The sequence below is a fragment of the Platalea leucorodia genome, assembly GCF_965183815.1.
Source record: "Platalea leucorodia genome assembly, chromosome: Z".
Lineage (NCBI taxonomy): Eukaryota > Metazoa > Chordata > Aves > Pelecaniformes > Threskiornithidae > Platalea > Platalea leucorodia.
The window spans coordinates 77210458-77329250 of NC_138858.1; the positions used below are offsets into that span (position 1 = coordinate 77210458).

The 118793-nt window shown below is 42.3% G+C and overlaps 1 protein-coding gene across 11 annotated transcripts; it reads right to left on the bottom strand.

Annotated features, from left to right (window-relative positions):
- Positions 1-17982: 17982 nt before the first annotated feature.
- Positions 17983-109560, bottom strand: SUSD1 (sushi domain containing 1). 11 transcript variants are annotated; one of them, XR_014230779.1, is made up of 18 exons: positions 109465-109560; positions 107564-107695; positions 106181-106336; positions 105377-105529; positions 103844-104020; positions 101206-101385; positions 99016-99195; positions 88822-88916; positions 87024-87213; positions 85906-86000; positions 84591-84774; positions 78476-78569; positions 77115-77370; positions 72575-72614; positions 69570-69663; positions 65912-66145; positions 49267-49409; positions 32241-32311 (listed from the first exon to the last, which is right to left on the bottom strand). XR_014230779.1 is itself a non-coding variant. In XM_082337542.1 (16 exons), exons 1-16 carry the CDS (start codon positions 109544-109546, stop codon positions 66007-66009), a joined length of 2166 nt encoding a protein of 721 aa, XP_082193668.1. In that variant the 5' UTR covers positions 109547-109560; the 3' UTR covers positions 62824-66006. The 11 variants fall into 11 exon arrangements, 4 of the variants coding, with proteins under 4 accessions (XP_082193668.1, XP_082193666.1, XP_082193669.1 ...); XR_014230776.1 differs by lacking the exons at positions 32241-32311; positions 49267-49409 and adding an exon at positions 17983-18017; XR_014230777.1 differs by lacking the exons at positions 32241-32311; positions 49267-49409 and adding an exon at positions 24458-24474.
- Between the last annotated feature and the right edge of the window lie 9233 nt (positions 109561-118793).

Consider the following 118793-nt stretch of genomic DNA (forward strand, 5'->3'; position numbering starts at 1 on the left):
ATGACCTTCCCTGTTCCCTGCCTTCCAGGGGAGGGATGCAGGCTGTTTCTGTCTCTGCAGTGCCTGGCACAGCGGGGCTCCCCCGTGGCACTGCAGGACACTCACGAACCTGCCTGGCACTTTGGCACTTGCTGGCATGGGAGGCAATGCCTGGGCTGGCAGTCTGGCCACCTGCTCCTCCGTGGCTTGTCCCTGGTGCTCCCAGGAGCTCCCGAGATCATCACCTGTGCCTTTTGTGATCCGGGTGACTTCACACGGCGGGGCTGTGACACACAGACGTGTGCGTGAGCTCTCCTGGCTGCTGCTGAGTCCCATTCCAACCCTTTCCTTGGTACGCTGTGCTGTGTGGCCTCTGGGACTGGAGGTCAGGGAGCACCACACTCCCACCGCCTTGCAACTGTTCGCTCTGCATGCGATCACACGTCAGATGCCATCCCGGGGTGCCTAGGAAATGTGTTGTAGGAGATGGACAGTAAGGTGAAAAATGGGTGTTTGGGGTTTTTTTTTGGCTGGGCTGCCTCTCTGTAACTATCATTCCAACACACCATGAAATAGGAAATCTGGCAAAACAGTGCTTTTCTCTTTATTTTTCCCGTAACAATGTTTCTTAGCATCTTACTTGGCTGTCAGAAAGAAAAAATCTTTCTTTCATACAGAAACAGATGATGCCAAGTCCACGTACAGGAACATGTGACAGCACACACCAGAGTGCTGAAAAACAGGAAATTCAGTATCACTTTAAGTAGGCAAAACATTTTAAAACTGCCTGAAAATACGTACAAAGCCCATACATCTGCTCTCTGGCCAACATCGTTTAACTTCCCACCATCAATAATGAGTTTGCCTACAACTCATTACAACAACGGTGCCTTTTTTCTATTACTTTGGTAGCACCCTTTATGAACACCCATGTCCCCATTGCTTGAACTGATTCAACCCAGCAAACATGCAATTACTTCTTGGCACACTGCAGGAAAGCCCCACCTGAAAAAAATGACTTACCTGACTCAGACTAGTTGACTTAATGGAAACGGGAGTTGCTGCATATTGACAAGATCCCTTCCTCCTCACTTTATTTTTTTTTCAGCATCAGCATTTTGCATGTGCCTCTGGACAGCTCTCTCACAAGAACAGATTATTGGTGGCACAACCTCTGTACTGGCTTAACACCTCCCCAGCATGGCTTAATGCCGTGGCTCAATACCACGGGGGCGGGACGATGCAGTCTTGGCAGAAGCAATAAAGGTATTGCAACCCATTTTCAGTCCTTGGTGTGTCTGCAGCCCAAGAAATACTCCATTTTGCCCCAAGCACTAGGTTACCAAAGAAAGACTGACAGCTTGAATATCTCTCCAGGGACAGCAGCAAAAATTAACCCTTTGAGATCTCCTGAGATAGCCATGATGTTTTGCATGTTTCCAGGTGGGCCCTGGTGTATCAGGTGGACGGGGGAGACTGGAGATCAGCAGAGTCTCTTTTAGCACCAAGAAATCAGGACTATTACTGGCAGCACAGCTCATACAGCATCACCAATGTGCAACAGCCAACAGCAATGCTGAGGTCCCAGGTTGTCTTCATTTCAACTCTTGTGGAAGACCACTAGTGCTCAGATTATTTCCTTTGGTTATTTAGTTATTGCAGGAGGCTAAGCAGAGGGAAGCATCCACGCCACGCTTTGAAGGCATAGGACACTCAGCTGTACAATGCATCAGTGCTTTCCTCCCTGACCCAGGATGTCAGCAACCATTTTTACCATGTCTGGGTTTTGGGCCCTGTACATGAACAGGTTTGCCCAACTGACCTCCTTTCCACACGTGGGAAGCTCTTGTCACTGCAGTGATGTGGAGGCAGAGAAGCAGGATGGTAAGGGAGAAACGCAACAGCGTACAGGGCGGGGTTGGCTGTTTGCAGGGGGGCAGCTGATTGTGGCGGAGGTGGGTGCATGCTGGCTTTCAGCAGCCTCCCGTGCCCATCGCTGCAGCCCCTCCACAGCAGGGAGCGAAGCCACAGTGTGCCTGACCCATGCTCCAGCATTGCTGCTGGGAGCACAACACCCACACATCCTTTCCCATCCTTACCAATACACCAACCACTTGAGAAGCAGTAAAAAGAGCAAGCTTCCCTGTGAAAACATGATGCCTCAGTGCCTGTCCTTTGGCCTTGAATCTCCTGGGAGTCTCACCCACCCACCACTTGCTTCGGGTCTGCTCACTGGAGGGCTCCCTGCCTCAGGCAAACCATAAGCTCCGGCTTTGGTGCCATGCCAGCACAGATACCTCTCACTTGCACAAGGGCTGCATCCCAGCCTTGTGGCTTGCAGCCAGTTCTTACGAAAAAGCATGGTAGAGCCAGGTCTGGAGTCCTGCGTGAGGATGTCAGTAAAATCGCTTGATTAAAAATGCTCCCTAAGTCAATCCTGAAGGCCTCACCATGCTTTTGTTTAGTCCTTTTGTCAGGCAAATATTTCTTAATATTGGGAAATGTTGAAGTTCACGTAGTGGATTCTTTGCAGGTTTGGGGAGTTTTTTGGTTAGACTTTCCCTTTTGTGGGTTTATGAGCTGGAGGCTTGAAAGTGTGGTGCAGCAGGGAAGTGTCTGGAAGTGGTTTTAAGTAGCAAGGCAGGAATTTGCTGGTGTTGCAGCATTCCCAATGGCTCCAGAGATATCACTGTGGGTTGTCTGCCACTTTTCCTTGACCATCCTGCTCTTTGTGCCCTGGTGCCAGGTAAGGCTGTGTGCTCCAGCAGTGCAGTGGCTTTTCGGTGGGATGCCTTCACCACTGCAAGTTGGAGCTACCATGGAGCTGCTCCAGCTTCTGCTTTGAGCTGTTGTGGTGCTTGTGGTCTGCAAAAGGATGAAGGATGCAGAACGGTTACGATAGGCTACCAGCTAAAGACCTCGTCATTCAAATCAGGTCAGAGGCAGTAGTTCTGCTGAAGCAGGAAGATCGTATGTCAGAAGGAGGGAGAGAGAGAAAAAAAGGCAAGTTGTAAGAAAAAGGGATCATTTTGTAGATGGAGTAAGATAGAGTAATTGCACTGACACTCTTGTCCAAGCAAGGGAGTTTTCCTGGCTGTCTCTGTCACACTGGCTGAACAAAACCTTGTTCTTTTCTCCCTTCCCTAAAATGGGCTTAAGTGATTTTCCAGCATAGCCACAAGCAGCAGTACGGTGTGCTTACCTCGTGGGCCCTTCATCCTAAGTCATCTTCCCTATTGGCAGGTGTTTTGACGCAGTTTTATATAGCAAAGATGTACTACAGCAAAGGTGTCTCTTTCCAAATAATCCAGAAAAATCAGCACCTTGGCAAGCAGATAGCATCGTGTCACATTTGTCCTCACGTGTTCACTGGTGCTGGCAAAGGTGGGCATGGGGGCTCAGTTGCTCCTCTTCCCCCTCCGCCACCTGTAGTGTTTTTAGGAGTGGGCTGAAATATAATCAATTCACATACATGAAAAATTGAGCTTCTCCCTGCCCATATTTATCAGCAGTTTTATCAGAAAAGATATCAAAATGGACATGAGCATCTTCCACTGGTAAATGGTGTTTTCAGCAAGGATTTCAGTCAATGTGTATTCAGAATTGTGGAAAAAAAATGCAAATTGGAGCAGCTGATGCAGAGTGAGCAAGCACCTTCCTGCCAGAACAGCTCTGCTGTTGGCTACCTGGCTCAAGGTAGCATGCCTGAGATGCATGGGCAGAGTTCCTGAAGGAAAGCTTGATCATGCACCAGGGCAGAAGTGCCCCAGGACAGTGTCACGAGAGGATAAAACCTTTCGGGGGAGAGAGGAAGGATGAGCTTCCCCAGCTGGGGCAAAGCCTCCTGACACGGAGAGCATGACTGATCTGGGGGAGAATGGAGGTACCCCTGGGGAGCGCAGTGAAACCATCAGCCTGGCTTGATGGTGTCAGCAAGGGGTTGCCTGGGGTTATTTACACAGATGTGTATGCATGGCTCTGCAACATAGTCTGCTGCACCTGGTCCAACCCTGATGCTGCCAGAAACCTGGGGACTTCATGTGCCACACCGAGGAGCACAGCACCCCAGATTTGCAATATGTGCTGGGCACGTCAGCAACATTCACCATTTCCAGGCATCAGCTTCCTAGCGTGCCTATCCTGTGTGCATCAGCTTTCCGAAGTGAGGTATGGGCCTTATCTGCCAGATTGCTGCTGAAAAATTGTTTCTAGCACTGTCCATCAGCCAGCTAGGTTGTTTGGGGGGGCACCAAGTTGTCCATGCCTTTGCTGAAAAGCATCCGAAGAGGGGGGGAGAAAAAAATAGACATTAATAGTTGGTAATCATTTCTATTTATATAAAATGACAAATGTTATGAAATTAAACTATTTGACTTTCAAACACATGAGGAGGCTTGCTTAAATCATTCTGAAGGGGTATGTAAACATTGCCGTGGGCAGCTTGAGGAAATTAGCTGTGTTACTGCGCATGGAGATCCCAAGAGGTCAAAACTCTGCAGGGAGGTTATCAGGCAGCCTTTGCCAGCACAGAACAGCAAAGCAGCAGTTTCACACATGAAAAGGGGCAATGCCACATCCCCACAAGGCTTGTGACAGAACACAGTCTACCAGTTAAGCATTTGAGCTGCAGGGGGACCATGGCTAGAGTTTTGAAAGCCTGAGGACAAGAAGACCCCAGAAGAATAATATTTTGGGGTCCAGAGCTGGCAAGCAGCGAGCATTGGGTGAGCTGGGCAGGGTGTACACGCTCTTCTCCACCAGTATGTGCCCGCTGCCCACCCCATCCCCACATCGCCTTCACGCGCAGTGCTTGGCAGGCACAAGCAAATGAGCAGGGATTTTTTTCAAACAGCTCTGGTATCTCTACAGGGGTTTTAAAGCATCCTGATAGCTTACCCTTAGGAGAACAGACCGTTTTCTGTGCCAATGCTGGTGGCCGTGCTCCATCGGTAATTTTTCATCCTGGTTACTTATTTTTATTGCTGTGATTCACAAGCAGGTAGATACTTCACTGTGAGTTGTGGGCATGACTCAAAGGAAACATAAATGCTGATAAAAAGAAGGAGAGGCTTACAAGCTTAGCAACAGTGCCATTTTCCATAGTTATTCAGTCAGGGATTAGCTTCCACCTGGTTTATGATTTCATCAGAAAACTTTTGGGGTAGTGAATGTCCTCTCATTTTTTAAAGCACACAATTTTTCTTGCAACCAGTCTAGGCAGTGCTAAATATTTAAAGATTTAAAGTCCATCATGAGTTATACCCTGGATTGGCAAGCAAACCTTTCTGCCTTTAATATTTCTCATTTTCCTACCTATACAGTTTTTCTCAGCATCGTTATGTGCCAAAATTTAACTTCCTGTTTATAAGACATGCAGTACAAAACAGATTTGCAGGCCAAAAAGTTGAGAGTTTATTAGCCTAAGACATGTGAATTATTGCATTAACAGGAAAGACCTGATGTTTCTAAAATGGCTTATTATTTTTTCCAAGGCCGCTTTTCTTAACTAAGCCCCAGTCCATTATTGTGATGAGATTTTTCAAATTATAAGGGACAGAAAAAGAAAAAAGAAAGGGGCTGTGAGCAGACTGAGAGGAAACAGTTTATGACACATTTCCCTGCCTTCTCCTCTTTCTCCTTTTGTACTTATTTGCTTTCCTTGTCTCCCACACACACCTCCCTTCACAAACATCTGTCCTGGGATCAGCGCAAGAGATTTTTTTTCATTATGTTGTGTTTGAGAACTGGGTTGGGAGGGAAGGATCAGGCTTTGTCTTCATAAATACAAACATAAAGCACCTGATTTACCCTGGTGAGGGAGGGAAGTTGAAAGAACAAAAAGGCTTGGGAGAAACCAGGAAATAAATATTCAGGGTTTCAGGATTCACTTGAGCTATTTCATGTACATATTTCTGTGCTTTTTGGAGCTCCTTGGCTCCCTTCCCTGTTGCTGCTCCTCTGCGTGCACCTCCTACCCGATGGATGCTGCAGCAGAGAGTGGGGTCTGGGGAGGGCTGCAGGCTGCGCCGGCTGGGATTGCTAACCTGAGGAGGAAGGTGGAAGGGGTGGCAGGAGCAACGCCAGCTCCCCAGGGTCCCCTTGTGCCACCAGCGGCAGACAGCAGCTCCCGGGCAGCCCCACCGTGACCCTCAGCAATGCTCCTGGGGCCAAGGCGATGGAGAGGATGGTTTTGTAGGTGAATGAGGTGGAAGGGGGGACACAGCGTCTCGGGGAACACACATCTCCCCTTCCTCAGCAAGGCGGGATCCCCTCCCTGCCACAGAGCGTGGACTAGCCTGCAAATTTTTGTTTTCTTTGTGAGGATACCAGTCCAGGCTCTGCTGCATGAAATAGTGATAGTAAGGCTGCAGAGACCGACACTGTTATCCCTATGAAGCATTTGGAGGCTACCAGTACAGGACAGCAGTACCTGGTGAGCAGGCTTGACACAGGCAAAACTACGCCAGCCTGACCCCAGAGGCTCTTTGCAGTGCACAGCCAGAGCCCTGGGGGCTGCCAGGAAAGGTAATTCACAGCACAGCCACAAATAGCTGCCTTTGGGGCAGAGGGCAGGCATGGGTTTCTCCGTCTCTCCAGTCCCTGTTCAGCACAGGCCTTTGTCAGATCCCCATTGCTCATTCTTGACTGTAAGCAAAGTCCTGCAGGGAGCCAAGACCACAAATACAGCTGGAAACCCCCTCCCACAGCTGCTGCCTTGAGGCGGTGCCCGGCAAGCATGGATACACATGGGTGGGGACAGATGTGCCCACCCAGTGCAGCCCCAGACGGGCTGCTCCCCCAAATGGCCCTTTCTCCTGCCTGGCACACACCCTTGGTGCCCATGCCTGCTTGCAGCAAAGCAGCAGCTCTCCTCTGCCTTCGTTGCACCCATCATTCTCACTGAGCACACGCTTTCCCCAACCCCACCAAGCCACAGGAGGGGAGGGTAAAATCTAATGGGTTTAGAGGGTTTAGAGGTTTATAAAATATTCTAATGGGTTTGAAATCTAGAGGGTGACACTGTGATGCAGGGGTCAGTCCGGGACAGAGGTCTCTCAAGGGCACTGACTTTACATTTGGTTAGACCTTCTGTCGACTTCATGTGGATCCCACCTCCGTGAAAAATGCCCCATGGGCTTCCACACAGTGTGCCTTTTGCCTGGGGTGGTAGGGCATTTTGTCTGTAAAGGGTATCATTTTCTGAACAGCTTTAGCAACAGCTGAATAAACCCAGTCCCTGCAAACAGTAGAGATAAATTTCCATTATCAGTGCTGAACAACAAAAAAGATCCATTTTTCCCTCCTTGCTGAACCATTTTAATCAACGGGAATTCAGCAGGACTCGCTTCTGCTTTCGTCTGCTGCATGCAAATCCAGGGGAACTCCAGATCCTGCCCTTCCTTAACTTGCCTATCTAAGCAGGTTACCTTACATGGCTTTTGAAATACTTTTTATGCCAAATTATGTTGAGCTGAGCAGAGCAGAGACAGCACTGGAGTATTTGTGGTCCTCATAGACATGTTGCTTTATTTCAAGCACTCTTTTCTTTCTTACAGCAGCTAATGTATGTTGCATCTGTGTATTACTGCTCGCTGCAGCTGCTGGCCCTGCAGAGGAAAGTCCCCACTTTAGCCACAGAACTAATATATCACAGGAAGGGGCAAAACAGTCATCTCCAAACTGCCTGCACTGCTGTGGCTGAGACCTCACTAGGAGGACCATCTGTCCCTGTGCAGGGAGAGAGGTCGCGCTGGTCTCAGCCCAGCAGCACATCTGACCACATGCTCAACCCTGAATCCGTAAATTGCTCTGCTAAGCCAACTGCCATTACCATGAGCTGTCTTTTACTTAACCGTGCCGGTAAACAACGTTTTAATTTTCTTGGGACTTTCGCTCTCAGTTACTTTGCTAGATCTACCAATAACGTTGCTTTTTGGGGGGCTGAAAGCCAACATTTGCAACAGACACACCCTGGGCTGGGCCACTGGGAACACCAGCGTGTGTTTGCTGCAGTTTTCCGATCACTGATTTGCTTCTCTCGTTTTTTTTCTCCCTAATGACTTTGCTCACTTGGCTGCTTCTTTTAATCACTTTTTGTTACTACTTTCCTGTTTCTCCAAAGACTTTCCACACAGTGAGCACAATGGGAGGCGTCCTGCCTGCTCTCTGCCCCGCCAGCTTGGGGTGAAAGATAACAACAGTGACCTGCCAAACACAGCCAGTGTTTGTGGAAGTATCAGGAATGCAACAAATGGGTTCAATTTATCTTACTAACTGGCAAGCCTGAACAGCATAAACAAGCAGAGGACACTCCTGCCCTCTGACTTTATGGCTGCAGTTGATTTTCTTTTCCGTATAACACTTCAAGGTTTCAGGTTTTGAAGCCTACAAAGGACAACAGAGTTTCTGAGAGCTGCATTATTGTGCTATTAACTTAGCGATCCTGTTGAATTTTAGCTGGTATTAAAAAAATTAGAAATAAAACCAAACGTGCTGTGGGAAAAAGTCTTTTTGTTCCCACCATATCTGCAGCTGGCTGATTGCTGAAAAAGAGCAATGGAGGAAGGCAAAAGCAAAGTGCTTCAAGGGCACACGCCTAGTACTCCCACAGGGCTGTACTGCAAGGAAGAGGTTCGTAGCTGGGTGATTACAGGATTGAAGGGGAATTAACAGCCCGGAGAACTGGGAATGGCCCTGTTAGCTCCAGATCAGTGCTTCTCATCCAGCCCAGAGCAAGCCAGGCCTCCATGCTGAGGTCCTCTCCATTGGGCTGGGAAAAGCACTGCTGAATGTGGCTACAGCCACACGTAGCTGCAACGGGGCAGCAATGGCAGGTGACCCAAGGAGGCAGCAAGCCCAGTTTTCCTGGGGAGAACAGACCCAGCACTCCCAGTATTGCTGTGGCATCCAAACTGGTCAGGTCTGTGCAGCATCCTCCTGGTGAAATCCATAAGGCAAACAAGTGCAAAGAGCTGGGCCTCTCGGTGTGTGGGGCTCTGTGTGCTCATGTGAGCCGCCTTAGACAGGCTCCTACTTTTCTTTCGGATGGTTTTGAGATGCGTATTGTACTTGCTGTGTTTCCAGTAGCACTTGCAAGAGCCTGAGGGACAGAGCATGGACAGGTCTGGAAGCCCGCCCAGATCGTCCATCTGCTGCTAAAATTTCCAGCACAGAGAAAGCGAGGAAACAGCAACAATTAACCTCGCTGTCCTGATGGCCAGTGACCACTGCTCAAGGAGCACAGGCCTGGCATGGACCTGGTTCCTGCCACCCCTTTGCTGTCTCAGTAGTGTAAGCATGGCATGAAACTCATCCAGTGATATCTGAGGGTGGACAGGGTCTGGAAGACCCAGTTCCACTCAGACAGAATGAATGAGAGCTGTTCTTAGCAGGTCCCTGGAGCATGAGTGCATCCAGCAGAGCAGGGAATCCTCTGTGGTGAACAAGGACTGTGCGCAATCCAGCTCTGTTTTAGCCCAGACTACACAAAAAGTGTTTGTGTGACCCTGGGTTATAGCCCTTCTGGGAACAAGAGCCCGCCATGACCACACTGAAATTTGTTTGTGCTCAGACAGCTAGGAGAGGAAAAAAACTATAGCTGTGTTATGAGGATCTCCCAACCTGAATTGCCCTGTGATCCTGTGATCTGCCTCTTCCAAAGAGACCTGCAAACTGGAACATGCCATGTAAAGTCCACACTACATTCATTTCATGCACTGGTGCGTGCAGTGTACTGATGGTACAAGGTAGCAGTGCAAGGGCTGAAATATGGAAGGGGCCTTAAGGAAGCTGCATTCACGTTTGGCTTTCTCACGTATTTTCTGGGAGTTGGTCCACCACCGCAGGCAAACCTTTGATTTACGGGGAAAGCACAAGCTCTTTGCCTCCAACCCTGACCATCTGCTGATTGAGGCCTTTTATCTTTTTTGGGGCAACACCAACTTCAATCAGATCATGGTTTGGTAAAACATGACAGCTGGTGTCAAGCACCATGGGACAATGGCAACGGCCAGAGGACTCCAGCTGACCCCATCACCCTCAATGGTTTATTTTTCCTATGGCGGCATGAGATCTGTTCCTGTTTTCCATATTTAGTTCCACAGAGGCTCTGCTGCTATCAGGCATGACTTCCAGTTCTTTAACTGGAAAGTCAACCAAAGCTGCTATTTTTAACCAGAATTTTAACTTCCTGTGATAGGTGCCATCAGCCCTCTCTCGCCCTCTTGTGCCAGTTTTCTCAGTGCTTGGAACCGGTTGTTCTACCTTGACAAGAAAAGTGGAGGCTGTCTGTGACAACTGGATGGAAAGGGCTTCACGGCTTCACAGCTTCACAGAGACCTTTTTCTTCCCTGGCTGAGAAGCCTGCAGACTTTGTAATGTCCTGCTCTGAATATGGACTGACATCTCAAGTTTGCTGCTCTCACACCATCTGGGCTGTCCACCTGCACAGGTCACATAACCCGCAGGACTTTAACTGGGATTTGTTGTGACATCAAGAGATTGAAAAAGCTTCATGCACCCCAAGGTTTGCCTGGATTACCTGCTCACCACAGCCCACACGTCCTGTCAAAACCATGATCACCCACCCACCTGGACCAAGATAAGAGGTCGTCTTGCCCCACTTGTGGGAAGGGAAAGCCAAAGCATGTGCATAGGGCTCGCCTGGCTCCACTTGTGCCAGATGCATTCAGACAGCCTGAAAAAGCGCTGAATCTTCTGCAGCTCCATCCGTCAGCAGGGATTACCAGTTCGGCTTTACACCATGTCTACAGCAGCTCTGCAGGCAGCAGCTAGAGGAAACAGGTACGGGTCTTAGAGGAACACGCAGCCAGGCTGTGCAGGGATTCCCTGGCCTGGACCAGTGGCTCCCAGCTCCGCCAACCCACCCACAAGAGAAACGCTCATCCCCGAGGGCAGGAAGAGCCACAGAGTTCAAGAAGTTGACAGGGACTGTTTTTCCGTGCCCCAGCTGATCTCAGTGAGGATTTTTTTGTGCTCTGTGACCTGTCTCCACATTATTCATTAGATAGAAAACAGATAAATAAACCGAAAAATTTTGTATGAGACACAAGCATGGTCAGGATGATGTCCAAGCTGTGTACCTCAGAGCCATCGCCACTCTGGGCTTTTTTGGTTGAAAGAAGGATTACAACAGCAGCCATGCCACCGTTGCAGTGTTCAGCAGTTTCATGTTACCGTTTACAGATGCCAGATTCAATCTGATCTGGCGAGAACAGGGGCAGGTTAACAGCTTACTGCAGAGCCCTGTTACCCTCACGGCAGGGCTGCCGCTGTGCCACAGTAACACAAGCTCAGGCGTGCGTGGGCCAAAATCAGAGGACAGCGATGGAAAATACAGAAACACGTGGAAGGAGCACAAAACCACAGAATAGCTATGCAAATTCTGGAGCACAGAAATCATAGCAAGGTGATTTGTAAGACCCTCCGTCTGAATGATTTTTGATGTGGGTTGAGAGAAAGGAAGCAAATAAAAAAACAAATAAAGTAGTGACTACCTCTCTGGAAAAAGCATAGAGTACATTTTATTTCCCCAGTTTTAGTCAGTTAATCTTCCCTCAGAAACGGCTACAGTTAGCAGTCCCTTGAAATGGTGTTGTGCACAGACAGTAAATCCCAAGCAGTTCCCTAGCTACTACACTACAAAACACAACATTTCTTTGCAAAAGAAAAAGTATGATGGAACCTGAGTGTGTATGTGCGTTTGTACATTTCTTTTGCATAAAAACACTGGTTTAATATGTGCCCACTGGCACAAAGATTAATATTTATGTGCTTGTACATTAAGTTTTCTAAGTATCCTGTCGTTCTTGAGAACATTTGCAATTCAGCACCCTTTGGTTGTGTACTGGACCAGGCTTTTCCAAAATGAAACCATTTTCTAAATTGCATTAAAGAAACACTTTGACAATGTAAGGAATTAACTCCCTTCAGTTTCTGATGTAGGTGCTTTCCATTCTTGATGTATGTTAGAAAGACCTTCACAGTTGGAACAACAATTTAACAAAAAGAGATTTCCAAATAGCAGTGCAGAGGTGCATGGAAGTCATTAACAATGAGAATGAAGCTGGACTGATTTAGGTCACTTAGGCTGCATCAACAATAAGTAAAGTCAGAATTGATCTGTGCACTAATTCTATCCTTTCCTCTCTGGAAGCCAAAACATCTTGAAGACCTCTATCTCAAGGAAAAACTGGGTATCTTCTTCTGCTGAAGATCTGAAGTCTAGGTCCTCAGGCTAGGTAGCTCAGCAAGTATTTACTTCCATATGTATTTATTTCCTTATGTGGACTAGGAAAAAGTCCAGCCCAGTGGGAAACGTCATCATCATATATAATGTTTAATAATGTCAGGGGTTAAGCAAAACCGGATTTTGTTAAGATGTAAATGGTTCTCAACCTATACATATAATTTTTGAATATGAAACACACCAATCTGAATACATAAAATTCTTTTTTGACGCATTAGCTCTGTGCCCTATGGGAATTTTTAGTTTGGCCGGTGTTCACTTTATGCAGAGCCTGTTTTGCTCATGTCCGGTGAAGATTCAGTGCTGCTATCCCCAGTGCCTGCATTTACAGCAACACGCAAATGAAAAGAGGGGTTTCACCAGCAGCTGGCGACCTACATATAAAGAAGTATAGATAGGCACAGGATGTATGGGCACAGATAGGCACTAGGCACTAAGACCAGGACAAGCAGAGGTTTTCTGGAGCGCGGCTGGAAGAAGCAGTCCAGCACCCACCTCCGAGGTGCTCTCGTTTGCTCACCCACCCGCTCCCCACCAGAGCTGAAACGTTTATGCCCGACCTCCCAGGGATAGTTGCATCTTCCATTCTGGTTTTCTGCCCTGGTTTGGTTGTTGCTCCCTCTGAGACCTTCTGCAAAATGCATGCCAGAAATGGATTTACTTACTGTCTCCAAAGAAGGAACGCCCCAAGTAAGGACACTACATAATCTAGCATAGGGATGCATTAAAGCCAGCATAACAGCTTGTTTTAAGAGCATGCAATGCATGGTGACAATGTGTCATCTACATTGGTCTGACCAGCAGTTCTGCTGGCTTTGACGGGATTGTTCTTGAATATGCTAACATGCTGGTAACCAGGATTATGCTACGACATGGGTTGACATTAGCATGGACAAGGACTGCCTCTGAACTGAAAAATAAAAAGGGCTTGAGAAATTCTCACTCTTCTTGGCCTTCTGTTCCAGGATGTGCCTTTTTCCCAAAGCTGCAGATGTTTTCTACTGTGTGCTGCAAGATGCCCGCTATTTGTTTGCATCACCCCTTCAGTAAAAGCGAATCCTCACCCAGGGTGACACTTAGAGGGATCACTTTCAGCCTGTTGTCAAAGAGAGCAGCAGATTTCTGTAGTGTTGGTTAGAGCTTCCCACAGTATCTGGCCTTAGAAAGCAGGGCTTATTCAACTGAATGTGTGAGCTTCTGGGTTTGGGGGCGGTGGCCCCTGGTGGGATTAGAGACAGGAAAATGCCTTTTTGGCTGTCTTCCGTGATAACATTGTTGGCACAGTAACACAGTAGGTCAAAGCTGGGCTCCAGAGGCCATGCTTACACCTACTTCCACACACATCTCCGTCTTCTTTATTGCTTTGATTTATTGCAAGGGGAGCTCAGCAGTCCCCCATCATTTGCAGAGTGCAGATGTTAAGACTTCCCCTCAAAAGACAAATGCAGGTGTACCCTCCCAGGGCAGGCAGCCAGGGTTTACGAGGGATGAGGACATCCTCCCCTTGCATGGGAAAAGCTCTGCCACGCAGGGGGCTGCACAGCCATGCATGTGCACGCAGGGACTGGGACCGTCCCTCGCAGGCACTGAAGGCAGAGCCTGGCTGCACTGCACAGGGGAGAAAAACACCGGCAGGCAACAGCTCCTCAAATGCTCCCCCATGCTGGGCAAGCCCCTGCTGCCTTTTTTTTTGTCCAAGCAAAATGCGTGTGATTAGAGACCAGGCTTCATAACGATGCCATACTTTCTCATGTTCACCTAGGGCCCACGCAATTGTAGGAATATACAGCTGAAAAGGACCTATAGTAAAAAAACAGCCAGCATTTAGCAGAAATGCGACATCTGTCCTGCTGGGCTCTGTTACTTGGGCCTTTTAGAAATCAAGTACAGGAAGCACGGCAAAATTACAACCTAATCATGAATTTTTCCAGGCTGCTAATTAAGCTATAGAAGGGCTGTCCAAACACCATGCATACTGTTGCAGTGGGAAAGACGGTAGGCTCAAAGACAGTTACAGCAGAAGTCAGTTGCCATTGTTCACCATAGAATCATGGAATCATAGAATCATAGAATCGTTAAGGTTGGAAAGGACCTCTGAGATCATTGAGTCCAACCTGTTAACCTAACTGCCTGGTCCACCTCTAAACCATGTCCCTAAGCACCACATTCACACATTTTTTGAATACTTCCAGGGACTGTGATTGTACCACTTCCCTGGGCAGTCTGTTCCAATGCCTGACCACCCTCTCCGTGAAGAATTTTTTCCTAATATCCAACCTAAACCTCCCCTGGCGCAGCTTCAGGCCGTTTCCTCTCATCCTATCACTTGTTACTTGGGAGAAGAGACCGACCCCCACCTCGCTACAACCTCCTTTCAGGTAGTTGTAGAGAGCAATAAGGTCTCCCCTCAGCCTCCTCTTCTCCAGACTAAACAACCCCAGCTCCCTCAGCTGCTCCTCATAAGACTTGTGCTCTAGACCCTTCACCAGCTCCATTGCCCTTCTTGGGACACGCTCCAGCACCTCGATGTCCTTCTTGTAGTGAGGGGCCCAAAACTGAACATAGGATTCCAGATGCAGCCTCACCAGTGCCGAGTACAGGGGCACTATCACTTCCCTGGTCCTGCTGGCCACACTATTCCTGATACAAGCCAGGATGCCATTGGCCTTCTTGGACAGCTGAGCACACTGCTGGCTCATGTTCAGGCGGCTGTCAACCAACACCCCCAGGTCCTTTCTGCCAGGCAGCTCTCCAGCCACTCCTCCCCAAGCCTGTAGCGTTGCATGGGGTGGTTGTGACCCAAGTGCAGGACCTGGCACTTGGCCTTGTTGAACCGCATAAAATTGGCCTCGGTCCGATGATCCAGCCTGTCCAGATCCCTCTGTAGGGCCTTCCTACCCTCCAGCAGATCAACACTTCCACCCAACTTGGTGTCATCTGCAAACTTACTGAGGGTGCACTCAATCCCGTCATCCAGATCATTGATAAAGATATTAAACAGAACTGGCCCCAGTACTGAGCCCTGGGAAACACCACTTGTGACCGGCTGCCAACTGGATTGAAATCCATTTCACAACCACAACTCCTTGGGCCTGGCCGTCCAGCCAGTTTTTTACCCAGTGAAGAGTGCACCCATCCAAGCCATGAGCAGCCAGCTTCTCCAGGAGAATGCTGTGGGAAACGGTGTCAAAGGCCGTACTAAAGTCCAGGTAGACAACATCCACAGCATTTCCCTCATCCACTAAGCAGGTCACCTTGTCACAGAAGGTAAGACTTCTAATAGGCCCTGGGAAGAATGGATTTGTGTCCTCATGTATAACTGAAAACCAAGTGAAGATGGTGCTCATCTCTCTCCTTGGTAAATGAGGACTTCTTTCAGACTTTCCCCAGTTACCTGTATGTTTCTAAGGCCTCTGTATAGTGTTTTTTGCTTCCAGCTAGCTTTTTCTCCAAGCGCTCATCTCTCACATGTGCATGTCACTGCAGCTGAGACCTACCCAGTGCTAAAGTGAAAATGACCTTCCTTGGCTGGGGCATGCCTTTTATCATCCATCCCACAATACCCTGCCTTTTTGTAGCAGCATCACCCTGCTAATACCTCTGGTGTCTGTTGCTTTCCTTCCACCCAATGCTCCTGTGCTGCTATCTGAATACTCTTTGCTCAGTTCCCATAGTTGTGTTTGATTTCTCTTCCAGACGCCATGCATTTTTCCTTCTCTTGCTTTTCATCCTGCTGACTGTGGCTGTGATCCAAGCATAACTGTTGGTGCAGACGGTTTGTCTGCTGAGATGAAGACAAGTTGGTCAATAAGACATTGACCGACTGATTGTGTTGGCTTTTCACAGCCTGTGCCCTTTTAATGCATTTCCAAGTCCTTGCAAGCTCCTCCATTTTTTTTTTCCCCTCAGCCCCTTTAAATTAATGACTGGCATATTCAGCAGGGTTTAAATAGTTTGAGGGAAACAGCTTTCTCCTTGTCTCTCCTCATGAGTTTAGAGGTTAGGGAATAACTTACAGGGCTCAAGCAGGGGCAGCAACTAAATGCAGTGGCTCTACAATGTTGTTCAACCATGCTGTGGTGATAGCTAGAGGCTCTAGACACGGAATAACGCTGTATAGCAGCAAGCAGCAGCCAGTCCCCACCCAAGAGGGACCACCAGCTCCCATATGTGATGGGAGACAAGCGGAACCAGGGGAAGCAGAAATAGCAACCTTTTGTTCAATGTTGCCCTACAGCGCTGGGGAGCAGTGCTTACGGGACAAGAGAGGCTGGCTGCTGCTAGCCACAGGGAATTCCCATCGCTCTCCTGGGCATGTTGCCTTGAAGAGTACATCCCAAAGGAGATGCTGAAGAAACCCAGCTGCAAACAGACTGAGCTCAGTGGCCTCCTGGGAAGCTCCATGAGAGGATGCTTAGCGCTCTTGTGTGCCTAGAGCACGGTCCTCCCATGGAGAAGAAACAGCTTCCAGAAAACTGGTCCTCCATTCCCCAAACTCAGCTATTTATAGACCTGTGTTGTCACTCTGAATGAGTTTCTCTTTTTGCTTCTGTAGCTGCTGGGAAAAAAAAAAAATTGGCTCAGCAGCCAAAGACTGTTTACCATGGCATGGAGCAAATCGTTTGTTTGGAGGTGCGCTTTCCTTGTTAAGTAATTAGCAGTGAAGTAGAGAGGAAAGTGGAGAAGACTGCCATGTGGATAATTGACAGGCAAAGGAGGTCAGTATCAGCAAAGGAGCAGACGGGCCATCCGTCCCCCACATTGTGCTCCGGTGCCTGCCACAGTTTTGTGGTTTGCCAGGAGATGCCAGTGGGAGCTACAGAAGCTCTGTAAAACCAGGGAGATGGCACAGAGCCCTCAGCAGGGATGAGGCTCAGGAAAGGGCCCTGGTGCAGGGCGGCTTTCAGTACAAATTGTTTTTCAACCCTTCCTGCGTTGGAAATCCAACTGATTTGTCAAAGGTGCCAGAAGCAGGAGGGTCTGCAGAGCAACAGCTTTCAGATCATTGCCCCAAGGTCATTGTTACTCCATGATTTAAACCTGTTTACTGTGTTCTGAAGGAGCCTCTTTTTGTCTGTTTTCCCAGCAGACTCTTGAACCCCAGAGCTTATTCCAGTCTGCTCTTTGGTTCGTGTGTATTTCAAAACCCAGGAAAACCCCCAAACGGGGGAAGACGTGGCCTACGTCACAGAGTCTCTGCCACAGCACACAGAGTTTTTCCGAGAAAGCCTCATAGTCAACAAAATGCTAGAAAACCCACACCTCCTCCTGTGTGGAAACATACAAAAAAGGATTACCCAACCTACTGGTCATTGCAGAAGTGTCTTTTGCAAGCATATCATCCTGACATCTTTGTTTCAGCAACTCATTAGAGGAGATCCTGCCATTACTTTGCTCAGAAAAGCAAGAAGAGAGAAAGTACTGCTCAGCACCCCTCCTCTCTGCAGTCACGGCATTTGCAGCAGTACATGGAGCATGTGCTGCTGAACCTGCTCTACACAAAAGTGACCTGGCGACAAAGGGGAAGCAAACCCACCTCTTGACCAGTATTTCCCCTTCCTGTCTGGCACCAGCTTGGGAAGGGACTCCCAACGAGTCAGTTGTAGTTAATACTACAGATATGCAGTAGATAAAATGTGCCAGAGAGACATTCCCACTTCCCCTCTGCAATTAAAGCAATGCAGACTCATGCAGATAATCCTACCTGAATGTCCCAGGGGAGTTGCTAATGGCTCCAGGCACAGTAAGAGGCTCACTCCAGGAAGTAAACCTGCAAATGGGAGCATGAAAAGCAAAACAATTCCATTAACTTCCCATGTGCAGAAGGGGGAGGAAAAGGAGGAGAGTTTTCATTTTACTTTCTACCATTGGATGAACACAATAGCAAAGATCCATTGGTGCTTCTCCCTTCTTGAACATATTTTGCCAGTGTTGACTGCATTTGATCAAGGGGCTGAGGTCCCAGGCAGTGTCAGTTCTTACCCTTGTCATGAAAATAAACACTTCAGTAGGGTCCTTCTTCCCCACACATTCCCCACTCGGCAATGTGTTCAGCCTATATTAGTCATCACAGCATTCACAGAGTAGCTCAACCACTGGAAAGATTAACAAGGAAAAACAGGCTTCATTGATTCAACTTGCTAATTATTGTGAAGCCAGCGAGACATCTGTCCTGCTGTCGCCTGGGGTCTGTTACCTGGGCCTTTTAGAAATCAAGTATAGGAAGCACGGCAAAATTACAACCTAATTATGAATTTTCCCAGGCTGCTAATTAAGTTATAGCAGGGCTGTCCAAACACCATGCATGCTGTTGCAGTGGGAAAGACGATGGGCTCAAGGATAGTTAGAGCAGAAGTCAGTTGCCATTGTTCAGCATCCATCATGGACACAAGCTGACACTGAGACCACCCCAGTAAAGGAGGAAATATGAAAGATCCCAGATGTTTCATTGCTGGCAGAGGTCCTATCTACACTGGCAGTGCCTGTTGGCACCCTGGTGTGTTACCATCACAGCAAGCATATTCTCAGGTTCTCTCCTTCAGTCTGCATTTCTTTGCCCTTGCTTGTCCCAGAGAGAAGTGTGTGCAGGGGACTCACTGTGCATGCATCACTCTGGTGAGTGACCCACAAAAAATTTGTTCCGAAACCACATCTTCGCTGTCCTATGGCTATTACTTTTCCAAATGTCCAGTATGGGAGAGGGGGAACCCCAGACCATCCCACCTTCCCTGAAAGCACCAGATCTTAACTGTATGTCATCCATGGGGTTGGGCAGCTCCCCAAATTATCAAACTCAAAGAGCATATACTTCCCATGACTCAAAACTGTTTTGTTCGAAAAGCAAAGGAGTAGTTAAGATGACCAGAATAAAAGCAAGAAGGCACTTGTCTAAACAAATAAAAGTGCTTTTTTCCCACTCAAAAAGAAAGCTTCTGCATGTTTCTAAAAAGGCATCCCTCCCCCAGAGCTGGTCTTGTCAGGGAAGCTGTTTGGGTTTTGCTTGCTGAAGGACACTAAGCCAGTGGTGGGTAGTTTTCTGCAGTGTTAGCAAGGCAAATGGGCTCTGGGAACTGGAGCTGGCATGGGGAGGTAGCAGGACCCCTGGGCTGGAAGTGTGGAGGGAACATGTCTTCCCAAAGTCCCTGCTTTCAGCTGCAGCCTGGGATCAATGGAGGGATGTCGTGCAACTGAAGCCAGGCATTAGGGATAGCTGAGCTCCCCTTGAGTGGAAATTGCTTGTCCCATTCTCCATCAGCCTTTGAACCCTTACACTATTTATATGGGCCTTGGCAGCTGGACTGCTGTCCGTTGGTCACAATGTTAGTCACCCATTTTAATACCCTCCTTGCCCCTGTCCCAAAATGCCTTTACAGACCCTGGGGTTTTTGCTCTCTGTTCTCTCACTGCAGTTCTTCCTTGCTGCTGGTCCTGTTACTGGTGTGTTTTCTCAGCCAGCCAGGTCCCAGCTTCTCATGAACAGAGACAGCAAAGCAGCCCTTCTGGGGGAAGTTTCTTGGCCCTCTTTTAATCTTTCCATGTTGCAATATACCTGATCCGGTATCTATGTACAGACAGAGCACATATATCGGGTCCCCTACAGCTCAGCCCTGGGAAGTGGCTAACTCCCTGGGTGAAAAAGGAGCAAACAGCCTTCTAGCAGTTCCAGAGGTGGGCTGCAAGAGGAAGGCAGGTTGTGTGTAATGGCTTTCAAAATCTGAGCTTTTGTGGTTGCCAACAACAAGAAATACCTCTCAGCTCAATTGCAATTACCCGAGTGTAGAGGTGTTTCCCCCGGGAGCTGGAGGAGCTGAGCAGCCTGTGACTGTCCAGCAGCACTCACAGCCCTGGCGGGGACAGGGAGAAAGGAGCATGGAGCAGGTGAGAAGGGACCTCTGTGAACAGCTAGTGATCCTCTGGGAGATCCTTCTTAAACTTTGTTAGGTAAACAAAGCAAATGCCACTCCCCTCAAAAAAGAAGAAACTCTGCTCTTCTGTGTAGGCGTTTTTGTGTAACTTACAAGCATAAATCCCTGTGAAATGGGAGAAGAATTATGCCATGGGACAAAGTTAAATGCTTCCCACTTCACCACAATTGTTAGTGTGGTGGTTTGGGAGCACAGCTAGGGACAGAAAGCAAGAGTGAGTTGCAAAGCCATGAAGCGAACACCATTTCCTTTCAGAAGCTTTGGTGAGACTTCGAACCATCCCTTCCCACGGCATCCTTTTGCTCAGAGATTTCTTTCCATTTCACACCAGGGCATCATTGCACTGCTGAACCGTAGCATTGGTGTCACCTCTGTAAGTCAGTGGCACAGTAAGATCTGGTACTCTGAGCATGGCAAAATGAATCTCTGAGGAGCTGACACTGATTGAGCTGGGGAAATGGAGTTACCTATAGTCTTTTGCTCTTTCAGAATAATTTTCTTGTGCACAGGAGGAGAGAAAACAAACAGGTGACTGTGAAAAAGGATGGGGGAAAGAGGATAGTGACCAGCCTTTGGGTGCTGGAATTGCATTAATACAGCAAGCAGAAGTCTGTTTATCCTCTTACTTGCTGACAAAAAAAAAAAAGAGAGGATAAACATAATGTTTCAGACCCACCTAACAACAACAATGTGGAAGTTAGTAACAAGCCTTGATTTTAAGAAGCAAGGCTTGGCTGGGTGGTAAGAGTGGAAAATACCCAGAACATAACTGCTTTCTTTTTGCCACACAGTCCAAAAAAGGGTTTTGGTCCTAACATGGCAGTGAAAGTAGAATGAGAGGCAGATGTGGTTTTGGTCCTCTTCTGCCTGCTTTTAAGATTAAATGATCCTACTTACATCTGAACCAAAGGCAGAGTGAACTTTGGCTTCAAGAAGAGCTGAGCTTCATGGCTTGTTCTCATTGCCCACCATCATATCTTTTATTATTGTTTTTATTATCTATTTATTAAGACCAGGCCTTTCCACATCAAACGATGCTTTTATGTTGTGCCCCACTCTTTCTCATGCCCAGATCCAAGGGTACATGCACTGTCTCCAGCTCAGCGTCACCTCACCACCTCGCCTGTCGCTGGGGACACTGAAAGCAGAGAGGTGCAGATAGGCACAACCAAATCTGCAGTCTGCTTTGGGTCTGCCTCAAAATTGGTCAGAAGTGAATACTTCTTAATGGGTGGTCTTCCTTACATTTTAGGCCAGCATTTTTGTTCTCCAATACATTTCCTGCTGCTGATGCAGCAACTGCAAGTGGCAATGAAAACAAGCTAGCTGTGACACACGGGTTCAGATGTTGCTGGGCATGTCACTTTCCTCCTTTTTCTCTACCTGCCCATCTCTTTTGAGCAGGGATCATATGTACACTAACTTGCCCAGGATGGAAGCAGAGAAACGAGGCATCTCCAGTTTGGACTGGAGCTTGACCACTCCACCATAAAATGCACCTGTAATGACTTAAAACCAAAACAGTTTACTGCAGCGCTGCTAATCAACAAGGCCAAGTTGCATTTTTGAAGGGAACATGCCTGAGGCAAAACCTGTTCAGAGGGCAAAGTACTCAAACAGCAAGAGACATTTCCTTTGCAGTTTTTCCACATCTGGACCTCCTGCTAGGAGGTAGTTCAATGTCTGAGAAGCTCTGAGTAACAGAAGGAGAGAAATAATGTGTATTATTTAACATGTTAAAAATAGAAACAAAGTAAGATTTGAATATTGCTTTGCATACATATATTTTTTTAAGGTGGTTTAATTCTCCATAAAACAGCTCATGTGGGCCTTAAAAAAATAACTTATATGCCTAGCACAGGTAGGATAGTGGGAAAATTGATCAAACTTGGTAAATGTATATACAGTTCACATCCAGTGATTGCCTGATTGGTACCAAGAGTAATTTTGTGCACTAAGCATGAATGATGTCCATCTGCCAACAAGTATTATAATTATAATCCTGGGGACTTAACATGAAAAATAAAAGCCTTTTCCATTAAAGATAAGTGCTGTCACTGATCTGTAAGCAGCAGGTTTCTTTTTGTTAGCTAGGTCCCAGCACCAAGGATTGGTATGACCATGTGCAAAACACTGATTGATCTGTTTGAAAAACAAGGTGGGGATAGGGCTGGGGGTCATTTCATGAAAGCTCAGGCAAAAAGCCTTCAGAAGGTTTGCCCAAATATCCTTGCTGGTTACAAAAGAAAGCACTGCAGTTCAGTTGACAGACATTTGGGGAGAAAGAGTGATGAAGGAAAAGAGAAAGATGAAGAGATGGGTAAAAAAAAAAAAAAAAAAAAAAATCCCTCCTTATTTTCCAAATAGCATAGCAAAGAAAGCAGTTGAACAGGAAGGGCAGCACAGACAGATGGGGCTGACAGCTAACATGAACGCTGAAGAGGATTTGTTGGACCTCCTGTGAATCCATGTTTGCAGGTGAAACATCAATATCTATAAAGGAAAACCACAGTGGGCACTACCATTTGAACAAAAAATCAGGGAGCAGAAATGCACTCATATGCAACCACTTTCCAGTGAGGTGCTTGGTATGTTGCCTTTAGGAAGAATAGTCACCTACCTTGGCGGAAGCAAAATGTGACAGGAGCTGATATTTGAGGTGTCTTTGCATACATCTAATATGCCTTTATATGCACACAGGTATCACTGATCTGTGGGTGCTCATTCTGCATCAGCATATTTTAATTCTGCATTAATTTTGGTGGTCACTGCATGAGCTCCCGGTAAAGCAATCAGGGCCGGGGCTCCTCAGAGGACCGAAACACACTGTCCCCTCCGGGGGTACACCCAAATGCCATGAGTTTCCCTACCTGGCAGAACTGTAGGGAAATCCTCCCCACCTCCAGCTGTCGCAGTGTTAGGAGTTTGCATTCATCTACCTGTGCCTCTGATAAGGTTTGCTTAGGATGGGTGCCTGGTTTTCATTATGAAATCCTAAGGAAATAACACCTGGGGTCAAGTTCATCCCCAGTGATGTAAATTCCCCTAACTTAGAGGCATTGCTGTACTGCTGAGACTGGCCCCAAATTCCACAGCCATGTTTGCTTTGGTGTAAGTTAGTAGCCAAGTTACATGGTGCAATAAGAACTCCCTCCGCCCCCCAAACCTTCACGGAGTTGTGTTTTTAAGGGAGGAAAAATAAGAAAATAGCCTGTGGGGAGGGTAGGTTTATTTACAAGCATTAGCAAACACTTTCAGGAAAGACAGAATTTTTATAGCACAGGCTTTTTATCATAAAGATAAAAATAGGGATTTGTTTTTTCACGAGAATACCGTACAGACCCAAAGTCTATTTCGGTCTCCCTCCAGAGATGTTCCTGGTCACACAGGTCATCCCATGAAGCTGAAGCCAACCTCCAAAGCTTTACACCAGCAGCATAAAGGGAAGCAGGGCAAGACTTTTCGGTTTTCAGCCCCACGTCTCTCATGGGCAAAGACATGCCTATTTACCTTCAGCTGGAAGCTCATCTAGTCGCAGCCCTGCACAGTGTGACCGCTAGCCAACAGATAATATCCATGGGGCTTTAAACTCTTGTATGCAAACTGGGGCTAATGCAGTTTCCTCATCTGTATAGCAATCTAGAAATTCACCTCAACAGATCAGGAGCAAGACAGAGGTGTCAACTGAGCTAAGGACCACCGCTTTCCAGGGAACCATGTCCTTTGAAATAGAACAATTTCACCCATAACACCATGACAGTGGGTAGCTCTTTTGGTAATTCCCTCAGAAAACCTTTGGAAAAGAGCTGTTCATGACAAGCAGGCAGTTTAGGAGATCTGTGTGTCAGTGCTGGTGGTACCAGGATAGTAAATGGGATGGTGTGGTGGCGGGGGTTTTTATGCTGGTAACCTCAGTTCTCTTCCTGAGCTATTCCAGTTGATCTGTGGCCTTGTTCAAATTGCCCAGTTTCTGTATTTCCATTTTTCCTTCTGGCAGAGCTTACCCTTCTCTAGGAAGAAGCTGTCCCAGCAGCAGCCAGCTCCAAAGCCAAGCAGGGGAGGTGGCTCCTTGCGGGCTGGGTGAACACTTCCCCACATGTTGTCACGGACACGGTCAGTGCAAAGGGAAACCATGACCAGTGTATGGCATCTTCCTCTCTCTTGCTGGTGCCTTCACCCGAGGGCCACCACCACATCGGTGCAAGAGCTCTGCATGCCACAGGTAGCTGTAATGGCAATGGCTGCACAACACGGTGATGCCTGCAGTGCCATGATTACCTTATAAATTGAAATCACAGCTGGCTAAAGACAAAAATAAACAAATAAGGTATGTAACAAGGTGAACCGAAGTACCTGGAAATGGAAGAAAAGAACACCTTTATCAACCTAACACCATCTTTCTTTGTAACACTTCGTGCTTCAAAGTGGGACACTGCTGCAGAGACTTTGGCTAGTCCTCAACTAAGCATGTCAGCCTTATTTGTCATGCATCTGACGTGGAGCTGGCATAGCTGAGCTGCTGTAATGTTTCCTCAAAAGGCCCAACAAAAATCGCACTGCAATACTGGGAGACTGGTCAAGACCGGGAAATAAATTCTTTGGTCGTTACAAAAGAGACAGAAACCACACCCATTACAGGAAATGCCTCGAGCTAAAAAGTTTGAGGCTGTGAGAAAACTCAGGAGAGATGCAGCATGATCTATTGAAGTAAAGTTGCTGGACATCCATTTATGGCCCCAGCTGGAGACGGGATACTACACTAGTGGGACCTGTGGTCCGCACTAATGCTTTTGGACAGCTTAAATTGCCTTAAAAAAGCCTTAAATTGCCAAGTACCATCATGACAGTGACTTTATTGGCACTCCATTGCCGATTCTAATGCAGAAGACAGATAGGGATGAATCTATGTGCCAAGCTGTTGCTGAGCCATTTGCTTGTGTGAAGGTGTGAGTCACCCAGCTGTGGAGGAAGGAGCAGCTTCCTGGTGTTTGATCCTAAAGCTGTGTGTATGGATCCCTTTTGGCATCTCTTAGGAAAAGCAAAGGCTCCATGTCTTCCCTACGTGCCAGAAAGTCCTATCTGAAAGGGGGACAGCCTCTCTGAGAGCAGATATTTTGGGCTGCTGGAGTTTTCCTGCTGGAAGCAGCTGAAAAGCAGCCAGCTAAGCCAGTGCTTGTGCTGTTCCTGCTATGGCAAATGGATGGGAAACCCACTCTGTACCCCTGCCCTATTACAGTTGGACACACAGAGGTTGTTCAGTGCTCCTCCTGTGACCTTGAGGAAAAAGGAGGTCTTCCTTTTGCTCTACTGAATCTGTGGGCTATTCAGGACCTTCAGGCGTAGATCACAGCAATAGCTAAACAGCAAAAACTGGAACAGCAAAAGCTGCCGCGAGCACAGGATGCCTTTATGCCTGTACCAAGTACAAGCTACTCGTGAGAGTAGCTTTGCCAGGGAACAATATGCAATGATATATTGCTGCATAAAAACAAAAATCCTCAACAACCTACTGAAGTATGCAGCACGGTGCCTGAGGAGTGCGTAATTTCGGTGCCAGATGTCAACAGCCAACTTTGTGACACAGCAGCACTACCCCACTGCAGGGCATCCTGCTTCCTCAGCTGGATGGGAACTGGCTTCCTCTGGACATGTGAGCCCTCATGGCTGTGCTGATACCAACTGAGTATCATTCGTGTACATAATATAGTTCCTAGAACATATGCAAGGGCACAGAGCCTCTCTGCCTGCATCACTGCCCATGTTTTCACAGTGCAAGCTAACAGTCTTCAGTTGTTTTGTCTCTGACTTGCTGTTTTGAGAGGTGTTCAGACATCTGCATGCTGCCACTGCTGGCAGGACCGGAATGGCTGAGGTACTGAGCAGGACCAAACCCTGCTGCCTCCAGCTCCAGCTCTGCATGTGGTGAAACCACACCTTTCAATAGGAGAGAAGAGTACTTCAGCACCTGACTTCAGCCTTTTGCTGCAACCCTCGCCTCTCCTCTCTCTGTCTGGGGGTAGAGGTCTCCAGTGAGCAGCACACCATTGGCAACGTCTTATTTTAACATGACTCTGAGGGCTTTCCATGAATCAGGGATCAGGCATCATTGGAGCAGCGTAGTATCAAAGGCTGGGGTATCTTGACAGCACTGCAGCGGTCACCATGCACAGGAGGATCTCCAGAGCACCAAGAGGTTCACTCTCACAGGAATCTGGGGTTCCCAGGTGGTACCAGATCTATGCTGCACACCAAGAAGAGCCAAAACAGGCCATAGGTGGGAACAGGGCTAGCGCACATGGCTTTGCCATGTGGGAGAGATGAACTGACACGAGGCTGCATCTTCACCTGAGTTTGCTGGTGCGGCCTCATGCCCACATCCAGCAGCCTCACCAATCCAGCCTTTCACTTACCTGCTAAACATCTGCTGAGTGGAGAGAAGAGATTGTCCCACCATGCCACCATCCCCTCAGACCTCAGAAGTCTCTTGAAAGAAGCATTGGTCTCCCTTCCCACTATGTACTGCAACAGAAGCAGCACAGAGCCCAGCATCCTACCCCAACACTTCCCAAAACTGTATGCAAAACAGAGCTGTTGCTGTCTGTAACAGAGACTCAGAGGAGTCACTGCCACCCTTCTTGGCCATGTGGAAGAGCTTGACCAGGTCATAACCTGAGACCTGACTCTCAGTTTTCCTCCAGCTTGTCAGAGACATCACTTCAGAATCACATCAGCCTTTTTCTGTTTTTCCAGTTCATCAAACCAGCATGATCTCAGAAACTCTTCACAAGCCTGCAATGTGGCATATGTGCATGAAAACAGTCTGCTCCATTGCACCAAGCTGGGAGGTACTGAGGGCCAAGCCTCAAGTGCCAGCCAGAGAAGCAAAGCCTTTGAGCACGCTTAGACTGGAGGGACTGGTCTTTCTCTCGGTGCAAACAGCCTCCCCTGAGATGCCTGCCAGTCTCTGAGAACACCAAGATCTAAACGCTGAGGTCTAAAAGGAGAGAAACTCTCTCCAGCTGCTCTCCCAGAAAAGAAAATATTTCAGAGGGAAAAGAAGTGCAGAGAAGAAGAGATGGATCTGACAGAGAGAAAGGGAGATAAACAATAAGAACTGGTGTGAAAAGAATTTTCTTTTAATTATTTTTGTGAACAGGGAGTAATATCATAGAGTGGAGAAAAGTTTGCAGTTGTAGCAGGTGCAGAAGTCCAAGCCAGCTAATCTTTTGAACATGCTTGAGCATCACCTTCACTTCCAGCAACAGCCTCCAGCACTGCAGTAGTAAAGCTTGCCCCAGAGAAAGTGAACAAATGAACCAACCAAAAGAAAACGGGAAAAAAGGGTAGGAAAACCTGGTGAAGAGCTAATTGAGAGAGAGCAGAAGCAGGCTGAGAGAGAGTCTCTTAAAACTTGAGAGGCTGTGTTTAGGTTATAGCACTACATATCTTCTGCTGAGTGCTCAGATAACAGAACCCGTTTGGTGGTTGGCAAGGTTTGCTTGTGCAGATATTGGGGTAGTGCGAAGGCTGGATAGGACCTGGGAGGGTGGCAGGAGGGCCTGGTAAGAGAAACAGGTTGCTCTGCTACATCCATCCAGCAGAATCAGACCTTGATACCCAACAGGAGTTTTACAGCCTGAAAATGTGTGAAAGTTACATTGGGAGGGTGAAAGCCTCACAGCTGCCACCCCAGAGGAAGATTGTGACTTTAGGAGAAGGATTTAGATTTCTTTTTAAAGTTTACATTGAAATAGTTTTATTTTCTCCATTAATTAGTTGGAGAAAACAAGTTTTTCTTGGTTTATTCATGCTTGCAGGTGGGGAAAACTACCTCTGCAAATACCAGAAAGGTTAGATGAAACATCACAGATTTTGAGAGAGGTGTTCAAGCTCCGGCTTTTTGCAGTGAGCCCTATGCACACCAAGGCAGTCAGCAAACCCACGTAGTCATCTCCACATCAGTGGGAAACAGAAGGAGACCACAGCTGAGGACAGAGGGAGGGGAACCATGAATCAGTTCCCCAAAGAAACAGAAAATATTTTTTCCAGTTTTACCGTTCTTTACAGAAGCCTTTCCAAATCTGTTTCAATTATGTCAATTCATATTGCCATCCTGCTGCAGTCAAGCCAGGCAATCAGATGTCTGATGCTCCTGTGCAAAATATCAACATAGTCTAAAAAAGCAATAGCAAAGCCAAGTAAATACACAGTTTTTGTTTGGTGCTCTGAAATCCTTGAAAAACATTGAAACAACCACTTGCATAAGAAAAATATCTTTAGGAGTGTTATTCCCTGACCTCCATTTTACCCTGGTTGTAGTGGGAAGATGTAAATACTCAGTCAGCCTTGGATGAGGATGAGGCTTCCATTATATCGATTTTTTTATCACAAACCTAGGAGGACAATGAATTATAACCATGCCCAGTGGCTTTGTGTTCTTTCAGCATAACCAAACACATTCAGAGGTTATCTGTGCTCTGAAAAGAAGAACACAAGCTTGCTGTTTTCGTTGTTTCTTCCTTTAGAGTTTAAGCTCCAACTTCTCCATAGTTGTTGCTACGAAGTTACTGCACGGGATGCCAGGCTTGATTTCATAAGGCATAATATCAGCTGCTTCAAAAGTGGAGGTGTCCCTTCCCATGGGGCCAGTAAGGAATGCACTCAAGCCTCGTGCTTCTTTTCAAATTCATCAGCTGAATATGAAGACATCCTTAAGCCATTGAGGCTTTCCTCAAGAGTTACTAGGAATGTGTGTTGAAGGGTATCTTAAAATGGAGACTGTCTACCCTGTTGGTATCAGTCAGCCTGGTCATAGTAACTAGATACAGATAACTCAATTACTGTTAGCTGGGCTGTTGCTGACAGTGTGGGGAATCCCCTTTTACCCAAACTTAATGCTCCTTGAATTACAGGAAGTGGAGAACTTGGGCTAAACTGGGACTGTACAATCTGCTTAGCTTAACCCTCTGTACTTAGCTATGTAGGCTGCAGTTTTAAATAGCAACAGCAAAAAACAAAGCCCAGTGGCTTTGCAGGTGGGGAGGGAAAATGGCTTTGTTTTCCTTCTGTATCTAGATTGGTTTGGATAATGGTGACTGCAAACTGAAATTTAAAAATTACCATTGCAAGCTCCATCCAGTGCAAGTCACGTTTTTTCCTCTCTTGTTTCAAAAGAGTTAATATTTTTTTATTTTTTGGTCCTTCTGTTTTTGCAAGTTTATGAAGTTCATTCCTGCAAGTGAGTCAGTATGGCAGCATAAGGTCAAGCTTGTTTTCTCTATTTCCTGTAAAGCTTGAAGAAATTATTCTCAGACCTGTAAAGAAAATAGAGCCCCTTTTGGAGCCTCTGACACAAACCAACATGTGATCAGCCCAGCAATAATCTTATCAGGCTGCCACTGTACTTTGCACAAGCTCCAGCAAAGAGGGGCAGCTGGCATTTATTTTTAAACTTAAAAATGATCATGAGAGATGGAAGTGCTTTGGGAGGAATTAGTCATGGTTCACAATGATGATCTTTGTTAATGAAGCTCCAAGCAGGCTTCTATCCAGAAGCAGCAAATAATGAGGCGCAGAAATGTTTACAAGCCCATAGAGAATTCATTAACGAAGATCCTCTAGTGAAAGAACTGAAGGAGTCTGCAGGACTTGAAGAGCGATATTTATACCAGGGACAATGTTAAATGCCAGGCTGGCAATACACACGCAGGCAGGAGCTCAGCTCATTAGCAGATTGCTGTCTATGCTTGTAAAAGCCTTGCATTCCCCTGAGCGCCCTCCTTCTCTGCCTTTTGAGGGAGCAGGAAGAAGGCAGGCAAGCTTGTGCCTGTGGCAAGTTACCTGTGGTTTGGAAATCTCTGGTTTTCTCTGTGGCAATATCACTTGAGGTCTCTGTGGGTGTCTCCCAGTGCCAACACAAATGCACAACTTTACATGCAAGTGCAAGCCCACTGTGCAAGGTTTCTCCATGAGAGCTGCCTCCTCCCACATGCATTGCTCAGTGATCCAGAAATCAAGCCATCTGTGACACCCCAGCGGCCACCACAGAAAGGTTATGGAGAAGTGCCATCTGCAAGAGGATCACCACCCGGGTCAGCTGATCACAGACATCCATGAGTGGTTGTTTCTGAATAGCAGAGGGGTACCCGCCTTACACAGGCATCGCAGAGGCCAAGTGGATGTTCACACCTGGAAGTTAAAGCTATTAAAAAAGCTATTTGATTTCATTCCCTGGGCTAACAATGACAGATGGGAGATCTTCCCAGAGGGCTCATGGAATGTGAGGGACAGCACACTGCAGAAGCAAGACGTACTAGAACTTGGGCACTCAGTTGCTGCTAAATCACAGCACGTAACTATGGACTCCCAAGCCTGCCACAACTATGAAGGATCATGGAGACAGAGATCCCTCGATGTTGCCTCTGTTTGTGGTTTCAGGAAAACTCAAAAGCCATGTGAAATGCAAGGAATGCATGGATTTTTGTGCTTCTTGCTACTCAAAAATTGGAAGTCCTGAGGCTTCTTTGGCTGGCACAGACACACAGCACTAACTAATGCCCCATGCTGTATTTCTTCCCCGGGAACAAACCCTTTCTGAAGTCTAAAGGAGTTTTGTCTGAGTTTTGACTGAACCCCAACTTCCAGTAATTGCAAAGTGCCATGGCCAGTTCCCAAACGTGCTCTAGCAGGAGCACAGTGATTTAAGAAGCCTGCTGTGTGTAGGTTTTGGATCCTGGGCAGGGGAGGCAGGGGAGCATGGGATCCTCTGCAGCTCCTGGCTGAGGAAATGTGTTACAAGCAACATTCGTCCTTCTTCTCTCACTCTTGCAAAGGATCTGCCATCACCTGAGCCGAGCTGAGACTGCCAAGGATTTGAGTTTTTTTTTCCTCCTGTTCTCTGTGAAGTGTCTCACATTTACTGGGCAGGAATGATTACTGTATGCAGGTGACTGCTGGGTCTTACAGCACGGGTACAGGGCCAGCAGCATTGTCCCCCGCTGTGCCCCAGCACCCACAACTCTCCCTGCTCAGAGGGCTGCTCGCTCTCATGCACCGTGTGATGCTGACACGGGAGATCAAGGAGGTGCGATCTGCCCTTGCTCGCAGCAATGAACAGCATTGCTTTGACGTATGGACACTTTCTCTGTCCCTCTGAAGGGATGGTACTAAGAAAGGGTGTAGACAGGTACTTCTAGCCAAGGTTGCATAAAGTTGCTACCTGGATTTTCAGCTGAGTTTTCCCTTGAATATCTTCAACAGTTTTATGACTGCATGAGGGCTGTACAGGCAGGAATACAGCCACAGGGTCAAGGGCAGTGGTTACTGCCTTCTCTGCTAAACCTAAAGGAGGATTATCAAGAGAACGGAGGAGGATTATCAAGAGGATGGAGCCAGACTCTTCAGCAATGCATAGCAAAGGCAACTGTAAAAAGTCAGAGTGAAGGAAATTCTGGCTAGACACTAAGGCAAAATAATTTGCCATGAGGACAGTGAAGCAGTGGAGCACAATGTCAAGAGAGACAGTGCAATTTCCCTCCTTGGGAGCTTTCAAAACTGGGCTGAATAAAGCCCAAATCAACCTGACCTGGCACTGAAGGTAACCCAGTCTTGTACGGGAGGCTGGATGAGAGGTTTGTAGTGATCCCTTTCTGCCCAGACTAGTCCATGTGTCTGCATTTTTTCCCTCCTGAAATTTTAAGCAGCTGCAATAATTCCTCTCACGAGATCTCTCAGACTGGGAGAGAGGCTTGTTAGGAATGATGATTTTAAACTAGAAATGTCAGCTTGCAGCAGATTTTCTTGTTTACGAGAAGGAAGAAAATTTCCAAAATTTCACAAAGTTCTTGGGGCCATTTCCATAGCATATGCAAATTCAACATAACCCAGCTGCCTTAGTTTATTGTGGGGAGAGGTCTGGTCGCTCGTGTTTTTTTGCAAGACTGCTTGCCTAGATTCTGTCCAAAACACACAAGGTTTCAGAAGTCCAGCACCACAGTTGTCAATAGGCAACTGGTGCTGAATGAAGTATTTAAGGGAGTGATTTGCTTTACCTTCTTTTTTATTCTTTTTTTCTTATTTCTTTTTTCCTTTCAGATTTCTGAAGAAGTTTCTTATGCTTGATCGTATTGCAATAAACACACTAAAAAAAAAAGAAAAAACACTCCTTGCAGATATTGGATAGTTGCAGATAACGCCAAAAGGGAGCAGACCAGTCAATATGCACAAGGACAGGTCTGCTGTATGGAGGGGCTGGGACAGGGGAGGAAGGGGCCAAGGGGACCCCATGCACTTGGGGCAGGAGCCAAGGGCAGCCCTGCCACGGGCAGGCAGAGCCCCAGCAGCAATGCCGGTGGGGCCAGAGGCAGCTGTGTGCCCTGGCATGCAGTGAGCTGAGCAGGGGCAGAGAGGCTGGAGGTAAGTGAAAGTCTTTTTCCGCACTCAGACAGCACAGGGATGTGATGGTACCTCCATCCTTGGAGATTTCCAGACCTCTGCTGGATAAAGCCCTGAGCAACCTTGTCTGATCTCACATCTGACCCTGCTTGGAGCAGAAGGTTGGTCTAGAGACCTCCCAAGGTCCCTTCTCCTCCCTGCTACTTTTGTTTTATTTTGTTTGTTTTCTTTGCAAGTCTTTGGAGAGCATCATGACATAGATACAGAAGATATGTAAGTCTTATCTTCAGGGTGGGGCAGACTTTTTTTTGAAAGACCTTGTTCTTCCAAGGCTTTGTCAGATGCTCACAAAGAAAAATAAATTGAGAAAAAAAAAGCCTCCAAACTGTGGTGTCCTTCTGCATTCAAGTCTGGTTTGCTTTTGAATATCATTGTATTCCAGTACTTCTAGGTCACTGGACATCTGGAAGCTGCTAGAAGCAATGGGCTACACAGATTGAATTCTACCCTTTTGCCAGAAATGTGGAAAAGGTTACATATATAATGATAAAAAAAAATCCATTTGCTTCCTCCTACAGGAGAACTTTAAAAGCTGCATCTGGACTTCTGTAGCTTTTATGAATAGTTCTTTTCTCCAAGAGAATAATGTTACCTTCACCTTTCTATTTTAAATGAAAATTTCCTTTGCCTTGTCTTCCTTAGGATTTTATGCAGAAAATCCTTCTTGCTGCAAATCCACTCCTACACACACATTTTTTTGCACAACCCCTAAAGATGCAACAAGTTGCTGGAGCTCTGCAAATATTTTAAGATTATTTTCAGGAGGTGATCACGTTATTATCATGGCCTCTGTCAGAGGGGTCTTTGGGGAGTTTTCAGAGCTTTATATAAAGAAGGAGGGAGAATATCCCAACCTGCTGTTACCCTGAAAGCTGTTCTTCCCATCTGAAAAGTGATAAGTAGCTTTTTTCTGTTGTTTTGTTTTGTTTTATTTTAAAGGAATTTGTTTTGCATAGCTCAGAGGCTGGCAGTATCTCAGTATTTCTGGCACTACATCAGTCTCCTAAGGGTACCTCCCGCTCTGTCCCATGCACTGCCTCTCTGCTCCAGGCACCACCAAACCCATATCCTGCACAGCCTGGATGGCAGGGCCAAAACCATGGTTATCTTCCAGGAATGCAGATACTTTACAGCCACGAAGACACAGTGACTTTGCCTCCTGATGTGGGTACTCAGAGCTGCCTGTGCCCTCTCGTGAAATATTTAGCAACGTTACCATAAGTGCACTCGCCACTGCGCTGCCCTGGTTCAGTCCTCCTTAGTACTTCCTACAAGTCACAGCATTTACTCCCGTGGTGGTGTGCTCCCCACACACAGACACTTGACCTTTTCCCGTAACCCTGCTCAAGTGATAATCAGCAGTGGTGGTCGTGATGGATGCATCCAGCTCAAAGTGGATTTGGGGAGACAGATAACAACACAACAGCCAAGGGCTAATTTATGGCAATGTGTCCAGCTAACCACAGTGCTGGTCAATGTCCAACTCAAGACAAATTTGGAAGAAACTAACATCTGCAGTCAGTCTGCAAATATGACTGTGAGTTAATCATCTTACCCCCATAAATAGTGAGCAGCCCAAGAGCCCTTTGAGTTCTCCTGAACAGCAGTGGGCTACACACCAGGATCTCCCCTTGAGTAGGGACGCCTCTCAAGGTTACTCCTCGAGGTTAAGAGATTCCTGGCCGCAACAGATTGTCAGTAAGTGACTAATAGCATGCTAGACTTTGAAATGTTAGCTAAGTGATATAAAGGATTGATTGCTCATATATAATCCTTTAGACATAAACTGTTGACCAAGTCTGGGACTAGGACTGGATCCAGCCACACCTAGACTCCTCTTTGAGAAGGAGTTTAGAACGCAAGGGGATCCTCTCTGAACCTCATGACTCAACAGGAGGATCTCCCTGACAGTTTTGTCTGACCCTGTCCTCTATGCAGTAAATAATCAAGTGTACCTTGCCATTGAATCTTGTTAAACCACTTTTGCATTTACCATTGAACTTTGTTAACTCACTGGTTTATATCAATAAATTGAGGGTTTTTTGACTTCTGTCTTACGAGTGAAGTGCATTCTCACTCCCTCTGCAACAACTCCTGAGATAATATGAGCACATGCCAGTCCCCAAACAACAAAACTTGATGAAGCTAAAGGTGAATACGCAGTTTGTGTCAGGAGGAGGGAAAAATTGAAGTGACAGACCAAAGCTAGAAATCTCGAAAAATCAGCTGGGAACTACCTGAGTTAGCCAACATCTGCTGTGCTACTGAGTGCTGGAAATAACACTGCTGAAATAAACCCAGTCGAGTGGATCAGCTGGTGTAAGACGGAAGGAGACAATGACTGCAATAACAGGATGCACCACTACTAGGCAAGCTGTTGTGCCAACACTTTTCAAAGGTGCAGCCATCACAATCTTGTCTTCATGTCAGGAAACCAAAAAGAAAAGGCCATTTAATGTGGAAGCATCAAAAATGCTGAGACAGCTCACTCCCTCCCTGCAGGAAGCAGTAGCAGCAGCACTGAGATGCTGGTGGGACACAGGAATGTAGGAAGTCATGGGAAAACCAGAGAGGCAAAACCAAAATTGTCCCTCCAAGCCTGGGCTCTTCCTAGGTTAATAGCTCTCATGCCACAACTGCATGCTGCTCCTGAACTGGCATTGCATAGTTATTATATTAAATATATGCTTTGGGACATCATCCCGCCAGGAACACAAGAGTATCTTCAGCCAACGAGCTGGGTGTTGACGGTGCACAGCTGTTGTTCAAGGGCTGTGAAGCCATTGCTGACATTGCGGTGTGGCCATACTTACAATTCTTACTTATTTTATTCTTACACAATGTAATACTAAGAAACAAAAGTTAAACAGCAGATCTGCTGACTCTCCCCTTCAGCCAGTTCAACAAAATAGGAAAACAGATATTTTTCAGCTATTTACAGACCTGAAAGCTCATAGGCTTCACAGACACTCCACAAGATAAATTAGATACGTCACATATTCTATGCTAATGCTTGGTCTGCTGACAGCTATCTGGTGATAATTTGTTACCCTTTTAATATAAACAGCACTGAAAAGCCATCACAAGGAATATTACAACTGCCTCAGCAATTATTTATTCTTTAAATCTCCATTATTTCTGCAGTGGCAAAGTTTTTTTGTTTTACCTTGATTGTTCAGTGGGTGCCTTAAGGTTTGCCTGATCTCTGTATTAATCCCAATTCTTATAAGAGAGGATTTAGATTTTTGTTATTCTAAATCTAATGCAGGGACAGCAGCTTTGAGGTTTGGAACAGCTTCTTCGATTTTTGCTGGGAGTTTTGATTCTCTACATGAGACAACACACAAGTTCGGCCACTAGCACTCTGGTTTAAGGCAAAAATTTGTTATGGGACTCTTAACAGCTTGTTCTAGCATAAGAAGTTACTTTCTGGTTAGCAGCCACAGACTTCAAGCTGTCCTGATCATAAGCGATTTTCTCTTTTTCTCAGCGTATTTCTCCCTTTATCCTCACAAGACATGGTTGAATCACTTGACTGTCTGCAGACAGGAAAGTCTGTCCAAAATACAGTATGATGCATTGCAAGGCTGCCCCTCTTGGGAGCAAACTGCTGATCCGTAGATCGTTCTATGCTGGTTGTTGTTTGGAAACCTGCTAGCAAAGGCAGGCCAGTTTTGGGCAGGGGCTGCTGCCTCTTACATGACCAGTGGATTGTATAGCTCATAAATTTATAAGCGCTGCAGTGCCTAGCCTCAGCCTGAGCTCAAGGCACACTGCATGAGGCAGAGCTGCCTGGAAACCTGCTGGTTTTTTATTGGGACTGCTCCCTAAACTGACATTGAGCAAAGTTTGCCCAGTGTTTTCTAGAATTTACCTCCACAGAGAGTAGAAATCAAGTAATTGGTTTGTTTTATGCTGGTTGTCATTATATTATTTAGCAAATAGTTGGATATTAAATAAGGAAACATTTTTCTTGAGCTATTATTGGTATTCCTGAAGTTACGAGATTTGCTATTTTGTTAATATGTCCTTGTTGATCATGAGCTTTATGCTTTTCAGTTTTACATGATACAGACATTCTTGAGCTGCTCCACCAGCAAGAGTTCCAGTTCTGCACAGGGTTTTTCCCAATGTCCTCTTCACTTGCACTTCATTTCTGCATTTTCTGTCAAAACAAAATATCTGAATAACCCTCGGACTGAATGAAACAAATCCGCCTTGACATCCTTGCAATAAGGAAAAATATCCATGGTCTAACAAATGTGAATTTAAAATCACAGAAAAAAATTTAACATTGTTTATTAAAAATGCCAGAAAAAAAGAGTGAAAATGAAATCTGATCTGTTTGTTTGTTTGTAAATATTTATTTATTTGTAGGCTTGGGTGATGTATGTCTCCATTTGGCAAATCTTGTATTTAACTCAAGGCCCACATACAGGCTTTTAGAAATGGAAATGGGATTTGGTGCAGGTTTCATATCTCTCTGTGCTTAGTAATCAAAAATAATAAAATCGTAAATAAACTATTTATAAACTAAATATAAATATATGAGGGATTTTTTTTTTCTGACACAACTGTTCTAAGACATTATTTGATTTAAATGTGCACTTTTTTTCTACAAGTTCTGTGTCTTCCTGTTAACAGAGTAACAGAGGCAAGGTTTAGTCCTTTCTAATAACATTTGAATAACTAGTATTTCATTTCAGTAAGACGCAATGCAAAATAACGTTTTCTATTTCCATTCCAGGAACTAATCAAGTTTGTGTTTGGGCTGCATGTATTTCCTTATGATTAAGCCTTTTCACTCTAAGGAGGAATACGTTTAACAGAAGGCGTGGGAAAATTACAATACTGATCTTCCAAGAAACACTAATTCACTGTGACCATTTGCCTGGAGAATGAAGTAAAATTCTTTCTCTTTTAAAATATCTAGTAAATCTCCCTTATAAATCTCTCCGGAAAGAGTAGTAGCCATAGCATTAGGCCAGCTGCTAACTGATGTCCCATCTGTAGACTTCCTATCCCTCTGCTTGAATTGGTCCATCATGAGTTTGATGTGCAGCTGGAATATTTATTCCTGCTCATGACAAATATTCTCAGGCGGTTTTTAACTTCAATATTTTTGAAGTCTTTAAAGCAATGTAGAACACCTGACTAGTGAAATAATGTTTAGCACAGGTTTGGACTTTAAAAACTGTCTCATGTTGGGTGTGAAAATCTAAAAGACGATTTCCGGAGGATCAAAGCTCCTTTAGATATTCCTCTCGCTAGTACAGGTAGCGGTTACAGCATCTTGTCAAATAGAAGCATTTTTTGGGTATCACTATGGATGATTTCTGCAATAAACTTAATTACTTTTTTCCAAGTGGGTATATAAATTTTATTGACAGCATTACACAGTTTGTCCAGTTTTACAGAAGAAGCTAACCCAGGCTGTGCAATGGCTTTAGCAGTTTTCCAAGTCCCGTCCCTTTCAATGCTTTTCAAATCATGATTTAGTTTTATGAATGCCTCTCTTTGGTCTTTTAGCTACCAGACTTCTTAGAGACAGATAATTACCATAGAAAGATATTGACCATTTCCAGCTCACCAGTGGTCAAAATACTGCAGCTCCAAATGAACAGTGCAGTCCAGAAGCAGCAGCTGAGTTCCAGTAAGGACTTCAAAAGTAATTTACCCTAGGACTCAGCTTGCAGACAGGAGGTCCCAGTTCTCACCACTGTTTTTTTAAACCTTTTTTAAGGATCCAATTTGTTCTTTTTACTGTACCAGACTTTTGAAGTCAGTAAAGTATAGCTTTTTTCAGTGCCCAGTAATTGTGTGTGAGCTGTACAGACCTCTCTGCTGAAGAAGGAGCTTTCATCAGAGCTAATTTTAAGGTCTAAGTGCCCCTTCACTATAGGTGAACTGTAGCAATAACTTCTGCAGTAATATTTTTTAAGAGTAAAAGTTTCAGTCTGTTTTTCAAGACTATCAAGTACTGGTTCCCTCGGCTGGTTTTGGAAGCAGCTCTAGAGACTTGATCTCAACTTCAGCATGAAACTGGAAATGCTTTGGGTTTCAAGGGTGCATTATACTTGGTTACTGCAGCATTATTTTATAGACAAATCACTGGTGACACTGTTTTACACTCAATTTTGTAATACACAGCTATCCTGCTATTTTCAGTAGCAGTTAAATTTGGGATTCATGCTGTTGGTACGTTCCTGCAGTTTATTGCTTATTAGAGGCTCTTCTATGATGATCTTTGTGCTTCTCTTTTTCTTGGAAGTTCTGCTTCAGTATCACCTTTTCCCCAGGCTTTTTCAACACTTTTCATATAACAAGCTCTTGCTTCTGTAGTTTAATGAGAGTGACAGGAACCGGGTTAGCTTTTGATATGGTTTGATTGCAATCCGTATTAAAACTAGTTTCTCTAAATTCCACGAAAGACCACATTTTGCCCTGTGATTTGCCAGTTTGTCTGTGTTTTGGTGGATTTTTCTTCCTCACATTGAATACAAAATTCTTCTCATTTACTGTTGTCTTTTCCCTTTTTTTAAAAACAGTTTAAGACAATTTTCAGCCAGTTTGATAGAATTTGCACATTTTATCACTATAAAAACAGAGTAGGTGAAGCTAATAAATTACTGATTAGGCAGAAATGTAGTGAGTGCTTTGCAAACCCAATTAAAATGTGAGAATGGTACTGCTGGGTTTTGACATTTGACTGCATTGTTACAATGCCCATCAATCAACTCAACATACAGAGGTGACTGCACCTTAAATGATTTAAAATAGCAGTGCATGCTCAACTTTCTAACTGTATTTAATGTGCATACCATGACTCAAATATTTTATTCCAGCATTGTAATATCTCATGTTAACAACAGAAAACCTTTTAGTATGGATGAAGATCTGTGAGTGGTGGGTAGGCCAAAAATAGTTTGTTTTTTTTGGGGGGGTAGATTAATACTGCCAGCGCCACGCTGGAGAGAGATGCCACTGTATAAAAGTGCCCTTGGTAATAAAGATGGTTTATTTTAGGCTGGCTTCATTTGTCTGTAAGTTAAAGATGCCATCCAGGAACACAATCTGGTGCTGGACACCAGTCCATCTTTAACATTGCTCAAAAGTACATATTTGATTAGCCAACATTGAGTGTAAGTGTTAAATTAAGCATTTAAAGACATTAGACAAAACCAGCATAAAAAACCCATGTTTTTTATGTAACAACTGTAACACCGCCGTGTGTTAGCTATGCAGCAAACCAGAGCTGGAGGATTAGCAAAACTGTGATGGATCTTTCCTATTTCCATAGCACAGCAGACAGGAGACTAAACCCTCAAGATCAGGGACACTGAATGAATTCATAACTAGATTGCTACTTCTGAAATCATTTTCTAGAGCTAAGGCACTGCAGATCTCAGCTTTGGGGTCTAGCGATTTATAGAAATCTGGAATGGCAGCTGCAGTCAGATCAAGGACAACATCACAGGGATTGACAAGTGACACCAACCCTTAGTCCCCCTATTATCTCCCATGAAATCCTTTTGGTCCAGCAAAATAGTACTCGTAAGGGGCAACCTACACTTTTCCAAACTTCCTTGCTGAAACAGTAATACAGTTATTTAGCTCTAAGTCCTTTGAGAACCAGTGTGTGGTTTTAGATATACTGGCTATCTCACTATAGGCTGTATGTGTATTTTACCACATCTATGTATGAGTAGCAAAATCATATTGATTTCCTAGTTGTGTAATGACTCAATGATGTATTAAACATATCCTGAGGAAGTTGATATCCCTGCTTTGCCCCTCTGCCCCTCTCTGGAATGGTGACAAGCATCACAAAATCCTTCAGAGACATTTTTCAAACTATTTTCTGGCAAACTCTAGGTTTACTCTGAACTTACAGAGAAATACCACTATCTTATGCACTTTGATGTCCTGGTGAAAGAGTGAGGTGTGTTTATAAACTGCATCTTCTCAAATATATACAACTTCATACAGCTGAATTACCATTTCTTCAAGGTAAAGGTTGTTATCTTAGACATGCAATCATGAAGTGATTTTTCATCTCACAATACAGCTCACACAAGCAGAAGGAGTGGCCCCACTGGCTCTAAAAAACTAAAATTAGCCTCATAAATTTGTGCATTATTAGTTTACCATCTTTGCCCACTTTAACACAAGCTAGAGCATCATGTGATGAGAGGCAGCTGGTGACACCGCAGCATTTGCCTAATTCCTGATGCAGGGAGGAAGCACATTGCTGTCCCAGCCAGGCACTGTACTCACGGGACACAGGTGCCACATACTGGTCTTTATTCCAGGGGTTTCCTCTACCTGTGCTCATGCAGTTAATATCATCTGCCTTTCAGCCCCTCCAGAAACAGAGCAAACTGGAGCAGTCAGAAGGCTGTAAACTGGAGGAAAGGAGGGGGATAAAATGCAAAAGCAGTAACAGTGTGAGAATTAAACAAAAAGTGCTCCTGCTCCTGAGCTAGGGCTTGAACTTCATAGCTGGGTCAAGCCATGTGAGATGGAACTAGAGCTAGCATAATAACAGAAACGAAGAACAGGATCTGAAAGTCAAAAGGTGCGTGACTTTTTTGTGAGATGCTGTCCTCATTTACAGCCACATTGCTTCATCCCCTAAAGAGACATTTTAGGTCTTCAGATTGCACAGTATCTTTAGGATCAATCTCCCACCTTTTATGACGATGGCTCAGTGCCCTTGTTTTTTGATAATCCTTTAGACAGTAATTTTGAGGTGAAAACTGCATAATTTCTATTTATGTCTTTCTGCTGTCTTTGAAGGGAGCCTAGATTATTCTGGAGAGGGGGGAAAAAAGCAATTTTCACTCTGCTAGCAACATCCATGGTACAAGTTTCTTAACATTAAGGCAAATCTTCTTAGCAGAAAAATGCTCAGTATTTTGAAAAAAATTGCTAAAAGAGTCTTAAGACTTTGAATTTTAGTTGGATCTTCTTGCTTTCAGAAATATTCTAGTATCTGTAAATATTCAAAATCTGACTCCAGTGCCTACTAGGTCTTTTTATTTCAGAAGAGCTAAGAGTCTTTTAGAACTGTTTGAATGGGAAGTTAATCTGTCTGTAATTGCTTCTAAACTTTCTCCATAACTCCTGTACACAGCTTAACTGTCAGCTAAAATGGTAGCTCTTGGGTATTGTTTTTTTTTGTAAGGACATGATGTTGCAGCTATCAAATTTAAGGCATGATTTATTTTTCTGCATGCATAAAGATGCTGGCATAAAATTGTAGTGTTTACAAAATCTAGTTTTTAGTATTAGCCAGAAGGACCTGGTAAGTTTTTCTTCTGGCTGTGCTGTGCTGAGCTATATGCTGGCGATTGCTGTTAAGATGAAATCTATGAAATCTTGCAAGTTTGGGGATGATGGGATTGGTACATATACCAAATTGGTTATCTTTGTCTTTTTTTTTTTTTCTTTTTTTTTTTTTTTCAATTTGAAATCATGAGCATCTGGGGACTGAGAAAGTTTCCTTTCTGCAGTTGGAAAGCACAATGTCTACCATAGCAATTAACTGTAAAGTATTACTGACCTCCTCTTTATAGACAGACTGCTTTCTTTCAGAAATTGGGATGGGGAGGGGAGACGGCCAGGGATATAATTTGCCTGATTTAATTGGGACTGGTTAAGAGATCAAGAAAGCAGAAATGGTCCTTTTTTTCTATGGTATTTCTTCTCCTGAGGTGAAAATGTGACCCACATTTCTAATGAACCTCTGTCTTGTTGGATCTCCTGGGGTCCGGTCACCTATGCCCGCAGCAGCAGGAATGAGACAAATCCTTGCAGAAACGGGCTGGCTGGTGCCTCCCGCATGGTGGTCTCTGACCCACTGATCCTTCCCACCCCCACAGCACCCAGCATCCAGGGCAACAGTGTGAGTCAGAGCTACTTGCATTAACTCCTTTCTGCACTGTTTGAGACCTGCTAAAGAAAAGCAATTAATTGGGAACAGCCACTGACAGGGACCTGATCTAACTCTTCATGTACCAGAGGCAAAAAGGAGGAAGTTTTTTTCCTGTTTGAAATAGGATTTAAGATATCTAAACTTTTTTTTTTGTCCTTGGAAAATACATAATTGCTTTGCTGTTCTCTTTCATTTAACGTTTTAATTGCTTCCAGAGTCAAGAGCATTGACGCAGCTGAAGCCTGGTCTGCTCACCCTATTTACCTGAATGGCTTCAGGACAAAAAAAGTCTACCCCCGACTGCAGCACACTCCTGATCTCGTGTCACTATGCTCTGGCATAAATGAGGACTGATTGTGGTCATGAACTAAGTGTAATGCACTGTTATCGGCTAGAATTTGCTCAATCTCTCCATGGCATTTCAGTTATAATACTAACCTTTCTAAAGCACTCATTGAGTTTCTACTCAGAAGTGTTAAGACATTTTAAAATGGGCCTTTTTGTCTACACCATGTTTCAAAAGTTTACAGTTTTCTTTCTTTCCAGAATCTTTTCCCAAACCAATGCAAGATACAACTAACAAATCTATAAGACTCTCCAAGTTGACGACATTTTTACTCCTTCATCCAATTTAGAAACAGTGATACTGACAAAACCTTTGGACTGTGATAATTTTTCTGCAGACATTACCTTGGCTTTGGGCTCAATGCCATAATTTCTTACAAAACACTTTAAAACTCTGGGGAGTTTTGTCTTTTCTGTCATCTCCTGAACTTTCCCTGCTTTGGGGATCTTCTGGAAGGGAGCACCCTCACATGCCCTGCTCCAGTCTCTTTGTGAACTATGCCTCGTATACTCTTTACAAAAGCGATATCAACTATTAACTAATACATTGTAAAATTATTTCATTTATATAACTCAGGAAATAATAATCCCCAAACACCACCCAGGCCACACAGCAACAAGGACAGACTTCTTGATTTAAATTTAATTTTAAATTCAGCCGTGTGCCTTGGCAGCAGAGTTCCTCACACAGAGCACCGATCCTCATCCTACTTGCTTTAAGAGATACTGTTATCAGCTCTGGGTCATCAGGGCTTTTTGAGCCCTGTGTGTAGAAAGGTCCCCCTCTCTTAATCTCTTAATTCTGATTTCTGATGTTTTCTCAGTTGTCATAGAATCATGGAATGGTTTGGGCTGGAAGGGACCTTTAAAGGTCATCTAGTCCAACCCCCCCCTGCAATGAGCAGGGACATCTTCCACTCGATCAGGTTGCTCAGCCCCCCATCCAACCTGACCTTGAATGTTTCCAGGGATGGGGCATCTACCACCTCTCTGGGCAACCTGTGCCAGGGTTTCACCACCCTCATCGTAAAAAATGTCTTCCTTATATCTAGTCTAAATCTACACTTTTTTAGTTTAAAACCATTACCCCTTCTCCTATCGCAACAGGCCCTGCTAAAAAGTCTGTCCCCATCTTTCCTGTAGTCCCCCTTTAAGTATTGAAAGGCCACAATAAAGTGTCCCCGCAGCCTTCTCTTCTCCAAGCTGAAGGACCCCAGCTCTCTCAGCCTGTCCTCATAAGAGAGGTGCTCCATCCCTCTGATCATTTTTGTGGCCCTCCTCTGGACCCACTCCAACAGGTCCATGTCCTTCCTGTGCTGAGGACCCCAGAGCTGGACGCAGTACTGCAGGTGGGGTCTCACCAGAGCAGAGTAGAGGGGCAGAATCACCTCCCTTGCCCTGCTGGCCACGCTTCTTTTAATGCAGCCCAGGATACGGTTGGCTTTCTGGGCTGTGAGCACCCATTGCCGGCTCACATCCAGCTTTTCATCCACCAGTACCCTCACATCCTTCTCCTCAGGGCTGCTCTCAATCCCTTCATTCCCCAGCCTGTACGGATATCAGGGGTTGCCCTGACCTGGGTGCAGGACCTTGCACTTGGCCTTGTTGAACCTCATGAGGTTCACACAGGCCCACTTCTTGAGCTTGTCCAGGTTCCTCTGGATGGCATCCCGTCCCTCAGGTGTGTCAACTGCACCGCTCAGCTTGGTGTCATCAAGCTGATGACTTATATCCCAATAGTTTACAAAAGCTAAGTTGCTTACAGTTACACTTTCTGTTTTGCTAAGCTGCTGATAGTGCTGTCTTGCCTTGTTTTTGATGTTACCTGTGTAATACAGCAAGGCTTATTAAAGCAGTTAAGAATAACAATACATCTAAAAAAGTGTGCCCCGCCCCTCCTTTGTGAGGAAGCAGGGAAGCACTTTCTGATTACGCTCTGCCTTGCTCTAAAAACTGATATTCACTCAGGAAGCTTTGAAATGTGTTGTTTCTCAGCACAGAGGAGTAGAGACGGGATTTGAATCTTCAGCAGGGAAGGAGCAAACCAGCTGGGCAGTTGTTGCAGTTCCCATGTCGCTAGATCTTACCAACCTGGTTGCCTTCATGTCCTGCCCGCCCCATCGTGGAGCAGCACGCCATGGTTTTTCCCTCCTGCAGCTTACTCCCAGGTGTGCCCCTTGCTCCTTGCCCCAGGGTCACTGTGCTAGGAGCTCTGGATCTGGCGGCTCTTGCTGTATGAAAATGCCAGCGCTGGTGAGTGCCTCTCTGTCAGTATGAAAGCTGCAACCAGGAAACTCTTCCACAACCTGCCACTACAAGGAATTAAACTGATTTCCATACTGTTTACTTTGGGTGGATGTTTCATAGAAGAGAAAAAAGAAAAAGAAAAAAAGAAGTGGTGTATTTCCTCATGCCTCTCACATGAAAAAGCACGTTGCTGAATTTTTCGCAACCAAATTTTCCTCCTCTCCCATGGCCAGGTACTGTGCCAGTGCCTTTATCTTGGTGCATATGAACAGCTGCTAGTCCCCTGTGCCACACGCCTGCCTAGCCATCTCCAAGTTGCACAAAGGGTGCCTGCGCCCCGCCAAGGTCAGGGTGGAAGGCAGCACTGCCGAGCGGTGAGCACAGGCAGGGGACATAGGGAGCGGCTGCCATTGCAAGGCTGGGTGCTCACCCTGCAACTCCAGCACACTGCTGCACCCCTCTGCCTACCCAGGCGAGGTCCTAGCATTGGCTTAGGAAGTGGGGTGGGAACTGTGGTGGCTGTTTGCAGGATCCCAGCGCAGACCTCTTTAGCTGAGGTTAGGGTGCTGTCACACCAGGTCCGCACTTGTGGAAACACCAAGCATGCCCCTAACCCAAACACCCTGAGCAAACAGCACCCAGCTTCCATTCTGCTGGCAGACCCTGAACACCTCTGACTGGGCCTGCAGAACAGAAGGAATGAAAACTGAAGTGTTATGTAGATTGTATTTTATGTTAGACTTTTTGTTCCTAGAGATCACAAGGGAAATATGAACTGGCAGTGTGCCCAGGTGGCCAAGAGGGCCAATGGCATCCTGGCTTGTATCAGGAATAGTGGGGCCAGCAGGACCAGGGAGGTGATAGTACCCCTGTACTGGGCACTGGTGAGGCCGCACCTCGAGTGCTGTGTTCAGTTTTGGGCCCCTCACTACAAGAAGGACATCGAGGTGCTGGAGCGTGTCCAGAGAAGGGCAATGGAGCTGGTGAAGGGTCTGGAGCACAAGTCTTATGAGGAGCGGCTGAGGGAGCTGGGGTTGTTTAGTTTGGAGAAGAGGAGGCTGAAGGGAGACCTTATTGCTCTCTACAACTACCTGAAAGGAGGTTGTAGCGAGGTGAGGGTCGGTCTGTTCTCCCTAGTAACAAGCGATAGGACGAGAGGAAACGGCCTCAAGCTGCGCCAGGGGAAGTTTAGGTTGGATATTAGGAAATATTTCTTCACTGAAAGGGCAGTCAGGCACTGGAACAGGCTGCCCAGGGAAGTGGTTGAGTCTCCATCCCTGGAGATATTTAAAAGATGGGTAGACGTGGTGCTCAGGGACATAGTTTAGTGCTGGACTTGGCAGTGATAGGTTAACGGTTGGACCTGATGATCTTAAAGGTCTTTTCCAACCTAAATGATTCTGTGATTCTGTGATTCTAGGAAAGGTGCCACAGGAAGAACCAGAGGAGATGACAGTAGATGACAAGCCATAGAAATGTTCAGGTAGAGATGAGCTGGGAGATATAGATTAAACTGGCTCACATAAACACATGCCAGCAAAATTAGATTAAAAAATCAGGTATAGAATGAACAGAAATGGGATGACAAGCTAGCGATGCACCTGCTTTCCAGTCCTGTCCTGGGACTGCTCTGCCCCATGCCTTTGTGCTGCAGGCCTGGGGTTTCTGCCTGCTGGGCAGAGCACTCTGCATTTGTCCTTTTTTTTTTCTGTTTTGCAGCTGAATATCAAAAAGATGAGCAAGACTTATCCCTGCTGGGCCATCTGTTAGTGTTTCTTATCATCTTGGGGCAGTCAGCAGCTCTGGCTCTAACCTCGCTCTGCTTTTCCTAGGCTTGCTGCAAGCCTCCTCCTCTTTGGGTCAGCCCGTGGGCTCTGCCCTTGTAAACCTCAGAGCATTGCTCTACCTGCTCCTCTGCCTCAAGGGCAACACACAACCATAATGCAATCTAGAAATGCAATCTAGAAATGTACAAGAAAAAGCAAGATGTAGGCAGATTTACTTTTAAGGGAAGAGTCTCTGGCAGCCTAAGCAATGCTAGCAGGCTCCAGGGAGAGCTGTTTAAATTTGTGGCATGTCCCTGATCAGAGAGTTGCTAGAAAAAAATCCATGTGTGGCCAGAAGGACTTCTCCCCTTGAGGGAGACTCTTGTTTTCAGTTTCCCTCTTCGGCAGTGCTGGGTGACCTCCCCAGGACTGGCTGCGGTCCAGGACCTTGCTGCTGTAAAGCCGCAGTGACTGCGTGGTATCAGCTCCCCTGGGGAAAGCCTGGGAAGGCTCAGTAAGTCACACCATTTTTAGAGAAACTGCTAAGAAAGTTCGAATGCCTTTATATAATTATTGTGACATGAACAATTCAGCAGTTCATTTATCTTCTCTTTATTTTTTTCTCGTTAGCTCATATATTCTCCCAGTTCAATACTGTCAGCTCTTCCTTTCGCAGGAAAACTCTTTAGTTTGCTTCCTGCTAGCAGACAGCAAGTATGTAGCTATGTACACAGAGATTTGGGTTTTAAAAGGCTCCCAGAAAATACATGTTTAAAGCCTTGCTCCTGAGAGATGCTGACTGGCTCCATTTCTGAGCAATTTTAGGTTGTTCCTAACCTCCTACGATACCACGTCCATTAGCCCATGACCTTCTGTGTTCATAAACCCCAAATGATACACACCGATCAATGTACGCCAAGGCAGGCAGGGTGACCTTCTGTGTGCAAAGCACCACATACCCTGAGCAATCCCTTTCCCTGAAACAAGCCGGCCCAAGAGGGTGGCTACAGCTGGTGCTCCCCTGGTCACTCCTCTGCCAAGCTGTAATGCTCCCCTGGCTCTGCCTGCCCGTGGCAAACCCTGACCTCAGGTAGACAGCAGGTATTTTGGTATCCTGGACACATGAACATCCATGTGAAGCTGTGGGCCCAGCTTCAGTTTTGCAGCTGTAAATCAAAAGTTCTTGTGTTACAGGCATAGGGGTTAGCCTTGAATTGGAAATGGGACCAGGTGCAGGTTGCTGTTACCATAATTTAGATTGTTTTTCCCTCGGATGGTTAAATAAATGCTCTTTTCTGTTGCATCACAGCCTGCAGGTGCTCCCATTAATTTGGCCTCATGACGTAGGAGTTAAACTAGGCTGAAGAAGAATACGATTTGATAGGGCACTGACGCTGCCCCGGGATTCCCCTGGGACACAGAGTTTACTTCTAGCCACAGACCCAAAGAGGCTCTGTTCTGCTTCACCTTACGAGAGCCATGCGTGAATAGTTTGCCTTTGCACAGCTCAGGAAAACAGCACCTTTGGCAAACACCACACAATATTACTGTGACAGGATTTCTGAGGAAAGTCCTTGCAGAGCTGATTCGTGTTGCTAAAGGGCAGAGAGTGAAAACAGCATCGCTGAACAGTGCTCCGATGGAAAGCAGCTGCACGAAACTGAGGCTCCTGCAGGATGATTTTGCTGTGGCTTTTTTTATTGCTTCAAAAGGTTTCTCAGGCCTCACAACCTGAGCAAGGTAGACACTGCGGCCCTAAAACGAACCCTCTGTTTGTCTCACCTGTGACATTACACAGGAATCTCCTCCACTCCTTGTCAGGCTCACTGCAGCCCCTGGGGTTTTGCACAGGAGGGAGCCCACAAAGCTGTTCTCAGAGCTCTTCCCTACCCAGCATCCTTTCTTATTTCTCCTTGATGCCCAGATGTGGTCTGCAGCTTGAATCAATACCATTTCACACTCTTGCTCTGACACAGAAAACATGTGATTGTCATAAGCTGGCTTCACGTCTGTTGTGTGGCTGTGATTTACACTAACTTGAGGGCATGGTGGCAGGTCACTTGATGGTATATTAAAGACTGAGAGGTCCCCTAAACCACGTCTCCCTGCTTTCATCTTTCCTTCCTTCCCTAGGACCATTTTACTTCAAAGACATCCTGGCCTAGGGAGTGTTTTCCCTAAGAGAAAGGACTTTTTGTAAAGCAGAGTTCAGTCTCAGACAGTGCAGGAGCCAAACCCGCAGGAGGCAAAGCACAGCACCGCAAGCAGAGCTGCGCCTGGCTGGTGGCACAACGCCGGGCACTAGTTCCCTTTCCATTTTTACTGTTTGCCTCATTAAATTCATACCTTTCCTGTGATGAACAGGATGGTGTGACACTCAGCCACAGATCAGGAGAACAAAGCCTGCAGTCAGCAGAGAGAATCACATGAGTGGGATTTCCAGAGATGAGCAGTTCTGTTGCCAGATGCAACTGAATGTGGGCTGAGCTCTAAAAAAATTCAACAAAAAGGCTCAAACAAACCAAACCCATACTCGGCTTTGTTTTCAGATTACTGAAAAAGAGTTAGCAACTTCTATGCGATGCTGGATGAACTGATGAAGACACAAGAAGCTTGCTCTTAGCCTCTATGCTGTAGAAAGGCTGGCTTCAGTTTGAAGAGGACCAAGCCTCCTCCTCTCCTGATGTCTTTAGCTGGAACCCTTTCTCACTCGTACTCAGGATTGAGTGGTCCGGCTGTCTGCGGATCTGTCGGATGTGCTCACCCGGTGGTATTTCCTGAATCAAATTAAATCAGATTTATCACAACAATTTCAAAAAAAAAAAAAAAAAAAAAAAAAAAAGGAAGGCAGAATAGAAATCTCAAAGAGAGGGATGTTTAAGTTTATGGAAAATTTGGTGGTGCTGGGATAAAACTAAGGGCACGCTAAGGGAGAATGGGAATTCAGCTTCATATGGCTTCAAAACAGCTTGGAACACATGTGCATGTTTGTTGGAATACGGTTTCTGCCAGACCAAACCATAAAGATGTGTGTGGTCCCTGACAGTTCAAGGGAAGCAGCTGGAGCGGGCAGGGAGGCCAGGTACCAGACGTGAGGGTCGTGGGGAAGAACCGACCCTCTTCCAGCAGAGATACTTTGCAGCAAGGCTGACCAGGGTGATCAGGCTCTATTGGCCTTCACAAGCATTTCCAGGCATTCTTACTATGTGAAGAAAATGTAAGACACTCCTGTGAGTCTGCTGGGATGCATTTTTTGGACCTGAGTGTTCATTGGGGCAGCACCCCTCAAGGGAAAAATACAATTTCTGGCCATGGGGTCTGGGAAAGGGTCTTGTCTTAGAAGAAATGCTTCAGGAGCCTTAATATCTGCACAACATAGCTTGTGGCTACTAATGTTTTTTTCCTAAAAAATGTTCTCTTTGCTGGATGCAGAAAATTCTATGACCTCTCTGTGTTTCTAAATGGCAAAACATGTGCCTACGTGATGAGCCTGTGTATCCTAATCCAGAGGGTTTGCAGTGCTGCTTTTAACAGTGTTGTGCCACGTGCACTACCTCAAGCCTGCTTCCTATATTAGAGTTTGTCCGTTGCTCATCAGCCTGCTTGTATTGTTGCCAGACCTACAGCACTGAAACAATAAAGATGATGTTAATGTTCCCAAGCTAGTATTTACTCTGTGAAAAAACGATGTATAAGGGAATGCCTTAACCGTGCTAGGGTCTCAGTGGAAGAACAGTCATAATCACCCGTATTGCACAGAGCGGGAATGGAGACAGTGAAGGTATAACACTTACCCTAAGGAGGTAAAAGCTGAAGACTTATGGAACAGTTCTACGGTGACTGCTCTGCTGGCATAGGACTCATAAGTACCTCTTTCTGCTATGTGCTTTAACAATACCCATCCTCTCCAGTTCACCTTTTTTAGTGGTTACTTTTAAGATAATGGCTAAAAGTATCTCAGCAGCTAAGCTCCCTGTATTCAGTCTACCACCCTCCCTCTAGTAAGAGAGCATTATTAAGTGCAGTTCCACATCATATAGAGGTGTTGCAATGAAACATAAACTACAGGTGCTGTGCAATCAAACATATGGCAAAGGAAGCCATATAAATACCTTATATGCAAAGCTAGTGCAGGACACAGGTCTGCAATTGTATCCACCATTCATCCCTTCTCCATGTAGATGTATGTATATTAAAGGGACACTGGAAAGCTAATAATCAAGAAATGAATTTAAAAAAAAATCATCGCTAAGCAACCATTTCTGTGGTTTGGGCATCATCCCATTAGAACTAAAAGGAACTGCTCTTTTTATGGATGTGCTTTGGCTCACACACTTTGAGCTGTTCTTTGCTTGACCCTTTCCTGCTGGAGAGTAATAACTCATTCTTCATTTGTAACACCAGAACTTTCTAGGCCTTTAATTTTCTAGCTTGGGTGCAGTAGCTGTACCAGTTATTGTTTTCAGTTCCTGTAAAACTTTCTCTTGTCTGTAGGCACCACTGAGACTTTCAGCACTTCATCGAGAAAAGCAAAGACGGCAAAGAGGTCCAGAGGCGATCAAAGAAAAGCTGTGCCACGGCAAACTGGAGTGGAAAGATCTTGTGTTTCTTGGCAAGTGCTATATCAAACAAGAGGCAGGCTTTGAATTTGCAGCGGGCACCTTCAGGGATTTTCTGGCAAGACACAAAGTTTCCCCTTGACAACCTCAAGGGGCAGAACGAAACATGAAGTATCTCCCACCTTCCTGAGAAATCTGCATCAAAAGACATCAGATCAGGTCATTTGGCAATGATCTGGAGGCATGCTGGAACCTGGAGCTCTCCCAGCTACACCTGCACCTCGGCGGCGGTGCAGGTATGCATCCTGCCCTCTCAACAGGCTTTCAGCAGCACAGCTATGTTCTTAGGGATGTGGTGCTGTGATGTGCTGGTAAAAACACCGATGGAGGAGTTAGAAAGCCAAACTACCCCTTCTTTTGCTACAATTTAGAAGACTTTAGGGGTTGAAAGTAATTTCATGCAGTCAAAAACCTGTTTATGTAACGGGAAAGCCTTTTATCAGAGGCAAGGAAATGCAGCATCAATATATATACAAATATATATTTACATATGCAACTCACAGAGACCGGCAAACACCCATTCCCTCAATGCCTGTGGCTATAAAGGATTAAGCATCTGCCAGCACAAACACCCATTAAACAAATATTCCTCAAGCACCTTCCTGCATCTCACAGTTCGATGCTGGTGAAACCTGCACTCTTGGTTGGCTTGGTCCAGCTTTTTACCAGCTCCACTTCCTAGGGAGAGTGTTACTGGAGTGTCACTCCAGTCCAGAAGTGCCTCTTGAATTACTGTCATGTTCTCCTTTACTGGCAGTGGGCTAGGGGACATCTCCACAGCCCTGTGGGGCTCCAACTGAGGCCCACTGATGCCACTGTGCTGTTTCTCATCAGAACCACCTTTATCTCATCCACAGCTCATGTAAGCAAGAGCAGCTATTGCCCCTGCCTCTCCTGTTCATCCAGAACAGCTCCAGACATCTCCATCCTCCAGAAACCTGATTTGTAAGGGTGTAGGTACCCAGTTAGATGTTTATGGGCATTTGCCTACCCCCCAGAAGAACTGCTAGCACCTAAATGCCTTAGAGAATATCTCATGGATAAAAAGCCCAACAGAGTAGCTCAGGCTGAGGGCTTGCCTTTGGGTGTGAGGATTAAAGCCCAGGTGAGCACAGAGGTGGAAGGGGTACTATGAGGTTCTGAAGGGATACCTTCCTCTCTCCAGCTGCTCCCTTACATGGGGAACACTGTGAAAAAAGGTGGTTTTAAATCACTGGACTATCATGAAGTTTGTACCTGACAAAATGTCTATCTATTTAATTATTTCAGCAACCTTTCTGTAAAACTGTGTTCCTCCATAGGAAAAGCAGTATTTTTGTTACAAAATTATCATTGTACTTGACAAAAAGTTCCAAAGCCTGTAGAAGCCCTTGGGTATATAACTACCAAAACCCATTTAAAAGCTGGGAAAAATAACATGAGGCTGTGAAACCCAGCTGTATCAGATTTTAATAATCTGCATTTCTCACTTATGTCAGCACTTGGCTAAATCAAAGTCACAGTCTCAGGGAGACCCTACGTGGTGGGAGCAAGGCCGCTACAGGTCAGTACTGCCAAAGCAGGAGCTGGTTTATTCGGTCCACCAGCATCTCTCAAACAAAACAAAACAAAACAAAACAAAACAAAACAAAACAAAACAAAAAACAAAACACAAAAGGAGATACTTTATTTCAACTTAAAATGTTTTAAAACTCTTTTTTACTAAAAAAAAGTAAGTTGTGAGAGGGGAGGGGGGCTACAGTGCCAGACACAAAATGGATGAAGGATGGTAGAGTTCCACACGGGAACACAACAAGACATTGGTCCCATGAGCATCAGAGGCTGCAGCTGGTCTTCCCGTGCTACGTAGCACGGACTCGACCACACTGTGCAGTTCCTGCCCAAGTTTGGATCATGGCTGTGTTTGTACCTGCAGATCGCTAGAGCACAAGCACTGGCTGTGTACTTGGGTATAAAAATGGCACAAACAAGCTACTTGACCAAAAAAAAAAAAAAAAAGAAAGAAAAAAAACCAGAAGCAGCAGAAAGCCTTGTTTCCTTAAAGGGACTGCAGGGACCTTAGCATGGAAAGCATTGGAACATGATTTGCTGGGTGGATGGGGATGCACTTTATACAGTTACTATGGAAGTGTCGAGGATTACAGTATTCAGGGCCTTCTGCAAGGGGAGAGATTCAAGTTGAAGCCCCTGTTCTCAATGGGATGAAGAGAAGATCTGACTTTTGATGGATGGCTGCACAACCAGGCTAGAAAGGTGTCTACTGGTGCCTGCTTCCTGCTGAACTTTGCAAAATTTAAGTTGGGACAAACTTTCCATATTTCTGGAAGGGAAAAAAAAATCCCAAAGTTTTCAGGGGAAAATATGATCTGGCCTCTAACCTAAAGGCTGTTTCAGCTGTCCCCACTCCTCCTACTGCACTATTTTTTCTCTGTAGGTAAACATTTTGCTGGGGAAATACAGTTTCGCCTGCTCCCCCCACCAGCGCACCCAGAGTGACCATGATGTTGCAATCGCTATGCGCATGCTGCTGACTTGCAAATAACCTGTAAAATTGACAACTAAACGTGGCTGGCTATGATGGACTGCAACAAAGATGGATATTGCAAAAAACAGCACAAAAAGCAGAAGTGGTGCATTCATCTCTTGCTAGATTCCGTCCGCTTTCTTTTCCTTTATGTCTTGTGCAAGTCATTCCCCTCCTTACTCATGTTCTTGTGACAGTTTCTGCTCCCTGGCCTCTCTCCAAATTTTCCTTCAGTGATAATTGTCCTTTCCCCTAGAAAATGTCTCTATTTTCCACCAGTGACTTTGCTGTGGACCAAAAAGTTGATTGTCAGCCACAGCTTAGCACTGTTTTGTAGTTGTCAATGAGGTGTTTCTCATAAAGCAGGAGAAAGGAAAAATTAAAGTTTAGTTTAAAATTTAAAATTCGGCTGCATTTATCGTCCTTACTCCTCTGCCGGCCCAAAGGAGTTTCAGACATTTGTCATGCAGTAGCCACAGTATTCAGATCACAACCATTTGCTCAAAGCCTAAGGCTCTCCTAGCAGATGCTTCTGATATTTCTAGTCTCTGCATTTATTAGCTTGTACCACACGCTAGCAGACAGAGTAGCAGAGAGAGCAGTAACTCCACCGAAGTCCCACAGCAAGCAACTGCCCTGTTCTGCCTCTCACCACCCTTTTGGAGTTGTGGAAACCAGGGTACTGCGGGTTTAGCTGGCATCCAACTTAAGGCCACAGAAACTGCAAAGGCCAAACCATGGCTGAGGGGAACTGCACAGGTAACACTGCCTGCTGTGGACACAACCTTTACAGAATGCAGACAGGTTGCTCTACTTGTAGTTTCTTTATCTGAGTAAGCTAACAGATCTAGTAGAGGTCTATGCCCTCCTCCTCTTGCCCAGAACCAGTATCAGACACACAGCTAGAGAGTACACAATATTTTAATACTTTTTTCATAGATATTATACCCCTCAGTGTAACATTCACACATAATTTTCACCTGTTAAATAACACATGAATTCCTACAGCATAGAATATTTTTATTTTTCATCTACTCTCAAAATGTATTGCTCTAATCACAAGCACAAAGGTAGCTCAACATCCATGTGAAATACCCCTATGTAACCTTCTCATTCACTAAAGAAGTAATGTAAAACCAATCTGTATCATGTTACTGAAAACCAGGTCTTGATCACAGACAGGTACGTGTGGCAGAACCACCTTCCAAGCCATAAAAGGTAGTTATCAAAAGAGAAAGGGACAGCATTGTCTAAATCAGTGCTCATGATACAAAACTGCCAGTCAAACTACAACAGTCCTAGTTTTATGTTTTTACCAATTCACTCTGCGGCAGCCAGTACAACCCCTAACTTCTCTGTTCCTCGTGGTTTCTTACGGTAAAGTGTTTTGAGTTCTTCAGGAAAAAGACGTTGTATAAAGAACAGGTAATGAAGACAGGAATAGATTGGCAGGCATGGGAGTAAGATGATTATCTACATTCAGAACCAGAGACAAGGTTCTTCATCCCAGTGAGATGCACACTAAGATAATTAACCCCAGCTAATCAGCAAAGGAAACATTATAAAAGTTTTGTTGTACAAAGGGAACAAAGAGCATTGGGTACTGACAAGATTTTTCCCAAGTACAAAAGAGAAGCAGCAGTTTAAAAACAAATAAAGAAGTGAATACAGCAATGCCTAAAAATGCAGTTTGTCCATACCATCTATGTTTCTTTTTTTTAAAGGCAAAATTGGGTGATTTAATAATGTTTTGTAAACAAACCTCCATATTTGTTTTTAAAAACCTCTGACAAGATATGTTTTTTATCAGTATTTTTCCAATGGATGAATCCATAAATGATTCAAAGGGGTGCCAGTGCCTCAGTCACACAGAGTAGCATAAGCAAATGTGCAAACCCTGACCACAGACACGTATACAAGTCCCACATCAAAAACACTAGGGCTCTCCTTTTGCTAAAGGTACACGCCCCAGACTGACCTTGCAAGCAAAACTTACCAGCACTGCCTCGGTGCAAACCCTAATTTACTTCAGCAACATCTTAAAATCTCGTCTACCTTATTCTTTTCCTTCTTAATCAAGTTTTCTGATTTTTTTCCAAGGGAAGTGAGGAGGGAAGGGTACAGACTTTTGAAAAGAAATCTAAAGAAGTTAGGAGACAAAGACTCTCCCTGAGCAAGTCATGGCACTTTTAGAAACTGTCGCTTCGAAATTACAGCAGACCTTCAGTCTTCTCTCAGAAGGAGACCTTTTTGGACAGAAATGTTCAGTCTTCACGCAAACATTGTTTTTCTTAAAAAGACCAACAGTTGCACAAAAGAACAACTCTAATGGGTGTCTCTTTATTTAGCTGGATCTCTAATTCTAACTGTGGTAATGCTTCCCTACTGACACATGTGAAAGTTGCGGTCTGCAAGGCAGCCTTTGGCAGCCTGAAGTTGGAGTGAGCAGAGTGGTTCTGTCATTTGCTCCACGTTTCACTTGCTCATCCCTTGATTAAAAATCTATTGGTGAAGGTTATCTCAAAAGCAAGTAGCTGATAACTCTTTCTGCCAAACATGCTAGAAAGATTAACAGCCATGAGTACTGGTCTTGAGTCATAGACAGTCTGTTAAGAGTGCCACGGAGAAATGCAAAGGCTAGATAAGCAGCGGATCCTGTGATTCTGAAAAATACCTTCTTAAATGCCATGGCAAGCATCCTAAGAGTCTGCAGGGAGCCATGATAAAGGCATATCCAGTGACTGGTACCAGAGGAAGCAATTCTTTTGCAAAATTCCAACGGTAAAAGAGGCAATTCCTTTTGGGATGGTGTTCCCAAGCAGTCTGGGACAGTTTGCCTCTTCACTGTACTTTCCCTAGAATTTTTTCTTAAATCAATCATTTATTGTGAAGAACCAAGTTTTGCTGGTGTCAGATTGCAAGGTAGGGATTGAAATTATATTAACAGTCACTTTTTTCTCCCTCTGGTGTTCCTGCTGCAGGACAGAAAGTTCCAAATTTAAAGTGTATCTATGCACCTTTTCTTCCTTGATTTGAAATCTGAGAGGAACAGTGCAAAAGAGCAAATGTCACAGCAAGCACATTTGAAATCCTCATCTCTACCTGAGGCTGGAAGACCTTTTAAATACAATGTGTTTCCCAGGGATGTAACTGATGATTTTTTTGTTTCCCAACAGAAAAGAGCCGTCGCTCCCCCCGCCCTACAAAGAGAAAAAAAATGAAATCATATGCTCCCATAGGATGTTGATTCCATTGGGAAAAAGACAAAGGGAAATAAATGTAACTTATAACGTCGGAGAAAATGAATACCAGATAAAAAGGTAACAAAGTGCAAGTCAAAGAACAGTATGTTTGCTGGAGGATGTGAAAGGCAGGAAGAGAAAGATTTGTATCGGTTTTGAAAGCTGCTTGTTTACTTGGAAATACAAGGACTGATTATAGTGATTTGCACTCGGGGATGGCTGGAAAGAAACCTGCTGCTTCTGCAGTTTCAAGGCTTGTATCTGTAGCCTGTGATTTCCCAGCAGCTGGTAGCCAGATTTCTACAGCTGTGAGAAAGGCTAAGACTGAAGTGGAGACTTCTCCCAGATTACTCATTTCTCATTAAAAAGCAGCAAATTTTTGCTAGAGCCAGGCAACAGCAGAATTAGCATATCAACTATAAACTGCAAAAACAATAATAAATTGCAGCTAACACACACAAGCACCTGTAATCAGCAGCCTCTAATACAGAGCCTGTGCAGACTCAGCACAGTTCCTGGCAAGAACATAACCGTGTAGAAGGATGAATATGGCGTGAAGAGAATGCTTTTAGAAGCCACTTTTAAAAGCCCACTGTAAAAGTCTGAGACTCAAAGGCTTTTGTTAACTGACTGAATCTAATCATTATCTTGCTTCACAGTTAAAATCTTCTACACTGCTCAGTTCGTTACAGCATACCTGCATAAAGCTATCTGCTTCCTCTATTCAGATGAACACGAAGATTTGGCTTGTAAACCTTCTATGCACTGCATGTTCGCTGGATATTGTTTGTCCTGTGTCCATCTTTCCCAGAACACCAGAGCACTGGGAAAACACGTTCCTTGAGGAAGCCTGAGTCTGCCTGTAACCTCCTTCTTCTGCTTACATGTCATCATTCTGGACCAGCAGATATCGGATAAGACCTACTTAAGGAAAGCCTGCACTTGTATTGGTTTTTTTTCTCTTCAATTCAGAGAGTAAGTTCAGAGAATGTCACTGCTCTTTTCTAGTGAAAAACACATCCATGATTCTCTATGACAGCCGCCTTCAGCGCCACTGATTTTCTGATGCTCGTAATGCGTTTTAAGAATTAACAGACTGCAAATGAGTATTGAAAAAAAGCATTGCTCTATAATTGTTTTAATCTGTCTGCAGAGAAAAGCCTGCAGGCATGCTGAAAGAGTTTAGATAACAAACAGATCTGTGAACACTGGGCTCAACCAAGCCTGCGTTTCCTTGGATTTGTATCTTGTAATTGACCTTAATTTCTAACAGAACTTGAGCATTGCTGTTCAATGAGCTCACCTTTTAGCAGGCACAGGAGACTAATGACATACTAAGCAGTAAAAGATTTTCATTGCTGTTTGCATGCAAGAGACAGAGAGAATTGACTGTGCAATTTATTCTTCTGTATTGCATGCTTCCTAAAGCACGGACAGAGCATTTGTAACATCGTTTACTTGTGCAGTGGATTCTCTGGTGCCTGACAAGAATAGAGGCTGGATTCTAGTCCTTCTCAACTGCCTGCCTTCGCCAAACTCACAACATGACGATTTTGTGATTCCTATTGCTCTTGAATACGCCCTAAGGGCAAAGACATTATTAGGGGGAAATGAAGAGCATTTGTGACAGGCTCATTTCTTTAGAAAACACTAAAACTGTGAAACAGTTACAGTAACTGATGCAGAAGGAACATTCAACTAACACAGATGAACTTGGACAAACTGATCCCAAGCATAGAAGTGAGGGCAGCAGAGGGGGAGGCGCTGATCTCCTCTCTGGAGACCAGCGATAGGACACGAGGAAATGGAATGAAGCCGTGTCAGGGGAAGTTCAGACTGGTCATTGGGAAAAGGTTCTTCACTGAGAGGGCGGTTGGTCACTGGAACAGGCCCCCCAGGGAAGCGGTCACAGCACCAAGCCTGTCAGAGTTCGAGGAGCATCTGGACGATGTTCCTCGTCATACGGTTTAGTGTTGGGTAGTCCTGCGAGGAGCAGGGAGTTGGACTCGATGATCCTGATGGGTCCCTTCCAACTTGAGATATTCCGTGATTCTATGATTCTAAATCTTGACTCACATGGCACTCACAGTAAAGCACAGCTTAACAATGGAAAGGGATATAGAAGTGAAGTTCAAGGTAAGTGCTCCAGGTTCTTTGAGACTGCAGAGCTAAGATTTTCAAAAGGGACTGGAAATATTACAAAAAAAAAAAAAAAAAGGAAAAAAAAAAAGCACCTAATACCAGAGTGGAGAGCCAGTGCTGTGAAATAATGTCTCTTCCAGGTATCGCAGTTCCCACACACTGTACCAAAGCACTTCAAACAATTTTTACCAGGCCATTATTCCTATGGAGAAGCATATCCTGACTGCAGAGACTTCACCCATACAGAAAGAGCATTTCAGGATATGACTAATCACAGGAAGCAATTACTCAATACCCAAAGCAGACTTATGAGGAAAATATCCGGGAAGGGAAATTCCAGGTACCAGATAAAACTCCTGGAGGCAAAAGTACTTCACTATCATACGGATTTACTATCGGCTGCTGGGACATGTTTATGGGTAAATGTGAAACAGAGTGACATCTAAATGGGATTAAATTGGATCACTTCTCATATTAAGGTACTATTCTTGCGTGCTGATACTCTACCAAGTATTTGGGTTCATCACTCCTGTGATTAGAAAATATCACTGTTATTTAAGCCTTACTTTGTTGCTCTAAATGCAATCCTTTTTCAATGCACGAACTCTGCCTTTTGTTTTGGAGGGTGAACCTGGGCAAAGACAGAACTGGTGCTTGCATTAAGTCATATTATCAGATAAGAAACACTTGTTATACCTCATCAAAGATGGCATGGCTTTTCATTGCAAAACGCCCAAAGCCAATATATGGAAATGTGTTCAAACAGCCTGGTCTGCTTGAAAAATATGAATCAGTCCTGCTGTGGTAATTATCAGGATGTGGGATGAAAAAACAAACTCCCAGGAGTCCCAGCAGAAAGCAGAACAGATCAACAGTATCCTTAACTAACTCAAACAATCCTATTTAATCTCAAATGCTGTTGGACAGACCAACAGAAAAATCTTTTAAGAAGAAAAAAAAAATTAGGGTGAAATTGCATCTTTGAACAAGAAAGGGAATTGCCACAAAGGAAATGTGAAGCTGGAGATTCCCATCTACCTTGCTTCACACTGAGCTCCTGTGTAGACAAACAGTGGATAAATAACAGCACTGCTGAAGAGTCTTTGGATACTGCTGTGGCCATACTAGGAAACATTCCTACAGCTACCGCTTTCGATCTCCTGGAGAAAATGCACAATGTATTCATCTCTGTCTCCTCTTTCTGTCTTGAGTTAAAACATAAGAGCAGATTCTAAACTAATGTAAATATATATCATCGCACTAAATTTAGAAAGAACCATGTGAAGTGGCATGGGGTAAGAATCTGGACAATTCTGTAATTTCAAGGGAATTTCATGAAAATCTGGGGCAGAAAGTTGAATTCCTCAGAATATCTGGATGTATGCCCAATTTTGAGCTTGTTTTATTGTAATAAAAATGAACATCTGGCAGATTAAAGCCATGAAGAATAAAGGGAGTAAGGTAGTATTTAACAGAACTGGAAGGAGCCAGATTTCATTTAGCCACAAAACACTCAAATCACCATTCTGAAACATGCTGCATAATCACATAATAATCATTTTATTCATTTGCCAGTAAGAGACTAGTATACTGCAAAAATGCAGAACTGCTGTTGAAGCACTATTTCCCTGCCTCTCAGCAGATACTTACAATCGCTACTCATCTGGCATTCCACATTCACCTGGCTCTGTTTTTGTGTGCCTGAATGACTATTCCAGGTTATAGGAAAGGACTGGCCAATTGTAGACATAGAAATAAAATACCTAGAATGGGTCAGAATTCACAGGAATGCAAAACAAAATGGAACTTTCTAATATCTTCATTAGCCAAGAACCAAACTGAGTAGGTCATTTTGCACAGCTAAAAGGGAAAGCTGAGAACTGGCTTACACCACGCCTACATTCTTGTTATTTTAGCCTTTATCTAATGTATTAGCACAGCTGATTTGTGCCCATCAGCTTGAAACATCTTCACCAGACCACTCCAATCCATTTTGCTCTCTTTTCACTTCTCCCAGGATAGCTGCAGGAGAGACTTTTAATGAACTGTCATCAATGTCAAGCTAAAACATTCCGGGCTAAAAGCTGCTCAGAAAATCTGGGCCTTTGGAAATTATTAAGAACTATTCTATTAAGAACTGACTTCATTTCTATAATCCTTTCTCTGTTGCTCCCCAGTCTATTAACATTTTGTATACTCCTCGGGGCAGAAACTGAACTTCCCCACCCTTGCTGTGAAATTCTGACTATACCTTCAGTTACTTCTTAAGTGAAATGGAAGAAACAGAACAAACTACATATATATATACACACACACACATATATATATTATACATATATGTATACATTTTTCACAACATGGTGATCCAACAAGGACATCAGGGAACATAAAACATGAACTGCAACTGAAATACATCAGTTGTGCTGCCTCAAGGTGGGAAAACACCAACAAAACGTCACTTTTCCTTATTCGGCTGTGAGACTGCAGGAACAAAAGCAGTATTTCTGGAAAAAATACAAACATTTGGGGAAGGCGGGGAGAAGGAAAAACAGAACTTCAGAGCAAGTCCCCCTTTTTTTGTGACCATAAAGGTGCCATTTTTGTTAACCCCAAAATGGAAATAGCTCCATAATAGCCATATCACAAATACCGTCATCACCCTCTGCCTCCTCAGACCTCACCTCTGCCAGAGCCAAAAGGAACAAGTGTCTGTGCTGTCCACAGTGTCATTTCTCCTGCTGCCAGGAACGGCAGTTGTGGAGGTGCTTTTGCAACGCTGACACTTGTTCCTTTCCACTAGAGCTCAGCACTGAGATCACCAACTAATTTCAGTCTCCTCAGTATGCCAACCGAAGGCACCAGCTCTGTCCTTAAAAGCAATGCGACCGTTAAGATTTTTCAGACTTCCGTAACTTCCTAGCAATGCTGTCACTAGGAACAGAAATGCTTCCCTCTGGGCTAGAGATGATAGATCTGCCAGCCCACACTGGCCTTTGGCTGAATTCTGTTGCATATGAAATGGCCCTGCAAAACAGTGCAAGACCTGGGAAACGGGAGTGGTGATTGAGAACAGTTAAATCTGAGACCACATGTAGAAACAAGAAGCATACCAGTCCACATATCCGGCCCTACAGGTACAATTGATTGAGACTATAAATACTGAAACAAACAAGCCTGGATGGCTTCTGGCAGTCTCTATCATGCCCAGAGCAAAGAAATCTCACCAAAAGATTTAAAGGACCCACCAGTGACATGTAGTAGAAAGTGTATTTTGCAATAAAAGGTTTTTCATTTGACATACCATCACAATTACATGCATAAATGCTGGATTTTTACAGGAACCTGCATGTTATCTCACTATTACAGAATAAAAGATAAAAAAATAGTTTAACTTAAGCTTACACAGAATAGTTTATCCAGGGCTAACAATTTCCTGTTTCCTCTACACACGAAAACACTTCAGAGATAATGCAGACATTGGTATGTATCTAAACAAAAGAGCTTCTCAACATAGCACATCGCAATATAGCACCATGAATGGGTACAGATCAGCAGTAAAAGCAGAGCAGCTTCAGTTGGCTTTACCTTACTTGACCTGTGTGTGGAACACATATCTGAGGAAGCAGAGCAAAAAACATTGGAAGAAAAAGGAGAATTTCAGCATCAACTGAAGGAACAGCAGTGAAAGATCATTAGAAATGTCTCTAGGATTTCTCAAATCATGAGTGTGTGATTATCTCAATGTTGCAAATAGTTAGGGAGGATGCTACGTATAAAATACAGAGCCGCTAGGTCATTCCATAAACTTGAGTATAAGGATTATAAATCTGAGTAACAAAGTACCCCTACAGACACACACTTCTAACTCCAAAGCCCCTTTCAAAGTGGCACCTGCTAGGACTATCTTCTCCTAAGAAGTACTTCTGCAAATCGGCCATCTGATCAGAAGTCTAAAAGTTCATATTTGCAGTGAAACCCTTTCTAGCATAAAGGCATATCTCCTTCTAATGAAATGTCAGAGAACTGGCCTTCATCAGCAGTACCCTTAAACCAGATTAATTTCACTGTACAAGCTTGTTTCTGTAACAGACAAAAGTAAGTACAGCCACTATAATTTCACGTTGTTCTTTTTGTCCAGTCCTGTAATAGTTGTTCTGAGTAGAACTTCTAAGAATCTTCTTCTATTCTAGCTACTTCTGAATTCCCTACTGTTTAAACCTTTTTACTTTCCCTAAAAAATAATTTAAAAAAATAATTGGAAAGCTTGGGAGCAAGTGAGCAATGTTTCTGAAAGACAGAGGCTCTAACAAACGAACTGTTAACACTTGCACAATTATCTGAGGAGGGCAAGGCTAAATTATTTCTCTATGCTTCCCACATTAAACTGAAACAGATGTAGATGGAAGAAAGATAAGTACGTGACAGATGAAGACAGGCTCACAGCCAGAGGTAGGTCTGCCAAGAGTGACAAAGGAGGCAGAGGGAAAGAGGGAAACTTGCAGGACTGTAGCTGTTTTGTAGAACTTAAGACAGCAGGGAGTCCTGCCTCATCGCTTCTCCCTTATCGGTCCATTCCTGGGTGTCAATATGCTGCACCGTCTGCTGTGCGGAGATGTCCAAATGAGTCGTTAAATACATTATGGAAGTCCCACCAGAAGTGTGGATGTTTGGTAAGAAGAAACCTTGCTAGGAGAACTTTACATTATGAAAAGACAAGCTAGGTAAAGAAGAGGCACACAGAAATTACTTGTTGAAGGTTATGTGAAGACCTCCAACTTTCCAACTGCACCCACTGACAAGATGGACTTTATGTTCCTGGTCCTGTATAACGTACTGGAACACTGCTGGGCTTAGTAAAAGGTGAAAGAAGTTTTCTTTCTCAGAGGATGGCATGTCTGTCTCTAAGTAATTTCCCACCTCTCCAGCTCTCCCTTATTCAAGAACAGCTGCTCATGAACTCTCTCACAGGACCAGAGCAGCAGGAGAATCAACCAGAAGGAAGCGGTGCAGTTTGTACTGCTATGCCAGACCTTGGCAACCTACTCCATTGAGAAAGGGAATTACGAGCAGAATGTGCGAGAAAATGAATTCCGCAGGAGAAACTGGAAAATTAAGTAACAGCAGCCCAGTATGAACAGTTAAGTTGTGCTTTCTCAACCAGCGAAGGAAAACATTACCAACTCTTAATCACTAATGTAGACAAAGGTATTCTTACTCAGCTACTAACTACTGACAACTTACTAACTTGAAGGGCAGATTTAGTAAGCAGAGGAAGTGCTGGATAACAGGAATGACATCTGCCTAGATCTGAAAAAAGCACCCCCGCGTTAGAGGCAGCAGCTAAAAGCTCTCTCATGTAACTTTGATGGTAATTCCTCTCTGCTACCAACTATGAAGTCTGCTGTTACAGTTTAAAATATGCTTTTTAAACACCAAAAAAGGAATTACACATCCTAGAGAGACAGAACATCTAAAATTATAAAACCAGCAAGAATCAGAAACATTTAGAATTCTAAAAATGGGTATCATATATTTAAAGTGGTAAAACACAAAACATAACTTGGGAAAAATGACAAAACTGAGTAAAAACCAACACTCTTGCTTCTTTATTTCATCAGTTAACAGAATGATTTTACTAATACATCTCAAAGCAACTTCTGAACAGGAGTAGAAGTAACCAAAGGCACTTGAGTCTTTCTTACAGAAGGAAAAAATATTAACTGAGAGTGTGCCATAGGAAATCCATTAATTGTACTTTATTAAGTGACTCTAACCAGATGTTACACACCAGCTCATTAACCAATGATTTAATGGCTTTACTCAGCTGTAATTACAGAACAGATTAACAAAACTGCACTTAACACAGGTAGCTCCTTATTTAAATTAGTTTCAATGCCATTAAAGGTACTCAGCTTTTTGGCAAACTGCAGTTTTAATGATTGGTATATTATTTGTAATTATTGCTAATTGCTGTAAGCAATGATTGCAATATCTCTGGAACACATCTGTTGCTGACACTAGTTAAATGTGACAATTTGATGGCTAACAACTCTGTACATGTTATTGAAGTACCATTACCCATAAGTGACTGATGAAAGTCTTCTACCTTTACACCTGGACATAAAATAGGCACTTTATCTGATATAAGGATTGATCTGTATTTTCTCTCATAATGGGCCAGTTTGTCTCCCCTAAGGTATCTAAAGGTATCCTCAGACAACCTCAACTGGATCAGGGGATTACTGATATAATAAAGTACAATACAGACACTCATCATCATGCATTCATCTGGCTGGAATAAGTGAAAGCCTGTGGCCGACACACAGGATGCATGCTAATGCCTCTGACACAAACCCATTTGTGAGGGAAGGTTCTCCTTTACATACCACACCATCTGGAAACAAGGGGAGACAATAAACATCTCACTGCCAGCAACAAACACATTTCAACTGCCCATGCCATACCATAGATGTGCCATGCAGATAGGTCCATACCCGACAGATGCTGGCTTTGGTAAGAAGAGTGCGTTTTCTCTATGCTGACTGCAGGGGATAACACATCAGAGACGAGACATGTTTTCAGTTTCTACGAACAATGATGTAATCCCTGTTTGTGCCATGTCCATTGTAGAAGATAAATGAACAGCCTCGTAGGCTAAAGCAGCAGGTGGGGAGTGCACTGTGCTGTGCAGATAAGAGCTGGAGAAAGAGAAAAAATTCCAGTTAGAAAAAAATGCTTAAAAACCATTCAAGACTCAAGCGTGGACCTGACGGAGAACGGGCATCACTCATATCGATGGCATAAATGACAGAGTTTCTGATGTTTTTTGAAGACCTAAGGTGCTGGTATAAATTCTGAACATGACAGCCAGCGCGAGATGGGTAGGAAGCATAGACCCCCACAGGGTCTCATGACTACTTGACCTACATTAACTTTGGCATTGACAACACTCATGCCCAATGCAGATCTTCAGAAAGCTGAAGTTTTGGCACTGTCCTTATACCTGAATGGGTATCATATAAAAGGAAGCAAAGGATTAGGAGGACTGAAGCAAGGTGAATGCATGACAAGGCACCTTAACAATAACAACTATGGGCTAAAGTGAAAAAAATTAATATTATCTAACGACATCAGCAGCCAGGCTGTGCACTTTGGGAATCCAGTGTCAGACTTTTACTCACTGAGGAACAGTTAAAACTGCTGTCAGCAACCACGCTAGTGGGAATTCACAATCTGTCCCGCTGCGGTAATATAATCCCTGAGACAGCAGACGTGTGGCAAGCTGGTGAGCACTTGGATACAGTGGTTCTTTGTGACAGAAGCTGCAGGACAGGAAACCTTACAGGGACCCCAAGAAATAATCCAAGACCATCCACCTGACACCATGGCAAGATCAGCTGTAGCTGTGTCATGCCTGACAAATGTTTGTTTAACCTGCTCTTGCAGATGTCCTGGTTTCAGGTGGGATAGAGTTAATTTTCTTCTTGGTAGCCAGTATGGTGCTGTGTTTTGGGTTTAGGATGAGAACAATGTTGATGATACACTGATGTTTTGGTTCTTCCTAAGTAGTGCTAAGCTGCTGCTAAATAGCCGCTAAGCAGTGCTCACACTGGTCAAGGGCTTTTCAGCTTCCCATGCACTGCCGGGTGCACGGGGGGCTGGAAGGGGGCACAGCTGGGGGGGGCTGACCCAGGCTGGCCAAAGGGCTATTCCGTACCATATGACATCATGCTCAGCATATAAACTGGGGAAAGAAGAAGGAAGGGGGGACATTCAGCGCAATGGCGTTTGTCTTCCCGAGTAACCGTTACGCGTGATGGAGCCCTGCTTTCCTGGGGATGGCTGGACACCTGCCTGCCCATGGGAAGTAGCGAATTAATTCCTTGTTTTGCTTTGTTTGCGTGCGCAGCTTTTGCGTTACGTATTTAACTGTTCTATTTTTATTTTACTTCAATTATTAAACTGTTCTTATCTTAACCCATGAGTTTTCTCCCCTTTACCCTGCCGATTCTCTCCCCCATCCCACCAAGGAGGGAGTGAGTGAGCAGCTGCGTGGTGCTTCGTTGCCAGCTGGGGTTAAACCACGACAGCAGACCACTCAGAAGCCATGGTTTCACAGCGTTCACAGCAATCTGTTCCCATGCCTCCCTTCCCTACTGTTCAGAAGCACGTGGGTATGTTGCCCATGGACGGTCCATGTATGGGCACTATGAACAGGAGGAAGTTGGTCTTTCTACAATGGCTTTTTGTATATTTGTATATCATATTTCTTGGCATTCTCTTCTCTGCCAGGCTAAGCAACCTACTAGTAGATTACCCTACTCGCAGTTGGATCAGATAGATCTCATGTCTCTCTTGTCGAATTCCTCTGTCTCTTTCTCCTGATGGGCCACATCTTTCTTGGAGTACAGTGCCTAAAACAGGACCATGGCTTATTTAAAACTAAGAGTATTTGTATTTATTAACATTACAGCTATGTCTTGTAAGCACTGTGAAGGGTCTTATCACAACTGACATCTGGGTTTTCCTTTCTCTGCCTTCTACTGGTATGGGGGAGCTTTAATTTCTGCCAAGGATTCTGTCTGATGTTCTCTAAAACAGAAGAATGGATTCAAGAATTTCTCTGTACACCAAGATCAAAGCCCTAAAAGATGCTTGTTGAATTATCAAGTTCTGGCCCCCAACATTACACCACATTACAGCATGACCCCTGTCAAATGTACTCAGTGTACCCAGGTCCCTCAGGATGTCACCTCGGTTTTTTTTGCTCTCACTTCTTTTAAAAGAAGACTGAAATGGAAGGTCAGGACCTAATCTTCTCTACACTCATTCACAACTGGCTCATATTCATACATGATTCTTCCAGTACTGTCTATGATCTTAAATAGCTCTCCTATGACTGTGATGCTAAGAGATTTGACGTAGTTTTAAAAAGTATTTATATCCTTCTGTCACATTTTTGCCAGAGAAACTGAAATAACTGAGGAGCCTTTCACACCATGACAGCCCAGGTATGCCCCTCCTCCTGCAATAAGCCCTCTGCCAGAGTGCTAGTTTAGACACCAAGACAGTTACAGCCCGTTCTGCCTCAAATGTCAAAGCTGACTCTGACAATGTTTTTCAAAAAACCAAAAACAATCAAGACTGCAAGCTAGAGTTTACCACTGCATCCTATTGCCAAGAGAATCCTGAGATGCCTTTCTTTAATTACTTACAGAAAAGAAAGACACTGTGGAACCTTTATTTTGGAATTTAGATTGCAAGAACTGATTTGAAATTTAGACAACTATAAATAATCCAAATAACCCTACTTTCTCCAGCCCTGTATAAGACTAGCTCCTTCTATTTCTGAATGCCAAATAAGACAACCAACCAGTGCTCTATACCTCACAGCCCCCAAGCTGGAGGCTCCTGACCTTTCAAGGGATGTAAGTCAGAAGACTATTCTTAGAGATAAACATATTAAAATAGGAACACAGATGTATTTTTTAGTCAAGAGATTTTAAACATACATAGATATTCACAATTACTTGAAGGCACATGCTTGTTTTACCTTTGAAAGGAAGAGAGTCATAAAGTTACTGCCCCTGCATGAAGGACCGTGAAACAGAAAAAAATTAATTTCTTCAAAATTTCTAGCATGTTTTTATTGTGCCCTTTAGCTAATGATCAACCACTACTGAAAACCAATCCTTTTAGGCCTTTTGAATAAAGTTGGGAAGACTAGAAATTGGCTCCTTACATAAGAAAAGTATATCAACATGTCTGTTGGTATGACTTCACTTTTAGAGTAGCACAGCATATAAACCTCATTTATTTAATTACCATTAAATCAAAACACCTCTGAACTAAATTCCTGGTGCTACTCAGTGTCTGAATCCTTCCTTTATTATGATGAGCCCCATACTTTTCAGATGTTTCACCAGTGATTGCGAAGATATAGAGGACATTCAGTTCAAGCAATGGACAGCATTACTGGCCACTGAAGGAACTCTTGATAATAGTTTCTAACCACTCAAGAGGCCTAAACCAAGCAGGCTGGCAAGAAAAACTATCTGAAAAGAAAAACACGTAAGCCTGGTGCAGGAGGACTACAGAACTGGAGTTAATAACAATACGTACCGTGCTGCTGAGAATGACAGGAACAGTATAAGGCAGACAGCAGCAACTGACCCTAATCCAACAGCAGTCATGTATTGCAGACTGGGTGATAAATCTGAAAGAAAATATCAAACAGTTCAAACAACCAAATACCGAATAGTGTAACTTCAGTCTGGAGACACACCAACTGAGCCTGCTCAAAGCTAAAGTACTGTAACAAAATTCAGATGCTAGACTTACCGCTCAATCAAGTAGTAATGGAGCTGACTATCTAGCAGTTACCATCCAGTTGAGGAAGTAAGATTAAATGGTGTATTTCTCAAAAGTGATTATACTTCTCCATCCCTCAGCTTCCTGCCTTTTTTTTTTTTTTTTTTTTTTTTTTTTAATTCAGATACTCAATGTCAACATTTTCCCCTCTCACCACTGGCAATTTCAGTCTAAATCATATTCCAAGGTGGTCTCTGGTGCCAGAAAATCCTAGTGCTTTATTAAATGGCTCAATGCATCTCCTTCAAAATTTTTACGATCTGGGCACGATTTCTCTTCCCCATTCTCTTTTTTTTTTTTTCCCCAAGTGACAGAATAGAAATAAACCTGGCAATGATAGCCTTACCCAAGCCCATAATACCAGAAGCCACCCAGGGACAGAACAGAAGGCTTACAGTGATTTGCTGTCAAAACCAGAATTACTAAGAACTACTGGTGAAAGTAACCTGTGAAAATAGAAACTCAATCCCTTCCAGCCACCTCTATCCCATTTTCAGCATTAGTCAAAGGTTACCTATTTCTTACTGGATTTCCCACAGACATCTAGGATGCTGGATCTTATTCCTGCAAGATTCCACAACTGTACTTGCTGTTACATCTTGCAAGCATGAGTATTTAATGTTTTAGCAAAAATTTAACTTCTTGTAAAAATGGCACTTATTCAGTGAAATTACTGTATATATCCACAATGAGAATCCAAGTGTCTGAACATCAGAAAAGCAACTTCTGTTACTTAAAACTTTTTTGGCTCACCTGAACGTACAGGCACAAAACTGGCTAGGCATTCACTCGAAACACCCTCAACAACTAATGTGAAGCATAAAAAAGTCATACAGAGCCATAAAGAGAACCTGACCAGTTTACCATCTTTGCCAAACACTGCTCAGTGAAGCAAGGCTTGTATCTGTGCAGCACCTCTAACCTGTAAACTTACTGTGAGCCTGGAAAAATAAAGAATTTCAGACAGGACCCTACCAGGAAAATCTGTTCAACCTACAAGCACGTTCAGTTTTGGTAAAAGTTATACCTGTCCTTATATCACTGTAACACCAGTGTCCATAAGCAAGTTATGCATCTCTAGGGCAGATGTCAGCCCTCCATAAAAATGACAGAACTGTCTTCCCTAAACATTGTGGAGTATATTTGGTGAAAAACCCTCAACATTCATTTCATTTATTTGTGACGGAAGAAAGCACGCTTTTAACAGCTTTCTACCACTTCTTATGATGATGATCTATCATAGAATGTGTAGCTTTGTCTAGACAGCATTTGAAACAGGCCCATTTGGTTTAGATTTAATTTACAGATTTGCCTTCCACACAAGTTGAATTAAGAAATACTCCTCAAAGGATTCAGTGAGCCAAAAATAGTCTCAGCCTCTCCAGCTGCAGAAGTACATTAGGCCAAGGACACTGTTTGGCTAGAAGTCCATTCAATATAAAGGCAAACGGATTTACAACAGAAAGCCAAAGGCCTGACCTGTCCTAGTCCCGTCTTCCAATGCCCATTTTTTTCATCCCAAAACCCAAATCCACCTATATGTAAGACAGCCTCTGATGATGCTGTATAAGGTGATGAATGACAAAATCAGAAGAGGACAGTTTTCTGTCTTTCCAGAGTTATTTTACAGCTCTTGCCTATACAGCTCTAGCAATAGAGCCCTCAAACCTAGGGAATCCTTGATCTTATCCGAGTCTCCACAACCACAAACTGCCTAACTTATATTCTAAGTGTGGCGGTAAATGAACTAGGTCACGAGAGTAAACAACAAAAGGCAACCTAGAAAGAAATACACAGTTGTCACCAGAAGATGAGTAATAGCAATAGTCAGACGTGGGTTTTGTGAACAGTGGAGGTGATGCACCTCAAGCACTCCATGCACCACATGATTTATCATCATTCCAATGTACTGTCTCACTCTCCAGTGTCACTGCATTTCCTAACTCCAATCGAGTCATTCAACTCAACAGCAGAATTTAGAATTTGTAGGGGACTCCAGTGGTGCCACTTTCTTTGTCAGGAGAGGCAAATTTTTGCCTTTTGCTGAAATATGATGAAATGGGTGAAGAGAGTACTTTCTGTCATATTGAAAAGGAGGGAAACTTGATCTCTAGTGGATTCCAAGCTCCTCTGAGGTAAACTCATTCAGTGGAAACATTTTATAGTCAAAAAGAAAAACAAAGATAAAACCATGCTGAGAAATTCACTGGCTTTTAAAGTTATGCCATTACACTTTTAAGAAACTGTACTTACAAGTACAAAAATTAGCCATATTTTTCACTTTTGCATGGTGTCTTTTATTTTCCTAAGTTCATAAAAGGACTTAATTCTCCAAGGACCACTTGAACATACCAAAATAATAATGTAGCTTCTAAAAGCTAGAAAATGTTTTTTTTAAAAAAAAAATCTTTAAGCCAATATAGAACTATCTTAAAGCAGGCTTCTAAAATTTCACATCTTCTGGCTTCAAATGCTTTGTGCACAAAGTTGCTGTAAAGATTTCAATGTGATGCATAGAAAAAATAATTTTGAAAACCAGGGAGAAACCAGAGAATCCATTTTAGAATGGATTACTGAATCCATTAGAATGGAATACCGACGTGCAAGGCAAATTTTCTGCCTCTAACCTTTCCAGTCCTCAAAGTCAACTGACCATTAATGGCAAATGAAGAAACAGCCACAGCAATTATTAGTTTATGCTGCCAAGCAAAACCATGACAACTTCTGTTTTCTCATTGAAGGAGAAATTGACTTACTTTTAATTTGTGCCCAAACAGCACAGGACTGTGTTCTCACCTGAAAATGAAAACATAAAAATCACTGTTTCTCATGAGAGAAATTTATTATCACTAACACCCTCTGCAAGAGCAGCCATCCACAACATACTGTATTTTATTACTACTGGGAATGGAGTTTGTTACTCCCATGGTAGCAGCCTCCAGCTTGTCTGAAAAGATTATAAACTAAAAAGATAAGATTAGAGATGGAGCTTTGATGAAAGGCTGGCTCTAGTCTTTTAGATCATCACTTTACCTTTCTTCCTACAACCTAGGTATGTAAGTAACATGGAAGGATCTTTGAAGCTGCTTGGGTAAGAATTCAGAATTTATGAAATGCTAAGATAAGGCTGAATATGCTGTATTAACTCTATCCCTATGTAGAATACATATTTTAAAATATGGTACTTAATGGCCTGTTTTTCAAGTACTAGACGTAGGGTTTTTTCAGTTATGACAACTTGCTTGGTAGTTTTTAAAAACTTTTATAGAATACTTAACAGTAGTTCATGTTCACAGTAGTTGAATAAATGTTTACCAGGAGTCTGCTTTTGCAGACTTGTTTAACAAGTTTGGGTTTTTTTTACAGTAAGATTTGGTCCCTGTAGAGTTTTTTCGCCAGCACTTCACACTCATACATATACAAGAACTTCTATTGTCTATTGTATAATTCCTCTGAAGTCTATTTTTGTGGTGCTTCTATACGTACTTTCCTGCTAAATTACTTTCACAGAATACATAAACATACATTTTTCATGTTTTGGCAAAATGTATATTATGTTGCTCTGGATAACAGTATGTTTCTATGAAACTGAAGGCTACATTTTGAAGCATTTGCAAAAAAGGACAAAGGCACATTTGTATGCTTAATCTTACTTTTCTGTGTCTGCATGCTGAATTGTGGAATCTCAGTGTTTCTTAAACTCATTTTTTATAAGGAATTTTCTGGTTATTTAAACAGACAAAACACTGACAAAGAAAACCCTCTTTGGAAAGGGAGAATAAAGAACAAGCGGTGGATTTAAAAACTCAACCAAATGCCAGGTTCTGGAGGCACTGGGGCGAGTGCCATCATCGTGAAATAGCTACCTCTGTGACACGCTCTAGTTTGCAGGACATCAGTCATCTCCTGCCTACCAGAGAAGTTACAGTGCTCCCAGGGATCTCAGCAGAAAAGTTCACTGCTCTGCACTTTATACTAAATCAAATTATAAATCCCCTCCTCTGATGAATTAGCACCTTTCCAGAAAGTTATTGGTGAAATTACTCCTCCAAATACTTGAGTATGCATAGACCTCAAAGTCTGTATTTCAACCTGGATATTCACAGGTAGCTAAACTGGAGATAGAAACCCCTTTCACAGCTGCACACTTAGAAGAGTTCTGGAGAAAGAGAAAACATTTTGACATGCATATACACTTTTCTCAGGTGAGTTTTATTAGGCTAATGTTAACAGACTTTTCTCACAGTAGGGGTCATTTTGATTCCAGTTTTCAAAACAACTCATAGTTTTCTTCCTGAAAAGACTGCGTGTCATCTTCACCTTTCACAGTCCCGCTCTTCTGTTACATGCACAAACTGTTTGATCCAAAAAAGCTGATGCTGACACTGAACAAAAGCTATGCTAAAGAAATTAACCTCAAATAAGTTTAAACTCCAAACGCTTTTTTTAGTTCTTGCCCTTCACTATGAGCCTTGGCTCTCTGCACAGCATGGATTCCATAAAGTAATCACTGGAGATTAAAATAAGTACTAGATGGGCTTGAATTATTTAATTAGCAGTATCCTTCATGGAGAAGGACAGTCCCAAGGGTGGACAATTTGTTCCACTTAAGTAACGTTTTCATGGTAATGACAGTAAATTCTTGTTTGTTCCCAAATCCTCCCTTGGTCTCCATCATCCCTATATTCCAATTGCCAAATTCATCAATATGAAAAATGGTAATGTCCATTATCTCCGACTTCCTAACTGCTTTCGTTGTACATCCCCAACGATCTCCTCAGATTCTCTGACCAGCCTTTTAACACATCTGAATGTCCTGCACAAATGAAATATGTTTTAAATCCTCCACCTTGAAAAATAAACAGAAAGTAAAAACTGCACAGCAGACACCTTTCTCAGGACCTCCAAATCTGAGCAAGGGATAAATGAGTGTGGACTCAATAAAACAGAACAGTTTACTTGTCTTAACTGTGTCTACACGATTTTATCTGAACTGATTTTCCTACCCTTAGCACAAAGAAAATATGTCAGGTATATTGAGGAATAATGGCAATAAAAAGTCACAACCAAGCCATGCTTTTGCAGCATGTATGATACAAACTGTACCATTCTCAGCATGAAGGGGTCTGGAGCCAGAAGGGACTCTGGAGGATGCCAGAACATAAAAGTACAACAATGAGAACATTAGTTAGGAGTCTATGACATGTATTTCTAACGTGTCTGTATTCAAATGGAAATATGTTCACAGGTAAAATATACTACAGAAATGCTGATTTCACATGTATTAATATTGAGGGCCAATTAAAGAACAGATTTTTTTAAAAAGCAGACTTTTAAATATTAACTCTTGAATCCAAATTCACTTACTTAAGTAAGTAACCAAATTTTCACAAATTCTCAAAACCCAACAACCCGCAATTTATAATTTAATTTCTTTAACTTCTGAATACTAACGGTTGCACAAAATACAAGGGCATGAGAATTGGAAGATAAACTAGTACTTTTGAGCCACAGGTCTAAGTTCCATTTCAAAGAAGAGCTGGGAACCAAAGCTGTTTGGTATTTGCAATCCTAATAATGATTTATAAATGTTTAACTTTGTGTACTTCATCAAGTAACAAAAGCCACACAGGAAAGTGTATATTAAGGAGCTGATGCATTCTAAATGGAAGGAAACGAAGAGTGACTTCTACAAGTAACAGTAATAATATTCCATTAAATCAGTAGCCTAGAACACACATCTGCCATGCTAGAGATGAAACGTCAGGAAATCATCTATATGAAAGAGAAAGAATAATATAAGTTAGAAGCAGTTTAACAGCTGGCAGAGATGCATAAGCAGTCTGCACTGTTCTGTCCAAGAAAAGCCTTAACACAAGTAACAATAGGAAACGTTCCCCAGTATCAGAAAATATTGAAGGGAAAGAGCTAGGGAAATCAATGCATAAAATCCAAGGATACATAAACTGAGTTCAAGGAAGCATTTAGGAGTGCTTAAAGAGGCTAAACTTGTATACATCTGACTCATGAACAACCCTACTCCACAGAGTAAATTTTTCTAAAAAATACAGTTTGTTGTCCAAATTTGAAGATATTTTGGGCTAACTTAATGTTATTTATGAACTGAATGCCTTCGAATGTCATTTCCCTACTTATTCCCTCCACAATTAGGAATTTATGACAAACAGACTTGCATCAGGATCAGAAATCACTTTATCTGTGCTATAAAAACTTCTTAGACTACTGTTAAACTAGATGCCACACAAAACACATGCTGCACAGATTAGCAGACACTAGTAACAGCTATTACATGTAGGTGTTTTATTTCACTCACTTTGGACTGAGGCAGAGTCACATTTCTTAACAGAAGCTGGTTAAGAGATTTGGGTGTAGGATTCCAAAATTGTAGAGAATTATTTACAAGTGACTCACAGATCAGTTTTTGCATGCCTCCTTGCTTCGTGCTGTATACACAAAGCTCTAAAACTCTATTTTTTCTTTTTTTGGGTGGCAGAGTGAGGCACTGTTTAGGTGTTTTTTTCTTTAGTAGGGGTTGCTTTGTTCCGTTTTTACATTTGGCATTCAGAAACATGAAAAGTCCATCACCTGGCTCATCTGAGAAAAACTTCCTACTGCTGAGACTTGTATTATGAAAAAATTACAAGCTGTTGACCCCTGAGATAGATAACAACTGGAAAATTAGTGGCATAATGAAATCATGGGAGGCAGGACACTGGAACATGAAACAGCTGAGATGAGATGTACATTAAAGAAACTTTGTTTCTAATTGAAATACATATTTACTTTAAAATGACAAAAAAATAATGCTAGTAATACACATTTTTTCTACAAGGCTTTCCCAAGGGAAGTGAAGTTGACATTCATTGCTACATGGAAGGTAACACACATGGTAAAATATATTTTTGCCTTGTCATTTCCTAGTATTTTTCATCACTAAGGAGTAATTTTCAGATTATCATACTATTCTCTTTCACTAAATTCTGGCCCAATAAAGACACCCTCAATTACTGAGGGCAGCGGTGGCCCTTCATTTTTATTTTTTTCCGTTGTCTGCCTTTTGGCATTGAGAGTTGCTCCAACATTACAATGACATAAATATCTGTAAGGAATGACAAGAGAGTTATTTAAAGAGCTTCAGATTTAATCTAATTCTGTCAACTAACAGATCCTTGCAACATCATAAAAAATTTAGCACAAAGCTAACATTTTCCTCTTTTTTCCCCAGCAATGTTTCATTCAACAGGTATAAAGAAAAGGTTTTAAAACATCCATTACCTTATTCCACTCACTTATTATTCTCAAAAAAACACAATACTCTTCTCCCAGCTTTAAAGGAGCATTATAAAACTTCCCGTAGTAATGTCTGTCTCCAAGAGCAATTGACATGTTATCAGCAACATCCTTCGCCCGAAATTCAGCTGCCACATATCCTTTAACATCGGTGGTGTTACTAAAGAAAGTTGCAGCAGCAAAGGAGTCACAAATAAAAGTGCTTTGCAAACCCAGAGGAAGCACAATCACTTGATAAAGACTAGAGTGAAACAAAAAAGGTAAACATTAGCCCTCACTTCAATATACTAAGCATCAGACATTCATTAATTCACATTGCCTTTTCTATTTGTAGCCTCTTAACTGCTTTTTATTATCGACGTCCAATATGAATGCTTCTTATACTAAAATATTTCTCTATGTCTGTGTTCCACTACGTTTTGAACCAAAACTACTGCATGCACAGCTTAGAGCTGGTTCTCCTCATCACATGCACATTAACTTAACATGTTTATTCATGTACAGAATAGCATCAAACTGAGTTATTGCAGGCTATCCCTTGCTCCTCTCATCTAACACATAAGTTCACCTATGAAAAAATACATCATTGGCCTCTAAAAATGATTGATAATTTCCCAGAAACAAGACTTTTTCTGTTTAAAGAAGGAGAGGACAGCTACCATTTGTAAAAAATTAATCAAATCTGTCTTCAGACCTCTCAAAACAATGTTTAGTCTATGGTATCCAACCACAGGAAGACTAATTATTAGGGCTGTTAACACTAGTAATTTCCTGAAACAGTAGTAGCTTTCAAATATTTTCTGCTTTAGTGTAATGTTGAGTTACAATTATCTTTTCCTTCTGTCACAAACAGCACTTAGTAAGGTATAAATCCTTTTTCTCTAGAAATGTATTTTGGTAGTAATACACTATGAAAACACTACTTCAGAATATGCATAAATACAGACATTTTTCACTATCTCCTCTGGTTCCTAGGAAAAAAAAATGTACTAGCTGTATGAGTTTGTTGGAAAAGAAAAAATCACACACGTAGAGCTATGCTTGGATCCATCAATAAAAATTTACTGTGACTTCACTGTGCACAGAGGGGGAAAAAAAAACCCAACAAACAACAAAATCAACAGTGAAAACTCAGAATTATCAAAACCAGAATTTTGTTCCAGAAAGCAGGGAAGAGTCTGAAGCCAAATATTACTCTGCTAAGGGAGGAGTAACTGGGAGTTACAGCTTAAGTTTTCTCCCATTGCTAACAAAAATAATCTAACCCCCACAAAAAGTTCCAATATGTAAGTAACATCAATCTGCATAAAGATTTTTGAAAGGGTGAAGAGTGCACAGAGACAAACCTGATTGGTCCATTTCGATCTTCTGCTTTCCGGAGCCTGAGCAAGGGTGCAGGACCTTTTACTGCAACAAATTCTACATCTGGGAAAGGGGGATCTAAAAAATAAACAAATACCAGTGCTTCAGAGAGGTTTTAGAAATATTTAGGCATGAGGGTTCCTAGCTATTTTTTCCCCAAAAACTTCCTCTGTTAACCGAGTCCCAAAACCCTGATGGCTAAAGTCTGCAGGCAACATAAATAGTCTGGTCAAGAAAAACACAGAGCAAATACCTGCATGACAGCATGGCAGCCCCAACTCAAACCCCTGTATTGAAGTATATCTGCTAGCTGAGAAAAACAGAGATGCCCAAAAATGACGGGAAAGATTTGTTGCAAGAAGCAGTATTATTTATTAGACTAGCTGAAACAGTCAAGGAGAAGAAAAAGATGAAACTCCAGGCACACAGCCCACTACAAGAAATAAAATGGTATGAATAAAGGAGAATCTATTAACACCAAAAGCACTTCCAAGAAGGCAACTTCCTTAGTTACTGCTCACAGTCAGCTAGCAATATCCAGCCCCTTAAATTGCATTTCAATATGGGTACAGAGTTCTAATTTGTTTTAGTGGGTATTTGCATCATGGCCAAAACTGAACAAACACTTCTGCCTCTAATTTCAATGGCAATGACAGCTGCACACTGACAGAGACTGGTGCTGTGGTAATGGAAATTACCACTCTCAGCTTGGAAGCAAGAATGAAAAGAGCTTCAGTGTGCAAACCAAAGGGGCAGAGTGTGAAGCATGGATACTATCTACCCCAGAAGTCTGAAAGAACTAGCACAGATATTTACAGGTATGGCTAGGCTGTTTGAAAACTGGTCTATCAAGCTGCTGATGTGGTATCTGACTAAAGAGTAGCAAATGCAGTGCTTATATACAGCAAACCAAGGCTTCAGAGCACCGTCAGAAAGAATAATCAATGTCATGGAGGCAAACAAAAGAAAATCAATGCAGGTTTGCTGAAATTAAGTCACATCAGGAAAAATCTTGCTGACATGCATGGGTTTTTCAAACAGCTGGATAGCAGTACATACATGTTGAAACACAGAAAATCATTAGTTCAGCAGGAGAAAATGAGGCTTGGTAGAAAAACCATGAAGTGGATAAATAACTGGTAAATAGGGAGCTCGCAAAATACAGCATGTTGGAAGCAGAGGTACTGGGGCACAGGAAGGTTATTAGAGGAGTTCCTCCAAGACTAAACAAAGTAAGTACTAAGTCTGGCATTTTGTTAACAATCATGGTGCAAAATCCAGATGCGTACAGATGAATTTTGTTGCTCAATGTTAGTGTAAAACAAAAGCAGTATGGAGACATTACGCAAGAAGAACTGAGTCACCTTTACAGCTGCTGTTTTGCAGAAATGGGATTAAATTCACCAGTATAAAGTACAAGGTACAAAAAACAAAGTACAAACTTAAGAACTGCAAACCCTCCCTTAACTTCAATGGTTCCTCAGAGCAGACATTGCCAGTGGACAGAGTGATACGAAAATATATCTGTCACAGTAGATTCATCTAGTATGTTTCTCCTATCTTCCTTTCCTTTGGCATCCAATACCACCAGGAGAAACTATTATTAATTTCTCCTGAGAATTTTCCAATTTCCAAGACAAACTTGGGAATTTCTTCTTTAATGCCAGCCAGAATGTTCATCGCATGCACAGTTTTGCATCTTTTTTCCAGATAAGCAGTGCAAGGGAGGACACAGGATAAAAAGACTGCTGACTAAGTTCATAACAATTACATTTTTTATTTTCTATAATTGGACAGGAAAAATGCACAACATGAAAATAAATAGCTATCCAGCACTGACAGCCCCAGTAAGCAGGCAAAAGAGAGAAAAATCTGAAGAAACTCACAGTGCTTTTAAAGCTTGGAGTCTTGGCAGATAATTTCCTCCCTATGTAAAAAAAAAAAAAAAAACAAAACCAAAACAAACACAAAACCAAAGCCACATGCTCAGGTTTTAATCACTCCCCTTTCCCCATTACATAAATCAGAAACTCCCTTCTTTGCAATACTCATGCTCTGAAGCTGCACACTGTAATGGACTGTCTCTCTGGAGGTACATGATGTGCTGTCCGAGTAAGAGCTGTCAGATTACCACATCTCCAACAGTCTTTCACTTCCTCACTGGAAAGTATATTTGGTTCTTCCCTCCTTTTCCAGACCTTAAAGCAGTCCCTTTATGAAAGGGTGAGTGTAAACCTTTTCCATCATACAACAGAGCAGAACAATAATGTATCTTTTATGTGTGTGGGTGTACATCCATGGGTGGGCAAACAAATTAGACATCACAACCGCATCTGTATTGTAGTATGTTTTTCACATACCAAGACGAAAGTGCAGGGCTCTATAAGATTATACTTAGTATGTGATGGAATTCATTCTTCTAATTCAAGTCACTTTCTCGACTCCTTGCTTGTGAGTCTACTTTCTGACTTATGTGTTCATACGAAGAGAGAGAGGATACACACACAAGAATATGTGGCCTGCAGGTACATCCTGGACTAAAACAAACAGAACAGCAGCTGAGAAACACAGGAACTACTACAACTGTCTGAGGTACACAGGCTCAAGGTCAAACCTACCCAAACCCACTGGGAAGTGCCTGTACATTCTATGTAAGAAATGGCAGCATGTGTGAACAGTGAGCATAGAACAAACTCAAAATACACCTTGATCCTAAGCAAAAAATCAAGAGGAGGAAGAGTAATGAGAAATCATCACTGAATCTAATATGAACTACTTTACAAGAAGGAAAGTAATCTAGTAATTCAGGCACACAAGATCTATTTCTAGTGTCCAGAAAACTTTCCGTCTTGTTAGTATGATGTCTTACGTCACAGCGGTCTGCTCTAAACTAAAACAAGCTAGCCAGACACTGTAAAAAAGCAGGCATTCATGAACTTCCCAAAGACCACAATTCTGTCACATCCATCATTAAGAATCTATCCCAAAGCAAACCTTGCAAACAGATTCAAATATCAATAGTATTTTAATGCAGCTGGACTGAAGAAGTTACTCTTATTTAGGATATCAGAAGCAAAAGCAAAAGCATTAGCTCTTTATTATTCTGTTTCTCAAACACTTGAAAGTGGTTACAAAATTCAGTCTTCTTAAATTCCTATGTGAAAACAGATAATGAAATTAAGAACAATGCCTTGTCTGAGCATGCCTTTCTAAATGATCTTCAAAAAGGAAAAGAAACAGAACCATGTGTAAGTAGCATAATCTCAACAGAAATAATGAATGAGAAAGTACACCAGCAAGACACTGCCTTCCTTTCTTGCAAACAGATAAGAACTCCCTTCTTGCTTAAAACACAATCTTGCTACCATCTTTTTACAACTACAATATAATTACTGCCTAATCATTTTTCATAATTGACTCAATTTTCTACCTCAAGTAGACAGGTGCTGAGAGCTTGTCTAAAATAAGCTAAGATGACATAAAAGACTGTGCAAGATTCCTGTTACTGGAAGTATGAAAGGAACAGAATTTCAATGATCCATGAAGCATGTGCAAGACTATATTTACCATCCACAAGATGATGGGTAAAACCAACTTTGCGCTCAGCACAGAACTATTTTTAAAGGATGCTATTTGTCAGGGAGAAAAGCAGGCTTCTCAAGTCCCAGGTTTTTCTTTTTTTCTTTAGAAATACTATGGATATAATATATCCTTATTCAGGAGATATACAGATATACATATAGATATAGATACTCAGGATATAGAAGTAGCTTTCTTAACATGCATTTACAAATCTTGCTTTTTGAAAAAAGACCCAAACTTATTCCTAGCATTTACATGTTTATTGTATTCTGCAACAGTCTGTAAGAATTTACACAGATGACTATCCTTGTCAGCAAATTAAGTCTGTTAGGCAGTGTTCATCCAACCGTCTGGGACACGTCTCTTCACAGTAGCTGAAACTCCAGAGTTAAGGTTTCCCAAACTCTCAAAATGTGGGAGGTGTGTGGAAGTCAAGAAGATACAACATCTGGATTTGCCCCCAGCTGGGGAAACAGACCAACAGACTGTGCATTTGTTAAAGGATGCCATATGAAACCTTGGACAACAAATGAGACTACCTCCAGTACATTAACAGTAAAACATTTTTGTAAGACTCAGCTTCCTTAGCGCCTCTGTGCTTAAGGCATATCTTGCATTTACACATTACCATTTAGCCAGAAAACCACCAGAGCCAAAAAACACTTTTCAAACTTAAGCTGACAGATAAACTGAGATCATTCCACACACCATGGAAACACAACCATCTGGTTTAATAACGTACATGATTACAAAATAACTTGACAAATTAAGAAGAAAATTATACACCTACTCTAAAATTATAAATAATTTTTCTATAAATTAAGTTGTGTGTACAGATAATGCAATTCCTGAAACATAAGGCACAGAAGTCAAAGGGACACTGCCAGAAGAATTATTTTAACTGTACCCTTTTCATCTTAGATAAGGTGAAATAGCAACAAATTTAATATCTTTTTAAAATTCTCGTTATTTGGTGACCTTTGCAGCGTGATCGCTGTTGGGTTTTTAATTTTCACTGCAAAAAGACCTACTTTTATTCTTTGGCTTCCATTAAAAGAATCACAATATGAAGCGTTTGCATGGCAAGTTTTGGATGAAGACTCCTAATGACAGAGCAACACCTACCTTTTATTGCCTACTGAAAAAAGTAACTACCAGATATAAAATGGCTTGTGCAGCAGGATCTTCTTTCAAAATGGAAATGATCTAACTTTTACGTGAAGACCTTTTCTGGGGCTATGCATGCGCATTTGTTAAGCATTAACTCAGAGGAGAGGGAAACATGCCAGCTGCCAAGGCGCAAACACCACTTCACACAGCACCTGCTGCTAAGTGTTCTCTAGAGCTCTGCTGAGTAAGCGACCTGATGCAATCCTGCACAGTTTAGGAAATACCACAGGATGACAGAGTAAAGAGCTACGCCTTTACTGAGTACGTATGTAAAAATTACGTCAACTAAATTCTGAGACAGCTTATTAGTTTTTACAAAGCTACATGTACTCATGAACTCAGGGACACTACTTTTAAATGACAGCTAGGAAACTTCTGAAAAAGAATTATTAAATCATTACTGTAATTTCATTTAAAAGAAAAAAATCCAGGCCATTGTGTAGCCTAAACAGTAGCTTTAGGAAACAACCAATGTTTTGCCTTTCACGAAGCTTAAAAACCTTAGATTTACTATTAAAAATACTGTAATACTATCAATTTCAAAACCACCACAAATGCCCAGTTCTTCATAAGCAGTCAGAAGAGAACTGGTTCCATCTAGTGGCTGAACAGGGTTACAGATACTCAGAGCGCTTTCATGTTTCTTACCTATTCCAATTCGTGGCCCCAACGGGAAGAACTACACCAGCACGAAAGACCGCACTTCACAGTGTAATAGTGGTAAGATACACAAAGTCTGACAGTATAGGGATAGTGCAAAACTGCTCTAAACAAAAAACGAGCTAGAAAATGACAGATGTTTTTATCACAGCATTTTAGTGCCATACAAATATCTTGCTAACTAGTGAAGCCAAGACTCTCCCTACAGAACCTCATTTGTTCAAATGCCTTTTATGTTTCGTACTCTACCAATTAGAGATGAAGGCATCTGTCTGAGGTACTTGCAGGACTCTGTGTTTTGGAGACTTTAGTGACATCTGTTGTCACAAACACCCACATGAAGTGCAGTTGTGCTATTATCTCCACTTCACAGTGGAGAGATCGCGTACTGACTTAGCTTCTAGTAGGGCAGGGAATTTAACCCAGCTCCCAAAGATACGAATCTTGCATCTAACCCACCAAACTATCTTTTCCCTGCTGTGCCAAAACACTGCACCCCCATTTCTCTCCTCCTTCTGCTGTCAACCCTATGAAATCTGTGAAAACAAACAACGAACAATTTTCAGCATGGAAAGAGCACTTTGACAACCCACCATACAACACCGAGATGAACAATGCTGTTTCACTTGAGCCTCTTGCACCCAATAGGTGCTTTTGTAAATACATAAAACAAATGGCAGGACCTACCTGTGATTTGTGTTGTCATGGAAACGAGCAGTGAAAAATTCAAATTCATGGAAATATTAACAGAGTAATTGGTTCCTGGCTGCAAATCAAAACAAACTTCCGGAGCCTGCTTGTGTGTGGTAAGGTTGAAGGTCATTTCATGAAAGAACTCCTTCTGATACCAACGCTGGCCTTGCACATGAAACTGTAACAAGACAATCACAGCATGGAAATTGCAATGTTTTAATATATCACTTGCACTCAGTCATGTCATGCTCTAAATCAGAAGAAATAGCAGAAAAACACATCACTGCATACAGAGTGCCAAAAATGTTGGCACTGACAGTTACTCAAATTCAAATGCTTCCAAAATTTGACAGGAACTGCAGTCCCTCTTGATCAGCTCTGACACTGTTCTAGTTCTTTCACTTCTCCTCCTCCTGGTCTATCCTCTTTTTTATTAGCACTGTAATTTCCTCCAAGTCTTGATTTCCTGCTAACATGTAGGCTTCCAGCAAAAGTGCACTTTCATTGTAGTATACCCTCATGGCGCAAAGTGATGAGTTATAAAAGTAACCTCACATGAACACCTCTCTGGTTTGACCCTGAGGATCAAGTCAAAATCAAGTCATTTTGACTGATGTCAAAATGCCAAGTACCCTCCAGGATCTGCCTACAGACAGCTGTGTTTCCAGGCAAACTTACAGACCCATGGGGTTTTTTTGTTTCAGTTGGATTTTCTGTGTGTTTTGTTGTTGATGTCCCAAATGATCATGAACTTATTAACTTAGTGCCTCTCCTGATCATTCCTCTGTTAATGAAAACTAAAATGCTTGCTGTATTTTAATCATGTGCTAATTTTCCTTTAAACAGATCCTATGCCTTTAGATAATCTCTGCGCACCTCTTGGCACACAGAGATTTGAGAAAACAGCAGGTGGTCAAGAGTCCCGGCAGAGAGAGTTCATGGAGAAATGCCCTGCTGGGACCAGGGAAGATTGAAGGCATAGCACAAGGCAAAGTGGACTGACTCCACGGAATTTCAACAGCTGTCTGAGGTCTGAACATGACAAAGTTGAAAGTACAGATAGGGAAGGCAAAATAGAGTAGGACAGGGGAAAAAATAAGCAAGAAACAGGAGATGACAAAAGCGCGTGGTGGTTTCTTTCTTTTTTGAAGGTTGCTGTGCAAGCTTACTCCCTGGCTCTTTATGAGAGATGTTCTTAGAATGAGGAACACTGCTAGCAGTGAGTGTTTGAAAAACTACAGGGTTTTTTTTTCACATAGGTGATTGATATAAATTGTTTTCTAGATTCAAAATACAGATTGTCACTTACTGAGTATCTATCTTCCACATCAGTTCCCCTGACATTTCTCCGCCATTTCAAGCAGGTATCATTAAAAATTAATACATTATTGAAAGCTTCCTTTACTGTGGAGACGACAAAAAAGGCAACAACTTATTACAAAAACTTCACACCTTCTTCAACTTAATTGAATATGAGTAGCTGAAAATAAAAAAAAAAAAAAAAAAAAAAAAAAAAGGGTTTTATTTTGATTCTCTTCTGAGAAGGAGGTAGAATCTCATTTCTTTTGGAATGAACAAACATGGTAAATAAAGCATGAACATTTTCCAGAGAAAATGGCTTTCAGAAAAACCCAAGCACGCTGCTCAGAAAATCAAGATAGGTTTTATTTGTCCAGACCTAGGGAGGTTATAATGACAGAAAGATCCAGGGGTTCAGACCTTCTGATGGAAATGAAGTTATCATAGAAGTTGTCACAGTTGAGCCCTTTAGGAAAAAGCATGTCAGAAAAAGCATTTTTGTGGATTCCAAAGGCAATTATTTTTCAAGGTCTGTCTCATCAGAATTGTATGTCAGAAGGCAAGCTTAAAGTTCCCATGACCAAAATACTACAGAAACCTGCTGTTAGAACATGCCTTCTCTACACTTACTGAAAAACTGCCAGAACACTGCTCATCACTGCTAAACATAGGAACATTATCTGTAATGCTCACGTCACTAGATTAGTATCACACAGGTCAGCAACAGGGAATTCTCCCACAGGCAGAGAATCAGTTTTCAAGGCAAGGAATGGAAGCCAGTAAGCACTGTACCATGGACTGAAATTCCAGCATGTAGCCAGGAATGCCACTGCACCAATACTGCCTCAGCCAGAAGACAAATCCTGAAGAAGCAAGTTTGCCAGACCTTTCTGAAGAGCACTTACTGCCACTGCTCTGTTTGCTCATAGATTCAATGGCCACAGTGAACAGAAAGACAAACGTCTCGCAAAAAAAGAGGATGCTGATGGTGGCTACATGTGTGTAGTCAGCATAAAGAATGATATAGTCTAGGAGACAGCCTGTAATCCTGTCTGCTAGACTCAAAACAGCGAGCTCTGCAGCACATAAGTTCTACCATAAGCACAGAGAATACAAAACACAACCTACCCTTTGTTTGAACTGCTACTGTAGCTGAGACAGTGATGTTTGTGGAAGAGGTGGTAGTAATATTCACCACGTAGTTACTTCCAGATTTGAGATCGAAACACACCTTTGGATTATCTTCACTTGTAGTGATGTTAAATATCGCATCTTCTGAGAACGTCTTCTCATCCCATCTTTGGCCCAGTATGTGAAACTATTGAAGGATTAACAAAAACAATGGTGCAATTGGTTGTGGCTCTCCAAAATTCAGAACACTAGTTCAACTAAGGCTTGAGAACATAGGATTACATCTGTTGTAGAGTATCAGCTCAATCAAAACAAATAGGTTTGTGACTAACTGTTTTGGTGCAACAAGATGGCTTAATAAATTAGATCTTTAATTTCTTCCGGTTGTTAAAATGATGAATACTTTTTCATATATTTCTACAACAAATAGAAGGACTCTATAATGTGAACCCTACAAACACCTCCAACACAAATAGTAAGGAGTAAGTAAATATTCTTTCTTGTTACAGCACACAGATGGAAATTAGATCTGCTTGCTACTTTCTTTTCTTTCTAGTTTTTCTCCCTTGCGCTACAGAAGCAGTAGTAAGATTGAACAGCAAACAACAGTAAGAGACAAGCTTCCCTAAGATCATCCCAGTGCAGTGAAAAAGAAACCTGTTGTTTTTATGAGATGAAGGGACAGACAAAACTTACCTAGGTGAGCTCCAGGCAGTCCAGACTGTGTTCTGAACTTTACTGCACGCATCCTATGCCTACATCATCCTCAGTTTTGACTATTCTAAAGTGTCTTCCAGATAGCTGAATTCACGTAAAAGCATGTGCACAGAGCACATCACACCAGAGATCCACAGCTTGCCAGTTACTACTGGGTACATGAAAAGCACTGGTTTTGAACTGTCAGGGTAATTGGGAACTTGTTTTTTCTATCTCAGCAGTGCTCAATAAAAGCACTCGAACTAAAAATACATTGGTTTATAACACAGGAGGAGAAAGACAGATTCTCTTCCAAAATTATCATTCAACCTTGAAACCTATTTTCCACATGAACCTACCCACCCTGGAGATACTAAATAATCCCCTTTTTCTTTTTTCCCTATTTGTACGTACTCAAAAAAACAACCTTTCTTGGGACGTTGTCATTCTCAAAACATAGGAATTTTTATCATGTTGTTTTGGCTTTAAATAACACTGAGTGAACTATTTGTTTCTAAGAATTTATATGAACTTTTATGCCTATGTTTATAGATGGGAAGAAAAAAAAGGTAGTTACCAAGGTTGCTTTCAATTTCCATGAAAAACAGTTCTAAAATGTTCAAATACAAGGTGTTTGAATCTCTTGAGCAAGGCACAGTTATTTCAATATACCTTGCATTTCTAGAACAAGTTACATCCAGTATCTGCAAAGTGATACACTGTTTACTTGAAATGTTTGCATCACAGATAGGGACAGAGCCCAAGTTTTGCAATGTTTTCTATGTCAATGTGACCTTGAGCTCTACAATGGAACTGCACTAAAACATAAGCTGGTGCTGAAATGCTTCTTACAGTTTCAAGCAGATGTTTAGGTGATTTACTAGAACGGGGCCCCAACAGCTTTTGAGTTTTTCACCTAATTTTAGGACAGGAATTTGTTTCTCTCCTAACCCAGCCACCTTGAGGTTTCTAGGCAGCTCACTGGAAAGACTGAGACAAACTAGCATACAAACAAACCCACAACACAAATCTCCACTGCTGATTCACCAGAATTAACCAGGGCAAAACTACTCCCAGTCTCAAATACTGCCCCACTTACTGTGTATGTTTCCTGCACTCCCAGTCTTCCAGTTTTCCTTTGCCACTTCACACACGTTTCATTGAATATGGACAAATTACTGAATAATTCCTCCTCTGTGAGCAAAAACATGAACACAGAATGAAAACAGTTATTTTTTTCTCATGCAAATCTTAATGTGTTTGGAGCAATTGTTTATTTCTTCCTTTTTCTCTGTTTTTTTTTTTTTTTCCAGGAAAAATAAAACAAGGTAGGCGGAAGTTAGGTAGGAAGTTTTCCCTTAATTGTGTCAGCTGCTAAAATTAAAATACAAGGCTAACTGAAGAAGCATGTTCTGAGCTAATGACTGTGAAGTCCTTAAACACAGAGCCAGCATTACATGATGTGCCACGACTAATGAAAACAAAATACTTTGCTAGGCTTGCAATTTTAATTCTAATGACTTTACAGATCTTGAAGAGGACATTAAAAATACGTTACAGTTTCCTAACAGCAAAGGAAGAAGCTCATTACCTCCATCAGATTGCTGATATGTTCCTATATATGAAAGCATACATATACAACAGCATTTTTTCTTACACAAGGATCTTCAGTATATGCTGTACTAAAGACTAGAATCTTTCATACCAGGTGATCAATCCAGGCAAAAGAGCCAATGAGAAATTTTGCTCGGCTTCAGATGTTCCTCCTAGTCATAATACATTAAACTTGTACCATGTATAGGTATTCCTGTATTCCTGGTCAAAGTCTTTCATTAAAGTGAGCTTATGACACTATTACACCACCAAAAATGAAGAGCAACAAACAATGCCCCAATTCCACTACTTCTGCCACCTGTTCTATATTCTTCTTGAACTTGGGTGCCAGCATCTGGATATCGTGACATACAATGGTCTGTCTCCTAAAGAATCAGCAACTCACAAATCAACTTGAAGATTTTGTAGACCATTGGATCTCATGGATTAGAAGTCTCATTAAACTGCAAATAAAAAAAAGTCAAGCAGATTTAAAAGAGCTGTCTGTAAGAAAAAGAGGCTACCAATAAGGCAACAAACTTAGAAAAAAATGCTCCTCTGAATACAACAACCTGCATTAAAGCATTCTAAGAAAGCTTCTGTGTTAGATTGGAAAAGAGCTTTTATGTAGCTGAATTAATGTTTTCCTTCATTATTTGTTTGGGTTGCTTTTTAAAAGGTGTTGATATTTTTCCTTGTTTTATAATAAACAAAATTAAATAACACAGCCACAGTAAAACACTTTCCAGAAGAAACACTAGATTAAAAGAATGAAGCCCAAAGAACTAAGCATGTAGGGAGTACAGCTGTAGCAACCAGAGAGACATCCCCCAATATACCTGTGTTAATTTACACACTTCTAAGAACTGGCTTATGCCTCAGAGAAAAGGTACAGCCAGGAAGATCAACTCCTCTGTTCTTTCTTTAGGTAGTTCTCTCACTGCTGTCATCAGACACAGAGCAGTTCCCTTCACATGACAAAATAATCGAGTATCCTTCCAGAGCTAAGAATAAAAGCTCCTTCTGGTCACAAGTCAGATTGACAGTGAACATATTTGCTCCTCTTCTTTCCTTCATCAGCCTTCAAATAATCATTCCTTTGTCCTGCTACTATAGTATTACATTCACTGCATGACCAAGGCGATACAAATCCAAGCTCATATAGATTCTAAGCCGAAGAACCCTTACTAGCTGCTGAAAAAATGAAGGGAGTTTATAGGACAGCCTTGATAGATACTTCAGAAGTATTGACACAATACTTGGTGTAATGCCCTGCTGTAAAAGCAACCACAGCTCAGGGCACTCTTCCTCTGTATGGAAACTTCATTACCATTTCACAGGACTCCCTTGTAGAACACGGACATGAAGCTGTCACTGAAATATAGGAATACATCGATAGTCTCCAAAATTCCTGTATGTAGGCAACTATTTGGAACTAAAGTTTAACTGTTCATGTATTTTGCAGCAACTGATTTTCTTCTTCCTTTCCTTTTTCTGATAATTAAAACTGTCATAAAACCATTTTCTAACAGTATCTCCCTCTCCACATATTCAACAAATAGATGCCTCACTCACTACATCAGTTTATCTCCCAACTAATTTTAATTCCCCCATTGCAAACTGTCATTAAATATGGAAATACTGTTGAAAGCTTCCTCTTCTACAGAAGAAGAAAAGATTAATTTGCATGTCCTCTAAAACAAATTTCCTTACAAATGGCTGTGTGATTAGTTGTATTTAAGTGCTGCTTATCATTATTGTTTTCTGTTTCACAGTAACGTCTAGAAGCTCCGCAGTATTAAGACTTCTGTACCAACACAGAGCAAAAGAGTATGTTCAGTTGTTGTATTCTTTAAATCAGATACATTTTTATTAAAAGACTGGATAGCAAAAATGACTCATTAGAGCACAGCCAGAGGGGAAACGTTTGCGTATCCATGAGATCTGAATTAAAATGCGTAATAAGAAAGGCAAAAAAAAGTAATCTCCAAGACTGCTCACCGAGAAAATCAGGCACTTGATTTGTGATACAAATGGCCTTATACAGTGGCCTCCTTGTAAAGAAGAAGGCAGAACTAGTATCATTTTTTTCTGTAACTACATCAATTTATCTGTCATGCTTTCTGAACTTTCAGAGGGACAAGGCCACCATGCAATTACCATACATCCACAGAATAGCTGGCAGACTTTTTCTCAAAAATTTCCACTCTAAATGGGTAGGAGTGAAAGAGGACGAAAAGCTGTGACACACACAGAGCGAACACCACAACAAAGTCCTGGGCTTTCTGAGGAGACAGCTTTTCCTCCCGTACTCTTACTGGTCACACGCTCTTTGTTTGGACAACCAAACGTACAGTAAGTGCTTAGTTTACCATTAATCCCAGTAGCATAAACACAGTATCCAATAATAGCACAAAGGTATCTCTGAAAAAACTATTCTCACACCTAGAGGGAAACAGGTTCCCCAACAGATTAGTTCTCCTGTGAAATCTAATGGCGCCAGTGACTTCCAGAGCTTGGGAACTCCCAATGTGAAACGCACTCTACGTGCCTGGCCTCAGTGTTATGCCTTAGCAGACAGCAGCATCCAGATCTTCAATGTATCTGATTTTGATCAACAGCTTTCACTCAAATTCACAAGTAAGATGGGAAAAGCGGAGACCCTCAATTTCCCCATACTGCAGCACTATAAATTTCAACTTGTGATTAACTGAGAAGGCCACTGGATGCCACTGCTGCTCCACTGACCTCCAGGTTACCCTCACAATCTCCTTCCCATCCCAAGGGAAAGGGTTCTAGAAACTACATGCAAAGGCCTGGAGACCAGAGAAGAGTGGAAAAAGATCCCAGAGAAGTCAAATACCGAAAGACAAATCTGGGAGAGGCTAGAGAGATGCAAATAGCACCTGGCTGTTAGCAGCCAGGAAAGACAGGTGCTGGTAAGGGGAACACAAATGGCAGAATACGAAAAGTGAGCAACAAAGTGATTCAACAGAGCCAGTGAGTGTCGGAGGGGGAGAAATCATCAAGAAAGCCAAAGAAATTAATTCTAGGAAGGAAAACAAGGAGTGAAGGTCTCAGTCTACTTTACTTCACTTTTAAAAGATCTGCTAGGAAGGAGGTCCTCTCTCTGTGCTTAAGTGTGGGGGAAAATCTTCACAGTAATTACAGCCAGTGCATAAATGGCTGTATTGTCATGCTCTTCTGCCTTAACCCTGTGCTGTGACGACCAACCTCAATCCTTCGCTTATCAGCCTCTGCGAGCTCAGGTCCCAGTACTCAGTGTTACTATTTGCTGATTCAGGAAAAAATCCTAACACACAACTCTATGTCTAAACAGTCATTAAAACCACATGACTTCTTCCACATATACAATCCCATAGTCCTCAACTGAAGCAACACTTGACTACCACAGACCTCAGCCCGAGATACATCTTATCAGTGAAGTATTTTTGAACTTGCATGAAAGAACAGTATTTACCAGAAAGCAGATAGAACCAGCTCCAATCTGACATTTCACCTTCTGAAACTAGCTAAAAGAGCATCCACACATGCAAATTCACTTAGAACTCTTCCCACCAATCCCCATACACACATGCAATTTAGGGGAAAGAAAAAATCCAAATACCAGCTTTTTTTTTTTATGTTTTGCCTGCTAAATTCTGTGAAAACTGTGAATGATGCTGCAAATGCCATCTGCTACTAACATGCTCCACACATACGTTCAGACACCAAAATGAAATGAGAGCAACCAACACTTCAAAGAGAACTTATGCTCAGACTGCTTCAAGGCACCTGTTCCATAGCCTACAGGCAAACTCCTCTTGCACAGCAGCTTTCGCAAGTATACATGGAATTTATTTTACAAAGACATATCTTCAGCGTTTATACCTTTTAGGGTAGCATGAGAAGTTTTTATGAGTTTTTTCACATTTTAAGTAATAGACTTGCTTCCAATTCAACTAGGATTGCAGAATTTCAGCAGGTTTTCCCCTGCAGCCCCAAACTTTACACACAGGAAATCTACAAAGAAACAGCAAACCTGTAGGCAGAGACAGCCATGCAGGAAGGATCAGACAGATAGCTAATGATTTACTGCTTCCTTTCGTCTAAAAATGTTATCAGGAGACAATCCGGAGCAGAGTAATTCATGTATTTAACCAGACTTACAAAAACCTAAGAGATGCAACTGTGAGCATACTTACAAAGGAAAGATGTATCAATCAAGGGTGTCAGACTAGACGGGATTAGATCGGCTGGGATTAGAAATGCACGTGATCTACTCCACAACTGAAAGAGGTTCCCCAGACTGGAGACTGGTATTTGCCATCACCAACTGGCTAATTATTAATTTGGTTTCAAATAAAAAAACAAACAAACAAAAGCCTAAATAGCCCTGCAAAAAACTACACTTCTGTTTGTTTGTTTCAATTGTCACTGGGTTGCATCACTTTGATCCAAGTAGCACCTCTGATAACACAGGCTCCACCTGTGTTTTTCCAGACAATTAAAGAAATTACCAGATTACCACATGTCTGGATTTAACATATCAAATTAGGCCTTTATAAGAACTCAGACCAATCAGATCCTTTTCATTGATGACTATAATTATCCTAATTGTTTGATGGGGTTCTTATTCTTACAGAACCACGGGTTTCGAATCAATGCCCACAGATGTGAGTGACACTTTTTCTATTAAGCTCATAACTGTTGACATGAATTATTTACACATGGTTGGAAATAAAAATTAGCAGCGTGACATTCATTGTTGTGTGGAAATTACTGACACTGCCACGACAGAAACATTCCAGCTGCCTTTCTGTATCATCTCTTATTGTACAAGTGAGGATGTAAAAACTGACACCCCATAGAGATTTCCCCCAGCTAGAGGGTAAATCAGTCATTGGGAATAGGGATAAAGCATAGGAGAAGAAGGGAAAGTGAAAGCAAAGGGAAAACAACTCTGGATTAAAAAGAGAGTAACTAGAACCTCTCAGTTGCATGGAAATTATCTTTGCTATAGGTCTACAGTTAAATGACATGTAAAGGATGACCCTGTTCTGTTTATTCCAGACTGGATTCAGATTTTGCCTTTTTTTTTTTTCTCCATAGAATCATAGAATGGCTTGGGCTGGAAGGGACCTTAAAGATCATCTAACCATGGGCAGGGACGCCACCCACTAAACCAGGTTGCTCAGGGCCCCGTCCAACCTGACCTTTTTTTTGCATTATAAAAGTATTCTTTTCCTCTTCTGCCATGTTTTAAAGTGCACAGTGTAGACAAACTGCTATGCCTTCTCTGGACTGATTCATCACACTGCTCTTCCTTCTAAACCTTCAAATCTCTGAAGCATGTATTTAGCAAGTATCCTCGCTCCTCTTCAGCCATTAGGATTTTCAGTGCTAGCGTACAACACCTATTCTCTGGGAAATGGCTCAAAACCAACTAACACCTTATTCTCTTGATGCTTTGAAGGTACTCCTCACTACCATAATACCCAAGTTCCACGATTATCTCAACAAAATCTCCAGAGGTCAAGACGTGCAGCTAAACTCTACTTGTGGATGGTGAGTCACAACACAGAAAAACAAAGCATTCTAAAAGAGAAAATTAACCTTTACTGGAAGATGGACAGTTCACATTGCATTTCGTTAGAGGTAATGTAAAAAAGAGCATGAACACAAAAGGTTAAGACACAGAAGCTCCAAGCTCAGGATCAGATAGCATGTGCACTAGTGTGAAGAATGATTTTTTTCCCTATTTGAGTTTCAGGTTCACAATACATTGGGACTGGATGATCTTTTCCTCTATACACCATGCACATGAAGCCTACGATCTGCTGACAGCCCCTACCGCCTAACACTACTTTGGAAGGCTCTCAACTGACCAGTAAGATTACTGTGCTGTCAGACTCAGCACTAAAGGGACACAGAGGTCAACGTTCCCTTTTGACTACAACAGCTGTTTCCCACTGCCCGCGTTTTGGAATGCTTTACCAATAACGCGTATTACCTTCCCACGCAGGTCAGATTCACTCCCTCCTGCAGCCTTTTTACATATCCATGGACTTTTCCCACCTACATGCAGCGGTTGCTTCTTTTGCAAGGACAATATTTCACTTAATACGTAAAAAAACACTTTAATAAATGCATTTCTAATAATATAGTGAATAGTGATACTGGAGACTTATTTAAATACTGAGATGTTATTCTTTAATGCAGACTTGTATTTTCTTTTCCTTGGATAAAAATAAGGAAATTGGACAAACTGTTTGCCTTTCTTAAGAGACCATATTGTTGCTACCCACACCAATAGACGCTAAACACGCTGAATACTAACAATCTCCAAATAAAACAGACATAAAGAAGGAGTTTTCCAGAGGAGTTTTCTAGGATCAGAATAATGAGCAGCAGCCAACCCAGCCTATGTGCTTATAGCTGGGACTAGAGCCAACTGTTACAGAAAGGATAGATCAGATACTGTGAAAATGCTCTTCACGACAAGGATATCTCTAGGATTTGGGATTGGGAAATTGGAAAAAGCTTGATGAATAGCAGAAGGGAGGACTCTGCAAACAGGACAGAGAGTGCTGCAGTAGATAAAGGGACTATTTCCCTCCAAAATATCCCTAACAATTGTCCAATAAACATAGAAAACTGCATCAGACACTGCCCCTTTTGTGCATGAACTGACCTCTTCATAACTGTGAAGAAGACTGGAAAAAGTACCAAAAAAAGTTTTAGAGCTACACATGGTACTAAGAGCAAGGGAACCCTATAAGCAGCCTATTCACCATAATTCATCTTAACTTTCCCTGGGTGCCCAAGAAATAAGTTCTCAAAAGTTAAGCTCTGCATGTGTGTATGTGTGTAATGCATGCACATATGCAATCCACACATACTACGAAAAGATTTTACTTCAGCATGTATGTTAGCCCTTCCTGACCTTTTACTATCAAACATTTGTATCCAAGCTCAATGAAAGACAAAACCAACTCATTCACACATTTTCATTTCAGACACGCTCCAGTTCCTCTCCCTGCCCTTCTCAGAATGATACTCTTCATGGACTTGGTAACGGCTTACAATATACATTGCATACTGTGCCATTTGCAAGCGCAGATTTAGGAATAAGCATCTCAGATAGACAGCCAAGGCACAAATCACCTTTTTTCTGGCCTTCTTACAGCCATGATAAATAAAAAACCCACCTTATCTGTGGAATCCACTCAAAAAGAAAAACATGAGTGAGAAGGCTTTGTTTTATACTTTTCACTTTAGCAAAAAATGCAACTGTAAGTCTTACATTACCTTATCTCCCATTTTGAGCCCACACCCAGAACAATGTCTCTTGGTAAGATGAATATTACTACCAAAAAAGCTGAGATTGACAATTTCTCCTCAAACTCACAACAGGAAAACCAAGCCTCTTGTTTCAGACTACCTTGGATTCCACCACTGCATGCTGTAGTGAAAGTCAAAACCCTTCCCTGAAACAAACTGAAACATTATTCCCACAAGGGGATCTTGTTTTCCTTCTGAAAAAAACTTCCCAGATTTGCCATGAAATCTCACCAGAACTCAATGGAATGTGGCCTGGAATAACAGCACACCATTTCTGCAATGAAAATAAATGAAACCACGCATTCATACTCCGCAGGGAAAAAAGTTCTTCCAGGACAAGCTGTACAGGATGCCCAGGCTCACACTGAGCACACTGGACAGCAGGTATTTAATTGCTGGTATGTTCTCTGCACTTTAGTCTCTTGAATTTAGGTATACAAATCAAGGGTTGGGTAAGGAAGACTGTAATCCAGCTGACTATTGCCAGACTTCACTGCTGATGGCTTAATCCAATCATCATCTCTCAGTAAAATTCATTTTTTTAAGCAATTTTTTAATATTTAAACCAGCTACTATTAAAGGTACTTATATATACATACACACACACACACACACATATTTACTATATACCCCAACAGACAACGCAATAGACAATGCCAATAAAGTCCATAGCAATCACTGCCTAAGAAATGAAGAAGTGATTATCTGCCAAAGGGAACATGCTCAGGGGAAATTCTTAACTTCCTTACTTCTAATGAGGTTTTTCAGGCAGTAAGGAAAAGACAAATGGTTTTCTGACTTCTATTCTAAGTTATTTTGGAATGGTACATGATTTTCTCTCACGTTAATGGGAATTACTGATTAATTACACACACCCTTAAGATCATATACACCTGAAAGGTATCATTACTGCAACAGAAATGTCATTTCATTTGCAAGCCATTTGTTACCTCCAGTAAGTATGAAAAATGTAGACGTTAAGAAGCGGAAGACCTTTGTTCTAATTTCCTATTCATGACTTTTTTTTCAAAGGAGCCTGGACTAGTTAGGCTATTTTTTAAAAGTTTTTTTTCCATTCTACTTGACCATAACTCTGACTTTTTTGGCCCTCTGATCCAACAGCTAGAGCTGGAGTCTACATTTTTGCCTCTGGCAAAGCTCTTGCTGAAATCCATGGTAATCCTGTGAGTGCAGTCTGCAGGTTCAGGCCCTTCAAAGTTTCAGAGCGCTCAAGACGGAACTCTTGGCATTGCAAAGACTGACACACCTGATTAACTTAGCCACTCTACATAATGCTGGCTTCAAAACCAATTCAGAAAGTACAGCTATGCAAATTGCCTAAATGAAATTTGAATTATTACTTCTAACAACAGCAGTTCCATTTTTATTAGGTCACTACAAAAAATGAGATAACTGCTTTTCTGCATGTTCATTTTATTTGATGTCACATGCTTTATATTTGCAGTAAATGCTCAAGACACCAAGTGAGGCATGAGAGGCATCAAAAGCGGCAACCCTCTGTGTAAAGGCTTGGTCTGTAAAGTGGTAGCAGTCAAAGTCACACTTCCAGTCCTTTTGAAAAACATGTGGATGTTAAAAAGCTACAGGAATATTACCATCTGCAAAAGACAGCACTGCTACTTAAGAACGAGAGATGGACAGTCATATCTTGTGACAGCTGTTTCTAAAGACACAGAAGAACACTAAGGAGCACAACAGCCATAGTCCAAAACATCTGCTATTTTTTTGCTATTATTAAAATGTCAGTACATCCTGTCTTCAAGCCCACAGTATGACAGCACCTTCATTACAGATCTCCCTTCTTAGAACTCATTCTTTTCTAAGAAAATCCTTCTGGACTGAAATTCAGACAACTACATCTAGGCTGGAAAGGCAACCATGAACAAATTTTACTTTGGGTACTATGAGAGAATAAAAAAAAAGCAAAAGGAGTTTTGAATCCCATTGCCCCTACTTTCATCGCAGTCCACTTTACAGTATTAGGCCCACAACAAAATGTCGTTAAATGCCTTCTGCTCATCTGGTGATGTTCCCCTGTCTTTTAAAGCTGAAGGTTCTCAGTGCAGCAATGAAACTCCAGTTGCATTAGTTCCCTTCTGTTTGAAATAAAAAGCAAGGCAGCTACAGAAAGATCCGTGGCATCCACTAGAAACTGTTGCACAGTTAATACTCTCTTCCATGACCTTTCCATCCAAAAGTACCACTATGTTCCCTACATCATAAATTAGAAAGGTATTTCTTGCCTTCATCCTTCCTCCTGTTCCTACCTTCAGAACAGGAATGAGAAACTATTTAAATAGCACACCCCACAGCAACTTCCTACAGTAATATTTACCTTTGCATATGTCTGTAATATTCTCCCATGACTGATCTATTGTGCATTCTGAAAAATTCCTGTCTCCATTAAAATAATATCCTTCTTTACACTGATAGTACACTCTGCTCCATAGAGTTGTAGAGTTGTGCCAGATCATTTCTGTGTGTGGAATCAGCAAAGGTTTGCCACAGTCTATTTCTGAAACAGAAAAACAAGGTAACAAAACCTGAAAATTAAAACAGACAAGACATACCAAAGTGTTTAAGGAAGAGAGATTAATTGTCCCAGCAAGCAACACTTCACTTTTTTTCACTTCCTAGTGATTTCTAGAAGTCAGACCAGCCATTCAGAACCCGGAATCTTGTGACTGGAGACTGTCTACCAGAGTGGGGCATATGTCCCTCAAGATGAACGACAAAACAGAAGAGTGTCCTGTTTAGAAATGGAGAACAAGGATCTCTAAGCAAATTTTTACAAGTGGATCTATCTTCCCACAACACCATCTTATCCCCCACATGCTATTTATTCCTTTATTTTACCTATCATAAGTAACAATAGATCTGAAAAACAACGCACGGTCCAAGGAGTGACATGGAAGAACAGCATCAAGAAGGTTATGTTCCTTCGTCAGGGGATTTAATGCAAGCTTTGAAAAACAGAGAAGCTGCTACAGCTAAGCAGAAAGAGCACTTCTGGGGGAAATTTGATGGATTATTCAGACCACTTTAGAGATAAGTAGAAAGCTGGGGTAATGAACTTATACATTAATTCATTTGCTCAGTTGCTTTCAGGGGCTTCATAATAAAATTAGGGAACAAAAAAGAATAAAGAGTGAACATCAAATCAAGGGAAGAGTATTATTTAAGGTTAAAATTCCCTTTCAAATCCACAATGAATGTTACACCCCAATAAAAGATACTGCATCACTTCATTTATAAGAAGTAAACAATGTAAGAATTAAAATTTTACCTTCACTAAAGCTTGTATGCAGAAAACAAGTGCTTTTAAAACTGTTCAATAAATAATCTTAAGCAATTCTGAAATTCTACTCAAAAAAAGGAAAGCAAAGAAGTAAAAAACAAAGTATACAGAATCATGATCTCTACAACCTTTAAAGGAAAAGTTAAACATATGTATTGCAATAGGCAATACATCCACCATCATGACTACCTTCCTTTTCATATCCCAATGAGTATGAATGTATGTATCTATTATAAATCATCAGAACAAACTTTAGAATAACTAATGCGCATGCAAGGAATATGCTTAACTTACAGAAGGACAGTATGTGATGAGATACAAAAATTACTGCTGCCTAACTCCAGCTATCTGCCGATGGTCATCCTGTAATCAGACTGAAAAGCAGAAATGCAGAACTACGTTTCTGTGTAGACTGGTGACCCACAATAAGAATATTAAAGAAGATCCTAAAACTAGAGAGTGGTTATAACATAGACATGGCACACTGCAATAAAATGTAGTAATTTTTTTGAATGAACAGAAGACTCAGTCCTGCTGGATCAAGCTGAAAAGCTATTAATCATTCAGTGAATGGAAAAGTGAAGTTGTGCCATTGTAAAAACTGACTAGAAGACTGTAATTATCCTGAGGTGACACTACTTAACAATATGAGCTCAGAGTAACAATACACTAGAAATTTTGTTGGGCAAAATGCTTTTTTTTCAATGTGCTTTTGTGTTTCTTCTTATCAAGGAACTTGTTAGGTTATGTTCTTCCAAACCATAGTAACAAAAGGGATTTATGACGCATATCAAATAACAACAGCATGCTTGAGCAATCATAGTTTGCGACTGGAAGCTGTCCAAATATGGGAATTTTAAGAGGATGCTAACTGCTAATAGTGGTTCAATTTCTGAGTAGTGACTTCAACCACAGTGTAGGTACTGAGCTAGAAAAATGGCAGCAATTTAGGCTGAATTTTCATCTCATGGAAATCCCCGTGCCTGACATGCATTGGGATTTTGTCCTTAGAATGTTAATTTTTAACAGTTAATTGCAACGTCATTAGCAACACAGATAAAAAACTCCGTTTAATATATGGCTTTTGTTTTGTGACTGAACTTCATATGCCAGAGGACTGTATAAACTGAATGCCCAAGGAGGATGTCTCTATTTGATGACTCCTGTTTATTATGGTGGCTCAAACAATATCTATGCTAAATAAGTCTGAAGGCAGATTTGATTTACCTTTGCACACCAAATCAGTACGATCCCACTGTCCTCTAGCATTGCAGACTGCAGTCTGATTGCCGCTTGCAATAAAGTAACCATGAACACAATTGTAAGTAACTTCACTTCCGTATGTGGTCCCACTTACAGATGCTGGACGTGCATTTAAAACAGAAGGTGGAACCCCACAATCCACACCTAGGAGAGGAAGAAAGAGGAAGATAAACTTGTTAGTCAAGCAGTAGAGGTAATGCCAGCTGCAATCCCGTGAGTATTTCTTTCATTGTTATCAACTAACCCTCTTCTCCTGTGGTAATCCAACACTCCCTCACGTCCTCTGCGATAGCCCTGCTGTGACTGAGAGTGCTGCAGCTACTCCAGAGCTGCTTCCAAACAAAATGACTTCTTTCTGCCTTTCTCTCGATACAGCATGCTAAATCTTCGACACCTTCCTCAGCCTAGCTGCTAGTATGCAGGAAATGTCCTGGTTTTTTTTTAATCTTTAGGATTCTCCTGCTTTTACAAATCCAATTACAGGTGGCAAGCCAGTTCTATACCATTTGCAGTGAGCAATAGTCAGACGCAGGCAGATGAGCAGAAACTGCCTTTAGGAAGAAAAATTTTAAGAAGTGCACAAGGACCAGAGAAATGCAAGACCACAGAAAAGGTTACAACATAAAACACAAAAGCTTCCTGTTAAAGCAAGAGTCTACACGGTGTTCAAAATGCATTGTAACAGTTGCCCTATTCACAAACACACCGAGTTGTCATTTACAAATGCATAAAACAGAGAAGTCAAGTAGCACAAAAACCAATTTGTTACAATGCCCATTTTCTAAGGTAAGTAACTACCTAAAAGACTTTCATTTTAGCATAAGACAACACTCACATTCAACAGTTTAACTACACCTCTTCATGTACATCATATCTTCCAATTAAACTATCTGATTTTTCATCTTAAGACAATTCTTTTATTAATATTCAAGGGAAGCTATACTCTTCAAACACATATTACATCCATATACTTATATTTAAATTAAAAAAGGGGGATCTGCTCCATTTACAGTACCCTGGTGTTAGGTCACACATCTTACCAAGTTTGACCTACCTTCAATGGCCAGTTTCACCACGACTATATAAACTAAACTCCTAAATTACCACAAGAAGGAAGACAAAAGGCAAACTTATTGATTATCCTGAAAAAGAGGACATTACACCTGGCCAGGAGAATTTCTTAAATTAGCGATAAAGACTTATCGGGGAAACTGTCAGAGTTTAAAGAATTATTTAAAGATGCCTTTATTAATATTAAAAAAAAAAAAAAAATCAGACTTGCTGGCTTTACAAAAACAGAAGCCCTAACTGAAATCCAGGAAAAGAGCTTGCAATACAAAGGCGAAATAAGTTTGTCATTTCAGACTCATGGTCTGTTTCTTGGCGTTTGATGTATTTTATTTCAACTAACCATGAGAGATGTGCTCAGAAAATCCAACCTGACCTACTGTGTGATTGCAGAAATTAAAAAAATCACATGAAAAAGCAATCACTTAAAGATAGTAATACAAAACAAATGTACGAACAACCCACAAGGACTGCATTCCACAAGCTTTGTTTAGGGACCTCTTGAGACCTTGGGCACTTCCTTTTCTGTTTTCAAATTCATTGTCCTTTATTTATTTTTGGGGAAAAATGTTATTTCAATTGTTTTATTTTTGATGCCAATAGTTTAGTATTAAATTGTTTTATCTTTTCTTTCTTACGAGTTTTCTAGTGGTATTTAATATTTCACTTTTCCCAACCACACTGATGTAGCATCCTTATACTAGATTATTCACTTCCCATAGACACACATACAAACATTGCATTTCTATCCACTCTCAAAGAAAAAAAAAAAAGGGAGAAAGAATTAGAAACCAAGAGGACTTTTGTATTTTGAAAGAAGGAACTCGTCTCACTAAGTGATAATTTTCAGGATGACAATTCTCCCCTATAGAACTATTATGCACAGTGTAGTTTCTGTTAGCTAGCACTTCAAATGTCATGTAACTAACATGCAGACTTTCTAACTACTCACAGGGACACAAAATCCTGCACTTGTACGCAGTGATATTTCAACAGAATGGGTGATTAGAACACCCAAGCAAGTGGAAGTTTCAAAGATGCTCACGGGAAACTTTATACTTCAGAGATCTGACAGTGTTTGCTCGTGCACAAATGCTCTTAAAATCATGAAGACTATCGAGAGATGTGGGGTGGTATGATGCCTCTCTTTTGCATGTACAGTCAACCTTAGGAAAAAACTTCACAAGCTATCAGAAAAATTGTTCTTTTCATGATAGGTCACTGATGGCTTCCAACTCAGTAGCCTTTCCCATTAAATGCTACAGAAATCTAGTTGGCTTTGGTTCACAGGCACAAGGATACATTGTGGTGCCTGTAAAAATGTGAGGATCAGCACTGAAAATGTCAGAACACTTAACAAGAAGAGGTGGAACAATTTTATAACCTGTCCTTTTCTTTTTTTTTTTCAAGTAGCCAGATCTTGAAAAATTATCCTTCAGATTGAGGAAACAGTCTACTGTCTTTCACAAACACACTTCACCATGCATAAATCCCCTTAATGAAGAATTTAAGAAAAATTTAAGACTCTTTTCACCTTTACAGCTTAAAGTGGCAGGTTCCCAAGTTGCATTCGCAGTGCAATATGATAACTTTCCCTCGTTGCTGTAAAACCCTTCTTTACATTCATAATGAACCGCACTTCCTGGTAGCAAGCTGTAGTTCCCCACAATGTAGCCATGCTTCATTTCAGGAGGGGAACCACATCCAATTTCTGCAAAGAGATTGTGTTACAAGATCTCACAGTACAAAAATCACAACACATGACCACTTTAAGGTGAGCTGAACTGGATGGTGACATCACAAAATACACCCAATCTGATGAATCTGAGGGGTCGCCAAAGGAGTAGAAGATTAGAGTTGAAGAGTTGTACTGGACACGGCTGAAGGAACACAGTGATCCAGGTACTGAGCTACATCTTTATTAAGATACAGCTGGAGTCATTCACAACACCAAAGAGGAGATACTGCAACGTGATGGTGCTTTGCGTGTGCCAGTCTCGCTACAGCAATGGCTGAATGATCCTTCACCACCAGAGGAAAACGCACATTGGAAAAATGGCACACTGGAAATGGCCCCAATGCACAGCTTTATTTCCCTGTGCGTCGGAAAGGCGAAGCACTGCGGACAGGCTGAAATGAAATGGTCTGCCCCTGAATTGCTCCATCTCACTGAAACAGCCTGCACACAAAAGCTACATTCCTTCAGCACAGCTGCTTGACAGGGCTACCTTGCCTGACTCCGCAAGCGACACAGTCAGTACGGACACACTACTTTACCACAGCATGTGAGGGGGGAAGTCTGTGAGATAAGTGGCGTTATCAGCAATTCTGGCAAAATGAAGTGGAGTGCTCCAGTCGGAAACACTGGACGAACCACAGGCAGTGAGCTTTACTGACAGTTCTTGCAATAATTCAGAAATGAGAGCTGGATATAATTGAGGCAGTTTCTTCCACGTGGGATGCCTGGGTTCATTACATACTCTGACAGCTACAGCTTACACTGCTAGCGCTTTGCATCTGTGAAAACCTACACTAGAGAGGAAAGCAGCAATGGTTTCAAATTGAAAATTTTTTTTAATGGCAGGATAAACAGAACAGTTTATTTAAGCAGGTGGCACAGCATGTAATAAACAGCTAAACTATTACTTTGTTATGCCTCTCCCCTAGGTTTGTTTCATTCATCTGACATCTCTTACCCGCTATTTATCCCCTCCTCCCTTCCCCTTCGTCCAGTATGATTATATAAGCAAGTGGCTTATACCACACTTCCTTCCTATTCAGAAGCTAACTACATCACCTTCATGGCATTATTAAGCTTCTCTGACCCTGCACACCTGAACCACTGCTGAGAGCCTGCAAAAATCATACCCGGTGTTGACTCTACCATCCAGACATCATTGGAACAAACTGAATCCAAGAAGAAAAGAAAAAATGGTACAGCAGGCCAAGTCCACGGAGGGGGCTTCTGCCCTGCAGACTCAAAAGCACAGGTCAGAGCAGGCACTACTATCATCACATAAGATCTGATTTTTATCTGCTAACAAAAACAGCATCCAAAGACTCTCACCTTTGCATGAAACTATGTCACCATCTGGATGAAAAAAATACTCTCCATTTTCTAATTTATAACCATCGTTGCAGTAACACTTGTAGCTTCCTTCAGTATTCACACATCTTGCATTGTGACCACACAGCCCAGACTCCTCACATTCATCTATATCTAAAAATTCAGAGAAAAATATATGCACTTGATAACAGTACTTTTTTAATTATGTAGGACCCAAGCTTAAAACAAATACAGCATTCCACGAAGGGTTTTACATAGCTTCTGATGGCTCGTCTGGGAAACAAAGGAGCTTAACAGTGCCTAGTGTTCAAGTACCCAGAAGGGAGACTCTCAATTTTGTAGCTATGTTTTAAAGTGTTTCTGTTTTACCTGACAAATAGTTTCCAATGTTATCTCCTTCTACAACAATCCCAGAAAATTCCCTTATCTGCAAGTATCTCAATCAGTTACAACAGCTCATTACTGTAACAAGGAACTGGCTAATATTCTACACTAAGCACAAATATGACATTCTGGGGGAAAGACAAGTATGATCTTATTTTCTTTAATCTAGCTGCTTCTTCTGGAAAGATTACTGCTTGAATGCGACTGTGAAGCAATGATTTCTAACACAGCAAAGAATATAAAATGGAACTAATTCACAGCTGTTAGAATTTAGATATCAAATAAGTGTTCGCATCCACAGCAGAAAGTGCTCCGATAGAGTTTTAGAAAGTAAGTTCTAAAGTGATGGGAAAAAAAGATTTGTGTAGTAGGAAATTAAGTTCTGAATTCCTGGTGGTCAAGATTCTTTGTGATGTCTACCTGTACAGTTCGTGCCATCATTGGGAATAAATGTCTTGTTGTTGTTGGAAGCTCGGTATCCATCAAGGCAAACACAGTAAAAACTTCCATGTGTATTATGACACAGTGTATGATTTCCACAGATCTTGCTGGCTCCAATCTGGCATTCATCTTTATCTGTCAGCACATTTAAAACACATCAGAGAGAGATTAAGAAAAACAGAATGTCCTTCCCTCCTCACTCATTCTTGTGTAACAAGACTGCCCCTTACTGTTTTTCTAAGTTATTTGGCATGTAAACACTGCTAGTAAGCTGGAGTATTTAGACCAACAGAGGTTGCTGTCCCTGGATGAAACTGTAAATAAAGTTTCATGACACAGCTTGAGTTGATCTAAGAGATGTTGAAACCAGAGGGCCCTGCTCTCCACTTCTGCCCCTCCTTACAGCATGCACTGGCTGCAGCACTTGATGGAGCTTCTGCTGATCTCACCCAACTGGCGGAGAATTAACAAACACGTCAAAATATGCAGCTCATCTTCTCCCACAACGATGAATAACTGAACTCTGTGCGGGGCCCAGCAGGTGCCAGTGCTTGTGAAGGAAGGGGAAGAGATGGGAGGGGAGGAGATCAGAGGTGGAGGACCTTCCCCTTTAAGCAGTGGCAAGCTATTACATACGCTCATACACAGCATCTGACACCATCCTTTGATTTACGTATTGATTTATCATGTATGAGATAATATTAAAAGTACACTACCAGCTACAGTAATAAAACAACGCTAAAGAACACTTTCCATGTAACAGACATTTGTACTTAAGAAATCTGCGTATATATGCACACTGTTATTAAGAACAGACCTTCAACTTATGAAATTAATTTTTAGTTACCCAGTAACCTGAGATAACTGGAAAAATCAGAAAAAAAGCACTACTTTTAATTGTCAGTTTTATTGTCTAGTTTTCAGTTCATCGATGCATAGGTTGAAAATAAAAATAAAGTGAAGCCCACCATTATTAATTTTTTTTTGCTGAAGCTAGGACAAAATATATTAAATAAACCATTCCAATACATTCTATTTAAAAAGTAAATGTTTGATAAAACCCTACATTTTCTAAGACAAAATTAATTCAAATCCTTCATTACATAGCAGAAACTGAATAAAACAGTTAAGCAACTAAGTACAAAACAAAACTTACATCAAGTACAAGTAAAGTACAGCTCATGGCTAGCCGTTAGAGGGGAAAAAAAAAAGAAAGAGGAAAAACATATTCTAGGTTTTGGAAATTCTGCCAAGAAATGACAAAGCTCTTACCGCGTTTTGAAGAATTCAATAATATTATTCGAGAAAGAACATTTTGGGACTGTACACAGTTTCTTGCCATTTTACAAACAGGCAGCCTACCTTGACAATGGGTTCTTCCATTGCCTACAAATCCATAGTTACAGATGCAGACACTTTTTCCTTCAATTTGGTGACAGGTAGCATGAATGTGGCAAGTTGCACAGACATCTGAAACTGATCTCTTCACAATTGCTTTAAGAACAAAAAGACGCAATTACTTTTTTTTTTTTTTTCAATAAAGGACCATAAAGATGGTCTGGTATAGGTAACTGGCACAGAATTTAAAGCGGAGATAAAATCCAGATTAAGACACATAGAATAAAAGCCCATCTCATCCCACTTCATTTTCAAACTTGCAGGAAAACCACAGCCATAGTATATAGAGACCAAAGATCGAAAAAAAAAACCATAAAGGATTAAACAAAATAACTACACTGAACAGTTTACTCCATCCATCTATTCTTTGACAAACAAAACAGCTTTTCAGCAGCTAGCAAGGCTTACGAGACATATAATAAATAGCTCTATCCACTATTATTATCTTTTCTCCATATTCATTTTCTTTCCCTTTTCTCTTGATTTCTGTTTCCTCACTTATGCTATTATTTACACATAGGCATTTGGGCTATTTATCATTCTATTTGTATCTTACATCATCAACACATATATGGCACAAATGCTATTCATAAAAGTGATGCTGAGAATGCTGCCAGCAGGAAAATGACTTAAAGTCAAGTCATTTTAGAAATGAATTTATATTAGAAGTAATTTAGCAGTGTATGACACACAACCTAATCTACTGTAATTTGACAGGGCTATAAATTTACATGAAATTATAATAAAATACGAACTTATTATCTTAATTGTAGTCATACTTTTAGTGCATTATGTCAATTTCTCTCCATTTTTCTAAGCTCTTTTTGTTGTCTTCACACATGCACTGGCTCTCCAAATGATAAACGTGAGAATGGATGGCTTGAATGTAGACAAAGCACGTATATGTTTACACCCTTTTTACATTTTTAAAGAAATAACTAATACTGCACAAGCTGATGTTTTCTCATGATGCTGGACATAGCACTATGGAATTTTTCTCTTCCATGACAGCTAAGATTGATAAGGATGGTGCGGTTCTCACCGAACACGGATCTTGCTGCGCATATAGCAGCTCTGACAAAATTCTGCGTGCCTTTACATGGCGCCTGAGCACACAACTGTACCTGGAAGAAGGCGGCAGCCGAACGCTCTAGCCAGCTTTTTTTACGCACCAAATTTATCGGTGTGATAAAACGGCCCTTCCACACACACAGTGTTTCAGTTTTACTCAGTGCATTTCTGAGTGCCTTAAGACTCGCGGGAAGCATCATAGACTCCCACTCCTAATTCTCAATGCTTTTATGTACTTTTTTTGGTGCGTGTCCCTAATAAAAACAGAAAACAAAAACTGTCGGCATGCAACGGCAGCCAATGCAGACCAGAAAATTAAATTTAAAAACAGCCACGGTAAGAACTTTCTCATGATACCTCAATCTTCTGGTAAGACAGGGGAGCATCCTCCTCAGATTGCTGCTCCGGGAGATACAAAACGTTTGTTTCCCTCCCTTTACTACCAGAGATGGAGCTTCACGCCTTGTTTCTCCTTAGCAACCCACGGTTTTCCACTCGGGCCCTGAAGCCGCCGCAGGGTTTCAGTCCTGCCCAGGCGCTCCGGCAGGCGCGGCTCCCGCCCAGCCCAGGCCCCCTCGCCCGGCCGAGGCCGAGGCCGAGGCCGAGGCCGCCGCCGCCCCGCCACAGCCCGAGGCGCCAGCCGCCGCCAGACGCGGCGCCCACCCAGGCCTGGCGCCGCCCGCGACCGCCCGCAGTCCTCCCGCCGCCGCTCCCCTCGTCCCGCGGCCTCCGTCCCCTTCGCGCCTGTCCCGCCTCGGCCGAAGGCCGCCGCCCTCACGGCCCGCGGCCCTTACCCCGCCGCCGCCCCGCGCACTGCAGCGGCGCCAGCAGCAGCAGCAGCAGCGGCCCCAGGGCCCGGCCGCCCCCCGCGCTCATGTCCCCGCCGCCGCCTCCGCGCCCCTGGGTGCTGCGCGGCCCCGGTGCCTCCGCATCCTCCCCGCGGGCGGGAGGGCGGGAGGGGAGCCCGAGGGGAGGGCGAAAGGCCGCGGTCCCCGCGCCGAGGGCGTCGCGCTGCCCCGGGCGCCTGCCTCCCGGCGGGGCGGGGACGCCTTATCGCCGCCGCCGCGCCCTCGGGGCCCCCCGGCCTCCCCCTCAGCAAGGCCCCCTTCCTCCCTCGGCCGGAGAGCCCTTGCCCGCAAAACCCCCTCTTTTCTTTCTTTTTTTTTTTGTTTTTTCCCTCTTCCCTGGCACAACCCCCTTCCTTCCCCAGGACGCCGCCTCTGCCCCGGCCGGGCGAGTGGCAGAGCTGATAAGGGCTGTTGCCGCCTGTAGCTGCCGGCCCTCGCCCCGGGGCGGGGGAAGAGAAGTGGCGGGAAGGGATATTTATGACTCCTGGGAAAGGCGACGGGAAAGGTACACCCGTTCGTATGCATGGCCGCTGCGCTGCTCCCCGCCTGCCCGCCACGGGGCCCTCCTGCCCCGGCAGCAAACGGGACCGCTCCTGGCTGATGCTGTTGGGACTGAGTGGCACCGCCTGGCTGATGTCGCTAAGGACAGGTGGCCACTGGCAGGTCCTCGGGCCCGCTGGGGTGATGCCACGGCCCCGTGTCTGGAAGGGGCCCACGTCTCCCCTTCGCGCAAGAGGCAGCTGCTCAACAGCTCTGCTGGACCCGCCTGCAAGCTTGCCTGAGGTGGGCGCGTCGGTTCTCCAAACGCGTGAAAATTGTGTAACTGTCCACCACCAGCCCTTGCTATTTCAAATTCAGTAACGCTTTCTCCTTGTAGGCCTTCACAGCAGTACAGGTGAATCCCAGACCTTCGTTTTTAATTAGTACCAGCAGCGCGGCCTGAAGAGTTTTCTGCTATAGAATGGTAATCCTCCTAAAGCTCATGCTCCTCATTCAAGTCTGTGAGCCTGAATTTCAGAAAGCGGCATAAACTTGTGTTTATCTACAAATGCAGTTGCCCAGTTATCACAACTACAACAGAGGAGTGCCAAGGAGATGAATGGATGAAGCCTAACACAAACGTAGATTTAGGCGTCTTTGATATGCTCTAATGAGCTTCGCGAAGAAGTTTTGCTCATGTGCGGTGTTGGCTTTACATGAGTGCCCTTTAACGCTAACACAGTCAAGTCCTCCATCACGACTGCATTTAAGTGACATAACCTGATCGTTTACTGCTGTGTCTGCTGTGTTATAACGACGAAGACCAAGCAATCTGTGTCTGATTTCAATAGAAACAAAACCCAGCTTCATAAAACTATCAGCTTTATTGATTTACCTTTATTTATGCAAGTTGGTCTGTTCCAGTGGTTTTTAATTACTGTTCTGTCTACTTAAGCACGTTTACGTTTTTAACCAGCTTCTGCTCCCCTCATTCATCTTGACCAGGACACGAAGTGACCTCATTCTCCAGCCGTGGCCAGTTACATCACAAACAACTCTGCTTTTGGAATAACACACTACAGATGTCAGTACTGCATATTTCTATCTTAAATTACTGAAATTGGAGGCATGGATTCTCAATGGTGGTAAGTAGTTTGTCACTGTAAGGAATGATTCAGAGAGGAATTGTTCTGCACAACATATTAAAAATTATTTGGAAATTACATTGTTTCCCTCCCTTAGCAGCCCGCCAAGTTGCAGACCCACTTATCACTGCAATTTCTACTGTTCCTTTCATCAAAGTAGTGGGAGCAACTGTTTATAATTATAAGTACCTCACACAGCAAACGGAAATTTTTTTGGCAGCAAGCCTGAAGAAATACATAATTATATTTATAAAGAGAACAAGTTAAAAAATATAATACAAACATTCTTTAAAGAAAGTAACAAGGAAGTGTATCAGTTGAAGAAAATACAGGACCTAGACTGGAACAAACCTCCTTGTTTTGTTCCAGTCTAGTATGTCTTACACAGCCAATTAGTTGCTGTTTAAGACATACTTCAGTACCAAATAATTAAACTACACACAAAGACTACTTTAAATTACATATATGTTGTTTGCATATCTAAATTCAAAGACCAGTCATATGAGATAAATATGAAAAAGATGTTGAGAGGTCATCTATTTTGTTTTTCTGCTCTACGACAAGATCGTCTCTACATAAATGATTCCTGACATACTTGTCTAACCTGCTCTTTATAGTGACAGTGATGTAGAATTCACAGCATTCCCAAGCAATCTGTTCCAGTACTTTGCTCTCTTTGTAATCTGAAAATGGTAATCTAAGGTTCAACTTAGCTTCTAGTTAAATTGTTAAGTCTTTTTTCAGTTCACAACAGACTCCCAATAGCCTTCATGATCTGGACCCAGGTCTGAATGAGCCACTGAAGCGAGTCACAGATCACGTCTGCTCTGAGGTCACCTGCCCAAGTCCTGAGCTAATTTATTTAGAATGACAATTAAAGATTCAGGAGGGTAAGACAGATCAGTGTCCCAACATGCTGATCCTTACAGCTTACGCAAATTTAGCTTATTTCATACAAAAATCTGTCTAATGAAAATGCAGGATAATATCCACATAGATTTCCTGTTCTGGATAGGATAAGGTTTTCAATCTTTTCACTGTCGAACTTAAAGGACCTAGTTTGTAATTACAGTGTTTCCTTTGTCCCTAATAGCATTAAATCTCACTACCCAGAAGGCATCTGTACCAGTATTTGCTTCCATTTCTCTTCTTTGTGATAAGAAAACAGTTGTGATGGTCAAAGTAATTGAATTCATCCAGAGACACTTGGAAGTTTCCTGTGCAGTTTTTCCTTGCAGCTGTCTAAATGGAGATAATTGAAAATCAGAAAGGCAAGCAGGACTAAACATCTCCTCAGCCGTCTGTATTTGTTCTGTCTCCTTTGCAGACAGTGAATGTCACTTATGTCATCTAAATCACGTTCTTTTTGTAAGGATGTTTGCCATAGATTACAGTAGTTATTCTGACATATAAAGACAAAATATTTGATACTAAAGGCTCTTTCAGCAAACAGATTTTTAAAAACACAGCAAACATCTTCAGCCAGACTGAATAAATGTAATTCATCCTTCTTAACAGATCACTCAGCTATTCATAATGCAGTTGCATTCTCGAACAGCTTGCTATCAAGCAGTTCTTTCCAGCTGGCAATGAAAAGAGTAACTGTAACATGATGGAAGGTTCCTTCCATCTGAATTCTGCCTCTCTTGCCTATTTAAAATGAATCAGATTAATAACTGGTTTCTGGTTATCCACTTAATTTCCAGAATAAAGCAACAGCAATTGTTGAAGCAGAAATAACTGAAAAATTGGCTGACCCTTTTCAGCTTCTAATAAAAATGCTTCAGTAAATATCGCGCAGAAGAAAATCATTCTCTTGTAATGAATTTTGCTACAAAGGAAATATTACCACTCAAGTTGTTTGCAGCATTTCTGTCTGTACTCTCAGGTGCCCATATGCCACTGTCGCAGCTCCTGACAAAGGAAGTCAGGGTGAAAAAAAGAAATGGGATTTCTGCAAAAGAATTAGAGTGAGAGATACCTGAATTTGAACCTTAAATATTGAATGCTTCTATACAATTTCCCTGGAGGACAGGCCTTGGATGGAACAGACATCAGAGCATGCCATATACATCTTGTAGCAAGGGCATGGTAGGTGATAAAGCCTGCTGACAGTTGCTGCTAATCAGAAGAGCAGCTCTACAGAGCAAAAGGGCTGCTATCTGTGGGTTTTAGCATAGGAGTAGGAGCACAAACTAAGCTTTGCCACAAACTCACTGTGACCTTTGATAAGATAACCCCTTCCTGCCTCTCTTGGCTTATTCCTCCCACTTAGTTGTGAAACTGGGATAATATTCCTACATAGGTGTGTTAAGGCTTAATACCATAAAAGTGTGTCTGAGATGATGCACTGTAAACTTCTCTGATAGAAGCTTTGATGTCACTACAATCTGCCCCAATTTTTTTTAAACCACAAGGACGTAGCGTCAATCAGTTTATGGGGCTGTGTCCTAATGTTGCTGGATCTGGGAATATCATGTGAGAAGGCTGCTGACTAGTCATTGCTCCGGAATGTTCCATGTTGCTATATAGAAGCTGTGTCATTATTTTGAGGGCTATGCTGATTGAAGGCAATAGTTACGATGAGAGAGGAAGAGAGACACAAAGGAAAAGTAAAGAAAAAAAAGAGTAACAGCACCCCCTTTATACACTTTAAAAAAAAAAAAAAAAGTAGAGTTGTGATTTTCTTAACTCCAGATAGATGAACAGACATCTTTTGCTTTCTGATCCTAGAATACCTGCTAAAATCAGAAGAGAAAGAACTGGGCAACAGCCTTAATGCTTCCTTCTCTGCCAGGCTCCCTGAGCTCATGCACAGGGGTGCTGGCCTTACTATTGCAGCTGCACAAAACTTAATAACAACTAACAGCTAAGGCAACAATTAATGATAATTTCTTTGATAGGTACAGGAAGAAAACCAAATCCCACTGACTGTTTTATCCTTCTCTCACCATTAGCTTTGCTATATTTTGGGGCAAGATCAGTCTAGAAGTGCTGTAATCATTAGATGGGAAATATGGCGACTTGTCAAACTATATTATCTATGAAAATAAAAAAATTCCATACACACGTCTTATGAGAAGGGAAACCCAAATATTGACTAGAGACTATAAACCAAACAGTTCTTTTCCAGCTGTTCAGGCAGCTGGGGATTCTTTTCCCACATCTTCTTTCCCTACAGACCAACTGTATTTTGTCACCTGGCAATCTCATATTTGCATCAACACTTTGTAGTGGGAAAGAAGAGGGGAAGAATCTAATAACCAAACCTTTCACGGTAAATACTTTGACCTTCACTCTCTGAGTTGTTTTGTAAGCAATTCAGCTTTCACATGCTCTTTATCCAGTTTAAAGAAAATGTTGTTATCTCAATTAGAAGACACCTTAAGTTGCTGTATTTTTAGACTCTGGGAACACAAAGCCAGCAGGATGAGTTGGATTTCAGATTCATAACATTATGCATTCATTTTTGGCATGCAAAGAGAGAGTGCTTTTGTTTGGTTACAAAAACAGCACGAGCTCTGCTCCTTGGTCTTTCAAAATTCAATTAGGTATAACTCTATTATTTCTACATTTACTGTCAATCAGAAGAGAAAGAGACCCTGGGTGATGACATCCGTATGTTGTCATAAATTGTAGTAAAGACATAAGATTGACATTTCTGGGGAAATAAAAGGTCATCTAGTATTTTTTTTTTAATAATAATTGCAAAGCTGACAGCCCTGTTTATCTTTACAATATTCCCACAAGACTCTTCAAGACTATCAGTAATGCTGCTATCCAGAAATTGATTGGCAATAAGAGACCACTTGCCACAGTAATTAAAGGTTGAGTTGTGTCTAGTACTGAACATTTGTTATTGCACCACAAAAATACAGTAGCTAAATGACAAAATCATTGACCTTTACTGGGATTTTGTCTACTACCTGCTTTTTCCCAACAGGAACAGGGTATGTGTTAGTCAGTAGGACCTAAATAAAAATTAGAGATCAGAGATATGCTTAAAGATGGTGGAAACTTCTCTATAACAACGAAAGAAAGTATTTTGGGGATAGGTGTACACATTCTAAAGTGTCCTAAAAATTTGGAGGAAAAGAATCGCACAACTACACTCATCAATTTTTCCATTTTATATAGACCCAAAATTAGAGAGATTACTGTACATCTCTGATAAAGAGTCTGTGCATGAAAATGCATTTTTTTATGTACTGGCTTTGGGATACTGCTTGTCAAACCATAAAACCAGAAGTATTTGATACAAGTATTTGTTGGCGTTTAGAGAGATTTTTTTAAAGCACTTTATAGGATTAAAGTATTTCCAAATATTACAAAATTCCCAAATTAAGATCTTTCCAAAAGGAAACTTTTCTTTAAATTTAATCAACCCTGCTTTAATCTGAAAATTTAGGCAGAGAAGTGTCACTGTAGATGGCACAATAGCTAGGAAACAGGGAAAACGTATTTGAAACTAAGCTATTGCTTAACTGTGATCAGTGTATGGTGAAATATTTGAAAAAAACCCACAGCATTGCTGGCAGAAAAACACTCAGAAATGTCTGTGTATTAGAAGTGTATAAACATCTATAGGAATTAACAACTTACCTTGTGCCTAAGGAAAAATAGCTACACCTTGGATATCATGAACTTTAGAGATAACCTGCTCTGCCTTTATAGCTTTTTTTTCCTCTTTGTATAGAAAGAGTACCCCTTAACAGCAACCTGAGTGTTTCATTGTTGTTTATCATGAAATTAAAATATAATGTATATTATTTGTGCTTTTCTAACCATCTCTGAATTACAGATTTGTCCAGCACAGCCTTTCTCAAACAGCAACTTTTCCAAACCTTGGCAATCCAGGTTTCTGAGCATATTTTTTGCTCAAAACAACAACAAAATTTTTTTTTACTCAAAACAGTTCAACTTTCACTTCTACTTAGTCATCCTTCTACACTTATGATTCTCAAGACAATTATGCATAAAGTGAACACTTAGACCTATAGTGAATATTTAAGACACAGAATCAAAATTTTGGTTGTATTTCAAACTTCTTGTAGCTTATCTCCCTGAGGAATGCATGGCCAACTTGCATTGCAGAATATTCCCCCCAAATTAATGTAGACAAGGCAGTCAGTAAGCGTATGATGCATCAGTAACTACTTTTCCTAGACTACTTTTCTGACCTTGTAATTAAAATAAACGTTAGAGTTGCAGAAGAGGCATTGCAATTGTTTTTGGTCATGTGCAATATTCCTCTCAAAACTGCTGTGATAGTAATACAGAGAGGGAAACTGAGACAAATGAAACTTGTCTAAATCCACAGAATACCCATCAATTAATGTGAGCAAGAAATCTACTTTTATCTTACAATGCACTGTCAGTTGTAACCTTTAAATCTGTAGGCAAAAAAGAAGTCCATACAAAAATATAACCTTTACCTGGAAAAGTGTATAGAAAACCAACAAACAGATAAAAACACCCTCTCTCTCTCTCTCTCTCTCTCTCCTTCCTCACAACAAACCTTGATGTGGGTGACATATGGCTACTATGCATCTCTAATGAGTAGTTAATGAGCTACCCCCACACTTAATCCTCTTTTTGCATTCTTGGAGAACTTTCTATACACCAGAAGAACTTGAGATTTAAAGAATGTAAGTCTGTGGGAACTAAATGATGACTGCCTATTTAGTCCTGCACGAGGCTGGGTATTTTTTTCTTGCTATGTACTACATTAACTCGCTGTCTAATTACAATTACAGAATTTTTTTTCATACCCATTTGAAGTACAACTATTTCATCTGTGACATTATGCAGCTACATAAATCAAATATCCCAATTTATAACTGTCTTAATAATACACCAGGGGGTGTTTTAAAGTCAGGCTGAAGGTACAGTCCCATCATTGGGAGAGTAAGTGAGAAGATACATATATGTAAGTTTAGCAGTGTAGTTATTTAGATTGGATCCTAGACTTTGAAAGGGAAAAAAAAAATCAAGATTAGTCAGCAGGATTTCTCAACTTGCATTCAGCATCTTAATCAAGCTCTTTGTTTTTATGCAATTCATCTGCAAAGTTATCAGCAATTTTCCTGTTAGATTACATGAGACAGTAAGTGACTGAGATATCCCAGGCAAGACAGGATGTTGTTGTTAACATCTTACGGTTGTGTCAGACCCTTCAGAAGTAATTTCTTTCTTATCTGTTTTCCTGCTGATGAGCGGCAATAATGACTGTGAAAATATTTTTCAGGGGCGTTGATTAAAATCTGATGCATCAAAATAAAAACTAAGTGAAAAGTGTAATCTTCCTATAATATAAAGTTGGTGGAACCTAAGCACTACAGCTTGTATGACAGCTAAAGATAAAGATACACAGTAATTGAACACCTTCCTCAAAGAAATACAATTTACACAAGCAGCACTCAGAGTCCTGCACTGAGTGCTGAATAAAGGGCTCCATAAAGAGTTCCAGGAAGTTCTTTGGGAATCTTACAAGCGTATATAGTGTGCCCTGAAGGTGATATTAGCTCAGGCCATCTTGTGACAGGCAGGCTGTAACCAGCAGTGCCAACCCAGAGCAGAAAGAGAGAAAAAGACATTTATGCCATAAAAAGTCTTAGCATCAAAAAGCACGGTGTTGTGTATTAACATTTATATCCCTGTGGTTGAATTAACATTAAAAGATCTTATCTTGGGAGATGCTTAAACCCAAGAACTCAAATAGCATAATGCATTGTTGTTTACTGTTGAAACAGACGGCACTCAACAATTGGGTTAAGTCTCCTATCAAAATCTTCAACCAGTTCAGTATCTGATAGACCAACGAAGGCTCTGAGAAAGAGGGTAAGCTTGTTGAAACACATACAGGAACAGTGTGAACCCTTTATGCTTTTGACAAGATAATTAAAGCCTCAGCAAGAGAGAATTTGAAGCTATCCAGTCACACTGAGAACACACACACAGAAAGGAAAAGAATATGTAACGCAACCAAACTTCATATATGAAGGAAGGTGTAGAAACAACTTTCAGTTAACAGATGTGGGAGAAGAGAGTACTTAGGTAGCAAACCATTTTCAGAAACTTACTATGCTCGTAAATAGAAAAACTACTTTCACAGCTTTATAAAATGAGGAACCTTAGTTACACAATTCACAAGATATTTCCAAATCTGTTGAGCAGATGAGTCAAATTCTGCATGTACAGGATTGGCATTTTGCTGAACGCACTGTATTGCTGCTATTAAATCTCATACTGTTTTTGGGCAATTTGGCCATGGGAGAGAATTGGAAATAAGAGCGGAGGGAAGGAAAGAACAGGTTAGAAATAGTAAATAATCAGGCAGTGACATTGCCATGTTCTTTGGTAAGAACTAAACCCAATAATTTCCATTTTTTGTCAATTCTTAACTGAAAGCTTTTCATTAGAAAAGAACCCACAACCCTCCCTCCAAGCACCCACCCACATTGCAGTGACTAAAATAGTTTATGGAGCTACAGGCAGTTCTTCCCAGATCATCAACAGAATTCATAGTACTGAACAAATAGTTATCCTAATTTCTTTAGCTTTTAAGACAGGCTTAAGTATAATTTTTTGTGATAAAATAATATTTTTTTAAAAAGCTTCATTTTTATTTTTACAGGCAGTGATACTTAC

What these genes read in the sequence shown, in the direction of transcription:
- SUSD1 (XM_082337540.1), bottom strand. Translation starts at nt 109,546, where the DNA reads ATGAGCGCGGGGGGCGGCCGGGCCCTGGGGCCGCTGCTGCTGCTGCTG. An exon ending in TAATAAGTGAGTGGAATAAG is followed by an intron (nt 72,615 to 77,114) that starts GTAATGGATGTT and finishes TTTCATTTTCAG; the next exon opens with GTGAGAACACAGTCCTGTGC. An exon ending in CTGTCATTCTCAGCAGCACG is followed by an intron (nt 66,146 to 69,569) that starts GTACGTATTGTT and finishes CTCTTTCTCCAG; the next exon opens with CTCTTATCTGCACAGCACAG.